At 49.5% G+C, this 144,179-nt stretch overlaps 1 protein-coding gene across 1 annotated transcript; it reads right to left on the minus strand.

The window, feature by feature from the left end:
- Positions 1–14,993: 14,993 nt before the first annotated feature.
- Positions 14,994–76,789, minus strand: LOC147100233 (uncharacterized). Its single transcript, XM_085968220.1, has 3 exons — positions 76,725–76,789; positions 20,849–22,589; positions 14,994–15,679 (listed from the first exon to the last, which is right to left on the minus strand). Exons 1-2 carry the CDS (start codon positions 76,787–76,789, stop codon positions 21,578–21,580), a joined length of 1,077 nt encoding a protein of 358 aa, XP_085824346.1. The 3' UTR covers positions 14,994–15,679; positions 20,849–21,577.
- Positions 76,790–144,179: the final 67,390 nt, after the last annotated feature.

Consider the following 144,179-nt stretch of genomic DNA (forward strand, 5'->3'; position numbering starts at 1 on the left):
GGGTGGGATGGCTGTCGGTGTAGGGACCAGGTGCTAGGGTTTGGATGATCAGCCATGATCTCGCTGAATGGCGGAGCAGGCTCGAAGGGCCGAATGGCCTACTCCTGCTCCTATCTTCTATGTTTCTATGATGAGAATTTTAAAATCGAGGCGTTGCCGGACCGGGAGCCAGTGTAGGTCAGCGAGCACAGGGGTGATGGGTGAACGGGATTTGGTGAGAGTTAGGACACGGGGCAGTGAGCACAGGGGGTGATGGGTGAACAGGACTTGGTGCGAGTTAGGACACGGGGCAGTGAGCACGGGGTGATGGGTGAGCGGGATTTGGTGAGAGTTAGGACACGGGGCAGTGAGCACAGGGGGTGATGGGTGAGCGGGATTTGGTGAGAGTTAGGACACGGGGCAGTGAGCACAGGGGGAGATGGGTGAGCGGGATTTGGTGAGAGTTAGGACACGGGGCAGCAGGGTTTTGGATGAGCTCAAGTTTAACACAATAACTGTCTTCTGATGGCAATACCTCCCAGAATGACTTCTCTTCTCAACCAGATTGAATTTGGACAGTTTCCGGTTAGTAAAAATGTCCAAATTCATTTCTGTTGTGGAGAGGAGAGGTCATTCAGAGTCATCCAGTCTCGTTATTATTAAAGACAAACTGAGCGTCAAGGGCCAAAGTGCAAAACACTAACAAGGGTGGAAGGAGTAGGAGGGAAAACAAGATAAAGCACGTAGGTAGTGGACAGGTGGCATCAAGCTTGCATTTTAAAAGCTTAAAAGGGGACAGAGAGGGGCATAAGGGGTTCCACGGTTTTGATGTTAAAGGATTTGGTAGTGTAGTGATTATGTTACTAGATTTAGGGGTCTGGGCTAATAAACCAGAGAATGTCAGTTCAAATCCCACCATGGCAGTTTCAGAATTTTGAATTCAGTTTAAATCCAGCTAAGGTCTCAGTAAAAGTGACCGTGAAGCTGTCGGATTGTCGTAAAAACCCAACGGGTTCACTGATGTCCCTATAAGGAAGGAAGCCTGCCGCCCTCACCCGGTCTGGGCCTATGTGTGACTCAGGGTCCCCCCTCCAATGTGGTTGGATCATAACACTTGTATCAGGGCAACTAGGGGTGGACAATAAATGCCGGTCACCTACCTAAAAACAAAATAAAAGCACAATTATTTCCAATTTGCATCTTTTCCAAACCCTGGGGAAAGGGCTGCATCCAATGATCCCGTTAAGCTGTGCGAAAAGTTGAATGGGCCACACAGCCAGTTAAAGGGCCCGAGCACCAAATAACATTTACAGGGAACTTTTTTTTTGGTTCAGGTATCAGCACCAACACTTCCAGGTTAGATTCAAAGCTCAAAAATGATGAGAGGCCTAGACAGACTGGATAGGAAGGAGCTATTTCCCTTAGCAGAGGTCAATAACCAGGGGGCATAGATTTAAAGTAATTGGTAGAAGGGTTAGAGGGGAGTTGAGGAGAACTTTTTTCACCCAGAGGGTGGTGGGGGTCTGGAACTCACTGCCTGAAATGGTGGTAGAGGCAGAAACCCTCATCACATTTAGAAAGTACTTGGATATGCGCTTGAAGTGCCGTAATCTACAAGGCTACGGACCCAGAGCTGGAAAGTGGGATTAGGCTGGATAGCTCTTTGTTGGCCAGCGCAGACACGATGGGCCGAATGGCCTCCTTCTGTGCCGTACACTTCTATGATTCTCCCTCTACTCTGCACCTTTAAGATTGGGAGCAGGGCAGCGGTTTAGACTCACGTTGGTGTGGGTGGCTAAACTTGTCCACACAACAGATTTTAAAAAATTTGAAGCGGTTGAAAACCTCGCCTTTCCCGCCCACTTTCATTCCTCAGTTTTACCAGATATCCAATTCCAAAAGCAAACTCTGGCAGGAATCCTAGATCAGGGGTGTTCAAACTATGGCCTGTGAGTCAGCTCTAGCCCGCCAGCCCAGGTAACTCAGTCCGACTTGTGATCTCATTTCTTACTCGCTGGTTTCTCTTGATTCAAATTTGCTGGCCTGGAGATTTGGAAAGGGCTACTCCTAGTACTGTTGCATCATTGGTGGGTGAATCTGAATCAGATCAGGGAAAGGTTGAGTCAACGGAAAGAAAACCAGGTGGAGTGCACATGGACTGCTGATTCACTCCTGCCCAAGATGAATTTCTGCCCCAGAAAGAAATTTACATTTCTCCAGCGCCTCAGAACATCCCAAAGTGCTTGACAGCCAATGAAGTATTTTTTTGAAGTGTAGTCACTGTTGTAATGTAGGAAACGTGGCAGCCAACTTGCGCACAGCAAGCTCCCACAAGCAGCAATCGAAAATTAACAGATAATCTGTTTTTATTACTGATGTTGAGTCAGGGATAAATATTGGTCCAGGACACCGGGAATTACTCCCCCGCTCCTCTTCAAAATAGTGGCCATGGGATCTTTTACATCCACCTGAGAGAGCAAACGGAGCCTCAGTTTAACATCTCATCTGAAAGACGGCACCTCCGACAGTGCAGCACTCCCTCAGTATTGCACTGGAGTGTCAGCCTAGCTTGTGTGCTCAAGCACTGTGTTAGTGTCAGCAACCTGACACAGTGCATGGATATTAAGGGGGGTGCGGAGTTAAACTTTACATGCAGCTCTAAGACACATGGCCCATGAAGACAAAAGCTGGGACATTAGTTGAAAAGGGGTCTTTATAGATGAATTTCCCCCTTTAAACAGACTTCTCCATATATTTTTAAAAACCATTATTCCTATCTCTAATAATTTTAAAACAGGGAAACATAGCTTTCTATTAACTCCAATTTTTGGCTTAAAATGATTGAAGATAGAAGATTTATTTTTGGGGTGGACTGTTCACATTTATAGGCTTTCAAAATGTCTACGGCTCCCTCTAATTAATAGACCTACGCACTCTGTAACTGTGCCCCTGTAATACTCGTTTTATACTTTTCCCTGACACCACCTTACAGAAATAAATGGACACAGCAGAGGATTAATGTTTGACTCTCTGCAAAATGCTAATCTGTTAATTGATCCTTTTAGCACCTCATCACTCACCCAGTACTCAGACTGAGTCACTGCAGTGAAACGTCCAAGGGATTTAAAGGCACAGCCTCACCACCACAAGGTACATTTTGGGAGTCTCACCATCGAGACGATGTCTTTCCTGGTTATTTCTGTCTTTGTTTTAACTTTATAAAAATACTAACAGATCTCCTGGGTGTTGCTCAAAGTGAGTTGGAGGACATAAAAATAGAAAATGCTGGAAATATTCAGCAGGTCAGGCAGCATCTGTGGAGAGAGAAACAGAGTTAACGTTTCAGGTCAATGACCCTTTGTCATAGATGCTGCCTGACCTGCTGAGTATTTCCAGCATTTTCTGTTTTCATTTCAGATTTCCAGCATCCGCAGTATTTTGCTTTTGAGTTGGAGTACGCTGTGTGTCAGCCGTGGCTCAGTGGGTGGCACCCTCACCTCTGAGTCAGAAGGTTGTGGGATCAAGTCCCACTCCAGAGACTTGAGCACAAAATCCAGGCTGACACTCCCAGTGCGGTACTGAGGGAGTGCTGCACTGTCGGAGGTGCCGTCTTTCAGATGAGACGTTAAACCGAGGCCCCGTCTGCTCTCTCGGGTGGACGGAAAAGATGCCACGGCACTATTTGAAGAAGAGCAGGGGCGTTCTCCCCGGTGACCTGGGCCAATATTTATCCCTCAACCAACACCACTTAAAAAAAAATTATGCTTGCCTCTGCAAAAGCATAGCAAACGTCAGAACTCAGGCTCTGATCCCATCCACTTTCCTCTGCCCCAATTCTGTTCCAATCCTGGGGTTAATCTGGTTACTTGGGTTCAAATTTCTGCGCGGGGGTCTTCCAATGGAGATCACAATGGGGCTGCGCACTGTATATGGAGAGCTCTTTCATTTAAGTACTTCGGGGGCATGTTACAAGTAAAGGCCTACTGAACCCTTCTAACATTCCATATACTTAGTTTACAGTCATGGACTCATTCTCACCCATCTCTGCTGTCCATAACGGATAGTAGGAACGAGAATTCTTAACAGGAACATGTAAGTCAATCAAGACTCAGGAACATTCATTCACTCTCACATCTCCACTCTTCCACCTTAGCCTGCTGCCCTCCAGGGAACATTTTCCCTAGCCCAACTGCACTGGAACCATCATGTCTATTGGGGTAATTAATCACTTCAGTCCATTGTTATCGATCTAACCTCCAACACTTATCCAATTAACTGTAGTTAATTAGTACACCATAATATGTTGGCAATCAGTTTATGTGGTGTCAATCTCGGCTCAGATTCCTTTACATATAATGGGGGGGGGGGAGTAGTTTTAAATTCGGGTGATGGTGTAAAATGGGCAATATCGAATTGGCCACCAATTATGCGAGCCCATCCAATAGAATCATAAAATCATCGAAATTTATGGCACAGAAGGAGGCCATTCGGCCCATCGTGTCTGCGCCGGTCGAAAAAGAGCTCTCCAGCCTAATCCCACTTTCCAGCTCTTGGTCCGTAGTCCTGTAGGTTACGGCACTTCAAGGGCACATCCAAGTACTTTTTAAATGTGATGAGGGTTTCTGCCTCTACCACCCTTTCGGGCAATGAGTTCCAGACCCCCACCACCCTCTGGGTGAAAAAGGTTCTCGTCAAATCCCCTCTAATCCTTCTACCAATGACTTTAAATCTATGCCCCCTGGTTATTGACCTCTCTGCTAAGGGAAATAGGTCCTTCCTATCCACTCTATCTAGGCCCCTCATCATTCTATACACCTCAATCAAGTCTCTCCTCAGCCTCCTCTGTTCCACAGAAGACAACCCCAGCCTATCCAATCTTTCCTCATAGCTAAAATTCTCCAGTCTTGACTTCAGTGGAAAATCAGGTGTGGTGTATCATGGGCAGTTAATTAGACATCGCCCATTCTACATATTGCCCAGAGTTAAAACACCAATGGAGTACTTTTGAAGTATAGTCACTGCTGTAAGGTAGAGAAAATAAAGCAAATAATTTGTGCAGAGCAAGATCCCACAAATAAAATGAGATAAATAACCAGTGGTGTTGGTTGAGGGATAACCACACCATACTGGGGAGAACTCCCCTGCTCTTCTTCGAATAGTGCCATGGGATCTTTTGATCTCTGAGAGGGCAGACAGGGACTCGGTTAATGTCTCATCCGAACGACGGCATCTCTGACAGTGCAGCACTCCCTCAGTGCTGCACACCCTAGAATACAATATTTGCACAATAAATACTGCGTATTTTTAGGCCACCCATCTAAGTGAGCTGAAATCTAGAGGTTGGTAGTGTTTGGTCCTCTACAGGCCTCAACTCTTTCCATTAACCTTCAGTTCAGTGTATGGAAATCTATGATGTGTATTGGCACAGTTGCAGCAACAACAACAACAACTTGTGTTTATATAGCACCTTTAACGTAGTAAAACGTCCCAAGGCGCTTCACAGGAGCGATTATCAAACAAAATTTGACACCGCGCCACATAAGGAAATATTAGCGCAGGTGACCAAAAGCTTGGTCAAAGAGGTAGGCTTTAAGCAGCGTCTTAAAGGAGGAGAGAGAGGCGGAGAGGTTTAGGGAGGGAATTCCAGAGCTTAGGGCCCAGGCAGCTGAAGGCACAGCCACCAATGGTGGAGCGATGGAAATTGGGGATGCTCAAGAGGCCAGAATTAGAGGAGCGCAGATATCTTGGGGGGGTTGTGGGGCTGAAGGAGATTACAGAGATAGGGAGGGGTGAGGCCATGTAGGGATTTGAAAACAAGGATGAGAATTTTAAAATCGAGGCGTTGCTTAACCAGGAGCCAATGTAGGTCAGCGAGCACAGGGGTGATGGGTGAACAGGACTTGGTGCGAGTTAGGACACGGGCAGCTGAGTTTTGGATGACCTCAAGTTTACGGAGGGTAAAAGATGGGAGGCCAGCCAGGAGTGCGTTGGAATAGTCAAGTCTGGAGGTAACAAAGGCATGGATGAGGGTTTCAGCAGTGGATGAGCTGAGCCAGGGGCGGAGTCGGGCAATGTTCCGGAGGTTCTAATAGAGGGTCTTGGTGATGGTGCGGATATGTGGTCGGAAGCCCATTTCGGGGTCAAATATGACATCAAGCTAATAATACCCTTTTAAAAGGAGGATTTATTACACTGAAGAATGACCTTATTTGGATTTCCAACTCCAAAGTTCCTCCACATTAGCTGTTAAAGCACTGATGGCCAGTTTGACCCGGGCACGTTGTTCACTAATACCCAGAACAGGACATCGGTGGTGACGGAACTCCGGTTTCGCCCAAACTGCAATGTTTTTAAAATAAAATGGCAAAAGGGGTAACACATCCTTCCAAAGCAAAGGGGCGGGGCTGATTTTATCCTAGCTGGTCGGGCAGGAATCCCATGGGATCGGGTGACTTCAGTGGAGAGTAAAATCATGGGGGGTATAAAACTGGCGTTGCACCCAATCCTATTTGTTTCCACACAGGCGGGTAGGTTAAATCGCCCCCATAGACTTCACATCTGAATATACCGCCAGTCACCTCAGATCAATTTTTTAAAAATCTCATGGATATTAATCAATTGTATGGGGCTAATCTGGCTTTATTCCCCAGTTCACTAGATTGATTCCCGAGATGAGAGGGTTGTCCTATGAGGAGAGATTGTGTAGAATGGGCCGATACTCTCTGGAGTTTAGAAGAATGAGAGGTGATCTCATTGAAACATATAAGATTCTGAGGGGGATTGACAGGGTAGATGCTGAGACGCTGTTTCCCCCTGGCTGGAGAGTCTAGAACTAGGGGGCATAGTCTCAGGATAAGGGATCAGTCATTTGAGACTGAGATGAGGAGGAATTTCTTCACTCAGAGGATTGTGAATCTTTGGAATTCTCTGCCCCAGAGGGCTGTGGATGTTCAGTCATTGAGTATATTCAAGGCTGGGATCGATAGATTTTTGGACTCTAGGGGAAATCAAGGGATATGGGGATCAGGCGGGAAAATGGAGTTGAGGTCGAAGATCAGCCATGATCGTATTGAATGGCGGAGCAGGCTCGAGGGGCCGAATGGCGGAGCAGGCTCGAGGGGCCGAATGGCGGAGCAGGCTCGAGGGGCCGAATGGCCTACTCCTGCTCCTAATTCCTGTTCTTTCTTATGTTCCATTCACGTGGTTGCTTTCAGCTTTAGAGTCTAATAGCTCAAGTAACATGAAGAGACAACTGTGGTTGGCTACCTCTACCCAAGTCCAACTTTGGGTAGGATCCCCAATTAGAGCCTTTTTCTTCTCCAGTTGGCTACCCTTGCGTCATGGCGGTGGCGATGTAGACTTGGGCAAGGCTTTCATGACACGCAGCTTCCCACTGGCACCTCACCCAGCTGACCATCCCTCACCCATGAACGTAAACGATGAGCGCCAGTCGGGTTGTCAGAGCCAAGTCCAAACCTGCCATCTCCCAACGTCCGCTCATGCTTGTGGTGTCCCAAGCTGGTGTCAATGGGGGCCTACCTGGTCCGAGCGGTACTGTACCATACTGGGCGGAGCATGTGCCCACCGAGCCACCGGGAAGTCCTGTGGTTTCTCATCAATGCCATGGGGATGATGCAAAGCTGGCATGTTTCAAATTTGGAGGGGCAGGGAACAGGCTGCATCCCTTCAGATGTCGGGTGATTACTCCCACCGTTTTCATGGTGAGAGCACTGCAGAACCCTCAAACTCATAGATGCCTTTAAGGGGAAGCTAGATACGTACATGAGGGAGGAAGGAATAGGAGGGTATCCTGATAGGGTGAAATGAATAAGGTAGGAGGAGGCTCGTGTGGAGCATAAACACTGGCACGGACCAGTTGGGCCGAATGGCCTGTTTCTGTGCTGTACATTCTACGTAAGTTGAGAAAAGAAAGCTTCTACTTTACAAAATCATAGAATTATAGAACGGTTACAGCACAGAAGGAGGCCATTTGGCCCGTCAAGCTCGTGCCGGCTCTCTGCAAGAGCACTTCAGTTAGTTCCACCCCCCACACCCTGCTCTTTCCCCGAAGCCCTGTAAAAAAAATTCCTTCAGCTACTTATCCAATTCCCTTTTGAAAGCCACGATTGAATCTTCCTCCACCACCCTTTCAGGCAGTGCATTCCAGATCCTAACCACTCGCTGAGTAAAAAAGTTTTTCCTTATGTCGCCTTTGGTTCTTTGCCAATCACCTTAAATCTGTGTGCTCTGGTTCTCGACCCTTCCGCCAATGGGAACAGTTTCTCTCTGTCTACTCTGTCTAGACCCCTCATGATTTTGAACACCTCTATCAAATCTTCTCTCAACCTTCTCTGCTCCAAGGAGAACAACCCCAGTTTCTCCAGTCTATCCACGTAAAAGTCCCTCATCCCTGGAATCATTTTTGTAAATCTTTTCTGCACCCTCTCTAAGGCCTTCACATCCTTCCTAAAGTGCGGTGCCCAGAATTGGACACAATACTCCAGTTGAGGCCGAACCAGTGTTTTATAAAGGTTCATCATAATTTCCTTGCTTTTGTACTCTATGCCTCTATTTATGAAGCCCAGGATCCCGTAAGCTTTTTTAACCGCTTTCTCAACCTGCCCTGCCACCTTCAATGATTTGTGCACATATACCCCCAGGTCTCTCTGTTCCTGCAACCCCTTTAGAATTGTACCCTTTCGTTTATATTGCCACTTGTGGGGAGATTCTTCCAGGACGGGGTGATGGCAGGATACGTGCTCGCTGCCACAACTATCAGGAAATGGCGGGCGCATTCCAACAATCAACTCTCTAGTGTCTGGTTTCAATTTCAGCGACTTTGCCAAACAGCCCATTCAATAAAGCAACTGGGTGGGAACTCAAGAACCAGCCATTGCACCGGGAGATCGGAAATACAGACGAAACAAGCAATTATCTCGCACAAGGAGATTCCCCTCTCTTAATCTTTAATCTCAAATTTGGCAGCTTAAGATTTTAATACTTTAACTTTAACTGGTGGTAATGGATTATCTCTTAATATAACTGCACTGACATTGGAACGAGATCCTGAGCCAATAGGGGTGTTTCTAAAACGTTTAACATAACATAAGAACACAAGAAATAGTAGCAGGAGTCGGCCATTTGGCATTTCGAGTCTGCTCCGCCATTCAGTAAGATCATGGCTGATCTTCTACCTCATCTCCACTTTCCTGCACTATCCCCATATCCCTTAATTCCCTTAATATTTAAAAATCTATTGACCTCTGTCTTGAATATACTCAACGACTGAGCCTCCACAGCCCTCTGGGGTAGAGAATTCCAAAGATTCACCACCCTCTGAGTGAAGAAATTTCTCCTCATCTCAGTCCTAAATGGCCTACCCTTATTCTGAGACTGTGACCCCTGGTTCTAGACTCCCCAGTCAGGGGAAACATCCTCCCTGCATCTACCCTGTCAAGCCCTGTAAGAATGTTGTATGTTTACCCTGAGAGTGGTGAGGACGTGGAACCCGCTGTCACATGGAATGGTTAAAGCAGGGGAGCACTGGTGCATTTAGGGGGAGGCTTGATGCATACGTGAGGCGTACAATGCAGGGGAGCAGAGTTGGAGGAGGCTCATGTGGAGCACAAACACCAGCATAGAGCAGTTGGGCCGAATGGCCTGTTTCCGTGCTGTAGATTCTATGTAATCTGTTCTGATTTAATACTGTTTAAAGCATTCCCCTAATTAGGTTGTGGGTAAATGCAATGTGTACAGTGGAGCGAGCATTATAGACCAGAAGGTCTAGCGGAGAGAACGGTTTCCGACACCCATATTAACTGTTCTTATTAACGCACAGTGTGATTTCAAGTCCAATCCTTTCCTCTCTCATTTAAAAAAGTATCAGAAGTTGTGCAACCCTCGCTGAAACTCGCCATTCTGTTGTTCCCCTGGTGAGTAAGTTGGTAAGTGCGTTTCCTAATACGGAACTGAGCCATAGCGTCAAGCCTGTTTTCCAGCTGTGGGCAGCACTTAGGACGCTACAATCGGCCTTCACACATCTGGACCAGGGAGGGGAAAGAAAGCTCCTGCTCCTGATTGCTAGCTAGATGCTGAGGGAGGACAGGAATGGCCTTGTTTGTGATGTTCTACTACAATCGACACTCACCGTCAGCTTGGACTTGAAGACTCGAGACCTGGCCAGGACACCTTACAATGCCTATTGATCGTATCCCCAGCAGAAGTCTTCACCCTCGGGGAGGAGGAGAGGAACTCGGAAGGGGGGTGCTGAAAGGGGGAAGGATTTGTCAAACAATTTCCTAAGAATGCTGCCCCTTGAATGTATCAATAAATGCCTCCGTACAAACTCGATTTTTTAGCAACCTCCTGTAACAAAATCATAGTCGAAGCCCTTTATAACATCTTGTGATAACTCACAGCTTCAACTACAGGACACACCACTCTCAGCATTCCCAGTGAGGGCAGAAACCAAGTAAAACTTTAAACATTCACTCCCTCCACCACCGGTGTACCGTGGCTGCAGTGTGCACCATCTACAAGATGCACTGCAGCAACTCGCCAAGGCTTCTTCGACAGCACCTCCCAAACCCGCAACCTCTTCCACCTAGAAGGACAAGGGCAGCAGGCACAGGGGAACACCACCACCTCCAAGTTCCCCTCCAAGTCACACACCATCCCGACTTGGAAATATATCGGCTGTTCCTTCATCGTCGCTGGGTCAAAATCCTGGAACGTGCTCTCTAACAGCACTGTGGGAGCACCTTCACCACACGGACTGCAGCGGTTCAAGAAGGCGGCTCACCAGCACCTTCTCAAGGGCAACTAGGGACGGGCAATAAATGCCGGCCTTGGCAGGGACACCCACATCCCGTGAATGAATAAAAATAATACCACTGTGGGTCAACAATTCGTCATAACCCTCCGACCTACATCATAAGCTCTGGTATCACAGACAGGCTCCCTCACTAACCCACAGTCCCACATGAAACCCAGCCTTTATAACCCGCATACATCCCCCTACAGTGCCCTTTCCTTGCTGCAACTTCTCTGCAGGATGGGTCAGGAAGAGCAAACACTCCTTAAATATCTAACCATGTGGGTTCTTCCCCCCCCCCACCCCCCCAACACCTTTAAACAGAATTGAATGGACTTTGGTTGCAGAAGCAATTAGAGGGAAACTGAATCAATGCTAACTTTTCCTTTCTTTAGATTTCAATGGATACAGGTCCACGGAACCCCACCTGCTTGAACCCTTCGATTGACGCAGATCTGCAGTCAGGTTTTTATTCATTCTCAGGATGTAGGAGTTGCTGCAAAGGCTGGCATTTGCTGCCCATCCCTAAACTGAGTGTCTGGCCAGGTCCCTACAGAGGGCAGATAGAAGTCAACCATGTTGGTGTGGGACTGGACTCACATATAGGCCCAGACCGGGTAAGGACGGCAGATTCCCTTCTTTAAAGGACATTAGTGAACCCGAGCACCAGTTTGAAATAAATTCACCTTCAGCTGACGGCACCAGTTGGAAGTTAAAGTGCCGAGCCTCTAAAGATTTACGGCGAGGGGAGGCGTCAACACGGACCTTTCAAACATTGACCAGCCATTCTATGTTTGAAGAAAAGGCAATTAACAGGATTGTTGCACGGTCTGTACCTCGTGATAGAGAGCGGGCGAATATCTTCAATCAGTTACCAAGCCCTCTCACAAAAAGAAAGTAGTCAGAAAGAAGCAAGTTAGTTTTCTTTTCCTTTCATGTTCTCTCACCCACTCTTCTGATTGCATTGATGTCTGTAACCTCCTCCAGCCCTACAACCCTCCCAGATCTCCGCACTCCTCCAATTCTGGCCTCTTACGTATTCCAGGTTTCCTTCACTCCACCATTGGCGGCCGTGCCTTCAGCTACCTAGGTGCTAAGTTCTGGAATTCCCTCCCTAAACCTCTCCGCCTCTCTCTCCTCCTTTAAGGCGCTCCTTAAAACCTCCCTCTGTGACCAAGCTTTTGGTCACCTGTCCTAATATCTCCTTATCTGGCTCGGTGTCAGATTTTGTTTGATAATCACTTCTGTGAAGCGCCTTGGGATGATTTTTACTACATTAATGGCACTGTATAAATGCAAGTTGTTGTTGAACCTCACTGGGGTAAATGTTCACAGTGCTGGGGTCACTGCAGTTCCTCAGCTCGATGACCACTCTTGGTGTGTCAGCCTGGACACTGAGCTATTCATTCATGGGAGGGAGATACAGTTCAATCTGATCCTGTCCCCACCGACCACACAAACACGCATGCTGGTCAACAGAGCCAGGCGAGAAAAGACCACGGTCCATCGAGTTCGCCTTCTACCATCCTGGTAGTCGCGTGATACAACACTAATGGTGTTGTTGACCAATCACAGCAATCAATCTCGATCAATAAGTCTACAACAGACCCAGACATGAGGTGAGGAAAACCCCCAGTGGTAGAGAGCTTTGGGAACCAGAGGTCCAAAGTCACCTGTTCCTCCTGAGCTCGCTACACGTCACATCTCAAATTACTCAGATACTGTATACCAATGGGATTATTGGACAGTAATCCAGTCGGAGGGTAACGTTGGTTAATTAACACCCACCCAGCCCTCCCCACCTCCACCTATAGCCAAAAGGTGGAAGCCCAATTGGAGGATCCCTGTTCATGCCCTTGGCTGAGACTACTTAATTCAGGCTGGGGATTGAGCCCGCAGCCCTCCTGATCCACACAGCTGATCAGTGCAGTGGATGGTGATCGATCTATGGAGGTGGGGGGGTGGGCTGAGTGAAAGAGTGCAACGAGCAAAGCGACACATCAGTAAACTAGAAGCCCCCCTCCCACCCACCCCCGAGTGACACACAGACCCACTGACAGGACGGTTACTGTTCAGAGTAAGTGCCTGAGTCAACAGACAGAGAGACCTGCAGGGAACAAAGGGTTAACACTGTCACTTTAAACACCGACGACTTTCTCTGTAAAAATGAACCTTTTGAAAGATTTGCGAGAGCGTTTATGCCCAGTATCTTTCTACCAGGAGGTCAGATACTTACAGATTTGACGGGGTTCAAGCTATGAGAGTAAATCAAAGCGCTTACCATTTCCTGATTTATAATGGGGGTTTGTTTCTCTGGGGTCGATTGTCCACGCCTCGTTTCCCCCGCTGCTGTTGTACGCATGCCCCAGGGAAAGCTAGGAGGTTGTACAGTTATCTCCCTTGGTATAATTCTAAACTATACAACCTACTACCTCAGCCTGGGAGCACACAGCGATCGGCCCAGCGACTCCTGCAGCAGAGGGTCAAAGAGAAGTGGTTGTCGGGGCTTGGGAGGGGGAGTGGGGGGGAGAGAGGGGGATGGGGGTGAGGAGGGTGGGGGTGGGGTTAGTGGGGGTGAGGGGGGGGTGGGGTTAGGGGGGGTGAGGGTGAGGGGGTGGGGTTAGGGAGGGTGAGGGTGAGGGGGGTGGGGTTAGTGGGGTGAGGGGTGGGATTAGGGGAGGTGGGGGTGAGGGAGGGTGGGGCTAGGGTGGTGAGGGGGTGAGGGGCAGTAGGGGTAAGGAGGGGTGGGGTGGGGTGAGGGGGGTGGGGGTGAGAGGGGGTGGGGGTGAGGGGGGGTGGGGGTGATGGGGTGGGGTTAGGGGGGTGAGGGGGTGGGGGTGAGGAGTGGTGGGGTTAGTGGGGTGAGGGGTGGGATTAGGGGAGGTGGGGGTGAGGGAGAGTGAGGTTAGGGGGGTGAGGGTGAGGGGGGTGGGGTTAGGGGGGTGAGGGGCAGTAGGGGTAAGGAGGGGTTGGGTGAGGGGGTGGGGTGATGGTGGTGGAGTTAGGGGGGATGAGGGCTGGGATTGGGGGGGTTGGGGGGTGGGGTAAGGGGGTGGGGGTGAAGGGGGTGGGGGTAAGGAGGGGTGGGGTGAGGGGTTGGGGTGAGGGGGGGAATGTGGGGTTGTAATGAAAGAGGGACAGAAGGGGTTGTATCGGTCCGAAGTTTGGAGTTGGGAGTTTTCTCTATATCACTGTGCTTTCTAAAGGCATGACTGGATGACACAAACACACCCTGAGAGGGAGAAAAATCGGAGAAATCCATAAACAAGGCCTCGTTCCACTTGTGGGGAGATTAAGAAATACACACAGACACACAGACACACCTCTCTCCCCCCAAAACACACCACCACCCCAGCCAGTTAGCACTTAATGGCAGCAAGCTCTTTTCAGTTCTAATTTTAAGAAAAAGGATCTTTGTCAACATTGACGCTGTCATTAATGAAAGGACAGGGCCCAAAAACCAGTCCACTTCAATCAGGCCCGCATTATGGCCCTCCGAGCTCTTCTCATCCCTATAAAGTAGTTCTGATGTCCCTCCTTCTCCCCCCCAAAGGAAAGCTTACAACAGCACTGATGTCCAGTGAGAGCTTATTCTACAGAGAGCTCGCCGAACATGGTAAGGGTAAGGTGTGGCTGTAGTGAATCTGAGAGACATCAATCAGTCAGATGAACTTGTTTTAATTGCCCATTTCTGGTCTAACGACTATCCTAAGACACACGTTCTTTTTTCTCTTTCACGGCTAATCCCAAGTGGAGATCTCGTTTCACGGTGATTCATAAAATGTTATCACAAGGAATTTTAAAAAATTAAATAACTATAAGCTTTTTGGGTCAGTATTTCCAGAGGGGAATGTAAATGATTGGGTGAAACAGTTAATTATTGTCAGGGAGTTGCTCGCTGGGAGGTCTGCATCACCACTGACTCACGGGTTGGGACATCCACACTCTCAGCCCCACCCTGTTACAAAAGAAAGAAAGAAATCAGGATTAAAAGTTGGCTCAGCTAGCTTCAGTATGTGAGGAGGCTCGTGTGGAGCAGAAACAGCAGCACAGACCCGTTGGCCGAGTGGCCTGTACCTGTACTGTAAAATTCAAAGTCATTCTATTTTAATGTTCATTATCACGCGGTGGTTGCTACGACCCGGTTCCTCCGCACCTCCGCACACAACACGCAAAGGGCCCCCCCCACCCCCCCCGCGGGACTAACGATCGCCCTTGGGGCTGTCTGAAGCCGAGCGCAGTCTCAGTGTCCGACACTGATAATCGCCACGAGAGATCTTTATATCCCTGTCTTGGCCGTTCGTTGCCGAAAGAAGGCTGTGTTGTCTCGTCACCATGTAGACACAGACCTATAGACACGAGCTTGTGAGAGATGCGAAACACAAGTTCGGATCTACGGGTTAGTGGCAGCTGGCTCCACACTTTCAACATCTGTCTCCAGCTGGCTTCTCCTCTTCCTCCTTGTTTCGTTCATCTCCTCTCTCTTGTCCCTAATGGCATCCACCCTCCTCTCTTCTTCCACCCCCCTTTCTTTCCCCCTCTCCCCTTTTATGTTTACACAAAGAAACCGCACGTCATGTATGAACACAGATGTCAAAAATAACTCGGGTGTTTAGACAAACACATCCTAAACTAGAGATTTCCTTTTCTTTTCGTTGCCGTTTTAAATGAATTTGCAAAAGTCACTGCCTCTCTCAAATCAAAAGCTGACCAAAGGGCGGGACAGAAACAAAGCTTTCAGAAACAATGATAAAACACCAACATTGCGATCTGGTTGCTCTGAGCGTGCGTGTAGGGCCATCTGTTAGCTCTCAGTTTCAACTCCTAGCGTAAGGTGTCGATGCCTCGTCAGGCTGCGTCTATCTCGCTAGGCCGAGTTCTGAGGTCCTAAAATAGGAGGAAAAAAGAGAGAAATGAAAAGAAGCTTTTAAAGGCTTCGAGTGAAATCATTCACTGCTAAAACTGCCAGAATGACCAACTTAGTACAATTAAGCGTGACAAGGCTTCGCGATTCCAAAAACGTTGGAACTAAAAAAATCAGAAAGCCGCTTTAGCATCCAATCTTGGACATCAAGAGTTGGACGTTTGTGGGCCTGTGTGTAAAAAATAAAGTTTCTGGCTTAAATTACTGTCAAACTGGTGACATAGTCACAGAATCGAGTGAAAAGTATGATTCCTCATCTAAGCAGAACTGTTATTGGAAGAAATACTTGACTAGAATTCTGGAAGCTTTGCTTTGTACCAGAGCAGGCTCCTTGGCTAGCTACCCAGGCTCCTTCTGCATGCCAAGCTTGGACAGTCTTTGTGTCTCTGTTTCTCGCTCTTTCTTTCTTTCTTTCGCTCTCGCGCCTCTCACCCCCCCGCGCCCCCCACCCCCCCCCCGGCCTCAACTCAACCACCGAAAAAGCAATAAAGCCTTTGGATCAATGTTAAGTGTGACTTACAGCTCAAGTCTCACACCTCACACACATACACGCGCAATGCGAAATTGCGAAAGAGAACGGAAATGTGCAGCTGGACCGTGGCAGCAACCCACCCCACCCCACCTCCCGTAACGAAAGCGATCGAATTAAAACGTTCTATTAAAAAAGCCGAGTCGCAGGCCTCACCTTTCTGCTCGCCCTCTCTCCGTTGGAAGAACGTAAAAAATGAAAAAGAAAACACAAAAAAAAAGCTGACCCGTTTTCCAAAAAATCTACACGCAGGACAATGACTTTGTTTAGTGGGGAGGGAGGGAGGGAGGGGGGTTCAAATGGACCTTTGTCCGAGCTCTCCCCCTCCCCTCTCCTCACCTCCCCCCCACCCACGTACCAACCCTCCTCCCCCTTCCGCTCCCCTCTGTTCACCAAACGTCCTGCCTCATTTTAAGATGCGTTGCCGTTTGTGAGAAGAAGGCCTATCCGAAGACACGGAGAAATTCGACCAACGTTGGAAGACGAGCTGCCAACTCACACACACACACTCGCACACACACACTCGCACACACTCACACACACTCACACACACACACTCGCACACGCTCTGAGCAGTGTCCCCTGTAATTCCATCTTCCAGAAAAGAGGGAGGAAAAACACACAGACACAAGCAAAGGGGGAGCTGGAATCCTTTCTGTAATCCGAAAAGGTCACCCAATAGATTTTTATCCTTCGCGAATGGAGTGGTTTCCCTTGCAATTAAATCTGCTGACCGCACAAGCCAGCTGTTTCCTCTTTCTAGCAAAAAATATGGCGATTACAATTCTTTTTATCGCCTGACGGGATTAGGATGGAAATATTTGCCTCGATTCTTAAACAACAACAAACAAGAATTAAAAAAAATTACGAAACAAAGAGATGTAACAGTTTTCAAACGGCAGGGAATTTGTGGTTCGTGCCCCCTTCAATCTGATACCGCCCCAACCTAACAAAGCTGGTGCCATGCAGTGCCCGGGCACTGCGCATTCTTACCGAGTACAGCGACATTTGGCTGATGGATAGCCGTCTGCGGAGAGGGCGAGAGGGGGAACGAAAGATTTGCAGGCTCACAAAGACTTGGGAGAGTTAACACACATACATACACACACACACAAAAAAACTTGGCCATTCAATCGCGACCAAACTTCTAAATTCCCAGCCAGAAAACTTTGAAGGAGCCTCTTTTAGTTCTTTTTCTCTCTCTCTCTCTCTCCCCAAGTGTTAAATGGTAATTAAGAACGAAAGGGGTGGAAGGAAAGAGAGAGAGAGAGAGAGAGTGAGAATGAGATAGAGAGAGAGAAAGTGAGAGAGCGCGCAAAGGGCTTAGTGTGGATCTTGGCAGGATATATGAAGCCCGACAATCTGAATTTTAAAATCAGATGGTACCCTGCAAATCTTGAATGCAAAGAGAAGACAAATCTGCTTTGAAATGCAGTTCTGGTGCCAAGTAATTTTAACACTTTCAAGACAGAGGCACAGGTCAGGGAAGCGAGAGAAAGGGAAGGACGATTACAGACAGCATTCTGTGTGGATGTCTGCACCCTGCCAAACACGAACAATATGGAGTAACCCTGGCACCGGGGAGACATTAGCAGTTCTCCCGCTTTGCGCCGATTACCCCTCGCTACTTTCCCATTCAAACTATGAGCTTCCCTCGAGGCTAATAACTTGAGAACCACATTATGTCAAAATAACTATTTCTATTTGACAATACGATGGGGGGGGGGGGTTCGGGAGGGAGAAATGCTTGCTAAAGACGGACGCCAAAAAGAAGAAGAAAAAAAAAAGACCTGAGCCCATTGTGTCCAAAGCGGTGTTTTCTTTAACTCACCAGGAACGACCGAACATTCCCGAGCGTCGGGATTTTTTTTTACGCTGTGCGGACAGGGCGAGAAGCTGGGGTCTTTTAAGAAGAAGGGCCGAGGATTCATTCACTGACTGTCCACTCGCGGTCGATGTAAAAAGATAAAAGGAGGTTTTCTTCTTTAAAAAAAATTAAAGCGATTATATTAGTGAGTTTACAGCTGGAGAAAATAAATAATTTTTAAAAAAATTAACGTAATATAAAACTAACCCCCCCACCCCCCACAGACACCTAAAAACAAACCCCCAAAAGTCGTTCAGAGTCCCTGAACTGTTGTTCTGGTCCCTGCTTTAACTGGAAGCATCAAGAGGCAACATCTGTTTGTAAAATCGCCAAGACTGAGCCATTCGATTTTTTTTTGGCATGCTCTTTAGAAGCAGAGAGCCATGACAGAGAGGAGAGAGTATTCACAAGCTGCCTGACTGCAGCGCACCGCCTCTTACAATCCCATTTTTTCTCCCTCTGTCGTTCGGGTTTTTAATAAGCGGCCTCTTCCTATGGGTTAACAGCTGGACTGGAGGTACAGAGTTCCAACATACCTTTACCCAGCAAGAACAAGGCAACTCCTGAAGGAGCTTTTTTCCCCCTCTCTCTCGTGAAGTCAATGACTATCTTTTTGTGTGTGTGTCTGTGTGTGTGTGTGTGTGTGTGCGGAGGGGGGTGCGCGTGGGGTGGGGGGGTGGTGGAGGGCTGATGCTTCTTTACGCAGTCTTTTCAGCACCGGCTCCGAGGGGAGGGGGCTTGTTGTTGGGTGGGGGGGGGGGGGTTGAAACAAGACAAAAGCTCACGGGCTTTAACAAGTCCGTGACCAGAAAGAGAGAGAGAGAACAAGAGAGAGAAATGAGAGGGAGAGAAAGAACGAGAGAGAGAGAAAGAAATGATAGGGGGAGAGAGAGAGAAATGAGAGGGAGAGAGAGTAATGAGGGAGAGAGAGAAATGAGATGGAGAGAGCGAGAGAGAGATAGAGAGAAATGAGAGGGAGGGAGAGAGTGAGAGAAATGAGACAGAGTGAGAGAGAACACAATAATTTGCATGCTGAATGCTCACAACTGCAATACAGCTAGCCTCAGTTATTTAAAAAAATATCGAGAAGCATAATTCTTGAGAAAGAGAAAAGAAATACTGCATACAATTATACATAAAATATTCTGGTTAAATGAATGTACACTCCTAATCTGTCCTCGCACAAAACAAACACGTACAAAATAACCAGGCATGTTACTATGGAGACTTATGTAAACTCTTGAGTATAGGCATGAATCTTGGCCTTTCCCCCATATCCCATCTTGCATTCTGCTCACGGATTACTGCGGCAGTATTACACCAATCATGGACATTAATCTCGAGCTTCAAATGTGCTGACTGGGAAGGAAGCAGCTAGGGATCATTTTTCAAACTGAAAACCTGATTCGCAGCATCGCGCACACACACACACACACACAAAATATACAAGAAAGAGAATCGAAATAAAGGATTGCTCGGGCAAAGGGGCGTTCAAACTGGAGTATGGTGCATGGGGCCTGCTGTCTTCTCCTCCCCCCCCCCCCCACCCTGCGGCCCTCCTCTCTCTGTTCCCCCCCCCACCGACCATTTGAATACCCGGGCCCCCAGTGCCCCATGTCTGGCGCCGGGCCGTTGAGATGTCTGAAGAGCCACCAGCCATCGTGCGCCAGTGGAGGACCCATTAACGCCAGGAGACGGTGAATTGTTCAGACCCTTGTGGCCTAGTCAATGGCTTGAAGACACCAAGGCATCTGAAGGCGATATCGACCAAGTAAAGCACCAGACAGTGCAGGATGAGCAATTCCCCTACTAGTACTTTCTTTGTAAATGGATAGACAGAAACATAACATTTTGGAACTGATCATTTCACTCCAGTGTTCCAAATCCCATTGTGCTTCTAACAGTATAATTAACACGATGCATTAAAGTGTATAGATACCCAATTAAACTTCACGGAGATTATTTGTGGCAGGGCAGGGGTATTAGAATGAACATCTTCGTGTTGTGTTAATGTATTTGAGGGTGGATTGTTGCCAGAGAACAACTCCAGCATCCAAAATACTGGAGCGTTTACAGTCAAATATAACAAAGGAATGATGGCCCCTCTCTTCCTCCCCTTCCCACCCTTCCCCAGAAAACTCTCGTGTGCGGCTCAATTTAAAGCAATAAAATTGCTGATTTAAAAAAAAAAATCATTTTGAGCTCGCCCTGCCCCCTGCACTGTTCCTCCCCTCTCACCACCTTCTTATGCTAAATTAATCTTTATATAAATAAAAAATGGTGTCTCTCTCACGATGCAATCACACACATCTTCATTTTAAGCGTTCATTCTGTGACCTTGGCCTTAGACCTCACTCTCTTGAAATCTCGATGTGGTGCAAAGTGCCTGAAATGGGTTAAAAAAAAAATTTCGAAAAGAGAAAGAGAAAAAAAAAGTTGTCTGGAGCCGAACTCTCGCCTTCTGTGATTTAACAGTGAACAGCGCAGGACAAGCTGGCTGCATAGCAACCTGAGATTGGCAGGCAGCCAACTCATTTCACTAGCAATTGATCGTGGCACCTAGCCATCATACTGGGGCCTCAAAGACCAGTACCATCATGCATCTGACATTCACAGCCTGGCTTTCTGCCAGAGATAAAATTCTCTATTAAAAAAAGAGAGAGAGACAGGAGGTGGAGAAATAGAAAGAGAGAGACGGAGAGCTGCTAAATGCCGATTTAAAATAAAAGATAATACCTGGCCAGGCAGCATCGAGATGTCTGTGCTCTCTATATATATATTTTTTCTTTCACATGCCAGGTCGCTTCACATGACTTCAGTTTTTTCTGTATGTACCCTGGCAAATAAACCACTAGACTAAGCACTAGACTGCGCTCTGCTATGCACTGTTTCCTAACCTTAGTTAACTCTCCTCCCACTTCTCTGACTCCGGCCCTTCCCCGAGCCAAGGGAAGTGGGGTGCTGAGTGCAAACGCTGATCACCCAGAGCGCGGAGTGAACTCCGAACTTTGTTCCTTGTTCATTAAATGGATTTTTAAAGCTATAATTAGTCGCTCAGCTATTTCTCCGATTGGAGACCGACGCCAAGTGTTATTTAAGATCCTTCTTTGCCAACACGTCTAATCGAGGTGTTTTGGATTCATAAGATAAATCTCATGCCAAGCGATCGGATTTACAATGAACTCGTCTGGTGTAGCCTCATTCCCTAACCTCCATTCTTCTCCTTGTAGGCTCCAACAGCTGCTCATTCCTGTTAGTAACACCGTTAAACCTTCCCCTTTTTAACATTTTATTTCCCCTACGTTTTAACCAATTATAATGCTATAATGACCACATCCTCTCTAATAATCTTTTAAAGGGATGCTGCTTTTATGGGCAAGAAAAAAAATATTGGCTGCACTAACATTGTTTCTTTTCAAACACAAAGAGGATTGAAATCCATCTTCACATTACTTTAGTACAATATTATCGCAATGTAATTGGTGCCAACTCTACCCTCTCCCTGAAACAACAAAGGAATTTACCAAAGAGTGCCCCTTTAAATACCCACAACTCGCATTTCAATAATGCCTCTGGTAGAGAAAGAGAGTAAGAAAGAGTGAGAGAAAGAAAAGAAAGACAGAATGAAAGAAAAAGAAAGGAGAGAGAGAGAAAGAGAGGAAGAAAGAGAGAGAGAAAGAACTTGCATTTATATATCGATGTGAGTGTGAGCTCAGTGTGAGTGTAAGGGTGAGGGTGAATGTGAGCTCGGTGTGGGTGTAAGGGTGAGGGTGAATGTGAGCTCGGTGTGGGTGTAAGGGTGAGGGTGAATGTGAGCTCGGTGTGGGTGTAAGGGTGAGGGTGAATGTGAGCTCGGTGTGGGTGTAAGGGTGAGGGTGGATGTGAGCTCGGTGTGAGTGTAAGGGTGAGGGTGAGTGTGAGCTCGGTGTGGGTGCAAGGGTGAGGGTGAGTGTGAGCTCGGTGGGGGTGTGAGTGAGAGGGTGAGTGTGAGCTCGGTGTGGGTGTAAGGGTGAGGGTGAGTGTGAGTTTGGTGTGGGTGTGAGTGAGAGGGTGAGTGTGAGCTCGGTGTGGGTGTAAGGGTGAGGGTGAGTGTGAGCTCGGTGTGGGTGTAAGGGTGAGGGTGAGTGTGAGCTCAGTGTGGGTGTAAGGGTGAAGGTGAGTGTGAGCTCGGTGTGGGTGTAAGGGTGAGGGTGAGTGTGAGCTCGGTGTGGGTGTGAGTGAGAGGGTGAGTGTGAGCTCAGTGTGGGTGTAAGGGTGAGGGTGAGTGTGAGCTCGGTGTGGGTGTGAGTGAGGGTGAGTGTGAGCTCGGTGTGGGTGTGAGTGAGGGTGAGTGTGAGCTCCGTGTGGGTGTAAGGGTGAGGGTGAGTGTGAGCTCGGTGTGGGTGTAAGGGTGAGGGTGAGTGTGAGCTCGGTGTGGGTGTAAGGGTGAGGGTGAGTGTGAGCTCGGTGTGGGTGTAAGGGTGAGGGTGAGTGTGAGCTCGGTGTGGGTGTAAGGGTGAGGGTGAGTGTGAGCTCGGTGTGGGTGTAAGGGTGAGGGTGAGTGTGAGCTCGGTGTGGGTGTAAGGGTGAGGGTGAATGTGAGCTCGGTGCGGATGTAAGGGTGAGGGTGAATGTGAGCTCGGTGTGGGTGTAAGGGTGAGGGTGAGTGTGAGCTCGGTGTGGGTGTAAGGGTGAGGGTGAATGTGAGCTCGGTGTGGGTGTAAGGGTGAGGGTGAATGTGAGCTCGGTGTGGGTGTGAGTGAGAGGGTGAATGTGAGCTCGGTGTGGGTGTGAGTGAGGGTGAGTGTGAGCTCGGTGTGGGTGTAAGGGTGAGGGTGAGTGTGAGCTCGGTGTGGGTGTAAGGGTGAGGGTGAATGTGAGCTCGGTGTGGGTGTAAGGGTGAGGGTGAGTGTGAGCTCGGTGTGGGTGTGAGTGAGAGGGTGAGTGTGAGCTCGGTGTGGGTGTGAGTGAGAGGGTTAGTGTGAGCTCGGTGTGGGTGTGAGGGTGAGGTTGAGTGTGAGCTCGGTGTGGGTGTAAGGGTGAGGGTGAGTGTGAGCTCGGTGTGGGTGTAAGGGTGAGGGTGAGTGTGAGCTCAGTGTGGGTGTAAGGGTGAGGGTGAGTGTGAGCTCGGTGTGGGTGTAAGGGTGAGGGTGAGTGTGAGCTCGGTGTGGGTGTAAGGGTGAGGGTGAATGTGAGCTCGGTGTGGGTGTAAGGGTGAGGGTGAGCTCGGTGTGGGTGTGAGTGAGAGGGTGAGTGTGAGCTCGGTGTGGGTGTGAGTGAGAGGGTGAGTGTGAGCTCGGTGTGGGTGTGAGGGTAAGGGTGAGTGTGAGCTCGATGTGGGTGTAAGGGTGAGGGTGAGTGTGAGCTCGGTGTGGGTGTAAGGGTGAGGGTGAGTGTGAGCTCGGTGTGGGTGTAAGGGTGAGGGTGAATGTGAGCTCGGTGTGGGTGTAAGGGTGAGGGTGAGTGTGAGCTCGGTGTGGGTGTAAGGGTGAGGGTGAGTGTGAGCTCGGTGTGAGTGTAAGGGTGAGGGTGAGTGTGAGCTCAGTGTGGGGTTGAGGGTGAATGTGAGCTCGGTGTGGGTGTAAGGGTGAGGGTGAATGTGAGCTCGGTGTGGGTGTAAGGGTGAGGGTGAGTGTGAACTCGGTGTGGGTGTAAGGGTGAGGGTGAGTGTGAGCTCGGTGTGGGTGTAAGGGTGAGGGTGAGTGTGAGCTCAGTGTGGGTGTAAGGGTGAGGGTGAGTGTGAGCTCGGTGTGGGTGTAAGGGTGAGGGTGAGTGTAAGCTCGGTGTGGGTGTAAGGGTGAGGGTGAGTGTGAGCTCGGTGTGGGTGTAAGGGTGAGGGTGAATGTGAGCTCAGTGTGAGTGTAAGGGTGAGGGTGAGTGTGAGCTCGGTGTAGGTGTAAGGGTGAGGGTGAGTGTGAGCTCAGTGTGGGTGTAAGGGTGAGGGTGAGTGTGAGCTCGGTGTGGGTGTAAGGGTGAGGGTGAGTGTGAGCTCGGTGTGGGTGTAAGGGTGAGGGTGAGTGTGAGCTCAGTGTGGGTGTAAGGGTGAGGGTGAGTGTGAGCTCGGTGTGGGTGTAAGGGTGAGGGTGAGTGTGAGCTCGGTGTGGGTGTGAGTGAGAGGGTGAGTGTGAGCTCGGTGTGGGTGTAAGGGTGAGGGAGAGTGGGAGCTCGGTGTGAGTGTAAGGGTGAGGGTGAGTGTGAGCTCGGTGTGGGTGTGAGTGAGAGGGTGAGTGTGAGCTCGGTGTGGGTGTAAGGTTGAGGGTGAGTGTGAGCTCGGTGTGGGTGTAAGGGTGAGGGTGAGTGTGAGCTCGGTGTGAGTGAGGGTGAGTGTGAGCTCGGTGTGGGTGTGAGCGAGAGGGTGAGTGTGAGCTCGGTGTGGGTGTAAGGGTGAGGGTGAGTGTGAGCTCGGTGTGGGTGTAAGGGTGAGGGTGAGTGTGAGCTCGGTGTGGGTGTGAGTGAGAGGGTGAGTGTGAGCTCGGTGTGGGTGTAAGGGTGAGAGTGAGTGTGAGGTGGGTGTGAGTGTGAGGGTGAGGGTGAGCTCGGTGTGAGTGTGAGCTCAGTGTGGGTGTAAGGGTGAGGGTGACTGTGAGCTCGGTGTGGGTGTGACTGAGGGTGAGTGGGAGCTCGGTGTGGGTGTAAGGGTGAGGGTGCGTGTGAGCTCGGTGTGGGTGTGAGTGAGAGGGTGAGTGTGAGCTCGGTGTGGGTGTAAGGGTGAGGGTGAGTGTGAGCTCGGTGTGGGTGTGAGTGAGAGGGTGAGTGTGAGCTCGGTGTGGGTGTAAGGGTGAGGGTGAGTGTGAGCTCGGTGTGTGTGTAAGGGTGGGGGTGAGTGTGAGCTCGGTGTGGGTGTGAGTGAGAGGGTGAGTGTGAGCTCGGTGTGGGTGTAAGGGTGAGGGTGAGTGTGAGCTCGGTGTGGGTGTAAGGGTGAGGGTGAGTGTGAGCTCGGTGTAGGTGTAAGGGTGAGGGTGAGTGTGAGCTCAGTGTGGGTGTAAGGGTGAGGGTGAGTGTGAGCTCGGTGTGGGTGTGAGGGTGAGGGTGAGTGTGAGCTCGGTGTGGGTGTAAGGGTGAGGGTGAGTGTGAGCTCGGTGTGGGTGTGAGTGAGAGGGTGAGTGTGAGCTCGGTGTGGGTTTAAGGGTGAGCGTGAGAGTGAGCTCGGTGTGGGTGTAAGGGTGAGGGTGAGTGTGAGCTCGGTGTGGGTGTAAGGGTGAGGGTGAGTGTGAGCTCGGTGTGGGTGTAAGGGTGAGGGTGAGTGTGAGCTCGGTGTGGGTGTAAGGGTGAGGGTGAGTGTGAGCTCGGTGTGGGTGTAAGGGTGAGGGTGAGTGTGAGCTCGGTGTGGGTGTAAGGGTGAGGGTGAGTGTGAGCTCGGTGTGGGTGTAAGGGTGAGGGTGAGTGTGAGCTCGCTGTGGGTGTAAGGGTGAGGGTGAATGTGAGCTCGGTGCGGATGTAAGGGTGAGGGTGAATGTGAGCTCGGTGTGGGTGTAAGGGTGAGGGTGAGTGTGAGCTCGGTGTGGGTGTAAGGGTGAGGGTGAATGTGAGCTCGGTGTGGGTGTAAGGGTGAGGGTGAATGTGAGCTCGGTGTGGGTGTGAGTGAGAGGGTGAATGTGAGCTCGGTGTGGGTGTGAGTGAGGGTGAGTGTGAGCTCGGTGTGGATGTAAGGGTGAGGGTGAGTGTTAGCTCGGTGTGGGTGTAAGGGTGAGGGTGAATGTGAGCTCGGTGTGGGTGTAAGGGTGAGGGTGAGTGTGAGCTCGGTGTGGGTGTGAGTGAGAGGGTGAGTGTGAGCTCGGTGTGGGTGTGAGTGAGAGGGTGAGTGTGAGCTCGGTGTGGGTGTGAGGGTGAGGTTGAGTGTGAGCTCGGTGTGGGTGTAAGGGTGAGGGTGAGTGTGAGCTCGGTGTGGGTGTAAGGGTGAGGGTGAGTGTGAGCTCGGTGTGGGTGTAAGGGTGAGGGTGAGTGTGAGCTCAGTGTGGGTGTAAGGGTGAGGGTGAGTGTGAGCTCGGTGTGGGTGTAAGGGTGAGGGTGAGTGTAAGCTCGGTGTGGGTGTAAGGGTGAGGGTGAGTGTGAGCTCGGTGTGGGTGTAAGGGTGAGGGTGAATGTGAGCTCAGTGTGAGTGTAAGGGTGAGGGTGAGTGTGAGCTCGGTGTGGGTGTAAGGGTGAGGGTGAGTGTGAGCTCAGTGTGGGTGTAAGGGTGAGGGTGAGTGTGAGCTCGGTGTGGGTGTAAGGGTGAGGCTGAGTGTGAGCTCGGTGTGGGTGTAAGGGTGAGAGTGAGTGTGAGCTCGGTGTGGGTGTAAGGGTGAGGGTGTGTGTGAGCTCGGTGTGGGTGTAAGGGTGAGGGTGAGTGTGAGCTCGGTGTGGGTGTGAGTGAGAGGGTGAGTGTGAGCTCGGTGTGGGTGTAAGGGTGAGGGAGAGTGTGAGCTCGGTGTGAGTGTAAGGGTGAGGGTGAGTGTGAGCTCGGTGTGGGTGTGAGTGAGAGGGTGAGTGTGAGCTCGGTGTGGGTGTAAGGGTGAGGGTGAGTGTGAGCTCGGTGTGGGTGTAAGGGTGAGGGTGAGTGTGAGCTCGGTGTGGGTGTAAGGGTGAGGGTGAGTGTGAGCTCAGTGTGGGTGTAAGGGTGAGGGTGAGTGTGAGCTCGGTGTGGGTGTAAGGGTGAGTGTGAGCTAGTTGTGGGTGTAAGGGTGAGGGTGAATGTGAGCTCGGTGTGGGTGTAAGGGTGAGGGTGAGTGTGAGCTCGGTGTGGGTGTAAGGGTGAGGGTGAGTGTGAGCTCGGTGTGAGTGTAAGGGTGAGGGTGAGTGTGAGCTCAGTGTGGGGTTGAGGGTGAATGTGAGCTCGGTGTGGGTGTAAGGGTGAGGGTGAATGTGAGCTCGGTGTGGGTGTAAGGGTGAGGGTGAGTGTGAGCTCGGTGTGGGTGTAAGGGTGAGGGTGAGTGTGAGCTCGGTGTGGGTGTAAGGGTGAGGGTGAGTGTGAGCTCGGTGTGGGTGTAAGGGTGAGGGTGAGTGTGAGCTCGGTGTGGGTGTGAGGGTGAGGGTGAGTGTGAGCTCGGTGTGGGTGTGAGTGAGAGGGTGAGTGTGAGCTCGGTGTGAGTGTGAGTGAGAGGGTGAGTGTGAGCTCGGTGTGGGGGTGAGGGTGAGTGTGAACTTGGTGTGGGTGTAAAGGTGAGGGTGAGTGTGAGCTCGGTGTGGGTGTAAGGGTGAGGGTGAGTGTGAGCTCGGTGTGGGTGTAAGGGTGAGGGTGAGTGTGAGCTCGGTGTGGGTGTAAGGGTGAGGGTGAATGTGAGCTCGGTGTGGGTGTAAGGGTGAGGGTGAGTGAGAGCTCGGTGTGGGTGTGAGTGAGAGGGTGAGTGTGAGCTCGGTGTGGGTGTGAGTGAGAGGGTGAGTGTGAGCTCGGTGTGGGTGTTAGGGTGAGGGTGAGTGTGAGCTCGGTGTGGGTGTAAGGGTGAGGGTGAGTGTGAGCTCAGTGTGGGTGTAAGGGTGAGGGTGAGTGTGAGCTCGGTGTGGGTGTAACGGTGAGGGTGAGTGTGAGCTCGGTGTGGGTGTAAGGGTGAGGGTGAATGGGAGCTCGGTGTGGGTGTAAGGGTGAGGGTGAGTGTGAGCTCGGTGTGGGTGTAAGGGTGAGGGTGAGTGTGAGCTCGGTGTGAGTGTAAGGGTGAGGGTGAGTGTGAGCTCAGTGTGGGGTTGAGGGTGAATGTGAGCTCGGTGTGGGTGTAAGGGTGAGGGTGAATGTGAGCTCGGTGTGGGTGTAAGGGTGAGGGTGAGTGTGAGCTCGGTGTGGGTGTAAGGGTGAGGGTGAGTGTGAGCTCGGTGTGGGTGTAAGGGTGAGGGTGAGTGTGAGCTCAGTGTGGGTGTAAGGGTGAGGGTGAGTGTGAGCTCGGTGTGGGTGTAAGGGTGAGGGTGAGTGTAAGCTCGGTGTGGGTGTAAGGGTGAGGGTGAGTGTGAGCTCGGTGTGGGTGTAAGGGTGAGGGTGAATGTGAGCTCAGTGTGAGTGTAAGGGTGAGGGTGAGTATGAGCTCGGTGTGGGTGTAAGGGTGAGGGTGAGTGTGAGCTCAGTGTGGGTGTAAGGGTGAGGGTGAGTGTGAGCTCGGTGTGGGTGTAAGGGTGAGGGTGAGTGTGAGCTCGGTGTGGGTGTAAGGGTGAGAGTGAGTGTGAGCTCGGTGTGGGTGTAAGGGTGAGGGTGAGTGTGAGCTCGGTGTGGGTGTGAGTGAGAGGGTGAGTGTGAGCTCGGTGTGGGTGTAAGGGTGAGGGAGAGTGTGAGCTCGGTGTGAGTGTAAGGGTGAGGGTGAGTGTGAGCTCGGTGTGGGTGTGAGTGAGAGGGTGAGTGTGAGCTCGGTGTGGGTGTAAGGGTGAGGGTGAGTGTGAGCTCGGTGTGGGTGTAAGGGTGAGGGTGAGTGTGAGCTCGGTGTGGGTGTAAGGGTGAGGGTGAGTGTCAGCTCAGTGTGGGTGTAAGGGTGAGGGTGAGTGTGAGCTCGGTGTGGGTGTAAGGGTGAGGGTGAGTGTGAGCTCGTTGTGGGTGTAAGGGTGAGGGTGAATGTGAGCTCGGTGTGGGTGTAAGGGTGAGGGTGAGTGTGAGCTCGGTGTGGGTGTAAGGGTGAGGGTGAGTGTGAGCTCGGTGTGGGTGTAAGGGTGAGGGTGAGTGTGAGCTCAGTGTGGGTGTAAGGGTGAGGGTGAGTGTGAGCTCGGTGTGGGTGTAAGGGTGAGGGTGAGTGTAAGCTCGGTGTGGGTGTAAGGGTGAGGGTGAGTGTGAGCTCGGTGTGGGTGTAAGGGTGAGGGTGAATGTGAGCTCAGTGTGAGTGTAAGGGTGAGGGTGAGTGTGAGCTCGGTGTGGGTGTAAGGGTGAGGGTGAGTGTGAGCTCAGTGTGGTGTAAGGGTGAGAGTGAGTGTGAGCTCGGTGTGGGTGTAAGGGTGAGGGTGAGTGTGAGCTCGGTGTGGGTGTAAGGGTGAGGGTGAGTGTGAGCTCGGTGTGGGTGTAAGGGTGAGGGTGAGTGTGAGCTCGGTGTGGGTGTAAGGGTGAGGTGAGTGTGAGCTCGGTGTGGGTGTGAGTGAGAGGGTGAGTGTGAGCTCGGTCCGGGTGTAAGGGTGAGGGAGAGTGTGAGCTCGGTGTGAGTGTAAGGGTGAGGGTGAGTGTGAGCTCGGTGTGGGTGTGAGTGAGAGGGTGAGTGTGAGCTCGGTGTGGGTGTAAGGGTGAGGGTGAGTGTGAGCTCGGTGTGGGTGTAAGGGTGAGGGTGACTGTGAGCTCGGTGTGAGTGTGAGTGAGGGTGAGTGTGAGCTCGGTGTGGGTGTGAGTGAGAGGGTGAGTGTGAGCTCGGTGTGGGTGTAAGGGTGAGGGTGATTGTGAGCTCGGTGTGGGTGTAAGGGTGAGGGTGAGTGTGAGCTCGGTGTGGGTGTGAGTGAGAGGGTGAGTGTGAGCTCGGTGTGGGTGTAAGGGTGAGGGTGAGTGTGAGCTCGATGTGGGTGTGAGGGTGAGGGTGAGTGTGAGCTCGGTGTGAGTGTGAGTGAGTGTGAGCTCAGTGTGGGTGTAAGGGTGAGGGTGACTGTGAGCTCGGTGTGGGTGTGACTGAGGTGAGTGGGTGCTCGGTGTGGGTGTAAGGGTGAGGGTGCGTGTGAGCTCGGTGTGGGTGTGAGTGAGAGGGTGAGTGTGAGCTCGGTGTGGGTGTAAGGGTGAGGGTGAGTGTGAGCTCGGTGTGAGTGTAAGGGTGAGGGTGAGTGTGAGCTCGGTGTGGGTGTGAGTGAGAGGGTGAGTGTGAGCTCGGTGTGGGTGTAAGGGTGAGGGTGAGTGTGAGCTCGGTGTGGGTGTAAGGGTGAGGGTGAGTGTGAGCTCGGTGTGGGTGTAAGGGTGAGGGTGAGTGTGAGCTCGGTGTGGGTGTAAGGGTGAGGGTGAGGGTGAGCTCGGTGTGGGTGTGAGGGTGAGGGTGAGTGTAAGCTCGGTGTGGGTGTAAGGGTGAGGGTGAGTGTGAGCTCGCTGTGGGTGTGAGTGAGAGGGTGAGTGTGAGCTCGGTGTGGGTTTAAGGGTGAGGGTGAGTGTGAGCTCGGTGTGGGTGTAAGGGTGAGGGTGAGTGTGAGCTCGGTGTGGGTGTAAGGGTGAGGGTGAGTGTGAGCTCGGTGTGGGTGTAAGGGTGAGGGTGAGTGTGAGCTCGGTGTGGGTGTAAGGGTGAGGGTGAGTGTGAGCTCGGTGTGGGTGTAAGGGTGAGGGTGAGTGTGAGCTCGGTGTGGGTGTAAGGGTGAGGGTGAGTGTGAGCTCGGTGTGGGTGTAAGGGTGAGGGTGAGTGTGAGCTCGGTGTGGGTGTAAGGGTGAGGGTGAGTGTGAGCTCGGTGTGGGTGTAAGGGTGAGGGTGAGTGTGAGCTCGGTGTGGGTGTAAGGGTGAGGGTGAATGTGAGCTCGGTGCGGGTGTAAGGGTGAGGGTGAATGTGAGCTCGGTGTGGGTGTAAGGGTGAGGGTGAATGTGAGCTCGGTGTGGGTGTGAGTGAGAGGGTGAATGTGAGCTCGGTGTGGGTGTGAGTGAGGGTGAGTGTGAGCTCGGTGTGGGTGTAAGGGTGAGGGTGAGTGTTAGCTCGGTGTGGGTGTAAGGGTGAGGGTGAATGTGAGCTCGGTGTGGGTGTAAGGGTGAGGGTGAGTGTGAGCTCGGTGTGGGTGTGAGTGAGAGGGTGAGTGTGAGCTCGGTGTGGGTGTGAGTGAGAGGGTGAGAGTGAGCTCGGTGTGGGTGTGAGGGTGAGGTTGAGTGTGAGCTCGGTGTGGGTGTAAGGGTGAGGGAGAGTGTGAGCTCGGTGTGGGTGTAAGGGTGAGGGTGAGTGTGAGCTCAGTGTGGGTGTAAGGGTGAGGGTGAGTGTGAACTCGGTGTGGGTGTAAGGGTGAGGGTGAGTGTGAGCTCGGTGTGGGTGTAAGGGTGAGGGTGAGTGCGAGCTCGGTGTGGGTGTAAGGGTGAGGGTGAATGTGAGCTCGGTGTGGGTGTAAGGGTGAGGGTGAGTGTGAGCTCGGTGTGGGTGTGAGTGAGAGGGTGAGTGTGAGCTCGGTGTGGGTGTGAGTGAGAGGGTGAGTGTGAGCTCGGTGTGGGTGTGAGGGTGAGGGTGAGGGTGAGCTTGGTGTGGGTGTAAGGGTGAGGGTGAGTGTGAGCTCGGTGTGGGTGTAAGGGTGAGGGTGAGTGTGAGCTCAGTGTAGGTGTAAGGGTGAGGGTGAGTGTGAGCTCGGTGTGGGTGTAAGGGTGAGGGTGAGTGTGAGCTCGGTGTGGGTGTAAGGGTGAGGGTGAATGTGAGCTCGGTGTGGGTGTAAGGGTGAGGGTGAGTGTGAGCTCGGTGTGGGTGTAAGGGTGAGGGTGGGTGTGAGCTCGGTGTGAGTGTAAGGGTGAGGGTGAGTGTGAGCTCAGTGTGGGGTTGAGGGTGAATGTGAGCTCGGTGTGGGTGTAAGGCTGAGGGTGAATGTGAGCTCGGTGTGGGTGTAAGGGTGAGGGTGAGTGTGAGCTCGGTGTGGGTGTAAGGGTGAGGGTGAGTGTGAGCTCGGTGTGGGTGTAAGGGTGAGGGTGAGTGTGAGCTCAGTGTGGGTGTAAGGGTGAGGGTGAGTGTGAGCTCGGTGTGGGTGTAAGGGTGAGGGTGAGTGTAAGCTCGGTGTGGGTGTAAGGGTGAGGGTGAGTGTGAGCTCGGTGTGGGTGTAAGGGTGAGGGTGAATGTGAGCTCAGTGTGAGTGTAAGGGTGAGGGTGAGTGTGAGCTCGGTGTGGGTGTAAGGGTGAGGGTGAGTGTGAGCTCAGTGTGGGTGTAAGGGTGAGGGTGAGTGTGAGATCGGTGTGGGTGTAAGGGTGAGGGTGAGTGTGAGCTCGGTGTGGGTGTGAGTGAGAGGGTGAGTGTGAGTTCGGTGTGGGTGTAAGGGTGAGGGTGAGTGTGAGCTCGATGTGGGTGTGAGGGTGAGGGTGAGTGTGAGCTCGGTGTGAGTGTGAGTGAGTGTGAGCTCAGTGTGGGTGTAAGGGTGAGGGTGACTGTGAGCTCGGTGTGGGTGTGACTGAGGTGAGTGGGTGCTCGGTGTGGGTGTAAGGGTGAGGGTGCGTGTGAGCTCGGTGTGGGTGTGAGTGAGAGGGTGAGTGTGAGCTCGGTGTGGGTGTAAGGGTGAGGGTGAGTGTGAGCTCGGTGTGAGTGTAAGGGTGAGGGTGAGTGTGAGCTCGGTGTGGGTGTGAGTGAGAGGGTGAGTGTGAGCTCGGTGTGGGTGTAAGGGTGAGGGTGAGTGTGAGCTCGGTGTGGGTGTAAGGGTGAGGGTGAGTGTGAGCTCGGTGTGGGTGTAAGGGTGAGGGTGAGTGTGAGCTCGGTGTGGGTGTAAGGGTGAGGGTGAGGGTGAGCTCGGTGTGGGTGTGAGGGTGAGGGTGAGTGTAAGCTCGGTGTGGGTGTAAGGGTGAGGGTGAGTGTGAGCTCGCTGTGGGTGTGAGTGAGAGGGTGAGTGTGAGCTCGGTGTGGGTTTAAGGGTGAGGGTGAGTGTGAGCTCGGTGTGGGTGTAAGGGTGAGGGTGAGTGTGAGCTCGGTGTGGGTGTAAGGGTGAGGGTGAGTGTGAGCTCGGTGTGGGTGTAAGGGTGAGGGTGAGTGTGAGCTCGGTGTGGGTGTAAGGGTGAGGGTGAGTGTGAGCTCGGTGTGGGTGTAAGGGTGAGGGTGAGTGTGAGCTCGGTGTGGGTGTAAGGGTGAGGGTGAGTGTGAGCTCGGTGTGGGTGTAAGGGTGAGGGTGAGTGTGAGCTCGGTGTGGGTGTAAGGGTGAGGGTGAGTGTGAGCTCGGTGTGGGTGTAAGGGTGAGGGTGAGTGTGAGCTCGGTGTGGGTGTAAGGGTGAGGGTGAATGTGAGCTCGGTGCGGGTGTAAGGGTGAGGGTGAATGTGAGCTCGGTGTGGGTGTAAGGGTGAGGGTGAATGTGAGCTCGGTGTGGGTGTGAGTGAGAGGGTGAATGTGAGCTCGGTGTGGGTGTGAGTGAGGGTGAGTGTGAGCTCGGTGTGGGTGTAAGGGTGAGGGTGAGTGTTAGCTCGGTGTGGGTGTAAGGGTGAGGGTGAATGTGAGCTCGGTGTGGGTGTAAGGGTGAGGGTGAGTGTGAGCTCGGTGTGGGTGTGAGTGAGAGGGTGAGTGTGAGCTCGGTGTGGGTGTGAGTGAGAGGGTGAGAGTGAGCTCGGTGTGGGTGTGAGGGTGAGGTTGAGTGTGAGCTCGGTGTGGGTGTAAGGGTGAGGGAGAGTGTGAGCTCGGTGTGGGTGTAAGGGTGAGGGTGAGTGTGAGCTCAGTGTGGGTGTAAGGGTGAGGGTGAGTGTGAACTCGGTGTGGGTGTAAGGGTGAGGGTGAGTGTGAGCTCGGTGTGGGTGTAAGGGTGAGGGTGAGTGCGAGCTCGGTGTGGGTGTAAGGGTGAGGGTGAATGTGAGCTCGGTGTGGGTGTAAGGGTGAGGGTGAGTGTGAGCTCGGTGTGGGTGTGAGTGAGAGGGTGAGTGTGAGCTCGGTGTGGGTGTGAGTGAGAGGGTGAGTGTGAGCTCGGTGTGGGTGTGAGGGTGAGGGTGAGGGTGAGCTTGGTGTGGGTGTAAGGGTGAGGGTGAGTGTGAGCTCGGTGTGGGTGTAAGGGTGAGGGTGAGTGTGAGCTCAGTGTAGGTGTAAGGGTGAGGGTGAGTGTGAGCTCGGTGTGGGTGTAAGGGTGAGGGTGAGTGTGAGCTCGGTGTGGGTGTAAGGGTGAGGGTGAATGTGAGCTCGGTGTGGGTGTAAGGGTGAGGGTGAGTGTGAGCTCGGTGTGGGTGTAAGGGTGAGGGTGGGTGTGAGCTCGGTGTGAGTGTAAGGGTGAGGGTGAGTGTGAGCTCAGTGTGGGGTTGAGGGTGAATGTGAGCTCGGTGTGGGTGTAAGGCTGAGGGTGAATGTGAGCTCGGTGTGGGTGTAAGGGTGAGGGTGAGTGTGAGCTCGGTGTGGGTGTAAGGGTGAGGGTGAGTGTGAGCTCGGTGTGGGTGTAAGGGTGAGGGTGAGTGTGAGCTCAGTGTGGGTGTAAGGGTGAGGGTGAGTGTGAGCTCGGTGTGGGTGTAAGGGTGAGGGTGAGTGTAAGCTCGGTGTGGGTGTAAGGGTGAGGGTGAGTGTGAGCTCGGTGTGGGTGTAAGGGTGAGGGTGAATGTGAGCTCAGTGTGAGTGTAAGGGTGAGGGTGAGTGTGAGCTCGGTGTGGGTGTAAGGGTGAGGGTGAGTGTGAGCTCAGTGTGGGTGTAAGGGTGAGGGTGAGTGTGAGATCGGTGTGGGTGTAAGGGTGAGGGTGAGTGTGAGCTCGGTGTGGGTGTAAGCTCGGTGTGGGTGTAAGGGTGAGGGTGAGTGTGAGCTCGGTGTGGGTGTAAGGGTGAGGGTGAGTGTGAGCTAGGTGTTGGTGTGAGTGAGAGGGTGAGTGTGAGCTCGGTGTGGGTGTAAGGGTGAGGGAGAGTGTGAGCTCGGTGTGAGTGTAAGGGTGAGGGTGAGTGTGAGCTCGGTGTGGGTGTGAGTGAGAGGGTGAGTGTGAGCTCGGTGTGGGTGTAAGGGTGAGGGTGAGTGTGAGCTCGGTGTGGGTGTAAGGGTGAGGGTGAGTGTGAGCTCGGTGTGAGTGTGAGTGAGGGTGAGTGTGAGCTCGGTGTGGGTGTGAGTGAGAGGGTGAGTGTGAGCTCAGTGTGGGTGTAAGGGTGAGGGTGAGTGTGAGCTCGGTGTGGGTGTAAGGGTGAGGGTGAGTGTGAGCTCGGTGTGGGTGTGAGTGAGAGGGTGAGTGTGAGCTCGGTGTGGGTGTAAGGGTGAGGGTGAGTGTGAGCTCGGTGTGGGTGTGAGGGTGAGGGTGAGTGTGAGCTCAGTGTGGGTGTAAGGGTGACTGTGAGCTCGGTGTGGGTGTGACTGAGGGTGAGTGGGAGCTCGGTGTGGGTGTAAGGGTGAGGGTGCGTGTGAGCTCGGTGTGGGTGTGAGTGAGAGGGTGAGTGTGAGCTCGGTGTGGGTGTAAGGGTGAGGGTGAGTGTGAGCTCGGTGTGGGTGTAAGGGTGAGGGTGAGTGTGAGCTCGGTGTGGGTGTAAGGGTGAGGGTGAGTGTGAGCTCGGTGTGGGTGTGAGTGAGAGGGTGAGTGTGAGCTCGGTGTGGGTTTAAGGGTGAGGGTGAGTGTGAGCTCGGTGTGGGTGTAAGGGTGAGGGTGAGTGTGAGCTCGGTGTGGGTGTAAGGGTGAGGGTGAGTGTGAGCTCGGTGTGGGTGTAAGGGTGAGGGTGAGTGTGAGCTCGGTGTGGGTGTAAGGGTGAGGGTGAGTGTGAGCTCGCTGTGGGTGTAAGGGTGAGGGTGAGTGTGAGCTCGGTGTGGGTGTGAGGGTGAGGGTGAGTGTGAGCTCGGTGTGGGTGTGAGGGTGAGGGTGAGTGTGAGCTCGGTGTGGGTGTGAGTGAGAGGGTGAGTGTGAGCTCGGTGTGGGTTTAAGGGTGAGGGTGAGTGTGAGCTCGGTGTGGGTGTAAGGGTGAGGGTGAGTGTGAGCTCGGTGTGGGTGTAAGGGTGAGGGTGAGTGTGAGCTCGGTGTGGGTGTAAGGGTGAGGGTGAGTGTGAGCTCGGTGTGGGTGTAAGGGTGAGGGTGAGTGTGAGCTCGGTGTGGGTGTGAGGGTGGGGGTGAGTGTGAGCTCGGTGTGGGTGTGAGGGTGAGGGTGAGTGTGAGCTCGGTGTGGGTGTAAGGGTGAGGGTGAGGGTGAGCTCAGTGTGGGTGTGAGTGAGAGTTTGGGCTCTCCTTTCACTCTTCCGTCTTCCTGAGTCAACACTCTGTGACGGTTGGTATCCGTGTATCCATTCCATTTCCTTTCTCTCCTTTTTCTTTTCTTTCCCAGAGTCTATGGAAGCTTGGAGTTGTGAGGACAGAGAAGCCTGAGGATGAGCAGTGGTTTGGCGAATAGTTGAGGCTAAGGTATTAATCAGGCGGGTTGGCAAATAATCCCCCAAAAAGATCAGCCAGGGTTCCTGCTCCGGATCACTGTCCAGTAACTCATGCTTGTGTGAGGACATGTTTGAAGCCCCCTACTGTTAAATGTTGTGGCGACTACAGCTGGTCCAAGGCTGGGTATTCTGCGGCAAGTGTCTCATCTCCTGACTCTCCACCACCTGCAAGGCACAAGTCAGGAGTGCGGTGGAATACTCTATATTTGCTTGGATGAATGCAGCTCCAACAACACTCAAGATGCTCAACACCATCCAGGACAATGTAGCCCGCTTGACTGGCACCCCATCCACCACCTTAAACATTCACTCCCTCCACCACCGGCGCACCGTGGCTGCAGTGTGTACCATCTACAAGATGCACTGCAGCAACTCGCCAAGGCTTCTTCGACAGCACCTCCCAAACCCACAACATCTTCCACCTGGAAAGACAAGGGCAGCAGGCGTATGGGAACACCACCACCTCCAAGTTCCCCTCCAAGTTGGTTTGGAAATATATTGGCTGTTCCTTCATCGTGGGTCAAAATCCCGGAACTCCCTCCCAAACAGCACTGTGGGAGCACCCTCACCACACAGACTGCAGCGGTTCAAGAAGACGGCTCACCACCACCTTCTCAAGGACAATTAGGGATGGGCAATAAAGGCTGGCTTGCCAGCGACACCCACAACTGTAGCTGAGCAGGAGTCACCAACTTCAGGAGAGAGCCGGGGGGAAACAGCAAACAAAAATAATTCCATACTAATTGATGGATTGGGACAAGTTGGCATTATGTTTTACAACTACTGACTCCTGGAAGTACAAGAGGTGCACGTATGATGAGATATTCAGAGAGTATTCCAGTGCAGTACTGAGGGAGTGCCGCACTGTCGGAGGTGCCGTCTTTTGGATCAGACGTTAAACCGAGGCCCCGTCTGCTCTCTCATGTGGACGTAAAAGATCCCATGGCCACTATTTCGAAGAAGAGCAGGGGAGTTCTCCCCGGTGTCCTGTGGCCAATATTTATTCCTGAACCAACATCACTAAAACAGATGATTTGATCATTTTCACATTGTGGTTTGTGGGAGCTTGCTGTGTGCAAATTGGCTGCTGCGTTTCCCACATTACAACAGCGACTTCAAAAGTACTTCATTGGCTGTGAAGTGCTTTGGGACGTCCTGAGGTCGTGAAAGCTGCTGTAGAAATGTGAATCTTCTATTAAAAACGGGCGCAGATTAATGCAGTGACACTGTGCAAAATGAATAGTTTGATTTAAGCTGTAGTATATTAGTGATATAATTCGCTTCATTATTAATGCAATGTGTAAGCATTCTATATTACTATTTCTTCATGCACTTTAAAGAAAGAACGAACGAAAGACTTGCCTTTATATAGACTTATAGGGGGATAATTCAGTTGTTTGCGCCCGGGCGTGACAATGTTTGCGCCACTCGCGAAATTAACTAGACATTTTGCGGCGGCGCTAAACACTACCGCCACGATCTCCTGCGCCGGCAGATCGTGACGTCAGTCGAGTGCGCAATGCCCCGGTAGCGCCCCGGACCGGATATTGAGTGGCGCCCCCTGCCTTACCACCTGCCGCTAGCAACGACAGGTTGAGGGGAGCGTTTTGCAGTCAGGAAGGGACTGGGGGAGCGCTATTTAAAGGCGACCGCCTCCTGCCTTTTTTTGTCGGTGACATTTTTGCACCACACATTCTGAGAGCGAGAGAGAGAGACTTCTGGAGAGATTCAACGCTGTGTGAAGGAGTTTTGAGTACTGAGCAGCACTTTGCAGGTTTATTTTGATTTGCCCTTCCTTGCTTCGCCAGCGGTCTGAGGTAGCGCCTCGCTCCTCGGCCTTTGCGCCTTAAGACAGGTGTGAAGCGCCTGATTTAGCGCTGCAATCACCTCCAGGGGTGAGAAAAGCCAAGTTTGCTGTCGGAGGCGATAATTAGCGGCAGGCGTTAAACTTTGCGCACGGCCGATAATGGCGCCCCAAACGATACTGAATTTTTCCCCCTAACAGTTTAGCGCTACCTCAGTACTGCACTGGGAGTGTCCGCCTAGGATTATGTTCATCTCTGGAGTGGGACTTGAACCCACAACCTTCTGACTCCATAGGCAAGAGTGCTGCCCACTGAGCCACGGCTGACACTGTGGGTTTTGCCACATGGTTGTGTATTAACGGATTGGGGGAGCGATGTGAAGGGGTGCAGAGATGTCCTCGAATGTACTTGGCACCTAGGACCACAGGACTCCTTAATCCGGCTTGGGTTACAACAGTGGAATTCAATCAAAGAGTTCGAACAGCACCAGAAACTGTGCCAATGAAGCAAGGGATGATTTATAAGTGGTCCCAGGACCCAGAGGCAGGATTGGTGCCCTCCCATTACATAGCCAGCCCCCAGCTGCTATTTTATATAATCCATACAGTCTGCTTTAGCGCATTGAAAAGCTACCCAAAACTGTCTTAAAAGGCCACCACAGATCATGGCTTGATCTTTCTGGGGGCAGCGAACAATGGATGGAATTAAGGAATGAAAGGAGGAAGCAGAAGAGAACAATCAAGATTTTCTACAGCGCTCGGCTGTCTCAAATGCCTGACGTAAGGAACTTGGGGGCAGAAATTGGACCTCAATTTTTCGACGAGGGCCAATTCCGTGGATCGGCATCCCGCGTTCACAGGACGCCCAGAAAGACATCCAACCACAGACACCCCCGCCGGCTGCCTAAAACAGCCGTTAGGTTCCTCGCATACATAAATCAGAGACCTAATGCCTTTTTTCGGGCCCCTCTGCCAAATTGGGGCCGTGCAGAGCAGGAACCGAGCCTGTCCCACCACCGAGGATTGTTGAGTGGCTGCTAAAGCCCAAAGCAACTTCGTCCCCTTGGTGTCCGGCAGGCACATTCAACGCCCACTGAAAGGTCACATCTGGTAGAGTTCAAACACATCTGTCTACTGTATAGAATCTTACAGCACAGAAGGGGGTTTCGGCCCATCGTGCCTGTGCCGGCTCTTTGAAGGAGCTCTCCAACACACCCCAGCTTTTTCCCCATAACCCTACAAATTAGTTCTCCTCAACTACATGTCCAATTGCCTACTGAAAGTTCCTAAGGAGTCTGACTCCACTACCCTTTCAAGCAGTGCGTTCCAGACCCTCTGTGTCAAATAATTTCTCCTCATTTCCCCTCTAGTTCTTTGGTTAACAAACATCTTAGCAGCTCCCACCCTGTACTGTGCAACATCATGCACACTGTAGAATCATACAGCACAGAAAGGGGGCCATTCAGCCCATCGTGCCCATGCTGGCTCTTTGAAAGAGCTGTCCAATTAGTCCTACTCTTCCCCTGCTCTTTCCTCACAGCCCTGCAATTCTTCCCCTCCAGCCCTGTAGACTGAATGAGTTTGCTGGCCAGGCCAGTGGAAGAGCCTGTATTGGAGAAGGGAGCTGGGCATATTGCTGACAGTTTCATCTCTCTTCATGCTTTCTGCCCGACTTCAAAATGGCGGCTTCACGTTTCTTCAATCCAAAATGGCACATTGAGTTGCTTCCATCAAATCATAGGATCTCACAGTCTGAAAATTTATTTGGCGCATGCCTATATTAGATTGCGTTTCTTTTATAAAACATTTTTGGAAAATATAACTTATGCCATTGCTTCAGGAATGGTCTTGCTGTGTTTTTACTAATTGATGTGTAGACAGATTGAGTGCCTCCTAGTCAAAATGTTGGGCAAATTCATTCGCGGGATGTGGGCATCGCTGGCAAGGCCGGCATTTATTGCCCATCCCTAATTGCCCCTGAGAAGGTGGTGGTGAACCGCCTTCTTGAACCGCTGTAGTCCGTGTGGTGAAGGTACTCCCACAGTGCTGTGAGGGAGGGAGTTCCAGGATTCTGACCCAGCGACGATGAAGGAACGATGATATATGTCCAAGTCAGGATGGTGTGTGACTTGGAGGGAAACTTGGAGGTGGTGGTGTTCCTGTGCGCCTGCTGCCCTTGTCCTTCTAGGCGATGGAGGTCACGGGTTTGGGAGGTGCTGCCGAAGAAGCCTTGGCGAGTTGCTGCAGTGCATCCTGTAGAGAGTAGAAAGTACTTCATTCAAAATGCAGTTCTGTGATCTAACCAGCGGATGGGCCGAGGGACAACATTTTGAATAATTCTCGGCACAAGCTACTATATTAGGAGGAAGTTTAAATATCAAGAGCCAGGAGCAGAACACGATCAATGTCCCAAGCTGGATTTCTTCAAGGAACAGTATCACCCAATCCAAAGGATTCTCCAAGTGGCTAAACTATTATTTTTTTAGTTATAAGGTTGAGTCCCTCCCCCACTCCCTTGCTAAATTCCTGCAAAAGCAATCTGTAGCTTTAGAATTATGGAATGATAAAGCACAGAAGGAGGCCATTCGGCCCATCGTGCCTGTGCCGGCTCTTTGAAAGAGCTCGCCAATTAGTCCCACTCCCTGCTCTTTCCCCGTAGCCCTGAATTTTTTTTTCTTTTCAAGTATTTATCCAATTTCCTTGTGAAAGTTATCACTGAATCTGCTCCCTTTCAGACAGCGTATTCCAGATCACAACAACTCGCTGTGTAAAAAAAATCTCCCCTCTGGTTGTTTTGGCAATTATCTTAAATCGTGTCCTCTCGTTGCCGACCCTCCTGCCACTAGAAACAGTTTCTCCTTATTTACTCTATCAAAACCCTTGATAATTTTGAACACCTCTTTAAATCTGCCCTTAACCTTCTCTGCTCTAAGGAGAACAACCCCAGCTTCTCCAGTCTCTCCACGTAACTGAAGTCCCTCATCCCCTGGTACCATTGTGATGATTGTCAAATTCATTGCCCAGTGTGGAAGTGACAATAGAAACTTGGAGAAGGGTCAGAGAGGAAGTTGGGTTTTAGCAGGAAAGCGGTGAAACATCAGCGATGTGTTGAAAAAGCGCGCTCGAAGACGGAGTCGCAAGACTCGGCCTAAATTGGGCCTCGGGCCTCATCTCCATATTTCCAGTGAACTGCGGGTGCCAATCGGGCGGATGTTTTTTCAGCTGCCGAGGCCCTAAGCTCTGGAATTCCCTCCCTAAACCTCTCTACCTCTCTCTCCTCCTTTAAGACATTCCTTAAAACCTACCTCTTTGGCCAAGCTTTTGGTCACCTGTCCTAATATCTCCTGATGTGACTTGGTGTCAAATCTTGTTTGGTTTCCCTCCTGTGAAGCGCCCTGGGACGTTTTACTATGTTAAAGGCGCTGTATAAATAAATGCAAGTTGTTGTTTAATTTTTTTTCGAATTGTAAATTTAACTCAACTTAAAATAAAACACTTGAAACATTTTTGAATTTTATATTTTTTAAATAATTACCGATTCCCGATCTGTGTCCAGTGGCCCCCCCGGTGGAAAGTGCGTCATCAGGAGAGGAGAGGATAGGGCACTTCATGGTCGATTAGCCAACTAACACTCACTGACCCAAGCTCACACAGGAAGAAGGGAGGAGATTCCAGGGGGGCTGCCTGTGCAACACCGCCCAGCAACAGCCAGTGGCTTTAGAGGAGGGGGGGAAATGAGGTTAGAGTGCTGTAAATAATGACCGCTGCCCTGCCTGCCTTTGCTGTTCCTCCCTCTGGCTTAGCTGGAGTGACGATAATGGGCCTACTGTGTCTGTTGCCAAATTGGAAGGTCAGGCCGAGTTGAGATTCTACGCATTGGTAGCACTCTTCCCCTCTGAGTCAGAAGGTCATGGGTTCATGCCCCACTGCAAGTCTTGCACATGATCCGCTCTGACACTTCAGCGCAATACCGTAGGAGTTTCAGAGGTGACACCAGCCATCTTTCAGGTGAGATGTTAAGCCAAGGCCTTGTCAGCCTGTTCAGATTGGTGTAAAAGATCCCATGGCACAATTTGAAGACAAGCAGGGGGGTTCTCCCAGTGCCCTGGCTAACATTTATCCCTCCAGCTACACTATCAGTGCAGATTATCTGCTCATTTTTCTCATTGCTGTTTGTGGGAGCTTGCTGTGCACAAATTGGCAATCGCGTTTCCTACATTACAACAGTGACTACACTCCAAAAAGTACTCGATTGGCTGTAACGCACTTTGGGATGTCCTGAAGTTGTGAAAGGCGCTATAGAAATGCAAGTTCTTTCTTTTAAATGTCTGCTTGTTTTATGCTGAGACTGAAAACATGCAAAACACCAGCGCTTGAATCTTGCAGGAACATAATATGCTTGCGATAAATGATGGAATAAGAAACTGAGTGAGGGGGATCAGAATTGATAGATGGAGAACTTGTTCTAGGAATCCTTGCTCCCTACCCTCGGGCTTCACAATTTTCCAAAACCCATGAGGGAAAAATCTGGAAATAATCAGCCTCATCTTTACAGGCAAATCACTCACAGGGACACTGAAGAGTGAGCCATGTTGGTTCTTGGAACATGGAACTATCCAGAAGCATTAGGCAAGTCCGGAGTCATTAGCTGGTTTGCGAAGCTCTCGTTTTGAACAGAACTCTCTGCTCGAACCCCCAACATTTCACACACACACAACAGACACAGACACAGACACAGACACAAAGCACACACATGCTCCCCAAAGATCTGGAATAATTCAGCGCTATTTTCCAATTGGTTCTCGGTTCGTTCCAAATTCAGAAACTAAACATTGGACAAATTGAATGACATGGAATAAATGAGTGAAAATTCACACCAGATCTGCTCACATTTACAATTTAAGCCGTAGCTTCATGTACATCAAGCCTGCGATCTTGCCCGGGATAGAGTGCCAGGCCAGAGATCTCACGCTGATTCAGCAAAGAGTGCTCTTACTCTGAAGGCCGCTCGGCCAAGGCAACAGAAAGTCTGGCAACAGCCAATCAGGGAGTGCTGCAAGCTGGTGGTAGCGACAGAGGGAGTCTTCTCTCTCTGATGGCTGTGTGAGTCCTCCGTGAAGTTAGTTTGAAGACGTTATTGATTCCATTCTTGGCTGGCATCAGCTCGTAGCACAAAAGATTGCTCCCAATTTGGCCCTAAATTGGCACTCATGGTGAATTGCTGGTGTGAGAAATGGAAATGTGTCCCGTTGGTGCAATAGGTTTGCTCCTCTGAGGGTGTTGCTGGGGGATTGGGGTGGGCAGGGCAGAGTAGAGGCTGCTGGATGCCTCTTACTAACACTGGCAGGAGGAAATGGAGTCTGTTCCATTCCCCAGCACTGACCTAGATGAAGAGGCACAATTCTCCTAATTCTCATGTTTCATTTTCACAGTTCTCATCTCAGTCATTCCTCCCCCTTCACCTCGTTGAGTGTACACTCACACACACTCATTCCACACTCTCACACACACTCACGCTCATACACATACTCTCTCACACACACACACAATCTGACACACACTCTCACACATACACACTCACTTTCTCACACACACACTCACTCTCACACACACTCACTCTCTCTCACACACACTCACTCTCACACACACTCACTCTCTCACACACACACTCACTCTCTCTCACACACACACTCACTCTCTCTCACACACACTCAATCTCTCACACACACTCACTCTCTCTCACACACACTCAATCTCACACACACACTCACTCTCTCTCACACACACTCAATCTCACACACACACTCACTCTCTCTCACACACACACTCACTCTCTCTCACACACACTCACTCTCTCTCACACACACACTCACTCTCTCACACACACTCACTCTCTCTCACACACACTCACTCTCTCTCACACACACTCACTCTCTCTCACACACACACTCACTCTCTCACACACACTCAATCTCTCTCACACACACTCAATCTCTCACACACACTCACTCTCTCTCACACACACTCAATCTCTCACACACACTCACTCTCTCTCACACACACTCAATCTCTCTCACACACACTCAATCTCTCACACACACTCACTCTCTCTCACACACTCACTCTCTCTCACACACTCACTCTCTCTCACACACACACTCACTCTCTCACACACACTCACTCTCTCTCACACACACTCACTCTCTCTCACACACACTCACTCTCTCACACACACTCACTCTCTCACACACACTCACTCTCTCTCACACACACTCACTCTCTCACACACACTCACTCTCTCACACACACTCAATCTCTCTCACACACACTCACTCTCTCACACACACACTCACTCTCTCTCACACACACTCACTCTCTCTCACACACACTCAATCTCTCACACACACTCACTCTCTCTCACACACACTCACTCTCTCTCACACATACTCACTCTCTCTCACACACACTCACTCTCTCTCACACACACTCAATCTCTCTCACACACACACACACTCTCTCACTGTCACACACACTCACACACACACACACACACACACTCACTGTCACACACACTCACACACACACACACACTTACTCTCTCACACACACACACTCTCACAGACTCACTTTTTCTCACACACTCTCACACACACACTCTCACTTTCTCTCACACACACTCACACACACACACACACTCTCTCACACACTCATTCTCTCACACACACTCTCACACTCTCACACACTCTCTCACACACACACATTCTCTCACACGCACACACACACATTCTCTCACACGCACACACACACATTCTCTCACACGCACACATTCTCTCACACGCACATTCTCTCACACGCACACATTCTCTCACACGCACACATTCTCTCTCACGCACGCACTCACTCTCTCTCACGCACTCACTCTCTCACGCACTCACTCTCTCTCACGCACTCACTCACTCTCACGCACTCACTCACTCTCTCTCTCACACTCTCTCTCTCACACACTCACTCTCTCTCTCACACACTCACTCTCTCACACACTCACACTCTCTCTCACACACTCCCTCTCTCTCACACTCCCTCTCTCACACACTCACTCTCTCTCTCACACACTCACTCTCTCTCTCTCACACTCACTCTCTCACACACTCACACTCTCTCTCACACACTCCCTCTCTCTCACACTCCCTCTCTCACACACTCACTCTCTCTCTCACACACTCACTCTCTCACACACTCACACTCTCTCTCACACACTCCCTCTCTCTCACACTCCCTCTCTCACACACTCACTCTCTCTCTCACACACTCACTCTCTCTCTCTCACACTCACTCTCTCTCTCACACACTCACTCCCTCTCTCACACACTCCCTCTCTCTCTCACACACTCCCTCTCTCTCTCACACACTCCCTCCCTCTCTCACACACTCCCTCTCTCTCTGACACACTCCCTCCCTCTCTCACACACTCCCTCCCTCTCTCACACACTCCCTCTCTCTCTCACACACTCCCTCTCTCTCTGACACACTCCCTCCCTCTCTCACACGCTCCCTCTCTCTTTCTCACACACTCCCTCTCTCTCTCACACACTCACTCTCCCTCTCTGACACACTCACTCTCTCTCTCTTACACACTCACTCTCTCTCTTACTCTCTCTCACACACTCACTCTCTCACACACTCACTCTCTCTCTCACACACTCACTCTCTCACACACTCAGTCTGTCTCACACACACTCTCTCTCTCACACACTCACTCTCTCTCACGCACACTCTCTCTCTCTCACACTCACTCTCTCACACACTCACTCTCTCTCTCACACACTCACTCTCTCTCTCTTACTCTCTCACACACTCACTCTCTCTCTCTTACTCTCTCACACACTCACTCTCTCTCTCTCACACACTCACTCTCTCTCTCACTCTCTCTCTCTTACACACTCACTCTCTCTCTTACTCTCTCACACACTCACTCTCTCTCTCACACACTCACTCTCTCACACACTCTCTCACACACTCAGTCTCTCTCACACACACTCACTCTCTCTCACACTCACTCTCTCTCTCTCACACTCACTCTCTCTCTCTCACACACTCACTCTCTCTCGCTTACTCTCTCACACACTCACTCTCTCTCTCTTACACACTCACTCTCTCTCTCACTCTCTCTCTCACACACTCACTCTCTCTCTCACACACTCACTCTCTCTCTCACACACACTCACTCTCTCTCACACACACTCACTCTCTCTCACACACACTCTCTCTCACACACTCACTCTCTCTCACACACTCACTCTCTCTCACACACTCACTCTCTCTCACACACTCACTCTCTCTCACACACTCACTCTCTCTCACACACTCACTCTCTCGCTCTCACACACTCACTCTCTCTCTCTCTCACACACTCACACTCTCTCTCACACACTCACTCTCTCTCACACACTCACACACACACTCACTCTCTCTCACACACTCACACACACACTCACTCTCTCTCACACACTCACTCTCTCTCTCTCTCACACTCACTCTCTCACACTCTCACACACTCACTCTCTCTCATACACAGACTCACTCTCTCTCATACACAGACTCACTCTCTCTCGCTCATACTCTCACTCTGTCACACACTCTCTCTCTCTGTCACACACTCGCACTCTCTCTGTCACACACTCGCACTCTCTCTGTCACACACTCTCTCTCACTCTCTCTGTCACACACTCTCTCTCACTCTCTCTGTCACACACTCTCTCTCACTCTCTCTAGCACACACTCTCTCTCTCACATAGAAACATAGAAGATAGGAGCAGGAGTAGGCCATTCGGCCCCTCGAGCCTGCTCCGCCATTCAATGAGATCATGGCTGATCATCCAAATTCAGTACCCTGTCCCTGCCTTCTCCCCATATCCCTTGATCCCTTTAGCCTCAAGAAATATATCCAACTCTTTCTTGAATATATTTAATGAACTGGCCTCCACTGCCCTCTGTGGCAGAGAATTCCACAGGTTCACCACTCCCTGGGTGAAGAAATTCCTCCTCATTTCAGTCCTAAATGGCTTACCCCTTATCCTTAGACTGTGACCCCTGGTTCTGGACTCCCCGGCCATCAGAAACATCCTTCCTGCATCTAGTCTGTCCAGAGCTGACAGAATTTTATAGGTTTCGATGAGATCCCCTCTCAATCTTCTAAACTCCAGTGGGTATAAGCCCAATCGACACAATCTCTCCTCATACGTCATTCCTGCCATCCCAGGTATCAGCCTGGTGAATCTTCGCTGCACTCCCTCCATGGCAAGAACGTCCTTCCTCAGGTAAGGTGACCAATACTGCACACAATACTCTAGGTGCGGTCTCACCAAGGCCCTGTACAACTGTAGCAAGACCTCCTTGTTCCTGTACTCGAACCCTCTTGCTACGAAGGCCAACATACCATTTGCCTTCTTAACCGCCTGCTGCACCTGCATGCTTACCTTCAGCGACTGGTGCACAATAACACCCAGGTCTCTTTGCACTTCCCCTTCTCCCAATCTATTGCCATTCAAATAATAATCTGCCTTCCTGTTTTTGCCACCAAAGTGGATAACCTCACATTTATCCACATTATAGTGCATTTGCCATGTTTCTGCCCAATCACCCAATCTGTCCAAATCGTACTGGAGTTTCACGACATCCTCCTCACAGCTTACCCTCCCACCCAGCTTTGTGTCGTCTGCAAATTTGGAGATATTACATCCAATTCCCTCGTCCAGATCATTAATATATATTGTGAACAGCTGGGGTCCTAGGACCGATCCTTGCGGTACCCCACTAGTCACTGCCTGCCACTCGGAAAACGACCCGTTTATTCCAACTCTTTCCTTTATGTCCGCCAACCAGTTCTCTATCCAAGTCAATACCTTGCCCCCAATCCCATGTGCCAATCACTCTCTTTGTCACACACTCTCGCTCTCACTCTGTCACACACTCTTTCACTCTCATCCTGTCAAACACACTCACACACACTCTCTCTCTGTCACTCTCTCTCACACACTCTCTCTCACACACTCTTTCACTCTCTCGCTGTCACACATTCTCCCTCACTCTCTCTCACACACTCTCTTTCACTCTCTCGCTCTGTCACACACACACTCTCACTCTCTCTCTCACACACACACTCTCTCTCACTCTCTCTCTCTCACACACACTCTCTCACTCTCTCTCACACACTCTCTCACTCTCTCTCTCTCACACACTCTCTCTCTCTCACACACTCTCTCTCTCTCACACACACACTCTCTCACTCTCTCTGTCACACACTCTCTCTCTCTCACACACACTCTCTCTCACTCTCTCTATCAAACACTCTCTCTCACACACACACTCTCTCACTCTCTCTGTCACACACTCTCTCTCTCTCACGGTCTGTCACACACACTCTCTCTCTCACACACACTCGCACTCTCTCTGTCACACACACTCTCTCTCTCTCACGGTCTGTCACACACACTCTCTCACACACACTCTCTCTCACACTCTCTCTCACACACACTCTCTCTCACACACACTCTCACACACTCTCTCTCTCACACACACACTCTCTCACACACTCTCTCTCTCACACTCTCTCTCTCACTCTCTCTGTCACACACTCTCACACACACACTCTCTCACTCTCTCTGTCACACACTCTCTCACACTCTCTCTCTGTCACACACTCTCACACACTCTCTCTCACACTCTCTCTCTCTCACTCTGTCACACACTCTCTCACACTCTCTCTCTCTCACACTCTCTCTCTCTCACACTCTCTCTCACACACTCGGCAATTCTTTATAAGGAGGTTTCAGTCAGGGTTCTCTAAGTCAGTGACTCATGGTGGATTCATGCAGGGTTCACACTCATTCTGTTGTTTACAATGCCACACTGACCAACGTCATGGTATATTAACTAGACGGCAAATGAGCACTCACTGTTCAGAAGGGCTGAGTGATGAGCATGCGTGGAAGAGTGCCACATAGTAGCTGAATTCCATTCACCTTACTGCACCTTTTCAGAAGATAATCTGACGGGCACCAAAAATGGCCTTTTCAGTAAATCAGCATTGAGCAGCTCTGTGACACGGCCAGTGAGTGGATGTGTTGGCCTGGTTTAGTACCCAATAGTGCCCCAAATTCGATTCCTGAGATCGCTGGTCTCCGCTGGCCTCAGTATCACTGTGCTGAAGAGCATTAAAAACAATCAGCCAGGACTCCTGTTCCTAAGAAGCTGGGCTTGTTCTTCTTGGCGCACAGAAGGCTAACAGGAGATTTGATAGAGGTGTTTAAAATCATGCAGAATTTATGATTAACGCTCGTATCCATGGTTACACATGGCTAGTGCATAAAAGTTCCATTTGACAAATTACCTGGGTATCCTGGGGGGTGGGGGCAACTTTCCAGGAATTCCAGTCTTGGGAGGTGGAGATCAAAGTAATTGGGATGCTCTGTAAGTTATAGTGTTGTATCCCTCTCCCGCCCGCACATTCCCCATCCCAGCTTTCAGCAACAATTGCTTGCTCTCTTTCTCTAAGTTCCTATCTTTCTCGCCTCCCACTCTTTACTGATACGGGAGGAGAGTTTCTCTCTTGATCAAGTTCAGTCCCATTCGCTCTTGCTCCTTCCTCCCTGTGGTGAAATCATGATTCACTGCACTATCTCCCACTCTAGCTCATTCTTTCCCAGCCACTCAAAGGAGTGGGAGTCCTTATATCTCGCTCAACTGTTCCATCTCTCCCACTATCTACAGATGCTTAAATTCCAAGCATGCTGTCATTTAACCACTCCTCCTTGATTTATTCTGTCTTCTGCCATACTCCACTTTTCTCCCCCTCTTCTGAGCGTGTGGTAACTTGCAGCAGCAGGGAGCATTATTCTGCATCTAATTCACCAATTAGGCAGTGCATGACATGTTAAACCGAGGTCCCGCCTGCTCTCTCAGGTAGGCGTAAAAGATCCCGTGGCCAGTATTTCAAAAATGGGTTCTCCCCGGTGTCCTGGGGCCAATATTTATCCCTCAATCAACATCACTAAAGACAGATTATCTGGTCATTATCACATTGCTGTTTGTGGGAGCTTGCTGTGCGCAAATTAGCTGCTGTGTTTCCTACATTACGACAGTGACTACACCTCAAACATTCTTCATGTAAAGTGCTTTTGGAGCACCCCGAGGTTGTGAAAGGCGCTACAGAAATGCAAGTCTTTCTTTCTTTTGTCTCTGTGAGGGGGTTATATAACCATCATACCAAGAAAGGCATTGAAACGGAGAGTATGAATGTTCAAGAGGCAACTGGGTGTGTTTCTGGAATGGAAGGCTGGGGTGAGAAGGTGGGGAAGGGCTGGGATCTGTCAATAAGGATGGGTCTGTTGGCACTAGTGCTGATTCCTGTTATATTCTTATATTTCTGTACTCAAGGATGGTCATAATGGCTATGTAGATCGAAAGAATCAGCATTGCTGTACAGATTCAGCCAGTGACATGGACGCTGGTGGCCTGAGTCTCTCCCTGTATAAGCAACTGCTGGGAAGTGCCTCCACCTTCAGTGCTCAGAATCAAACATCTCTCTAAACCAGTCGACGGATGGGATCTTTGTCACTGGTACTTAATGGTTGATTTGCACATCAGGACCACTTTCACTCTCCCTTACAACTGGGCTCAGGTGGGATCTTATGGCTCACTTGTTTGGAAACAAGGTAAAAATGAAAGAATGGGATGAGATGGGAACGAGCTGATGGGAACAGGTGGGATGGATTGGGATAGAAAGGATGAGAAGGAAGAATCAGAGAAACTTACAGCACAGAAGGAGGCCATTCTGCCCATCGCACCTGTGCTGGCTCTCTGAAAGTTATTCAGTTAGTCCCACTCCCCTGCTCTTTCCCCAGAGCCCTGCAAATGTTTGCTTTTCAAGTATATATCCTCGCTTCGTAAAAAAATGTCTCCTCATCTCCCCCTCTGGCTCTTTTGCCGATTATTTTAAATCTGTGTCCTCTGGTTACTGACCAGAAGGTAGGGGATGAGATGGAACAGGACAGGTTGGGCTGGGTAGGAAGGGATTGGAACTCATGGAAACATGAAAGGTGGATAAAATGGTGAAAAATAAAGTGTTGAATAGCAATGGAATGGGGAAAGCAGAAACATTAGTCCCATGAAAAATGTGATTAATCATAAGTCATCATTCCCAGAATACTAACTGAAAAATAATCTATATCGTCAGCTTATTTTGTGCAACAGTTATATAAAAAAATATTGCACTCAATATGAAAGCCAACACCTTTTAACATTTTATTATGTGTTTTTTTAAAACTTGTATTTCCCACTGTTAGCGCAGAACCTCCTGGCGTTAGCTTTCAGTTTAGCACAGTCTCCTCCAAAGCCACAAGATTGGAGACTCACTCATCAACGGTGACATTTTCTTGACATCAGTGAAGGGTCAGTGGTGGCAAATTCTGTGGAGAATGAGTTGACCTAACATCAGCCATTGGAGGCCTCCAACACCCTGTTATTTCTGAAAATCCCGGCAAGGCAGTGCATCTGTCGACCAACCCTCTCATCTGGTTTTACTGTTTTGTCTATCTGAAGTGAAGATTTGAACATTTTCTTCCCTCCTCCCATTAACCTGTTATGCTAAATCGCTGGTTCAGCCCCAGTTGGAGTATTGTGTTCAATTCTGGGCATCACATTTTAGGGAGGATGTCAAGGCCTTGGAGAGGGTGCAGAGGAGATTGACTGGAATGGCACCAGGGATGAGGGACTTCAGTTATGTGGAGAGAGTGGAGAAGCTGGGGTTGTTCTCCTCAGAGCAGAGAAGGTTAAGGAGAGATTTAATAGAGGTTTTCAAAATCATGAGGGGTTTTGATAAGAGTAAATAGGGAGAAACTGTTCCCAGTGGCAGGAGGGTCGGTAACCAGAGGACACAGATTTAAGATAATTGGCAAAACAACCAGAGGGGAGATGAGCAAAACATTTTTTTACACAGCGAGTTGTTATGATTTGAAATGCGCTGCCTGAAAGGGCGGTGGAAGCAGATTCAAAACTAAGTTTCAAAAGGGAATTAGATAAATACTTGAAGGGGAAAAATTTGCAGGGCTATGGGGAAAGAGCAGGGGAGGTCGGGCGGGGGAAACGGCACAAACAACAACAACAACTTCCATTTATATAGCGCCTTTAACATTGTAGAATGTCCCAAGGTGCTTCACAGGAGCGTTTATCAAACAAAATCTGACTCCGAGCCACATAAGGAGAAATTAGGGCAGATGACCAAAAGCTTGGTCAAAGAGGTAGGTTTTCAGGAGTGTCTTAAAGGAGGAGAGAGAGAGGTGGAGAGGTTTAGGCAGGGAACTCCAGAGTTTAGGGCCCAGGCAGCTGAAGGCACGGCTGCTAATGGTGGAGCAATTAAAATCAGGGATGCGCTAGAGACCGGAATTGGAGGAGCGCAGAGATCTCAGGGGGTTGTAGGGCTGGAGGGGGTTACAGAGAGAGGGAGGATCCTTATTGTCATCTGATGTCCACACTCACTTTAAAGCAACAATCACTGGACGGTGATCAAGAATTGAAATCTTGGTTTATTTTGCCGTTCGGTTGCCTGGACGTCACAAAGGCCTAGAAATTCAGTTGCTTGCGCCACCAGTTTGCGCCCAAAGAGGCCACTCAGAGGCTTTAGCGCCACTGGCCACAACCACCGCGATATTTAGCGGGGCGCTAATGGCGGCGTTAGCCTGTAGCGCTGCGCCGCCACCGATGACGTCATCGGTGTTTGCAGCGCCCCGCTATCGCCCCGAACGCCATATTAGGTCGCAACCGCCTCTTCCGCGCCGGCCGCAAATAGCGACCGGTACACAGGGGCCAACCTGTGGCGGTAGTGGAGCGAGTTAAGGTGGAGGTGCGGCCGGCCGCTTTTTCGGCGGCCGCCTGCCCGCACCTCCGTCCCCAGCCTCCTACACCCACCCCCCCCCGCGGCATTGCCGGCTGTTTCCCGAGAGCCCGGCACTTCTCCTTGGTGCCGGGCTCATTTGCCGGCACTCGCGAGTGGGGATCGCGCTGTTGCAGCCACCTCCCCCTTAACAGTGGGAGGAAGGCCTGCAGTACCGCTGCGTGCCGTGCCGCAGCGGGTGGCGCTGCGGCACTTTGCGCGCCGATATTCAGTTTCAGCGCCCCAAGCGGGGCGCGGGAAGCCTCGTTTAGCGGCCGGCTTCCATTTGGGGCGCAGAAACTGAATATCCCGATGGCGCAAGTGGCTCCGCGCGCAGCGGTAATTCCGGCGCCCAGGCGAGCTTGGCGCCCCAAACTGAATTTTTAGCCCAAAGTGTTTTACAGCCAATGAAATATTTTTGAAGTGGGGTCACTGTTGTAATGTGGGAAACATGGCAGTCAATTTGTGCACAGCAAGATTCCGCCAACAGCAATGTGCTAATGACCAGATAATCTGTTTTTGTTCTGTTGGTTGAGGGATAAATATTGACCAGGACACCGGGGAGAACTCCCCTGCTCTTCTTCAAAATAGTGGCCATGGAATCTTTTACGTCCACCTGAGAGGGCAGACGGGGCCTCGGTTTAACGTCTCATCCGAAAGACGGCACCTCCGACAGTGCAGCACTCCCTCAGCACTGCACTGGATTGTCAGCCTAGATTTATGTGCTCAAGTCCCTGGAGTGGGACTTGATCCCATAACCTTCTGACACAGAGGCGAGGGTGCTACCCACTGAGCCACAGCTGACAAATTGTTGAATAAACCAGCTTAGCTTCATAATCCGAAAACGCGGATATTTAGGCATTAATGTGTTAACCCAAATCTGCTGTCTGGCACACTTCAAACACTGGCGGACAGCCACCTGCTCCTCCATCAGGGACAGAGTGCGTGGCCCAAAGAGAAAGCACAAATCCAGTTTGAATTCTCCTACACCCATTATTGGAACCCAAACAAATTCTACAATGCTTTAATTAGCTAATGACAGGCTTGCGAACCCAGTTTGGAAACAAATCAGCAGAAACACAAAGACTCCAACAACGTCGAGTTTGATAAGCTGAGCGCGGAGGGCTGAGACAGTTGAGAATCAGTCCTGAAGCTCCGTCCTCTCGCTCACTAATCCCACAGGAGATGGAGCTTCAATTACAAGGGATTCGAGTTGCGAATGACTCAGAGATGACTAAAACATTCACATCATTCTTCCTCAAACTACGGCCAAGCGTTGAAGAATTTATTTCATTTTCTTTTTCTTTCCAATGCCTCAGTCTGTTTAATTTAAGTGAACACTCTGCTGCCAACTATCCATTAAATATACTCTTCCAGTCAGGACCATCTGTAGGACTAGCTGAATGAGCTGTTCCATTAACACCAGCCCCAGCAAGGCCAAAACCATTGAGATGTGAAGCCCTGCTCCCCCTGTGAGCACAGATGGACTAATCCTGCAACACAATGTTTTAAATAAGTGACTTAAATAAATTGTTCAACAGATACCTGGGAGTGAGTTACAGACTGGAATCTAATCGAGGGGTTCGGGGGCTTTATATATAGAATAACAGATACCCGGGAGTGAGTTACACACTGGAATCTAATCGAGGGGTTCGGGGGGTTTATATATAGAATAACGGATACCCGGGAGTGAGTTACGGGCTGGAATCTAATCGAGGGGTTCGGGGGGTTTATATATTGAATAACAGATACCCAGGAGTGAGTTACACACTGGAATCTAATCGAGGGGTTCGGGGGGTTTATATATAGAATAACGGATACCTGGGAGTGAGTTACAGGCTGGAATCTAATCGAGGGGTTCGGGGGGTTTATATATAGAATAACAGATACCCAGGAGTGAGTTACAGGCTGGAATCTAATCGAGGGGTTCGGGGGGTTTATATATAGAATAACGGATACCCAGGAGTGAGTTACAGGCTGGAATCTAATCGAGGGGTTCGAGGGGTTTATATATAGAATAACAGATACCCGGGAGTGAGTTACACACTGGAATCTAATCGAGGGGTTCGGGGGGTTTATATATAGAATAACGGATACCTGGGAGTGAGTTACAGGCTGGAATCTAATCGAGGGGTTCGGGGGGTTTATATATAGAATAACAGATACCCAGGAGTGAGTTACAGGCTGGAATCTAATCGAGGGGTTCGGGGGGTTTACATATAGAATAACAGATACCCAGGAGTGAGTTACAGGCTGGAATCTAATCGAGGGGTTCGGGGGGTTTATATATAGAATAACAGATACCCGGGAGTGAGATACAGGCTGGAATCTAATCGAGGGGTTCAGTGGGTTTATATATAGAATAACGGATACCCAGGAGTGAGATACAGGCTGGAATCTAATCAAGGGGTTCGGGAGGTTTATATATTGGAGAAAACTGAAAAGCAATTGCCACGTGTAATGCTGTCACTAATCCAACCGGCTTCAAACTGTTGATTTTTGGCAGAAAATGTTTACGTGTTACACCAACCAACAAAACAATACCAATAGACAGATATTGGAATCAGATCACTGAAATACTGACCAATCGGCTTTAAGAAAGACTTGCACGTATATATCTCCTTTCACAACCTCAGGAGGTCCCAAAGCGCTTTACAGCCAATGAAGTACTTTTGAAGTGTAGTCACTGTTGTAATGTAGGAAACACGGCAGCCAATTTGCGCACAGCAAACTCCCACAAACAACAATGTGATAATGACCAGTTTTTAGTGATGTTAATTGAGGTATAAATATCGGCCAGGACACCGGGGAGAACTCCCCTGCTCTTCTTCGAAATAGTGCCATGGAATCAGTTACATCCACCCGAGAGGGCAGGCAGGGCCTTGGTTTAATGTCTCATCCGAAAGACGGCACCTCCGACAGTGCAGCGCTCCCTCAGCACTGCACTAGGAGTGTCAGCATAGATTGCGTGCTCAAGTCTCTGGAGTGGGACTTGAACCCACAACCTTCTGACTCAGAGGCGAGAGTGCTGCCCACTGAGCCACGGCTGACAGCTATAGATTAGATCACAGACTGTCTGAATGACCAATCTGAATCACAGACTGACTGACTGGCAAGAGTATACAGCACGTTAATTTTTCAAACTAGCGCAAACCGTATACACGGTGCATGGTGCTATTAGAACTCTTCCGATTCTCCTCTGAAATGCAGCATTATAGTTGGTACAAGATATTTACTGCCTGCAATTATTCTGTAGAAATCAAATGCTGATTATTGCTTCAATACATGACAAGTTTTAATCTTTCAAGGCGCCTGATATCACATATCACTCACATGGAGGTAGTCACGAGCACCCACAACATCTCCTCTCAGATAATAAAGGACCCAAAACCAAAAAGAATGATGCTTGTCAACTTCAACAACAACTTGCATTGATATAGCGCCTTTAACGTAGTGAAATGTCCCAAGGCACTTCACAGGAGCGATTATCAAACAAAAATTGACACCGAGCCACAGAAGGAGATATCAGGACGGATGACTGAAAGCTTGGTCAAAGAGGTAGATCGTAAAGTCGGAGAAAGAGGCGGAGAGGTTTAGTGAGGGAATTCCAGAACTTAGGGCCCAGGCAGCTGAAGGCACAGCCACCAATGGTGCAGCAAAAGGAGTGGGGGATGAACAAGAGGCCAGAGCGGGAGGAGCGCAGAGTTTACAGTCTGTTAGACTTAGAGCACATGGTTGTAATCACAAGACTGTTGTGCCATCTTGGGATTCAGCTTGCAGTTACACATTACTTGAGCCTGATTTCCATGGTTTATGATATCATCTGATCCCCGCAATGAGATTATTACCTCATAGTCATTCGCCTTCCCCTATTTGACTGGCAAAAGAACCAGAGGCAACATGAGGAAGCTTTTTTACGCAACGAGTGTTTAGGATCTGGAACGCGCTGCCTGATAGGATGGTGGAAACAGATTCAAAAGTAGCCTTCAAAGGGAATTGCATAAATACCTGAGGGAGAAAAAATTGCAGGGATATGGGGAAAGAGCAGGGGAGTGGGACTGACTGGATTGCTCTTTGAAAGAGCTGGCACAGACTCAATGGGCCGAATGGCCTCCGTCTGTGCTGCACTATTCTATGATTATTCCCAACATAACCATAAAATGGCAGCTCCCGATGACTCATTGGTACAGACAATGTCCCTGTTGTTCTAAACCACACCCAAAGTCCCAAGATCGATTCCTGGTCCGCGCTGCTTTAGCAGATGTCGGCTAATGCTGCAGTTGGGCCACCTGAATTTGCCTCAGTGCCCCTGAGTTGGGTGGAGTGTGGCTCAGTTCCTGCTCCTGATTGTTATCCAGTGACTCCTCCTGACAGTCGCTGAATAGCTTCACACATCGAGAATAACTTCTTGAGTGAGTTAACGGAAGCTCAGAAACCATGGAACTGTACCCCAGTGAGAGTCAGCGCCTGTGGAACTGTACCCCAGTGAGAGTCAGTGTCTGTGGAACTGTACCCCAGTGAGAGTCAGTGTCTGTGGAACTGTACCCCAGTGAGAGTCAGTGTCTGTGGAACTGTACCCCAGTGAGAGTCAGTGTCTGTTGGACTGTACCCCAGTGAGAGTCAGTGTCTGTTGGACTGTACCCCAGTGAGAGTCAGTGTCTGTGGAACTGTACCCCAGTGAGAGTCAGTGCCTGTGGAACTGTACCCCAGTGAGAGTCAGTGTCTGTGGAACTGTACCCCAGTGCGAGTCAGTGTCTGTTGGACTGTACCCCGGTGCGAGTCAGTGTCTGTGGAACTGTACCCCAGTGAGAGTCAGTGTCTGTGGAACTGTACCCCAGTGAGAGTCAGTGCCTGTGGAACTGTACCCCAGTGAGAGTCAGTGCCTGTGGAACTGTACCCCAGTGCGAGTCAGTGTCTGTGGAACTGTACCCCAGTGAGAGTCAGTGTCTGTGGAACTGTACCCCAGTGAGAGTCAGTGTCTGTGGAACTGTACCCCAGTGAGAGTCAGTGTCTGTGGAACTGTACCCCGGTGCGAGTCAGTGTCTGTGGAACTGTACCCCAGTGAGAGTCAGTGTCTGTGGAACTGTACCCCAGTGAGAGTCAGTGTCTGTTGGACTGTACCCCAGTGCGAGTCAGTGTCTGTGGAACTGTACCCCAGTGAGAGTCAGTGTCTGTGGAACTGTACCCCAGTGAGAGTCAGTGCCTGTGGAACTGTACCCCAGTGAGAGTCAGTGTCTGTGGAACTGTACCCCAGTGAGAGTCAGCGCCTGTGGAACTGTACCCCAGTGAGAGTCAGTGTCTGTGGAACTGTACCCCAGTGAGAGTCAGTGTCTGTGGAACTGTACCCCAGTGAGAGTCAGTGCCTGTGGAACTGTACCCCAGTGAGAGTCAGTGTCTGTGGAACTGTACCCCAGTGAGAGTCAGCGCCTGTGGAACTGTACCCCAGTGAGAGTCAGTGTCTGTGGAACTGTACCCCAGTGAGAGTCAGTGCCTGTGGAACTGTACCCCAGTGAGAGTCAGTGCCTGTGGAACTGTACCCCAGTGAGAGTCAGTGCCTGTGGAACTGTACCCCAGTGAGAGTCAGCGCCTGTGGAACTGTACCCCAGTGAGAGTCAGTGTCTGTGGAACTGTACCCCAGTGAGAGTCAGTGCCTGTGGAACTGTACCCCAGGGAGAGTCAGTGTCTGTGGAACTGTACCCCAGTGAGAGTCAGTGTCTGTGGAACTGTACCCCAGTGAGAGTCAGTGTCTGTGGAACTGTACCCCAGTGAGAGTCAGCGCCTGTGGAACTGTACCCCAGTGAGAGTCAGTGTCTGTGGAACTGTACCCCAGTGAGAGTCAGTGTCTGTGGAACTGTACCCCAGTGAGTCAGTGTCTGTGGAACTGTACCCCAGTGAGAGTCAGCGCCTGTGGAACTGTACCCCAGTGAGAGTCAGTGTCTGTGGAACTGTACCCCAGTGAGAGTCAGTGCCTGTGGAACTGTACCCCAGTGAGAGTCAGTGCCTGTGGAACTGTACCCCAGTGAGAGTCAGTGCCTGTGGAACTGTACCCCAGTGAGAGTCAGCGCCTGTGGAACTGTACCCCAGTGAGAGTCAGTGCCTATGGAACTGTACCCCAGTGAGAGTCAGTGTCTGTGGAACTGTACCCCAGGGAGAGTCAGTGTCTGTGGAACTGTGCCCCAGTGAGAGTCAGTGCCTGTGGAACTGTGCCCTAGTGAGTCAGTGCTTTGGGGATGGTTTGGAAAGGAAAGAAGAATATTTAAAATTTTAAAACAACACAAATCTGGGACAAATTTGTAAACGCTGCAATGACCCGTGGCTGTGTAGGAGGAGGCTGACATCAGCCAGTGTGAGTCACTCCTATACAAACACATTCCCTTTATAAAATAGTTGTTCTGCCACCACCATCTTCCTCTTCCTTTTCCTCTTTAAGGAGAATTCAATCATTTCTAGGCCCTGAATCACTTCCTGCCTCGCTTGTGTAAGGGATGTGTATTAAAGGGGCATCACCATCACTTCATAAGAACATAAGAACATAAGAAATAGGAGCAGGAGTAGGCCAATCGGCCCCTCGAGCCTGCTCCGCCATTCAATAAGATCATGGCTGATCTGATCCTAACCACCAATCCACTATCACAGAACCACTATCATCATAAGTTTGGCTCAAGCAGAACTGTGTTGGGAAACATCACTGTGTTTGAAGACCTTCTTTCTCTTCTGGTGATGTCATGGAAGCTGTCTATCCTCCCTTCCTCAATGATCCCCACCTTAAAATCCTTGCATGTTACTAAAATGTTAAAGCAATATGCTCAGCTCCCCAAATGGCTCAGCAGATTAAGGCAGTGAGTAGCTGGGCCATGAGAAGTCCAGGTTAAATCGCGGAGTCAGCTGATCTCAGTGGCAGTAGGGGATACTCCAACTGGCCCGGGTTAGTGGTGCAAAAATTGGCCAGGGTTCCTGCTCCTTCAAATCCCACTCCAGGGACTTGAGCACATGAATCTAGGCTGACGCTCCCAGTGCAGTGCTGAGGGAACGCTGCACTTTCGGAGGTGCCGTCTTTCGGATGAGACATTAAACCGAGGCCCTGTCTGCTCTCTCAGGTGGACGTAAAAAAAACCATGACACCAATTGAAGAAGAGCAGGGGAGTTATCCCCGGTGTCCTGGGGCCAATATTTGTCCCTCAACCAACATCACTAAAACAGATTATCTGTTTTTTTATCTTATTGCTGTTTGTGGGAGCTTGCTGTGCGCAAATTGGCTGCCGCGTTTCCTACATTACAACAGTGACAACACTTCAAAAGTACTTCATTGGCTGTAAAGCGCTTTGGGACGTCCTGAAAGCTGATGAAATGCGCTGTAAAAATGCAAGTCTTTCTTTCTTGATGACTATCCAGTCACTCTGGCTGGAAGTGCACACGTGACATTGGATGAGAGCAGGATTGACACTGCGTGTCTAAGCTCACACACGAAGAACGGCCATCGGCTCAAGATACGAGCGGATCCTTCACACCCGTGGCACCATGTTCCAGAGGTGAGTCCAAGTCTTCAGGTGAATGGGGAAGAAGAAAAGTGACAGAGAATTGACAGGGAGCGAAGAACCACAATAGCAAAATACTGCGGACGCTGGAATCCGAAACAAAAAACAGAAAATGCTGGAAACACTCAGCAGGCCAGGCGAGAGAAACAAAGTCAATGTTTCAGGTCTGTGACCCCTCGTCAGAACCACAGCCCATTTCCGGATCACCCAGAAGCAAGATATGTCGCCTCCGAGCCCTTCCCATGCAGCATCCACTCGAAAACAATAGGGTTGGGACTAGATTGTAAGGGGTTAATTCTGCTTTTAACCATCTCCCGCCTAGCAGTGTCCCGATTTGACATTTTCTTGGAAAAAAGAAGTTAAGTGACCTCAGCTGGAGAAACCGGAGCTCTGCTAACCTCAAGGAAACCACGGTCACCAAACGCCTAACATCAATAACCAGCCCAGTCGGTGCAGTCAGTACGAGCTCCCGGGTTTCCTGGTTGCGAATCGCTGGAGAACTGAGCGCCGCCCGCCATTGACCCGGGGAGCTGTGTGGCACCTGACTGTTGCTGCAATGAGAGCGAGGCCACAGTACATTCATCGAGACTGTCTGCATCAAGACTTTAAAAAAAGGACACTTTTGCTGTCAAGATCTCTCTTTACAAAGAAGGGGTTTGGGGCGAGGGGCGAGGAGGGGGGGTCCCACCATCCTTTTAAAAAGTAAATCAGGAACTCCTTTCCCAGAGAAAAATGAATCTGTCCAGATGAATGATGACTAACAAATATCTTTCACTGTGGATTCAGAATGCTGTGATGAATTAATAATTAGCCATCGCTCCCTTTTAAATTCCAAATCAAACACTTTAAATAAGCAGACCGCTTTAAGGAGAATTTGAAGCACTATAAATGGAACAAGGGTTTGTAAGGGACCATCCCTAAATATCAGAACTTACAAGAAAAAATGCAAAGGTTCGATGGTGGCTGGTTGGGATATGGGCTAATGTTCCAGGAACACATTTATATTTATATACAAGCGGATGTCCTGTAGTATTGGTCATGGCAAGTCAGATAACACACAAATAGTCACAAGGGTAGTCACTTGGGTGTTTTGATGTAATACAAAGTGAAGATTATCATCGTTATTTCAATTGTAATAAAGAAAAGGAATAGAAGGATATATTAATGAGGTTAGATGAAGTAGGGTGGGAGGAGGCTCGTGTGGCCAGTTGGGCCGAATGGCCTGTTTATGTTCTGTAAAATTCAATGTAAGATTTAGGACAGAGCAGGAGAAACTTTTTAAACAGGGTTGAGAGGCTGTGGAATTCATTACTGAAGTTAGTGGTTGCAGCAGAGACCATGTCAACATTTAAGAATAGGTTAGACAGGTGGGTGTAGGAAAGGGGAAATAAAGGGATGTGGAAAGAGGGCAGGCGCATGGGATTAGGACCACTGCTTGTGTGGAGGATAAACACCAGCACCGACAGGTTGGGCCGAAAGGCCTGTTCCTGTCCTGCAATTTCTGTGCAAGTCTGTGTCCTTTTTAAAGTGTCCCTTTAAAATGCAGATGACACAAAACTTGGAAGTATAGTGAACAGTGAGGAGGATAGTGATAGACTTCAGGAAGACATCGACAGGCTGGTGGAATGGACGGACACATGGCAGATGAAATTTAACGCAGAAAAGTGTGAAGTGGTACATTTTGATAGGAAGAACGAGGAGAGGCAATGTCAACTAAAGGGTATAATCCTAAAGTGGTCGTATGAACAGAGAGACCTGGGGGTATATGTGCACAAGTCGTTGAAGGTGGCAGGACAGCTTGAAAAAGTGGCTAAAAAAGCATATGTGGTCCTGGACTTCATAAATACAGGCATAGGGCAGGATTTTCATTGTGCCGTGGAGTCGGGATTGGAGGCATGCGGGGGATTAAAATCCCGAAATCGGGGGTCCCGACCCCATCCCGCACCCAACCCGCCTCCATGCCAGTTTCAAAGGAGGTGGGTACCCGCCCCGCACTGGGACCCGCCTACCCGAGGCGGGAAGGGATTAGTGCCAATTTACTGACTGTTAACAGGTAGTTAACAGGCAGTTTTTAGCCTAATCCCTATTTTTATTCCTGAAGTGTGGGATTCCCGACGGCTCCAAACCACGCCAAGTTAGAGGAGTCGGGCCGTCGGGTTGAAGGGCTTGGAGGGGTCGAAATGTCGGTGTTCAGGTGAGTGATGTGTGCATGAGTGCAAAGGGAAGTGTGTTTGGTGTGTCTAAAGTGATTAAAGAAGTGTAAATTACCTTTTCTTACCTTTTCAGCCTTCCTTCCTTTAGGTTCCGGGAGTCCCTCATCTCACCGGCACAGAAAGCAGAATGGCTGTGATCTGTCAAAAGTGACAGCCTGCAGCTTTCTGTGCAGGAGAAATTTCTAACTGAGTCTGTGGAGAAGGACTCAGGTTAGAAGGGCAGCACAGTGGCATAGTGGTTAGCACTGTTGCCTCACAGCGCCAGGGACCCGGGTTCGAATCCGGCCTCGGGCGACTGTCTGTGTGGAGTTTGCACATTCTCCCTGTGTCTGCGTGGGTTTCCTCCGGGTGCTCCGGTTTCCTCCCACAGTCCAAAGATGTGCGGGTTAGGTTGATTGGCTATGATAAATTGACCCTTAGTGTTAGGGGGGATTAAATATGTGGGGTTACGGGGATAGGGTGGGATATGTGTTGGTGTAGGGGTTACGGGGATCGGGTGGGATATGTGTCGGTGCAGGCTCGATGGGCCGAAATGGCCTCTATCTGCACTGTGGGGTTTCTGTGATTCTGTGATTCTGTGAAGTAAGACTGTCAGTGTTTGACAGCTTCAAACAGCTGTGAAACGCTGATATTTCATCTGTCAAAATCTCTTGACAGATGAAATTTCAGTGTGTGACGTTACCTGTTGCCGGGTGGCCCTTAATTGACCTGCTGAGCCCGCTGGGCGGGCTCAACAAGGTCAATCAAGTTAAAATTGCGTGGATTGGCCGCATCTCGATGGAGGCGGGACTACAACCCCGAAAGTTGTAGTCCCGCCTCCAACCTGACTCCTGAGTGAAAATCCAGGCCATAGAGTACAAAAGCAAGGAAATTATGACCAATCTTTATAAAACACTTGTTTGGCCTCAACTGGAGTATTGTTTCCAATTCTGGGCACCGCACTTTAGGAAGGATGTGAAGGCCTTAGAGGGGGAGCAGAAAAGATTTACAAGAATGGTTCCAGGGATGAGGGACTTCAGTTATGTGGATAGACTGGAGAAGCTGGGGTTGTTCTCTTTGGAGCAGAGAAGGTTGAGAGGAGATTTGATAGGTGTTCAAAATCATGATGGGTCTGGACAGGGTAGATAGAGAGACACTGTTCCCATTGGCGGAAGGGTCGAGAACCAGAGCACACAGATTTAAGGTGATTGGCAAAAGAACCAAAGGCAGCATGAGGAAAAACTTTTTTACTCAGCGAGTGGTTAGGATCTGGAATGCACTGCCTGAAAGGGTGATGGAGGCAGACTCAATCACGGCTTTCAAAAGGGAATTAGATAAGTACCTGAAGGGAAAAAATTTGCAGGGCTACGGGGAAAGGGCGGGGGAGTGGGACTAACTGAAGTGCTCTTGCAGAGAGCCGGCACGGGCTCGATGGGCCAAATGGCCTCCTTCTGTGCTGTAACCATTCTATGTCACTTTATTTTAAAGTGACAGAATTATTATTCTGCTGCTAAGGTAGCCTTTCGCTTTAAGGACACAAAATTTAATCGCTCTGTAAATAAACACCGCCTGTGGTCAGTGAGAGTTTAATTGCAGCGGTACGGGGCAGGGGGGGAAGTTTGTGTATTGGTAGCTGCTTGTAAACTTCTGACTCCTGGTCAGTAAAAACCAGCACAAAATGACTTGCTTTCTTGTTTGCGTACCCTTGACACTTTGGAGCCTGATTTTTGAAGTGTGTTGAACTCTCTCAAACTTGATACTGTATTATAGATATTGATATAAAGAAATGATTAATTATCATGTTTTTTTTTAATCGAGTAACTCGTTTTTGATCGGATGGGATGGCTGCCTGGGAATTGCAATATTTGAAAACCAGCCAGCAAAGCTCGAGTTTTCTGAGCTGGATTGTAAAATTGGATGCTTGCACACAGTAGTGCATTCTGCGCATGCGTGCAGCCTTTTACTTAAGCGCCAGATATATCTTTTGTTACCACCAGACTTGACTATTCCAATGCTCTCCTGTTCAGCCTTCCACCCTCTGTGAACTTGAGCTCATCCAAGACTCTGTGCCCGTGTCCTAACTTGCACCGAGTCCTGTTCACTCATCACTCCTGTGCTTGGCTCCCGGTCCAGCAACGCCTCGATTTTAAAATTCTGATCTTTGTTTTCAAATCCCTCCATGGCCTCGCCCCTCCCTATCTCTGTAATCTCCTCCAGCCCCACAACCCTCCGAGATCTCTGCACTCCTCCAATTCTGGCCTCTTGTGCACCCTCGATTTTAATTGCCCCACCATTGGCGGCCGTGCCTTCAGCTGCCCGGGCCCTAAGCTCTGGAATTCCCTCCCTAAACCTCTCCGCCTCCTTTAAGACGCGCCTTAAAACCTACCACTTTGACCAAGCTTGTCCTAATATCTCCTTATATGGCTCGATGTCAAATTTTGTTTGCTAATGGCCCCTGTGAAGTGCCTTGGGACGTTCTACTATGTTAAAGGTGCTATTTAAATACAAGTTGTCATTGTTTATTTGAATGAGCAGCCTGGTTTTTGACTGGTTATCACTGTTCGAGTGTGGAAATAAACAGAGGCGGACTCTGTGGTCTTGCCAAGACTTAAGGATGGTCCCTAGCACAGCAATGCAAACAAGTTTAACAGATTATTAGACTAAACGCACCTGCCGGGATCAGCCCAGTGTTTGACCTGGTGGTGACCACACTGCTGACTTCAGTCACTCGGTATCCTGAAAAACCAGTTCATCAGAGTGTTCTTACTAGTCCTGGATCACAGCAAGAGAACCCAGTTCGAACTGGACCAGTGTTTAGAAGCTCCGTGTGTTTATCCTGCTCAACCTTTTACAGAGAGAAAGGAATATCTTATAACAGATGTGAGCAATTGTATTCAGCATTGATTTAGGAACATGGGAACCAGAGGAGGCCATTCAGCTCCGCCGTTCCATTAGATCGTGGCTGATTTGTATCTTAACTCCACCTACTTGCCTTGGTTCTGTAACCCTCAATACCCTTACCTAACAAAAATCGATCAATCTCAGTTTTGAAATGTTATTTTTCTTTTCTAGTAATGATGATTGGCAGACCCACTGACCAATGAGTCAATGCAAACCCCAGTGAGCAACTGAGTAATCAGTTAGCTGGTCGCCCCTGGAAGTATCAGTAGAGATGCTGCCCTTGTCCTCACTCTCAGTTGCTTAGAAAGAGGGAAACAAAACATAGCCAGTGTTTCCCTCCGAATCACTAGCCAGTAAACCCCGCCTGTTTAATGTGCATGGATGGTGAGTAAGGTTAGGAGTGGGCAGAGCTGCAACTTCCTCCCATGGTTGAATATCCCGCCAGCACTCCTTGCCTAAGCTGAACCGTGAAAAGTGGCCACTTGGGTGAAGTGCATCAGAGGAATGTCAGAGGTGGGAGGGAGACCCCAAGCAAAAGAAGGCACTTCTCTATCAACTCGGGGAGCGTGGAGAGCTAAAAAATAATCAATAAATCAATCAGCCCTGATGCACCTCTTGCACCTGCCAGTGATCACCATCTGAGATGAGCTGATTAACAACAGCAAGTCCATGGGAATGGTAGCAATGTGCTCCTAGGATAGTTTTTAATTACCTGAAAAAAACTGATTATCTGGTCATTATCACATTGTTGTTTGTGGGAGCTTGCTGTGCGCAAATTGGCTGCCACGTTTCCTACATTACAACAGTGACTGCACTTTAAAAGTACCTCATTGGCTGTAAAGTGTGTTGGGACATCCTGAGGATGTGAAAGGCGCTACAGAAATGCAAGTTTTTTCTTTTAGAAGTAGAGTCGTTTTAGTGTGAAGCCCAGTTAATTCTGCTCACTGATGTACACGGGTGTAAATTCACTCGGTTCTCCTGACTATTTCTTTCCCCCCCTAATATTTCACAATTTGCCTATGACACCAAATTGGGGGTTGTAGTTAATACTGTGAAAAAATACAAGAAGACATTAATAAATGTGCAGAATGGGTGTGTAATTGGCAAATGACTTCAATATAAATAAGTACAAAGTAATACATGGTAGGAAGAATAAGGAAGTCAAACACTCCTTGTAAAATAAGTGTCTAAATGGGGTAGATGAGCAGAGGGATCTGGGGGTGCGCATACACAAATCACTAAAAGTAGCGACGCAGGTTAATAAGGCCATAAAAAGCAAACCAAGCACTGGGGTTTATTTCTAGAGATAGAATTGAAAAGTAGTGAAGTTGTGTTAAACTTGTATCAAACCTTGGTTAGACCACACTTGGAGCGCTGTGCACAGTTCTGGTCTCCAGATTATAAAAGGGATATCGAGGCACTGGAGAAGGTGCAAAAAAGATTTAGTAGAATGAAACCAAAACTGAGAGGTTAAAACTATCAGGAAAGATTGAACAGGCTGGAGCTCTTTTTCTAGAAAAGAGAAGACTGAGGGGTGACCTGATCGAGGTCTTTAAGATAATGGAAGGGTTCGAAAGGGTCGACGTAGAGAAGATGTTTCCACTTGTGGGGAGACCAGAACTAGGGGCCATCAATATAAGAGAGTCACTAATAAATCCAATGGGGAATTCAGGAGAAACTTCTTTACCCAGAGAGTGGTGAGAATGTGGAACTCGCTACCACAGGGAGTGGTTGAGGCGAATAGTATAGATGCATTCAAGGGGAGGCTAGATAAGCACATGAGGGAGAAAGGAATAGAAGGTTATGTTGATAGGGTGGGAGGAGGCTCGTGTGGAGCATAAACACCGGCACGGACCATTTGGACCGAATGGCCTGTTTCTGTGCTGCAAATACTTTGTAATATTCTTCTCTCCTCTTCCCCTGAGGGCACTGACTCATGTTGGGTTGTGGTTTCATGGGTGTCAGCTGCCCTTCGCTCCAAATAACTGTGCATCATCTGTGAATGTAGCTGGTACATGTTAGTCTCTTATTTGACTGCCTGGTTGGGAGGGGTGCTTGAGGGTATCGCAGCCAGGCCTAATCCAGGTCATCTACAAGGCACAAGTCAGGAGTGTGATGGAATACTCTCCACTTGCCTGGATGAGTGCAGCTACAACAACACTCAAGAAGCTTGACACCATCCAGGACAAAGCAGCCTGCTTGATCGGCACCCCATCCACCACCTTAAACATTCACTCCCTCCACCACTGGCGCACCGTGGCTGCAGCGTGTACCATCTACAAGATGCATTGTAGCAACTCCCCAAGGCTTCTTCGGCAGCACCTCCCAAACCCATGACCTCTACCACCTAGAAGGACAAGGGCAGCAGACGCACGGGAACACCACCACCTCCAAGTCCCACACCATCCCGACTTGGACATATATTGGCCGTTCCTTCATCGCCGCTGGGTCAAAATCCTGGCACTCCCTCCCTAACAGCACTGTGGGAGAACCTTCACCACACGGACTGCAGCGGTTCATGAAGGTGGCTCACCAGCATCTTTTCAAGGGCAACTAGGGTTGGGCAATAAATGCTGGCCTTGCCAACGATGCCCACGTCCCAAAGAGTGAAAAAAAAAACTCATCCTCATCCAAAGTCCATGTAAACCTAAGCTGTCTTACTGTAGTTTGTTTTAAGTTGTGACGGCTGGATGGAGAGAAACAAAATGGAACAGCACCAACTCAGGTCAGCTAACTAACTACAGGCCAACACAGGCCTCTTAAATGTAACATCTGTATAACACCAGCCAGAATCTCGAGAGGCTGGTTACAGGGTGTGGGGCAGAATTCCTTCCACATTGTCGAGCTCTTTTTCATCCTGAGTGATACACCCTCTGAATTGGATCCAGCATCAAAGATCAGTGAGGCCCACCGGCCCCTACTGTCACGTGTGTATCATCTGACTTCTAAGAATGCCTCAAGTCTTGCAGCAATTTTTAACTTGGTTGCGATTTCAACAGACACGGAAGGAAGTGATGAGCTTGCTGCTATAACTCTGCTTTTCTCTCTGTTTAATTACAGCGCTTTCTCTTCCTCTCGTATGAAAACCCAGTGGGTGTGCAGGCGCTGAGGGCTACTTAGTGATTGTGACGTCTTCTCCCCATCGCCGCCCCCCCACCACTGAGGATGATGGGAAAATGATGTCATTCGTTGTTTCTGTTCCAGAACTAGGAGCTATAAATATAAGACAGTCACTAATAAATCCAATCAGGAATTCAGGAGAAACTTCTTTACCCAGAGAGTGGTGAGGATGTGAAACTCGCTACCACAGGGAGTGGTCGAGGCAAATAGCATTCATGCATCTAAGTAAACACTTGAGGGAGAAAGGAATCGAAGGATATGCTGATAGGGTGAGATGGAGAAGGGGTGGGAGGAGGCTCGTGTGGAGCAGAAACCCCAGCACGGACCAGTTGGGCCGAATGGCCTGTTTCTGTGCTGTAGACTCGATGTAATTCTATCTAACACACCCTTGAGGAGACCATTACTTCACTGAGGATGAGACAATGGGCTGACTTCACACAGGAGCCGTGAGTCACCCTTGAAAGTACTTACCCAAAATTCCACTGATCCTAAGATCTATTCGCACTTTACCCTTTAACAAAATTTTTTTTTTAATAAGCTGTGGCACTCGAGTCCCCTCCCCGCACTTAGCCGACAATGCAGCCAATTTCAACAGAAGAAGGCTCCTTTCATCAGAGAGCCACAGCAGTTAAAAGCCCACGTGACCACCAGAAGCAGGCTCAGTAAGATGTTTCGGCCTTTGAAGTGGGTCTCTGCGCTGTGGCCAAGACATCAGTTCAAAGGGAGCCAGAGAGGCTGCACTCCCCATCCTCACTGAACCGCAGGCATCCAATGACCCTCTGCTTCCGTTCCCGGTTGGCAATGGACAATCGGGCAGTTATTTAAAAGAAAATCTTTGTTCTCGAGATTTGGGAGACACTGATCAGGCAGCATTTATTGCCCATCCCTAGTTACCCTGAGAAGGTGGTGATGGTCGGCCTTCTTCACCGCAATTGGTTTCACAACTGAGTTGGTTTCTTCATCCAAAACTCTGCTGCCCTGTATCCAAACTCTCACCAAGTCCCATTTACCCATCGCCCCTGTGCTCGCTGCCCCATATCCAAACTCTCACCAAGTCCCATTTACCCATCGCCCCTGTGCTCGCTGCCCCATATCCAAACTCTCACCAAGTCCCATTTACCCATCGCCCCTGTGCTCGCTGACCTACATTGGCTCCCAGTCCAACAATGCCTCGATGTTAAAATTCTCATATTTGTGTTCAAATCCCTCCATGACCTCACCCCCTCCCTATCTTTGTAACCTCCACCAGCCCCATAACTCTCCGAGATCTCGGCGCTCATCCAATATGGCCTCTTGTGCATCGCCCAATTTCCATCTCTCTGCCCTTGGTGGCCATGGCCCCGAGCTCTGGTAACTCTGCCTGTCTCCCAATCTCCGAAGTTGCGGTCTCTTTCTGTGTGTGGTTCCATGAGCATCAATCCCTCGGCTACCTCATCCAACTGGCCATTCATGTGTGAGCGCAGACGGTAAGTGCTGATGGGACACTTAACCGGGAAGGGGGGGGATCTCAGCCGAGCCGAGCCGCGCTGTGCCGCGCGTCAACGAAGCGTCAGGTGCTCACCTGCCGACAAATTAGGTGAAATGAGCTGTCACTGGTGCATGAAACAGTTTGCCCGGGAACCCTGCCCAATTTTCCTCTTCCCCAACCCAAAGGTTCTGAGGACGATCTGCAGTGACTCTACTGTTGCCCTGAATCTGGAATTGAATCTGGAGCGTTCCTGGACTGCGATGGCTCCGTCCCTCGCTGGGTAAATTCCGGGTGGGAGGAGCTCCACCATAGTCCTTCTAATAGAAGGACCTCCAGGTTTTGGCAGAACCCGAACTTCTTCCCTTTTGGGATACGAAACAGAAAGGCAGACTGTGTCTTTAAATTCCATTTCTTCCAGCTGTGCTTATTTTTTTTTCTCTCTCTGGCTCCTTCTCGCTTCACGTTCCATTCTCTGTCAGCGGGCTGCTCTCCATCAAGTACACCTCACCCAATCATGCGCAAATGTCACCAGGACGGGGCGGCCAATAGCAGAGAATCACAGCACCACTCTAATTGGCAAAGGCACGAGCTGCTGGCCGGCCTGATAACCAGCCAATTGAAGCAAGCAGGGGGAAGGGATCAAAATGGCCCAGCCTCACATTGCCTGCTGTGTTTTTTGCATTCAGCCCTGGAAATTAGGCAGCCTCTGTTTATTCTTTCGAATTGCTGTATTTCACGAACAGAAGTGGGGGGGGGGGAAATTGAGCCAAATTGTTATCGCTAAGCATACAAAAAAAACTAACACCACTAAAAATCGCTGGAGGTACTCAAGCTGAATTTTTCCCCCACCCACACTCCAGCCAATTGTTTCCGCTCTCCACCACTGCTCGCACATGGCTACGGACAGTGAACGGGATTGGCTCGCAATTATTTGATGTTATTTTTTGCCTTTGGCCCTGCAGGTAGAATTTACACATCGGCAAAAAAACTGCTTCCGGAATCTTACAACGAAAAAAAGACTTGCATTTCTACAGCGCCTTTCACAACCTCAGGATGTCCCAAAGTGCTTTATAGCCAATGAAATACTTTTTGAAGTGTAGTCACTGTTGTAATGTAGGAAATGCAGCTGCCAATTTGCACACAGCAAGGTCCCGCAAACAGCTAATGAAGCAGTCCATGCCCGCATGCAGCAAGACCTGGACGACATTCAGGCTTGGGCTGATAAGTGGCAGGTAACATTCGCGCCACAGAAGTCCCAGGCAATGACTATCTCCAACAAGATAAAATCTAACCACTGCCCCTTGACATTCAATGGCATTACCATCATCGAACACCCCACCATCAATATCCTGGGGCTTAGCATTGACCAGAAACTTAACTGGACCAACCACATAAATACTGTGGCTACAAGAGCAGGTCAGAGGCTGGGTATTCTGCAGCAAGTGTCTAACCTTCTAACTCCCCAAAGCCTTTCCACCATCTGCAAGGCACAAGTCAGGAGTGTGATGGAATATTCTCCACTTGCCTGGAATGGTGCAGCTCCGACAACACTCAAGAAGCTCAACATCATTCAGGACAAAGCAGCCCGTTTGATTGGCACACCGTCCACCACCTTAAACATTCACTCCCTCCACCAACGGCGTACCGTGGCTGCAGTGTGTACCATCTACAAGATGCACTGCAGCAACTCGCCAAAGCTTCTTCGACAGCACCTCCCAAACCCACGACCTCTACCACCTAGAAGGACAAGGGCAGCAGGCTCCTGGGAACACCACCACCTCCAAGTTCCACACCATCCAGACTTGGAAATATATCGCCGTTCCTTCATCGTCGCTGGGTCAAAATTCTGGAACTCACTAGATAACAGCACCGTGGGAGTACCTTCACCACCCAGACTAATGACTGTGATAATGACCAGATCATCTGTTTGTTTAGTGATGTTGATTGAGGGGTAAATATTGGACAGGGTACCGGGAAGAACTCCCCTGCTCTTCTTCGAATAGTGCTGTGGGATCTTTTACGTCCACCTGAGAGAGTAGACGGGGCCTCGTTTTAATGTCTCATCTGAAAGACGGCACCTCTGACAGTGCAGCACTCCTACATTATCCTAGATTTTATATTCAAGTCTCTGGAATGTGACTTGAGCCCACAAACTTCTGACTGAGAGGTGAGAGTGCTACCCACTGAGCCACAGCTGACACCTGACACGGCTAACAGCACAGGAGGAGGCCATACGGTCTATCGTGCCTGTGGTGGTTCTTTGGAAGAGCTGTCCAATTAGTTCCACTCCCCTCTGTTCTTTCCCCATAGCCAATGTTTTCTTTTCCAAGTATTTATCCAATTCCCTTTTGAAAATTACTATTGAATCTGCTTCCACCGCCTTTCAAGCAGTGCGTTCCAGATCACAACAACTCACTGCGTAAAAAAAAAAAATCTCCTCATCTCCCCTCTGGTTCTTTGGCCTGATTGACTGCACACACTCAGGCTCACTGGGCCCCATTTATTTTCCTATCTAAACAAATGATAAGCAGGAAAGTTGCCTTCATGATGTACAGTGTTGGCTGTAACACAGAATGTTAGTGCCTCTCCCACCCTCCCTTCGGATTCACATAATTTTCCACACACACTAACTCTTTGATCTTGGTCCAGGCAGATGCTGGGCTCCATCCCAAATGGGAAAATTAATCTTTTTTGCAATAATCAAGAACTTCTAGGGTAAGCGCTGCCTCTCCCCATGTCAGACACGAGTTTTTAGATTGATCGATAATTTTTTTAAACCTTCGATGAAAGATCTTTTGACCCGCCACATTTGACCGTAAATAATCATAATTTCTGAGAGGGGGGGGGACGGGACGGAGGGGAGTAGACAGAGAGAGAAAGAAAGATGGAATGAGAGAGAAAGGTAGACAGGGAGGGAAGCAAATGTAGACAAAGTGAAAGACAGGATGAGATGCGCACACACAAAAGAGGTGGTAGAGATACTGAAACAGGCAGAGAGAGAGAAAGAAAAAAACAGAGAGAGAGAGGAGAGAACCACATGCACAATATTTGAAAATGGAGAGAGGGACATGGACTGAAACAGGTTGAGAGAGAGAGAAATAGAATCAGAGAAGTTTACAGCCCAGAAGAATAATCAGCCTGTGTAGGCTCTCTGTTAAGGGACAGCGATCCACTTAGTTCCATTTCCCTTTTCTTTTCAAAACTTTTATCCACTCATCTTTTACAGAGGATATACGGCACAGAAACTGGCCATTCGGCCCAACCAGTCCATGCCGGCGTTTATGCTCCACTTGAGCCTCTTCCCATCTTTCCTCGTTTAAATCTATCAGAGTAACCCTCTATTCCCTTCTCCCTCATATGCTTGTCTAGCCTCCCCTTAAATACATCTATACTATTCGCCTCAACCACTCCCTGTGGTAGCGAGTTCCACATTCTCAGAAGTTTCTTCTGAATTCCCTATTGGATTCTTGGTGACTATCTTATATTGATGGCCTCTAGTTATGCTCTTCCCACAAGTGGAAACATTCTCTCTGTATCCACTCTATCAAAACCTTTCATAATTTTAAAGACCTCTATTAGGTCACCCCTCAGCCTTCTTTTTTCAAGCAAAAAGAGACCCAGCCTGTTCATCCTTTCCTGATAGGTAGCCCCTCGCATTTCTGATATCATCCTTGTAAATCTTCTCTGCAACCTCTTCAGTGCCTCTATATCCTTTCTATAATATGGTGACCAGAACTGTACGCAGTACTCCAAGTGTGGTCTAACCAAGGTTCGATACAGGTTTGGCATAACTTCACTACTTTTCAATTCTATTCCTCTTGAAATAAATCCTAGTGCTTGGTTTGCTTTTTTTATGGCCTTGCTAACCTGTGGCGCAACTTTTAGTGATTTGTGTATTTGTACTCCGAGATCCCTTTGTTCCTCTACCCCACCTAGACTCGCACCCTCCAAGTCATAAGTGACCTCCCTATTCTTCCTACCAAAATGTAATACCTCACATTTATCTGTGTTGAAATTCAGTTGCCAATTAAATACCCATTCTACAAGTTTATTAATGTCCTCCTGTAATTTGTTGCAGTCTTCCTCAGTATTGACTATACCCCCCAATTTGGTGTCATCTGCAAATTTAGAAATTGTGTTTTTGATTCCAAAGTCAAAATCATTAATATAAATTGTGAACAACAGTGGTCCCAGCACTGATCCTTGTGGAACACCACTACCCACCTCCTGCCACTGTGAATAGCTACCTTTTACCTCTACTCTCTGCTTTCTGTCTTGAAGCCAGCTAATTACCCATTCTGCTACTTGTCCCCTGACTCTGCATTCTCTGACCTTATTCATTCATCTATTATGTGGTACCTTATCGAAGGCCTTTTGAAAATCTAGATAAATTACTCTCTCTGTCACCTCTTCAAAAAACTCAATGAGGTTGGTCAAGCAAGATTTTCTATTTTGAAATCCATGCTGACTATTCATTACTGTAATTTTGGTTTCTAGATGTTCTACTATTTTCTCCTTTAATAGGGATTCCTACCACCGATGTTAAGCTGACTGGTCTATAATTCCCTGGACATGTTCTATCTCCCTTCTTAAATATCGGTATTATGTTAGCTATCCGCCAGTCCTCTGGCACTACACCTTTTTTAACGAATTATTAAATATGTGTAGTAATGCCTCTGCTATCTCTTCCCTAGATTCTGTTAAAATGCGTGGATGTAATCCGTCCGGACCAGGGTTTTTATCCTCTTTGAGTTTCATTAATTTATTTAATATATCTCCTTTTTTATTTTAAATGCATTTATTTCATTACTAATCTCATGATCTAATGTCATGTTCATCTGTCCTATCTCCCTGGTAAATACTGAAGCAACATAATTATTTAATATTTCTGCCATCTCTATCGTTGCCTGTGGCATTATCCTGTCCATCCCTTAATGGCCCTGTTCCCATCCCAACCTTCCTTTTTTTAAATTTATATGCCTATAAAATATTTTACTATTTTGTTTGATGTTCCTTGATAATTTAATTTCATAGTTCCTCTTTGCCTTCCCAATTGATTTTTTGACCTCTCCTAATCTCTTCGTACTCTCCCTTATTATGTCCTCTCCTGCCGTCCATGTACTTAATGTATGCCTCTTTCCTTATTCACAATTTTTCCCTTATGGCTTTATTCATCCATGGTGTCCCATTAGTGCTTATTTTGTTTTGTTCTTTTAGCAGAATATATTTTTTCTGGACTCTGTTGAACACCATTTTAATTGTTTCCCATTGCTGTTCTAAGTCATTGTTTGCCAATATTGTTATCCATTTTATTTTCCCAAGTTCTATTCTCAGCCCCTCAAAATCAGCTTTTCTCCAATCTATTACTCTATCATCATACTTATGTCCTTCTCAATTATTATCTTAAAGCGTATTATATTATGGTCACTATTGCCTAGATGTTCCCCTACTTTTACTTCTCTTACCTGCTCTGGTTCATTCCCTATTACTAGTTCCAATAGAGAATCCTCCCTTGTTGGGCGTTTTACATACTGGGTTAGAAAGGAGTCTTGTACACATTGTAGGAACTCCATTCCCTTATTCCATTTACCTACCTTTTCTGTCCAATTAAAATTGGGGTAGTTGAAATCCCCCCATGATTATTATTCTAGGGTTTTTACTTATTTCCCTAATTTGCATCGTTATTCCTCCACCTCCCTTCCACTATTAGGTGGTCTGTAGACTACCTCTATTAGTGTGATTGATCCTTCATTGTCTTTTATCTCTATCCACATGGATTCTGTTTCTGTCTTGCTGATAGCTGCATCACTTTTTTCTACTGCCATTATTTTATCCCTAATAAGCACAGCTACTTCACCTCCCCTTTTTCCCTCTCTATCTTTTCTAAATATGTTATACCCTGCAATGTTTCATTCCCAGTCCTGATTTTTCTGTAGCCATGTCTCAGTAATCCCTATTATGGCTGGTTCCTCGCAACACATGACTGCCTCCAGCTCTCCTGTTTTATTACGGACACTGTATGCATTGCTGCACAGACAGTTTAACTAATTTTTAAATAGCAGTTCCTTGCACTTTATTTTTAACCATCTTTTTACTCTCCTGTTCTACTACTCTATTTATTCTCCGGCCATCAATGTCCCCCCTTACTTTACTCTTTCATAAACTTTCCTTTCCTGTTTTGTTTATATTTAGGCTGGTTTCTTTTCTTGTAGATCCCTCCTCTCATCTTGCTAGTTTAAAGCCTTTTCCACCTCCCAATTTACCCTTTCCACTAGGACACAGGTCCCATCCAGGTTCAGGTGGAGCCCGTCCCATCGGTACAGCTCCTTCATGTCCCGGAACTGGTGCCAGTATCCCATAAAAAGGAAACTCTCTGTCCCACACCAGCCCTTTAGCCATGTGTTAATTCTCCTGATCTGAAGGTTTCTATGCCAGAGATTATTACCCTCGAGGTCCTGCTTTTTAATTTAGCTCCTAACTCCTGATACTTTCAGCAGGACCTCCTCCCTGTTCCTACCTATGAAGTTTGTTCCAACATAAACCACAACAACTGGGTTAACTACCTCCCTTTCCAAATTCCTTTCCAGCCGCCTCGCGATATTCCTTACCTTGGCACCGGGTAGGCAACACACCCTTCGGGATTCTCATTCATGGCTGCAGAAGACACTATCTATCCCCCTAATTATCGAATCCTCTATCGCTACCACATTTCTATTCTGCTCTTCCTCCCCTTGGACAGCCTTCTGAGCCACGGTGCCTTGGTCCACATTGTGGCTGTCCTTCCTGCAGTCTTTCTCCTTGTCCTCACAGGTAGTGAGTGCATCGTACCTGTTGGACAGGATCAGTGTCTGCAGGACTTCCTTCTCAACCTCTTGTAAATCCCCGCTACCCATCTCCCTAGCAGCCACACCCTTCCCTTCCTGAACCTGTGCTTTCCTCTGGGGTGTGACTGTATTTTGGATAAAACTATCCAGAAATTCATCCCCCTCCCTTATGTTTCAGAGTGTCTCTAACTCACACTCCAGCTCAATGACTCTGAGCCGGAGTGACTGAAGGCAGAGACATTTCCTGCTGATGTGGGAATCCGGGACACTCTCGCTGTCCACAAACTCCCACATACTACAGTCCCGACACATAGCCTGCCCTGCCATCTCTAGAGTTTTTTATTTATTTGCTTTTCTTTATTTATTTTAAAACTATTATGGATTCTGCTTCTACCATTGTTTCTGCCAGAGCATTCCGGGTCCTAAAGACCCCGTCTATAAAAAAGGAGAGAAGCCGAGAGACAGAGAAAGAATGAAAGAAAGAAAAAAAGATTTGCATTTATATAGCGCCTTTCATGACCACGTGACATCCCAAAGCGCTTTACAGCCAATTAAGTACTTTTTGAAGTGTAGCCACTGTTGTAATGTAGGAAACGCGGCAGTCAATTTCTGCACAGCAAGCTCCCACAAACAGCAATGTGATAATGACCAGATAATCTGTTTTGGTGATATTGATTGAGGGATAAATATTGGCCGGGACACCAGGGAGAACTCCCCTACTCTTCTTAGAAATAGTGCCACAGGATCTTTTACATCCACCTGAGAGAGCAGACGGGGCCTCGGTTTAACGTCTGATCCGAAAGATGACACTCCGACAGTGCAGCACTGGGAGCATCAGCCTAGATTTTTGTGCTCGAGTCTCTGGAGTGGGACTCGAACCCACAACCTTCTGACTCAGAGGCAAGGGTGCGACTCACTGAGCTATTAAAAAAAGGAGAGAAGCCAGAGACAGAGAAAGAATGAAAGAATAAAAGAAAGAAAAAAAGAAAACAGACATGAGAGACAGAAAGTGAGAGACAAACACTAAGAACAGCAGAAAGAACAGACAAGGAGAGAAGCAGAGAAACAAAGTGAGAAATCTTTACCTTTCTTGAGGTTTATTAATTCCAAACCTTTGTCTTCTAATTCTGTGCTCAAAGTCTAAAAGCCAAACAGACTGCAATGCATCTGCAACATGTCTGTCCCTCCGTTCTTTAATGTCCATTGCTTTGAACTCCTACACTTTCTCAGCCATGATCTTTTCCTCTGGTGAGAACTTTGTGGAACATCAAGCGGCAATTTAAAAAATAAAATGAGGCATTGTCCGGGTGACTGAATCATGCTTTGTACTGGCTTTGATGGAGGTCACACTGTGGGGATGGGGAAACCAAGGGGGAGAAGAGCTTGATGGGACCTCCTGGTGACCATTGCTCATGGTGCTCCCCTCACCCTTGAACAACTCCATTGAAGAGCTCAGTCCGAATCACACAATCCCAAAAAATTGTACGGTGCGCGTTTTTCATTAGGGGATCTTTTCGAGCCCCTAGCCTGTATTTTTAATAGCTCACTGCACTCTGGAATGGTTCCTATTGACTGGAAGGAGGCTAATGTAGTCCCCATCTTTAAAAAAAGGTGACAAGACAGACCCGGGTAACTATAGGCCCATTAGTTTAACATCATTAATAGGTAAGATGCTTGAAGGAATCATTAGGGATGCAATATATGAATACTTGGATAGAGAGGGAGATATTAGGAACACCCAACATGGCTTCATAAAAAGTCATGTCTTACAAATCTAATTGTATTTTTTGAAGAATTTACTAAGTTGGTGGATGAGGGAAGCCCAGTAGGCACTGTCTACTTAGACTTCCAAAAAAGCTTTTGATAAAGTACCGCACAAGAGGCTTCTCTATAAGATCAAAGCCTCTGGTATTAGTGGTAATATATTGAGCTGGATTGAGAACTGGCTGGCAGGACCTAGGCAAAAAGTAGTTGTAGATGGATTTGGATCGGTTTGGAGACTGGTCACCAGTGCTGTCCCGCAGGGATCGGTGTTGGGACCGTTGCTCTTTACTATTTTTATTAATGATCTGGGTGTGAGTGTTAGGAGCACAATCTGCAAATTTGCAGATGATACTTGGCTCTGTGCAAGTGTTAGAATTGTAGATGATGTTCGTCTGCTTCAGGCAGATCTTAATATGTTGGGAGATTGGGCTCAAGACTGGAAAATAATGTATATCTTGGATAAGTGCAGAGTTATGCACTGGGCAGGACAAATGCTCAACATTCATACACCCTTCAAGAAAAAGCATTAAAGATGGTGGAGATAGAAAGAGATTTGGACATTCTAGTGCCTACATCCTTAAAGGTACATGAGCAATGCCGTGTAGCGATAGCTGGAGCAAATAGTATGTTGTGGTGTATCCATAGGACAATTGAGTACAAGACGAGGCATACTGTTTGTCTTTGTACAGGACCGCAGTCAGGCCTCAGTTGGAATACTGCGTCCAGTTTTTGTCTCCTCACATGGTGGGTGATATTGAGGCTTTCGGAGAGGGTGCAGAGGAGGGCCACTAGACTAATTCCCAGTCTAAAGCATCTTAGTTATCCAGATAGGCTAGAAGAGTTGGGACTCTAAACCTTAGAGCGATGTAGACTTAGGGGGGAACTGATTGAGGTCTATAAAATATTGAAGGGGATAGATTGCATTCCAGCTGACAGCTTATTTCAATTAAACAGGTTAGGGAGGTCCAGGGGTCACAAATTTAAGCTGTGTAAGGCTAGATCTAGGTTAGATGGCAGGAGGTGGTTCTTTTCCCAGAGATTAGAGGACCTCTGGAACAGGCTGTGGACGCGGACTCGCTGAATTCCTTCAAGCGAGAGCTGGCCCTGTTTCTGGCTGGGGCGGAGATCACCTCTTACAGAAGGTAGGTACTGCCGGGAATTCAGGGCCAGAGGGATCTCCTGGACTAGTTTCCATCGCCTAGATGGGTTGGAGAGGAATTTCCCAGATTGTTTTTTCCCTAATTGGTCTGGGTTTTTATGTTTTTTGCCTCTCCCAGGAGATCCCATGGTTTCAGGTGGGGTGGAGTGTATATATTGTGAGACACAAGGTACCATAATGGTGTGGGACAGGCTCAATGGACCAGAGGGTCTTCACCTGTCCGTCATTGTTGTTATGTTCGTATTATATGTGGTGCCCAAATAAATAGGAGACGTAAAGCAGAATTCCCACTGGGAATGAAGAATGCTCCACAAGATTTTCGAAGTATGAGCCAGAGAATGCGGGAAGAATGGGGAAGTGATGGCGGTGATAAATGAAACTTGTGGGATCTTGCTCTGCGCAATGTGGATTCTGCATTAACAACAGGTGCTGCACTTTAATCTGAAGCCCTTTGAATGTTTCTGTGAGATGTGATGAAGAATTTTTTCCCACTTTGAAGATGCTTAAAGTCCTTTCAGTCGATTTCCAGCATTCTCTGTTTTTGATTCAGATTTCCAATATTCGCTGGGATTATCTGCTCTGTTTTCCACTGTTTCCGGAATAATCTCCCCCTCCCCCACCACATTATTTTACCCCATTTCCCCACTGCCCGTTTTCACCTTCCCGCCTCAGGCCACTGTCAATGCTGCTGGCCACTAGGGGATGTTGGAGACCAATTGACTCGCCTTCTGATTCCTCCCCTTCACCCCAGCCAAGCCTAGCCCAGATTAGGATCCAAACTGAAGTATGTCAACCAGCATAGATCTGTTGGGCTGAATGGCCTGTTTCTGTGCTGTCTCTGCACAGCTCCTAGTAATGGCAGTCTCGGAAGTTAGTCCTGATTGAGAATCTCACTAAGGAAGGCGTTCAGGATGGCTGATGTAGGAAGTGTAAATGTCCCACTGGCCCATTACGGGATGCTTTTCTGGGAATAGGGACTGGGGTTAACCCATATCTGGGTGCAGAATAGAGTGAGTTTGACTTTAACCCATCCTTTACCTGACCTTGGGAGTGTCTAGACTGGGAAATATCCCCTTCCCCACCCATCTGTCTTTTGGATGTGACGTTAAACCGAGGCCCCGTCTGCTCTCTCAGGTGGACGTAAAAGATCCCATGGCACTATTTTGAAGGAGAGCAGGGGAGTTCTCCCCCGGTGTCAATATTTATCCCTCAATCAACATCACTAAAACAGATTATCTGGTCATTATCACCTTGCTGTTTGTGGGAGCTTGCTATGCACGAATTGGCTGCCGTGTTTCCTACATTACAACAGCAACTACACTTCAAAAAGTACTTCATTGGCTGTAAAGTGCTTTGGGATGTCCTGAGGTCGTGAAAGGCACTATAGAAATGCAAATACAAGACTTTTATAATATCACTCTCCTTGATAAAGGCAAAAAACCCCCCCAAAAAATGCAAATTTACATCGTATTTAGAGCACAGAAACAGGCCATTCGGCCCAATTGGTCTGTGCCAGTGTTTATGCTCCACACGAGCCTCCTCCCACTCTTTTTCATCTTACCCTATCAATATATCCTTCTATTCCTTTCTCCCTCATTTGAAGAAGCATTGAATCTGTTCACCCATCAAATGCAGATTAATGTACATCTGGCTTTATTGGCAAAAGAACCAGAGGGGGAGAGGAGGAGAAATGATTTTCCGCAGCGAGTTGTTGTGATCTGGAACGCGCTGCCTGAAAGGGTGGTGGAAGCAGATTCAATAGTAACTTTCAAAAGGGAATTGGATATGTACTTTGAAGGAGAAAAATTTGCAGGGCTCTGGGGAAAGGGCAGGGGAGTGGGACTAATTGGAGAGCTCGTTCAAAGAGCCGGCACAGGCACAATGGGCTAAATGGCCTCCTTCTGTGCTGTGTGATTCTATATTGTTGTCCCAATTTCTCTCCCAGGATTGATTATTCCAAACCTGCATGCAGCAAAGTGTACATATAAATGTATTTATTTCAGTGGTTTCTCGGCAGTGGCCAAGAGATCAATCAGAGAGATTCAGGCCTGTTCTTGGCAACGTTATCATTTTTATATTGTCCCATAGTTTAGAAGTGACACTTACAGCAACCTCTGCAATCCTGTCCCAAGACAGGCAGAGCAGTTAGTGTGCATACAAACCTCAAATTAATAGCACCGTCACTTGTTTCAGACTTGAGCTTAAACATCCAATTCTCTTAGCAGTGTAACAGAGTGAACAGGAGGAGGGCATTCAGCCCCTCGAGCCTGTTCTGCCATTCAGTGAGACCATGGCTGATCTGTAACCTAACTCCAAGGGTTTGCCCCATATCCCTTAATACCTTTGGTTAACAAAATCTCAGATTTAAAATTAACAATTGATCCAGCATCAATTGCCGTTTGCGAAAGAGAGTTCCAAACTTCTACCACCCTGTGTGTGTAGAAGTGTTTCCTAATTTCACTCCTGAAAGGTCTGGCTCTAATTGTTAGACTATGGCCTAGTCCTAGACTCCCCAACCAGCGGAAATAGTTTCTCTCTATCTACCCTATCTATTCCCTTAATATCTTGAAAACTTCAATCAAATCACCCCTTAATCTTCTAAATTCCAGGGAATACAATCCTAGTTTGTGTAATTTCTTTGACTAATTTAACCCTTGGACTCCAGGTAAACCTACGCTGCACTCCCTCCAAGGCCAATATATCCTTCCTCAGGTGTGGTGCCCAGAACTGCTCACAGTGCTCCAGGTGTGGTCTAACCAGGGTTTTGTACAGCTGCAGCATAACTTCTACCCCCTTGTATTCTAGTCCTCTAGATATAAAGGCCAGCATCCCATTAGCCTTTTTGATCATTTTCTGTAGCTGTCCATGACATTTTAATGATCTATGTACCTGGACCCCCCAAGTCTCTTTGGACCTCCACTGTTTCTCACTTTTCACCATTTAGAAAGTACCCTGCTCTATCCTTTTTAGGTCCAAAGTGGATGACCTCACGCTTGCCGACATTGAAAACCCATGTCACACCAAAGAGAAGTACACATTGGCCTGGGTTTTGCGGTCAGTGTAGCGGCCTACTCTCAGAGTACCCCAGTCAGTGTAGCAGTGTACTCTCAGAGTACCCCAGTCGGTGTAGCGCCGTACTCTCTGAATACCCCAGTCGGTGTAGCGCCGTACTCTCAGAGTACCCCAGTCGGTGTAGGGGCGTACTCTCAGAGTACCCCAGTCGTTGTAGCACCGTACTCTCAGAGTACCCCAGTCGGTGTAGGGGCGTACTCTCAGAGTACCCCAGTCGTTGTAGCGCCATACTCCGAGTACCCCAGCATACCTCCTTCGAAATCCACCACAAGTTTGGGATTTTGCACTTGCACGAAATCCGGAACTTGCGGGCTGTCAACGTACGCGGGCCACGAGAAAGCAACCGCTGGCGCAGAGTACCGACTGGCCAGCGATTGTGCACGGAAATGTTACGGTTGATGCAAACAGACGTGGGACCCGTTTCTGCACCGCCTGCGTCCCTGGGATCCGTGGGCTGTTACGCTGCCCTTCACCTCGCGGCCTCAGACCGCAAGTTCTCGCAGCCTCGCCGCCAGCAGGCAGGTTCGTAATTCTTTTGCGGGTCAGTGACATACTCCTGAGGTACGCCTCCGACCCCAATCTTTGGCCCATTGACTTTAGGAGATTGAAGGGTGATGTAATCGAGGTCTTTAAAATGAGAATGGGATTTGATAGGGTAGATACAGAGAAACTATTTCATCTGATGGGAGAATCCAGAACAAGAGGGTATAATCTGAAAATTAGAGCTAGCCTGATCAGGGGTGAAATCAGGAAGCACTATTTTTAGTGAAAATCTGGAGCGCTCTCTCCGCAAAGGCTGTGGATGCTGGGGGCCAATTGAAATGTTCAAGACTGAGATCAATAGATTTCTGACGAAGTGTCCCCAACTCGAAACGTTGACTCTGTTTCTCTCTCCTCGATGCTGCCTGACCTACTGAGTGTTTGCAGCATTTTCTGTTGTTATTTCGATAGATTTTTGTTGGGTAAGGGTATCAAGGGATACGGACCAAGGCGGGTGGATGGAGTTGAGATACAGATCAGCCCTGATCTAATAGAATGGCGGAACAGGCTCGAGGGGCTGAAGGGCCTCCTCCTGTTCCAATATCGCCGGGGGACTGGTTAACTGTGAAAGGATCCTTCCCGCGGTTTAGTGGGTGAGACTTCGTTGAGCTGCTACTTTTCAGTGCTGTCTTCGTGAGACCCATCATTCAATGGAATAAGACTCCAGCTGTGGGCAGCACTCTGCCTCACAGTCACATTTAGCAAACTCTCCCCTCAACAATGCACGCCACCAAACCTGCTGCCCCCAGGTGATTTATTGGATGGGCTGTTGAGCATTAACATCTCCAACGAGAAAGGAGGAAGCAGTGAGGACAGATCCCTACTAGGCAGTATTTACTGGATGGAATGATCTCCAGAAGGGATCGAATGCGCTGAGGTGTCGCCGACCAGGTAGTGTACAGGGCAGTGTGAATAAATTCAATGGCTCTGTCCCCCCCCATGGAGGCCCTTGAGCTGGACAAAACTCAAATTGGATTGGCTCAAACAATCCCGATTATCAACAAACCCAACTCACCTCAGCAATGGATGAAACAGTCGGATCTCCTGTAGCTTTCGGTCAAATCCTCAAACTCGGCAGAAACCAATGGCGTAATTTTAACCTACCCCGCCGGGCGGAAAACGAGCATGTACGGGTCACACGCCCAATTTACACCCCACCCGATTTACACCCCCCGATTTTAATGAAATCGGGGATGTGCAAGAGGCCAGAATTGGAGGAGTGCAGAGATCTCGGAGGGTTGTAGGGCTGGAGGAGGTGACAGAGATAGGGAGGGGGGAGGAGGCCATGAAGAGATTGAAAACAAGGATGAGAATTTTAAAATTGAGGCATTGCCAGACCGGGAGCCAATGTAGGTCAGCGAGCACAGGGGGTGATGGGTGAACGGGACTTGGTGCGAGTTAGGACACGGGGCAGCAGAGCTTTGGATGAGCTCAGGTTTACGGAGGGTGGCAGTTGGGAGGCCGGTCAGGAGAGTGTTGGAATAGTCGAGTTTGCAGTTAACAAAGGCATGGATGAGGGTTTCAGCAGAAGATGAGCTGAGGCAGGGCGGAGTCGGGCGATGTTACAGAGACGGAAGTAGGCAGTCTTGCCGATGGAGTGGATGTGTGGTCAGAAGCTGATCTCAGGGTCAACTAGGACGCCAAGCTTGTGAAGGGTCTGGTTCAGCCTCAGACAGTGGCCAGGGAGAGGGATGGAGTGGGTGGCGAGGGTAACCCAACTTAGAAGTACCCAACCCCAGTAGCAGAGAATCTCCCTTTGAGAACCGCAATCCTATTTAGATCTTTTTGCTTCTGATTGGCGTTGCAAATTTAAAACCTCCAATCAGATTTTCGCAAAGCTGCAGTCATGATTAAGACGAGCTCTGGTTGGTCGTATTCCTGGAGGTTTCATCACATGACCTCCCGCCCCGCCCCACCCGGTCAAACAGCTTTTTATTCCATCTCCAAAATTTTTAACAACTAATCAACAAAAGTGTTCAAACAAAATGAAAAAAAAATCCTATGATCGCAGCCATGTCCTGGAGATTAATCTTTTATTCCTGGAGACTCCAGGGCAATCGTGGAGGGTTGGCGACCCTAGTTCAGACTGTGATAGGCCAGTGTTTGAAGATGGCCTTTAGGTAGAAAGGTGAATACAGACTTACCGCCACCGGCTCACGCGCTCTCCGCCCAGTCTCAGTGCGATTTCGCAGATGGTTTCATTCATTCCTTGAAATTCTGCCCAGAAACAGCACTGCAAAAGGATTGAGCGTATCAAGAAATGGAAAACCAGGACTACAACCAGCAAAAAAGGAAATTATTTTCATTTGTTTTCCATCGACCTTCTCCCTTCCTCTCTGGTGGGTGTTGATTCTTAAGCAGCTACATTTCTATGGGCGCTGACAATCGCCTAGTACATTTCCCAGGTCATCAGTCTTCATAGAATTATATCAAAGTTACAGCACAGCAAGTAACAGGCCATTCGGCCCAACTGGTCTATGCCGGTGTTTATGCCCCACACGAACCTCCTCCCACCCCTCTTCATCTCATCCCATCACCGTATTCTACTGTTTCTTTCTTCCTCATGTGCTTAACTAGCTTCCCCTTAAATGCATCTATACTATTTGCCGCAACCACTCCCTGTGGTAGCGAGTTCCACATTCTCACCACTCTCTGGATAAAGAAGTTTCTCCTGAATTCCCTACTGGATTTATTAGTGACTGTCTTATATTTATGACCTCTAGTTTTGAACTCCCTCCCAAGTGGAAACATTCACGTGTGAGTGTGGGCGCGGTGTTGGATTGTGGAGAGTTGATCCGCGCCTGTTCACGCTCACACGGCCACAAACCTGCAACTTTCCAGCAGGTGTGATTGGAGAGTGATCGGCAGCAGGGACCCTGGGCCAAGGGCACTGAGGTCAATTGTGGAGCCCTCCACAGCCAGCCCAGGCTGAGATCGCCTGAGTTGGCCCAGACTGGGAATATATCGTAGCTTTTTTTTTAACCTTTGCGTCAGTCCGTAGCTGCTCCCTGTTGAGGTAGAATCAAAAAACTCTTTCAACCCATTGTGTACCAACCCTGTGTTCAGGGAAATGCAGAGACTGCCGGGTGCATACAATGAGAGTTCTGGGAAACCAGGATTTGTTACAAGTGTGTTAAAGGTCAATGAGAGAAAAAAAAGTATTTTAAAAATGTGAGTAAGTAGGCATTTACTGGCTGGATCACTGCACTGAAGAATGGAACTGGCAAAGAAAGACTTGCATTTCTATAGCGCCTTTCATGACCTCAGAACGTCCCAAAGCGCTTTACAGCCAATGAAGTATACGTCTCATCCAAAAGACGGCACCTCCGACAGTGCAGCGCGCCCTCAGGACTGCGCTGGGAGTGTCAGCCTGCATTATGTGCTCAAGTCTCTGGAATGGGATTTAGAACCCACAACCTTCTGACACAGAGGTGAGAGTGCTGCTCACTGAGCCACAGCTGGTAGGAGCAAACAGGGGAGTGTCAGAGGTTATTGATGTGACTACTGAGGAGCCCATTGTCCCACCCAGGTGTGGTCAAGACTATCTTTGGTGACAGCTGCCTCTGTCGCTTCTATTTAGCCGCTGTGACTAACATGCAAGGCTCCTGCTTCCGATCATTATCCAGTGACATCAGCTTAAAAAGTGAAGGTCTCGGTGACAAGGCGATCGTGGGACAGGCCGTCAGTCACAAGCTCCTAGAGGCTCCACTACAGTGCAATTCCGTGTTCGGTCCTCCGCACATTTCCGCCAACTCCCCCTCGTTCAAAATTTAAAAAAAGCACAAGACAGATACAGACGCGAAAGGACATTATTAGCTCTTCCATTCAGAAAACCCGACAGTCCCGGCATCCGGCTGACCCTCAGATTATCCCAGGATTTTCCCCTCCACTACTCCACCATTCCACATGTGGAACAGCTTCTTCTACAATCATCCCTAAATGTGCATGTGCCCATTAATCCTGTGCTTCCTTGTTCTGCTGCCCCTGTTCAACTTGACGTAATATGTCGGATTTACCTACTCTGGACCATTAATAACCTTACCTACATCTAGGAAGTCCTTCTTTCATCCTGTCTCTCCTCTCCTCACTCCCTCCTCTTCTTTCTCTCTTCTTCTCGGTCTTCCTCCCGAGCGGTCAACATCATGGGATTGTTGGAAACAGTATCAGCACCCACCTCTGCTTTTCCCTAAAATATACACAAGGTCTGCTATTATATTATGGAGATAGGAATGGGAGTGAGGCCACTCAGCCCCTCGAGCCTGTTCCGCCATTCAATTAGATCATGGCTGATCTGTATCTCAACTCCATTTACCTGCCTTTGATCCATATTACTATAATAGATAAAGGGTCTTTTATTCCATTATAATGCATACAGGGTTTGCTATTATTTTTATACGTTTATATACAGGATCTGCTATTTCAATATAACATATATACAGTGCCTGATATGTTATATATAGGGTTTGCTATCATATCATAACAGATAGAGCTTTTGCTATTATATTAGTTCAGGATGGGAGCCACACAACCTAATTCCAGCACCCACTACAACCTCCCCCCTGACTCCTCTCCCCCTGCCCGCCCTCCCCCTGACCCCCTCCCCCTGCCTGCCCTTCCCCTGACCCCTCTCCCCCTGCCCGCCCTCCCCCTGACCCCCCTCCCCCTGCCCGCCCTTCCCCTGACCCCTCTCCCCCTGCCCGCCCTCCCCCTGACCGCCCTTCCCCTGACCCCTCTCCCCCTGCCCGCCTTCCCCGACCCCACGTCCCCTGACCCCTCTCCCCCTGACCTCTCTCCCCCTGCCCACCCTCCCCCTGACCCCACTTCCCCTGACCCCTCTCCCCCTGACCTCCCTTCCCCTGCCCGCCCTCCCCGACCCCCCTTCCCCTGACCCCTCTCCCCCTGACCCCCCTCTCCCTGACCTCTCTCCCCCTGCCCGCCCTCCCCCTGACCCCCCTTCCCCTGACCCCTCTCCCCCTGACCCCCTTCCCCTGCCCACCCTCCCCCTGACCCCCCTTCCCCTGACCCCTCTCCCCCTGACCCCCCTTCCCCTGACCCCTCTCCCCCTGACCCCCCTTCCCCTGCCCACCCTCCCCCTGACCCCCCTTCCCCTGACCCCTCTCCCCCTGACCCCCCTTCCCCTGACCCCGCTCCCCCTGCCCGCCCTCCCCCTGACCTCTCTCCCCCTGCCCGCCCTCCCCCTGACCCCCCTTCCCCTGCCCACCCTCCCCCTGACCTCTCTCCCCCTGCCCGCCCTCCCCCTGACTCCTCTCCCCCTGCCCACCCTCCCCCTGACCCCCCTCCCCCTGCCCACCCTCCCCCTGACCCCCCTCCCCCTGCCCGCCCTTCCCCTGACCCCTCTCCCCCTGCCCGCCCTCCCCCTGACACCCCTCCCCCTGCCCGCCCTTCCCCTGACCCCTCTCCCCCTGCCCGCCCTCCTCCTGAGCCCCGTCCCCCTGCCCGCCCTTCCCCTGACCCCTCTCCCCCTGCCCGCCCTCCCCCTGACCCCCTTCCCCTGACCCCTCTCCCCCTGACACCCCTCCCCCTGACCTCTCTCCCCCTGCCCGCCCTCCCCCTGACCCCACTCCCACTGACCCCTCTCCCCCTGCCCGCCCTCCCCTGACCCCCCTCCCCCTGCCCGCCCTTCCCCTGACCCCTCTCCTCCTGCCCGCCCTCCCCCTGACCCCCCTCCCCCTGCCCGCCCTTCCCTGAACCCTCTCCCCCTGCCCGCCCTCCCCCTGACCCCTCTCCTCCTGCCCGCCCTCCCCCTGACCCCCCTCCCCCTGCCAGCCCTTCCCCTGACCCCTCTCCCCCTGCCCGCCCTCCCCCTGACCCACTCCCCCTGCCCGCCCTTCCCCTGACCCCTCTCCCCCTGCCCGCCCTCCCCCTGACCCCTCTCCCCCTGCCCGCCCTCCCCCTGACCCCCTTCCCCTGACCCCTCTCCCCCTGACACCCCTCCCCCTGACCTCTCTCCCCCTGCCTGCCCTCCCCTGACCCCTCTCCCCCTGACCCCCTCTCCCTGACCCCTCTCCCCCTGACCCCTCTCCCCCTGACCCCCCTCCCCCTGACCCCTCTCCCCCTGCCTGCCCTCCCCCTGACCCCTCTCCCCCTGCCCGCCCTCCCCCTGACCCCTCTTCCCCTGACCCCTCTCCCCCTGACCCCCTCCCCCTGACCCCTCTCCCCTGACCCCTCTCCCCCTGCCCGCCCTCCCCCTGACCCCTCTGCCCCTGACCCCCCTCCCCCTGACCCCTCTCCCCCTGACCCCTCCCCCCCTGCCCGCCCTCCCCCTGACCCCTCTGCCCCTGAACCCCCTCCCCCTGACCCCTCTCCCCCTGCCCGCCCTCCCCCTGACCCCCCTTCCCCTGACCCCTCTCCCCCTGCCCGCCCTCCCCCTGACCCCCTTCCCCTGACCCCACTCCCCGACCCCACTTTCCCTGACCCCTTCCCCTGCCTGCCCTCCCCCTGACCCCCTTCCCCTGACCCCACTCCCCCTGACCCCACTTTCCCTGACCCCCCTTCCCCTGCCCGCCCTCCCCCTGACCCCCCTTCCCCTGCCCGCCCTCCCCTGACCCCACTTCCCCTGACCCCCTTCCCCTGACCCCCTTCCCCTGACCCCACTTCCCCTGACCCCTCTCCCCCTGCCCGCCCTCCCCCTGACCCCCCTTGCCCTGCCCGCCCTCCCCCTGACCCCTCTTCCCCTGACCCCTCTCCCCGACCTCTCTCCCCCGCCCGCCCTCCCCCTGACCCCACTTCCCCTGACCCCCCTTCCCTTGACCCCCCTCCCCCTGACCCCCCTTCCCTTGACCCCCCTCCCCTTGACCCCCTTCCCCTGACCCCCCTCCCCCTGACCCCCCTTCCCCTGCCCGCCCTCCCCCTGACCCCCCTTCCCCTGACCCCACTTCCCTTGCCCGCCCTCCCCCTGACCCCCTTCCCCTGACCCCACTTCCCCTGACCCCTCTCCCCCTGACCTCTCTCCCCCTGCCCGCCCTCCCCCGACCCCACTTCCCCTGACCCCTCTCCCCCTGACCCCTCTCCCCCTGCCCGCCCTCCCCCTGACCCCCTCCCCCTGACCCCCCTTTCCCTGCCCGCCCTCCCCTGACCGCCCTCCCCCTGACCCCCCTTCCCCTGACCCCCCTTCCCTGACCCCCCTTCCCCTGACCCCCCTTCCCTGACCCCCCTTCCCCTGACCCCCCCTTCCCCTGACCCCACTTCCCGACCCCTCTCCCCCGCCCGTCCTCCCCCTGACCCCCCTTCCCCTGACCCCACTTCCCCTGATCCCCCTTCCCCTGAACCCCCTTCCCCTGACCCCCCTTCCCCTGAACCCCCTTCCCCTGACCCCCCTTCCCCTGACCCCTCTCCCCCTGACCCCTCTCCCCCTGCCCGCCCTCCCCCTGACCCCCCTCCCCCTGCCCGCCCTCCCCTGACCCCTCTCCCCCTGCCTGCCCTCCCCCTGCCCGCCCTCCCCCGACCCCTCTCCCTCTGCCTGCCCTCCCCCTGCCCGCCCTCCCCCGACCCCTCTCCCCCTGCCCGCCCTCCTCCTTCACCCCTTGCAATGGCTGGACTCAAAACTCCTGAATGCTGAAGGACTCAATCAGCGGGAAGAAAATCATGACTTAGCTCAAGAGCTTTAATGATGTTACCAGAAATATTGACTAGAGGGGGTCTTCCCACATACTATATGCCTGAAGATCCTTTCTCAAGGAGTTAATCTGTGAGATTGATACACATTATCTACTCAGTGGGAGGGGCGGGGCGGTGGAATCTAATCTACGGTCTTTCTTGAGACTTGCTCCTGTTTTAGTCTATAACTGCATGGCGCCTCTTCAGAGGTCAGTTAAGAGTCAACTATGTTGGTGTGGGACTGGAGTCATATAGGCCCAGACCGGGTAAGGACGGCAGGTTTCCTTCCCTAAAGGACATTAGTGAACCAGATGGGTTTTTATGACAATCCTACAGCTTCGTGATCTGTAATCTCCTCCAGCCCCACAACCCTCCGAGATCTCTGCGCTCCTCCAATTCTGGCCGCCTGAGCATCCCTGATTTTAATCGCGCCACCATTGGCGGCCGTGCCTTCAGCTGCCTGGGCCCTAAGCTCTGGATTCCCTCCCTAAACATCTCCGTCTCTCCACCTCTCTCTGCTCCTTTAAGACGCTCCTTAAAACCTGCCTCTTTCCTATCCTAATATCTCCTTATATGGCTCGGTGTCAAAGTTTGTTTGATAATCACTCCTGTGCGGCGCCGTGGGAAGTTTTACTATGTTAAAGGCGCTATATAAATGCAAGTTGTTGTTGTGGTCACTTTTACTGATACCAGCTTTTTAGTCCAGATTGATTTAGCTATTTTTAAACTGAATAAAAATTCACAAACTGCCAGGGTGGGATTTGAATTCACCTCCTCTAGATTACTCGTCCAGTAACGCAATCACTACACTACCATACCTAAGGCTATTGTAAATGGAATAGCCTATTTACATCCAATTTACCACAGCTTTTTAGCATTTTAAGGCCTGGATTATCTCCTCTCTCTCTCTAAAAGCAACGTCAATTCTACTAGTCTATCCTCATAGCTTTACTGAGTCTCATCACCTTGTTGTAAATCCTCTCCGAAATGTTAATCTCCACTCGAAGATAAGTTGATCAGAATTGCACGTCAGAATGTGATTTACCGATGATTTATAAAAGGGTTAAAATAACCGGTTTCAAACTGTAATCAGATCCAGGACTGGAGGGCCTGTGGTGGGGTTTATGTTTGAATGCAAGAGGGTGGCTCATGTACGAATTCTTGGGAGGGGAGGGGAGGGGGGGGGCCTGATGAAGAATATTTGACCATAATTCTAAAGATTATGGTCTTCTGGTGTGTTTGTCTCTCCGAGAACTCAGTGTCTAACTGGACCACTTCAGAGGGCGGTTAAGAGTCAACCACGTTGGTGAGGGACTGGAGTCACATATAGGCCCAGACCGGGTAAGGACGGCAGGTTTCCTTCCCTACAGGACATCAGTGAACCCGTTGGGTTGACAATCTGACAGCTTCATGGTCACTTTTACTGAGACCCACTTTTCCTTTCCAGGTTTAACAAAAAAACAAATTCAAATTCTCAAACTACCACAGTGGGATTAGAACTCACGTTTTAAGTGGAGTATTAGCCCAGGCCTCTGGATTACTAGTCCAGTCACGTAACCACTACACTACCGCACTCTAAGCCACCATCCGTCTCTAAGGGACGGATGGTGGCTCAGTTTTTGGGCAATCGACTGGTTGGTATCCCTGCCGATGGGAGGAAGGCATCAGGGGGCAGGGCGACTGGTACAGAGGGGCTAGTGTAGGACGCACAGTGCCCCTTCTGTTGGGCATCATCGAAATCTCTGCCAGTCTACTGTAGCGCTTGCGCCTGAGCTTCTGATCGTAGTTCAATACTCAGGGGGATTGGCAATGAGCAAAAGGAGATGGTCTTCACCATCCCACCGCCTCGTACCTCCTCCCCACCCCCCGCTCCCCCCCACCCCCCCACCTCGAACCCTTTGCACCTACAGGGACAAAGGAGTTAAATCAGAGGATAAACCAGCCAGTGTCCCTCTGACTCATCTTCCGCCAGACGTTACACACAGGACCCGGCGGAGACGGGCTGCCCGCGCAGTCGGAAGGGACACAGACCCTGGCACGGTGCGGGCAGGGGGAAAAGGCAGAAAAACACATCGAAAATAAATTTGAAAAAAAAAGACTCCCTCTGTTGTCCTCGGGTAAAGAGAATTCCAGCAGCAGTATGATAATCAGTGAGGGTTCGGGCACACGATAGAGCCTGCTCTCAGAAGCCAAGACTTCGCACAGAGAAAATACAAAATGAAACCCATCCTCAGGTTTATTAATGGATCATTGAAGCATTTGGCTCAATTAAAAAAAAAACATTCTTTTTTTAGCTAGACTGATACTGACACATGCTTCAACAGAAAATCTCCTGGTAACAAACACACAAACTATTAAGAGAAAAGGAAACCCAGTTCACAAACCTTCTTCTTTTCTCTCCCCTTTTCTGTATTCTCGGTGGTGGATTCGAGACGGCCGATTCCCAACAATGAGCGCTTGTTCAGCTGGGTGGCAGCAGCTGGGAAATGACTACATCTGACCTATGTGCCAACGCTAGTGGTGCCAACTGCATGACATCACCAGGCTTCCCCCCCCCCTCCCCGCACCACTGCTCCCCCCCCTCCCCCTCCCTCCCCTCGGCCTCAGCACATCGAGAATCACGGGGAAGGATGGCTGCTCACTGGGCAACAGCGTGCAACCCAGGAGGATAAAGGAAGCCTTTCTTTTGATTTTAAATAGTATTTCTCCTCTCTTTTTAATTTTAATCTAATGGCGAATTCTTGACTTGCATGAGAAATGCCGGTGCTATTACATATTACATCGAGTCTACAGCACAGAAACAGGCCGTTCGGCCCACCTGGTCTATGCCAGCCTTTATGCTTTATATATTTATTTCGTATGTGCTCTGGAAAATACACCGCCTTAAAGGGACACTGCCTTTTGAAAAAGTGTATCGAGAAACCCGCATGAAAAGGACGATATTTCCCCGCCCCCCCCGCCGATGTCCAGGTATTAATTAAAAGAAGTGTATCCTTGTCGAAAAACAGAATGCCTTTAGCACCACCTTTAGTGACCTGTAATCTCTGCCCCTTACTTTTCTGCCTCTTGTTTTTTTTTCGAATTCATTCTCAGGATGTGAGCATCGCTGGCAACGGATGGGCAATAAATGTTGGCCTTGCCAGCGACGCCCACATCCGACGAATGCATGAAAACAGTTTTTATTGCCCTTCCAAAGGTGCCCTGAGAAGGTAGCAGTGGGCCTTCTTCTTAGTATTGTACAGCACAGAAAAAGGCCATTCAGCCCATTGTGTTGTGCTGGCTCTTTGAAAGAGCTGCCCAATTAGTCCCACTCCCCTGCTCTTTCCCCACAGCCCTGCCAATTTTTTCTTTCTGGAACCGCTGCAGTCCATGTTGTCAGGAATCCAGGAGAAGGGGTCGCCAATGAAAACTGAGGTCGCAGATGGTCGACACAATCCAGGACAAAGCAGCCCGCTTGATTGGCACCCCATCCACCACCTTAAACATTCACTCCCTCCACCACCGGCGTACCGTGGCTGCAGTGTGTACCATCTACAAGATGCACTGCAGCAACTCTCCAAGGCTTCTTCAGCAGCACCTCCCAACCCCGCGACCTCTTCCACCTAGAAGGACAAGGGCAGCAGGCGCATGGGAACACCACCACCTCCAAGTTCCCCTCCGCGCCATACATCATCCTGACTTGGCCATATATCGACTGTTCCTTCATCGTCGCTGGAACAGCCGACGCTGTGGGATCACCTACACCACACGGACTGCAACGGTTCAAGAAGGCGGCTCACCACCACCATCTCAAAGTATCTAGGGACGGGCAATAATGCTGGCCTTGGTAGAGGTCACGAGTTTAGGAGGTTGATTAAAGTCACCAATAAGGGTGGGGCTAACTGGACGTGTTCTGTGCCAGGGACAGACCTGATGGGCTGAATGGCTTTTCTCACTGTGTACTAATCACGTAATGGAATAACAGACAAGCTTTGCAAGGCTCCGCTGACGCGCAATTACCGTACAACATTAATCAAGGCCAGGGTGGTCTCCTGGACTAGTTTCGATCTCCTAAAGAGGGTCGGAGAGGAATTTCCCAGATTTTTTTTCCTAATTGGCCTGTTTTTTTTTTGCCTCTTCCAGTGGCTTCCAAGTGGAGTGGGGAGTGTGTCTGTACTGTGATGAACAAAGCATCACGATCATATGAGTCAGGCTGGATGGATCAGAGGGTCTTTTCCTGTCCGTTATTTTTTGTAAAGTTCGTATGTCTAGTTTTCACTTTGTTTTCTGACTGTGTTTTAAGAACAAAAGAAATAGGAGCAGGAGTCGGCCATACAGCCCCTCGAACCTGCTCCACCATTCAATAAGGTCATGGCTGATCTTCTACCTCAACTCCACATTCCTGCCCAATCCCCATATCTCTTGATTCCCCTCGAGTCCAAAAATCTATTGATCTCAGCCTCAAATATACTCAATGACTGAGCATACCTCTGGGTATACATAGAAACATAGAAGATAGGAGCAGGAGTAGGCCATTCGGCCCCTCGAGCCTGCTCCGCCATTCAATGTGATCATGGCTGATCATCCAAATTCAGTACCCGGTCCCTGCTTTCTCCCCATATCCCTTGATCCCTTTAGCCTTAAGAAATATATCCAACTCTTTCTTGAATATATTTAATGAATTGGCCTCTACTGCCTTCTGTGGTAGAGAATTCCACAGGTTCACCACTCTCTGGGTGAAGAAATTCCTCCTCATTTCTGTCCTAAATGGCCTACCCCTTATCCTTAGACTGTGACCCCTGGTTCTGGACTCCCCGACCATCGGGAACATCCTTCCTGCATCTAGTCTGTCCAGTGCTGTCAGAATTTTATAAGTTTCAATGAGATCCCCTCTCATTCTTCTAAACTCCAGCGAGTACAAGCCCAATCGACCCAATCACTCCTCATACGTCATTCCTGCCATCCCAGGTATCAGCCTGGTGAATCTTCGCTGAACTCCTTCCGTGGCAAGAACATCCTTCCTCAGATAAGGCGACCAAAACTGCACACAATACTCAAGATGTGGTCTCACCAAGGCCCTGTACCTCACAAACCACTGAGTGAAAAAATTTCTCCTCATCTCAGTCCTAAATTACCCTTATTCTGAGACTGTGCCCCCTAGTTCTAGACTCTCCAGCCAGGGGAAACAACCTCTCAGCATCTACCCAGTCAAGCCTGCTAAGAATGTTTGCTCTCCCTCATAACACACTCAATTCCTGTTCAGTAGGACAGGCTGGAGACCTGTACAATACCGATTACTCTTTGCTAGCTTGCAGCTAAGGTGGCGAATAAACTCCTCTAAATCAACGCTGGGCAACTCACTGTAATAATTGAGTTTTTAAATATTTGATAATCCACAAAATAGCGGGTCAAATATAAAAATAGTCAGTGGTGTGGAGGGACTAGAGAAGCTGGGATTGTTCTCCTTAGAGCAGTGAAGGTTAAGGGGAGATTTAATAGAGGTTTTCAAAATCATGAGGGGTTTTTAAATCGAGTAAATCAGGAGAAACTGTTCCCAGTGGCAGGAGGGTCGGTAACCAGAGGGCACAGATTTAAGATAATTGGCAAAAGAACCAGTCGGGAGATGAGGAGAAAGTTTTACTCAGCGAGTTGTTGTGATCTGGAACGCGCTGCCTGAAAGGGCGGTGGAAGCAGATTCAAAAGGGAATTAGATAAATACTTGAAAAGGAAATATTTACAGGGCTATAGGGAAAGAGCGGGGGAGTGGGACTATTTGGAGAGATCTTTCAAAGAGCCAGCACAGGGACGATGGGCTGAAAGGCCTCCTTCTGGGCTGTGTGATTCTATGTGTGCCCTGCTGTCTGATTTTGCCTCCACACCTGTGAGAAGAAACTACTCTCTGATCGATACCTCTGTCTTTTGGATGGGACGTTAAACCGAGGCCCTGTCTGTTCTATCAGGTGGCCATAAAAGATCCCATGGCCACTATTTCGAAGAAGAGCAGGGGAGTTATTCCGGTGTCCTGGCCAATATTTATCCCTCAATCAACATAACAAAAACAGATTATCTGGTCATTATCACGTTGCTGTTTGTGGGAGCTACACTTGAAAAGTACTTCATTGGTTGTAAAGTGCTTTGGGACGTCCGATGGTCATGAAAGGTGCTGTGGAAATGCCAGTCTTTCCTTTCTTTCACCGAAGTTCTAAAGCCATTGTGGGGAGGGGGGAGAAGGGAATTTCGAGAGCACAGCCCCCACTCCCAGGAGTGGGACGGACCAGTGAATGGGGGATTCACTGTCCATCCACCACACTCACACCCACCCACCCACCATCAGGTGAGCTGCAAGCAGGCAGCCTGGGAGCAGAAATTAGTCGAGGTCTTGTCGACAGGGAGTCTCCCGCCTTGACTGAGGGAGTGATGAGTGAGGCGGAGAAATCAAAGGATGAAGAATGGCGGGGGAGCAAAGAAGAGATAAAAGCAAAAATCAAAATCAAAAAGAAATCTCATGACATGATCTTCACAGTTTTGTTCTTAGTGAAGGACCGTCCCCTGCATTCATTCATAAACTTACACCAAAAATGTTCTCTCCCGCCCCCGCGCACAGCTCAGTGTCCTGAAGCTGGTAATTGGCAGAGCAGGGTCTGCTTCGACTCGTTCAATCAGCGCATTCTCTCCGCATCATCGGATCGCACACAAAAGCCCCCAAAATGCTTCGGCACATTCGCAAAATGGAGGCGACGCCAGAATAACGAACTGCTTAAATATATGGTAATTCGTCAGCCAACAGACTGGCCACACAACAAAAAAACACTCAGTGGACCAGTTGCATTGACAAAACAAAAAAAGCGTCTCTCTTAAACAGGCAACTGTCTGGACGGGGGGTGGGGGGGGGAGTGCGGGGGGAGGTGGGGGCGGGGGGGGAGTGCGAGGGGGAGGAGGGCAGTAAATGAAAAATATACGCAAGCCCGCGGAATGAGATGATTTTCTAATTGGTTCCTTAGCTCGTCAGGGCAAAGCTCATCACCAAATGCTGTTATTTCAATCATGAGTACCTAGCCCAAGTGAGCCCGTCTTACACTGCTGAGCCGAGTTGGTGGTGGACTATTCGACCACAGAGGCATCGCAGTCGAGTATGTTCCCGACGCTTGGCCATTTTTTTTTTTTTTAGAAGCAAGAGATCAGGAGCAGGGAATCTAGTCAATTCATCCCTAATCTGAGGCTTTCTCTGGTGTGTGACTGAAATCAACTAAGCTCGACCCAGAGCCAAGGCCCCTTCAACCCTGTACGGGTCAGAAAACTATCGACTCTTTGGAGCCATCAATAGTGGCACTGAGCATATATAGGATCCGACATCTCACATACATTTACAGGCGTTACCCGATGCTTAATATTTAATCGACCAGTTGCATTGACAAAACAAAAAAGGCATCTCTCTTAAACAGGCAACTGTCCAGATGGGGGGAGGCAAGTAACTGAAAAATATACGCAAGACTGCGGAACAAGATGGTTTTACAATCGTTTTTTATTTAATTGAAGAATTGTAACTATTACCATAGCCCACACATCAGACTACACAATCAAAAAGCTCAACGGGAAATAGTAAAGGATTATGCAAGATATCTTTAAAAAAAATTAAAATCTACTTACCCTGCATCAGCTGAAGGTGAGTTAATTTTTTTAAAACTTCTTTTAAAATAAAAGGTGTAAAAAAAAGGGCTGAATAAAGCCCTAACCCCTCACAGGCTCTGATCTGCTGTGTGCCTGGGTCAGCCGGGGTCAGGTAAAGTATCAAACGTGATAGCGAACCGCCTGCGTTTGATGCAGAATCGAAATTGCTTGGGAAACTGGGTCAGGCTAAGAGTGGGATGATGGGAATGCACTCTGTCGTAGGCCCCATACCCGCCCTCCCTCCTCCTCCTCCTCTCCCCTCCCCCAGCTCTGATTGAAAAGACGAGAGGAGCTCTCCCTGTCCTACAGTCACAGAATTGTTGCACTGGTTTAATAGCCAATTCTCTCAGACAGCGTGCCGAGGAGCCAATCCTTCCCATGAATTTTCGTTCTACACTCTGCCGTTCCTGTTTCCTTGGTTAGCAATGTGTCTTATGTTCAGCGTCTCTTTCACTCTGCATCTCTTGGACAAGATTTCAAACGAGCTCTTTCCCCTCCCCTACTGAAGGTGTTGGCTTATGCTAGGATTACAGCGTAGAATATCCAGCACTGAAACAAACCATTTGGCCCAACCAGACCACGCTGGAGCTGGCTCCAGCCCTCCCTCATTCTTGCCCAAATGTCCTTTCTCCATACCTCACCCGCTGGACAATGAATAGTCTGTCCAACCATGGGCTGCACCACAGCCATACTCCACCCTGTCCTCACCTGTGGCCTGGCTCTACATACTTTCTAGTAGGGAATGAGCACCATTAATAGTCCCTGGCGGATTTTCCCCAAACCCTAAACCAGGGACCTTGAGACCAATTATGATTTAACTCCCTACAGGACAGGCATTGGACCTCTGAGGATCTGCTAGGTCTGTGCGATTCGGTATAACACCGGATGGTGGAGTTACTCACTGAGCCATCAAGGGAGCTTATTCTAAATCAGCTGGGATGTGCAGAAGTTCTGAGGTCTCGTATGTTACTTGCGTGCGCTCGCTGGTCCCACCTACTCCACATGTAGCTATTAACATGTGACATGCATGTGTAAAATAGACTTGTTCAAGTTCTCAATGTGGAGGGAGCGTCCAAAAAGGACCGAAGACAGCCCGGAACAAGAAAAGGCCTTTCAGCCCATCAATCTGCTCCTTCCACAGCTCATCCAAAACTCTGCTGCCAGTGTCCTAACTCGCACCAAGTCCTGTTCACCCATCACCTCCGTGCTCGCTGGCCTACATTAGCTCCCGGTCCAGCAACACCTTGAATTTAAAATTCTCAATCTCGTGTTCAAATTCCTCCTTGGCCCCTATCTCTGTAACCTCCTCCAGTCCAACAACCCTCTGAGATCTCTGCGCCCCTCCAATTCTGGCCTCTTGAGCATCCCCCACTTCCTTTGCTCCACCATTGGCGGCTGTGCCTTCAGCTGCCTGGGCCCTGAGCTCTGAAATTCCCTCCCTAAACCTAGCCGCCTCTCTCTCCTCCTTTAAGATGCTCCTTAAAACCTATCTCTTTGACCAAGCTTTTGGTCACCTGCCCTAATATCTCCTTCTTTGTGAAGAGCCTTGGAACACTTTACCACGTTAAAGGCGCTTTATAAATGCAAGTTGTTGTTGTTATGTACAATCGACCCTATCGTGGGCTGTACCCCATCATGGGCTGTACCCCACCTATTTAATCTCCTGTGGGAAAGTTCTGTAGATATGTTCCCTGAATGTCCAATGTTCTCAAGGAAAGTTGCAGACTATTCAGTCTGATCCAGAACAGCCTGCTATGATCTGAAGCTCACAGTAAAAGATCAGACTACGTGCCCACGCTTCACACTCACAAAAAAGACAGGGATTAACAATATACCTCTAGACTTAGTTTTATATGCATGAAAATTTCTAGCATCCCTGAACATTTAATGGTGTGGTGCTGGAGATACAGAGGGAGAGAGTTGAGGGGCAAGAGAGTGAAAGAGGGAGTTGGAGAGAGACAGACAGAGACAGGAGCAGAGAGAGCGAGACAGGACAAGGAATGAGAGACACATACGGCCAGAGACAGATAGACAGAGACAGGCGCAGAGAGAGCGAGACAGAACAGGGAATGAGAGACACACACGGCCAGAGACAGACAGAGACAGGAGCAGAGAGAGCGAGACGGGACAAGGAATGAGAGACACATGCGGCCAGAGACAGATAGACAGAGACAGGCGCAGAGAGAGCGAGACAGAACAGGGAATGAGAGACACACGCGGCCAGAGACAGACAGAGACAGGCGCAGAGAGAGCGAGACAGGACAGGGAATGAGAGACACGCGCGGCCAGAGACAGACAGACAGAGACAGGCGCAGAGAGAGCGAGACAGGACAGGGAATGAGAGACACGCGCGGCCAGAGACAGACAGACAGAGACAGGCGCAGAGAGAGCGAGACAGGACAGGGAAATGCTCTGCTGACATTTGCATCATCGACGGCTCTCAATATTTTAAGGACCAGTGTCGTGTCCCACCTCAATGTTCTTCAGTGTCTGTTATCCTCGCCTCATACCTTAAAGCCTTAAGTCCTGAGATTATCATCAATGTCCTTCTGAAGGTTGTGTAGTGTATGTAACCTGTACCACCTTAAGAGGATACCTTAAGGTGATGGACTACTTTTTGATGGCTCCTGTACATTGTAGTACCGGTGGTGACCACACCGGTATATAAACCCTGCGGAGCAAAGTTGTATCCCAGTTCAGCCTTGACCCTCAATCACTAAAGACCTGTTTAATTATTTCTGTAGTCTGTGTTCCGTTATTCAGCATAACTACATTTAAAAACACAGACTCAACAGGTTGGAGGTCCAAAATTGCACGCCATATTGACGAGCGAATGGGAGCGGCTCAAAGTCGCCATCAATGGCAGAAGGCGGTTCGTGAAATGAACGTTGTTTCTATTTAAACTGACGGGGACAAATGCCAGGCATCAATGCCTTATGCAAATATTACGTGTTGCGCGCAAAGCCATAATTCAAATGAGCGGGTCATGTTCACCTTTGAAACAATGGGACCAGCAATGGAGCTTTAGACCCATAGTCAAATCAAAAGATCTGCCCATTAAAAATGAGGAAGCAGAATAAAGTTGTGTAATTTCCAATTCTAAAAATGTATTAAAATTCCCTCCTGGATGGAGGGGAGGGGAGCAGGTGGGGTAGGGGAGGAGAGGCGAGGGGAGGGAAGGGGGTCGGGTAGGAGAGGAGAGGAAGGAAAGGAAACGGAGGGGAGGGGAGGGGAGGAGAGGAGAGGGGAGGGGGTCGGGTAGGAGAGGAGAGGTGAGGGGAGGGGAGGGGAGCAGGTGGGGTAGGGGAGGAGAGGGGAGGGGAGGGGAGGGGAGGAGAGGAGAGGCGAGGGGAGGGAAGGGGGTCGGGTAGGAGAGGAGAGGAAGGAAAGGAAACGGAGGGGAGAAGAGGAGAGGGGAGGGGAGGGGAGGGGAGGAGAGGGGAGGGGAGAAGGGAGGGGAGGGGAGAAGGGAGGGGAGGGGAGAAGGGAGGGGAGGGGAGGAGAGGAGAGGAGAGGGGAGGGGAGGGGAGGAGAGGGGAGGGGAAAGGAAGGGGGGATGAAAGGGAAGGGGTGCAGAGGGGAGGGAAGGGGAGGGAAAGGGAGGGCAAAAGGGGAGCTTTAACTATGACATGCTAAATGGTGATTCGGTTGGCTATTTAACAAGGCTTCCTATCTTGAGGCCACTCAACCTGCTGAACCCCAAGGTGAAGGGTGTATGCCGATAGAATCACAGGATGTTACAGCACAATTACAGGCCATTCAGCCCGTCAGATTTGCCCTGATGGTTTTCTCCACATGACCACCCAATCTAATCCCACTCACTCCCCATTCTCTTTAATATTCTTTTTATCAAGTATCTATCTAAATCTTTTTTTGGAAAAAGTGTATGGACTTGGCTTCAATGACAGTTTGTAGCAGAGAATTCCACATTCTAACTCTCCTCTGCATACAGGAACATGTTCTACCACCGTGTAAATTATATTGTGATTATCGTAAAGTCATGTCCTCTTGTTACATTCTCACCGACCAATGGAAACAATCTGTCACTATTTACCTCAGCATAGACCTTCATTGTCTTGAGGACCTCTTAAACTTCTCAACTCTAGTGAAATAATCCCTAACCTCTCAGATCTCTCTTCAAAATTGTAACCCCCGCCTCCCTTGTAACATCCCAGTGAATCTACACTGGAACGTTTCTATTGCCCTATACCCTTCCCAGAATTGGTACGCAGAACAACTTACAATATTCCAATTTCCAACTAACTAAGGTCTTGTACTAATTCAACATTATAGGGACATAGGAACAGGAGTTGGCCATTGAGCCCCTCGAGCCTGCTCTGCCATTCAATGAGATCATGGCTGATCCCTAGGAATCTTATGTCTTCTTGCACAGGTCTCTGTGTGAGGATGAGCTGGTTGGGGTCATTCAGTTGCTAAAAATGATCTTTTAGCTTTTTGTATTCAACCCATATGGCGACAAAATCAAGGAGTCCATTTGCTCATCTCATGTTCTGCACTGCCACCTTTAATGACCGTGTATATGCACACCAAGGCTCCATTCTCCTCTACTTTCTTTAAACTCTGGTGTTGGTGACTCTCATTTTGGAAAAAACCCCACCATAAAATGATTCAGCACAGAAGGAGGCCATTCGGCCCATCGTGCTGGTACCGGCTCTTTGAAAGAACTATCCAATTAGTCCCACTCCCCCCTGCTCTTTCCCCATAGCCCTTGCAATTTTTTCCTTCTCAAGGATATATCCAATTCCCTTTTGAAAGTTACTGCTGAATCTGTTTCCAGCGCCAGTGTGAGTTGACCAGAAAACTACAAAACCAGCTAACATTTTTAGCACCTGAATGACCCCAACCCGATCTTCCTCACAGAGACCTGTGCAAGAAGTCTGAAGGTCTGAAGGTTCCTGCATCTGGCTCCCCAGACACCCTGCAGGACCTGAGAATCTTCTGATGACCCGGTCATCCTCAGTACAAGGGACAACCATCTATATATATATTTATTATAATATTATATATTATATATATATATATGTAGACACACACAGGTTTGACCTTGGAGTTCACGAGGGTTCTAGACTGGAGGAACATTAGCAACGGTCTCCTATTTTTAAGTGATGACAGGTCACTGAATTCCCTGACTCTGCATCTACAGTTGGTCTGACTGAGGTGCACTTGGACACACTCCTGCTGCCAGCATTAGATCCCTGTAGTGTTTCTATTCTTAAACACTGTCTCGCCAACCTTAGCAACAGAATGCAGCCTATTATTAGAATGCAGATTAACAGATAACATGAAAGAAGGTGACTGCACCTCAGCGAATGGGGTGAAAAGTCCTTTCACAAAAGGGTGAATTCCTTTCATCAGTTTTAGATTTTTAATCTGCAGCTTCACCAAGACTATTTATTTAGAAATATTAGATCATATAATTATAGAGAGATTAACAAATACCCGGGAGTGAGTTACAGGCTGGAATCTAATCGAGGAGTTCGGGGGGTTTATATATAGAATAACAGATACCTACCTGGGAGTGAGTTACAGGCTGGAATCTAATCGAGGGGTTCGGGGGGGTTTATATATAGAATAACGGATACCCGGGAGTGTGTTACAGGCTGAAATCTAATCGAGGGGTTCGGGGGGTTTATATATAGAATAACAGATACCCGGGAGTGAGTTACAGGCTGGAATCTAATCGAGGGGTTCGGGGGGGTTTATATATAGAATAACAGATACCCGGGAGTGAGTTACAGGCTGGAATCTAATCGGGGGGTTCGGGTGGTTTATATATAGAATAACGGACACCCAGGAGTGAGTTACAGGCTGGAATCAAATTGAGGGGTTCGGGGGGTTTATATATAGAATAACAGATACCTGGGAGTGAGTTACAGGCTGGAATCTAATCAAGGGGTTCAAGGGGTTTATATATAGAATAACGGACACCTGGGAGTGAGTTACAGGCTGGAATCTAATTGAGGGGTTTATAAATAGAATAACAGATACCCGGGAGTGAGTTACAGGCTGGAATCTAATCGAGGGGTTCGGGGGGTTTATAAATAGAATAAGATACCCGGGAGTGAGTTACAGGCTGGAATCTAATCGAGGGGTTCGGGGGGTTTATATATAAAATAACAGATACCCAGGAGTGAGTTACAGGCTGGAATCTAATCGAGGTGTTCGGGGGGTTCATATAAAGAAAATAACAGATACCCGGGAGTGAGTTACAGGCTGGAATCTAATTGAGGGGTTCGGGGGGTTTATATACAGAAGAATGGATACCTGGGAGTGAATTTTCAAGTACATCAAGGCAAGGGATGTCAGTGCTAGTGAATTAAATGTTTTCCATTATGGCTGCCCAGTGTTTGTTTCAAGCACTTGCTCTTCAACAATATAACAGCAGGATGCTGGGGAAAGGACACGCCACTCAAGCCCAATGTCCCTTAATCTCAACTTCAGGAGAGCTCCCTCTACTGCATCTCTCTGGCATTTTTCCACTTCCGGCACCAGACATATTTAAGGCCTTTCTAGAAACTTAGAAACATAGGCCTAGAAATTCAGTGCCCTTAGCGCCGATTTTGCGGCGCTAGAGGGCCTAGCGCTGCAATTGGCGCCGGCGCCGAAATTGCCTGGGGCCCTTCCGCCGCGGTAGACCGGTAGCGCTGCGCCGGCACCGATGACGTCATCGGTGTGCGCAGCGTCCCGGTTGCCATGCCGACGGGCCCCAGCGCCGAAATTCAGTTGCGGCCGCCTCGCCCGTGGCAGCCGCAACTAAGACTCTGGCAACAGAGTCTTACATGACTTTGCGCCGGCGCATTAAAGGCCCCGCGGCGGCCGACCGCTTTCCCGCCGGCCGCCTGGCCGCAGCTCCCTCCCCGGACTTTCCCCCCCCCCCCCCCGAACAGAAGCAAGCCCGGCACTTGTCCGAGGTGCCGGGCTCATTTTTAAAAAGATTTTCGCGGGCCGCGGCCGGGTGCAGGCAGCTCCTCCTTAAGGGAAGGAGGAGGCCTGCACTTCCCGAACCTGCCGCACCGCAGCGGGCGCCGCAGCGCCGGAATAGCGCCGAAATTCAGCGCGTAGTGCCAGTTTTCAGGCGCAAACAGCTCTCAGCAGCGCCGGCAGCCGTTTGGGCGCAGAACTATTGAATTTTTGGCCCGCCCAGCGCGACTTAGCTCCGGCACTAACTTCCGGCGCTAAAGCCGTCGCTGCGCCAAAACCCAATTTCTAGGCCATAGAAAAATAGGAGCAGGAGTCGGCCATTCGGTCCTTTGAGCCTGCTCCGCCATTCAAAATGATCATGGCTGATCCTCTATCTCAATACCACATTCCCGCTCTCTCCCCATACCCCTTGATGCCTTTTGCATCTAGAAATCTATCTATCTCCTTCTTAAATATATTCAGTGACTTGGCCTCCACAGCCTTCTGTGATAGAGAATTCCACAGGTTCACCACCCTCAGTGAAGAAATTCCTCCTCATCTCAGTCCTAAATGTCCTACCCCGTATCCTGAGACTGTGACCCCTCGTTCGAGACCCCCCAGCCAGGGGAAACATCCTCCCTGCATCCAGTCTGTCTAGCCCTGTCAGAATTTTATACGTTTCAATGAGATCCCCTCTCATGAGTGGGATTGCCAAATTCAGGTCATTTTTGTTATGCAGTGGGCCCCAGTGTCAGCTGGGAACTGGACAGGGCCTCGCCCAAACTAATTCCAATCCCAACATTATGGCCGTCCGCGGGAGAGGAAACTTTCACTGCACGAGCCAAGGCTGCCTTCAAATCCAGATCCTGAGCGTGTGAGGACAAGGCTCAAAACATGGCCGACAGGCCTAACGCAGCCTGCAAGATCCTTTGAGGCGAAACCCCGTCACTTCAGAATTACACAGAATGTACAGCACAGGGCCAGGCCATTCGGCCCAACTGGTCCGTGCCGGTGTTTGTGCTCCACACCAGCCACCTCCCACCCTCCTTCATCTCACCCTATCAGCATATCCTTCTATTCTTTTCTCCCTCATGTGTTTATCTAGCTTCCCCTTAAATGCATCGATACTATTCACCTCAACCACTCCCTGTGGGAGCGAGTTCCACATTCTCACCACTCTCTGGGTAAGGAAGTTTCTCCTGAATTCCCGATTGGATTTATTAGTGACTGTCTTATATTTATGACCCCCAGTTTTACTCTCCCCCACAAGTGGAAACACCTTCTCTATATCTAACCTATTGAGCCCTTTCATAATTTTAAAGACCTCTATCAGGTCACCCCTCAGCCTTCTCTTTTCTAGAGTACAGAGCCCCAGCCTGTTCAATGTTTCCTGATAGTTATAACCTCTCAGTTCGGTATCATCCTTGTAAATCTTTTTTTTCACCCTCTCCAGTGCCTCTCTCTCCTTTTTTTTCCATAATATGGAGACCAGAGCTGTGCACAGTGCTCCAAGTGTGGTCTAAGCATTACAGGGATCGAATGCTGCCAGACAGCTGATGTTCCAAAACTGGAAAAGGTTTGGTGGATTTTGAGCAACCGGTAATCGATTGTCCTTCACCAGTTCTCCAGGTTCTGCAGTGTGAAAGAGCTGAACCCTCGTTTCTCAGGCTTTGTTTGGGGTCGGGCGGGGGGGGGGGTGGAATGGTTGGAAATGAGGACGGAGGCCTCACATTGTTGGTGTATGGAGACTTAAATTACTCCCTAATCATTTCCACTCTTAGAATTGGACAGTGCAGAAGGAGACCATTTGGCCCATTGTGCCTGTGCCGGCTCTTTGAAAGATTAGTTCCACTCCCCGGCTCTTTCCCCATAGACCTGCACATTTTTCTCCTTCAAAGTATTTATCCAATTCCCTTTTGAAAGTCACTATTGAATCTGCTTCCACCGCCCTTTGAGGCAGCGCATTCCAGATCACAACAACTCGCTGCTTAAAAACATTTCTCCATATCTCCCCTCAGTCTAACTCCAACTAACAAAACTCTCATTGACAGCTGTAAGAGTTTGACTTGAAATGACGCTGGACAGTCTCAATCCAGCTCAAATTAGACATAGACTTTTGCATAACCTGCTAGTAAAATGGTCATCACGCTCAGAGAGGCTGCCGACCGGGTGGCTGGTGTGGGGAATGGAGAGGCCACACTTGTGCAGTAGGTGGCCGCTCTTCCAAGACTGGGGTTACGGCACCAATTAGCCTGCCAGAGGGACCTTTACCCAGCATCAAACCCGTGTTGTCCTTAGTTTGGTAATGATGTTGGGTGGTGTGAGAAAGAAAGACTTGCATTTCGATAGCACCTTTCACGACCTTTTTTTAATTCATTCATGGGATGTGGGCGTCGCTGGCAAGGCCAGCATTTATTGCCCATCCCTAATTGCCCCTTGAGAAGGTTGGTGGTGAGCCACATTCTTGAACCGCTGCAGTCCGTGTGGTGAAGGTACTCCCACAGTGCTGTTAGGTAGAGAGTTCCAGGATTTTGACCCAGCGACAATGAAGGATCGGCGATAAATTTCCAAGTCAGGATGGTGTGTGACTTGGAGGTGGTGGTGTGCCCATGCACCCGCTGCAATTGTCCTTCTAGGTGGGAGAGGTTGTGGGTTTGGGAGGTGCTGCCGAAGGTCACAATGTCCCAAAGCGCTTTAAAGCCAATGAACTACTTCTGAAGTGGAGTCACTGTTGTAATGTAAGAAACGCAGTAGCCAATTTGTGCACAGCAAGCTCCCACAAACAGCAATGTGATAATGACCAGATAATCTGGTTTTTTGGTGATGTTGATTGAGGGATAAATATTGGTATAATATATGAGCTTCGCTGATACTTTAATAAGTAACTGCACCACCTGGTGTCTTACTGAGCCATACATATCAAAAGGTCCCTGTTCAACTCCCAGCCTGAGCTCTGAGCTGCGTTAGCTGAGTTCACCCAGGGCAGCAGTGGAGATTCCTACAATTGACATCCAGCCCCTTGTACATCTTTGCAGTGACAGCCGTGGCTCAGTGGCTGGCTCGCTCGCCTCTGAGTCAGAAGGTTGTGGGTTGAAGTCCCACTCCAGAGACTTGAGCACAAAAATCCAGGCTGACACTCCCAGTACAGTGCTGAGGGAGTGCTGCACTGTCGGAGGTGCTGTCTTTCAGATGAGTTGGATATATTTCTTAAGGCTCAAGGGGTATGGGGAGAAAGCAGGGACTGGGTACTGAATTTGGATGATCAGCCATGATCGCATTGAATGGCGGAGCAGGCTCGAGGGGCCGAATGGCCTACTCCTGCTCCTATCTTCTATGTAAACCAAAGCCCCGTCTGCTCTCAGATGGACGCAAACGATCCCATGGCACTATTTCGAAGAAGAGCAGGGGAGTTCTCCCCGGTGTCCTGGCTAATATTTATTCCTCAATCAACATCACTAAAACAGATTATCTGGTCATTATCACATTGACCACAGAATGTACTTTTGGAGTGAATCAACTCCTGACTCCCCAAAGCTTTTCCACCATCTACAAGGCACAAGTCAGGAGTGTGATGGAATACTCTCCACTTGCCTGGATGAGTGCAGCTCCAACAACACTCACAAAGCTCAAAACAATCCAGGGCAAAGCAGCCCGCTTGATTGGCACCCCATCCACCACCTTGAACATTCACTCCCTCCACCACCGTACCACCTAGAAGGACAAGAACAGCAGGCACATGGGAACAACGCCACCTCCAAGTTACACACCATCCTGACTTAGAAGTATATCGGCCGTTCTTTCATCATCGTTGGGTCAAAATCCTGGAACTCCCTCCCTAACAGCACTGTGGGAGCACCTTCACCACACGGACTGCAGCGGTTCAAGGCGACGGCTCAACACCACCTTCTCAAGGGCAATTAGGGATGATCAATAAATGCTGGCCTTGCCAGCGGCACCCACAGCCCATAAACGAATAAAAAACTGTTAACTTGTTATTATCTTTTCTACCAGAAGGGGGCACAATCTGAGAGAATATATCTTGCAAAGAACAAAAAGGGAATGATATAATTTAATAATTATCATTTAGTCACTGTTAGCTGATAGTGAACATGAGGCCTATTCCTTTGTAAGGAAGACTGAGGAAGGTTCTGAGTTCCAGAGACGAATGGTTCTTTCCGACAAATCACTAAATATAACATTAGATCATACTCCTGATAATAAGATAATTGGGATGAATAGTGATTTGATTTGATTATTTTTTTACGCTGGGACATTAACATGTATAAACAAGTCTGTTGAATAATTATTGTAATAATCCACAAGTTGAAACAGTTGAACAGATGTTAGACAGTAACAAGGTATGTTACCCATATATTCATTTGTGAGTGCTTGGAGAAAGTAATAATATTGATGCTTATCCTCTATTTCAAGCAGATTTGTATCTATTATAGAATCATAGAATAGGACAGCACAGAAGGAGGCCATTCGGCCCATCGAGTCTGCACCGGCTCTTTCGAAAGCAATCCAGTCAGTCCCACTCCCCGCTCTTTCCCCTTTTCCCTGCAATTCTTTCTCCTTCAAGTATTTATCCAATTCCCTTTGAAAGGTGACCATTGAATCTGCTTCCACCGCCCTATCGGGCAGCGCATTCCAAATCCTAACCACTCACTGCGTAAAAAGTTTTTCCTCATGTCGCCTCTGGTTCTTTTGCTGATCATCTTATGGTTCTCAACTTTTCTAATACCTTTTTGCGGTTGGATTACTGAATTAAAAAAAAAATTCTCGGGATGTGGTTGTCGCTGGGAAGGCCGGCATTTATTGCCCATCCCTAGTTGCCCCGAGAAGGTGGTGGTGGTGGGCCGCCGCCTTGAACCGCTGGTAGCAATTTGATACGGCGGGGGGGGGGGCTCGCTGGGCCACTTCAGAGTCAACCACGTTGGTGTGGGTCTGGAGTCACCTATAGGCCCAGACCGGGTAAGGACAGCAGGTTTCCTTCCCTAAAGGACATCAGTGAACCAGTTTGGTGTTTCCGTTAATCCCACAGCTTCATGGTCACTTTTACTGATCCCAGCTTTTTAAACTAAATTCAAACATCCAACAACTTGGATTTATATAGCACCTTTAATGTAGTAAAACGTCCCAAGGCGCTTCACAGGAGCGTTATCAAACAACGTTTGACACCGAGCCACAGAAGGGGATATTAGGGTGGGTGACTAAAAGCTCGCTTAAAGATAGAAATTCTCAAACTGCCATGGTGGGATTTGAACTCATGTTCTCAGGATTACTGGACCCGTCACATAACCACTGCGCATTAGTGTCATATTGTTATGTTAGACTTATCTTTCAAACAATATTTCCTGAAGCTTTATTGCTGGAAACGTCCCTCCTGGAGAGTATCCTGACTCAGTGGGTTAATGAATCAGCTGCTGTGACACCGAGTCACAGGTTCCATCCCATGTCTGTGCTGCGTGAGTTTCTGGACCAGTGAGGGCTACAGGTCAGACAGAGTTTCCCCCTCATGGCCACTGTCCAGTAACCTTTAATAGAAAGTGGCCATGTATTGTTATCAGGTGAGAGCAGGTCCAGGAGACTTCATCACAAAAATCCAGGCTGACACTCCAGGGCAGTACTGAGGGAGTGCTGCACTGTCGGAGGGGCAGTACTGAGGGAGTGCTGCACTGTCGGAGGGGCAGTACTGAGGGAGTGCTGCACTGTCGGAGGGGCAGTACTGAGGGAGCGTCGCACTGTTGGAGTGCTGCACTGTCGGAGGGGCAGTGCTGAGGGAGCGCCGCACTGTCGGAGAGGCAGTGCTGAGGGAGTGTCGCACTGTCGGAGGGGCAGAACTGAGAGAGTGCTGCACTGTCGGAGGTGCCGCCTTTCGGATGAGACATTAAACCGAGGCCCTATCTGCCCCTCTCAGGGGGATCTGAAAGATCCCACGGCACTATTTTGAAGAAGAGCAGGGGGAGTTCTCCCCCGTGTCCTGGGGCCAATATTTATCCCTCAACCAGCATCACTAAAACAGATTATCTGATCATTATCACATTTCTGCTTGTGGGAGCTTGCTGTGCACAAATTGGCTGCCACGTTTCTTACATTACAACAGTGACTACACTTCAAAAGTACTTCACTGGCTGTAAAGCACTTTGGGACGTCCTGACGTCATGAACGACACTGTAGAAATGCAAGTCTGTCTTTAGGATCTGTCTGCGGTGTGATGCCTTCCTTAGTCGAATAGTGAACCCAGGCTCATGTGTAAAGAATGGCGACATGAGCGAGGTACTGGTGGGCAACCCAATCTCATTAAGGACAGGAGGGGAAAAACTGGACGGATGGTTTGGGGGGGGTGGGTGCAAAAGGGGGGTTAAAAAAAACACAATGGCGTGGGCTTTCAAGCAATGGGTACGATAGTTCCCTGTGGGCTCAGGTCCTGCCACAGGTGAATAGCATCCATCCTGCGGCCAGCGTCTGTCTGGGTTACACACACACACACACACACACACACAGGACAGCCCCAGATTGCGCTGATTCGCTGCCCGACTCCCCGGGCGTCTAAGGGAGAGTGATTTATTACAATTCACACGCTGCTAATTAGCTGCCTGCTCTCGATCAGTGTTGCAGGGAGGAGGGGAGGAGGGGCAGGGGTGGAAATAGCGCAGCTCCTTTCAAACCACCAGTGACCTCCTCTACGATGGGCCAGAACCTGAAGCACTGTAATGTATGGTCACTGCTCTTGAAAACTACCATAATTCCTGGTGTATACATCGCAAGGTCAAGTGTGTCCATGCAGACTGGTGGCATTGGAAGCAATAAAGATGGAAGTTACAAAGAAATATTACTAGATTAATAGAAGGGTAAAGTTGTGGCAAATGGATTTCAATGTCGGCAAGTGTGAGGTCATCCACTTTGGACCTAAAAAGGATAGAGCAGGGTACTTTCTAAATGGTGAAAAGCTAAAAGCAGTGGAGGTCCAAAGAGACTTGGGGGTCCATATACAAAGATCATTAAAATGTCAGGAACAGGTACAGAAAATAATCAGAAAAAGGCTAATGGAATGCTGGCCTTTATATCTAGAGGACTAGAATACAAGGGGTAGAAGTTATGCTGCAGCTATACAAAGCCCTGGTTAGACCACACCTGGAGTACTGCGAGCAGCACATCTTAGGAAGGGTATACTGGCCTTGGAGGGAGTGCAGCGTAGGTTTACAGAATGATGCCTGACTCCAAGGGTTAAATTACAAGGAGAGATTACACAAACTAGGGTTGTATTCCCTGGAATTTATAAGGTTAATCGATCTAAGTTTTCAAGATATTAAGGCAAACAGATAGGGTAGATAGAGAGAGACTATTTCTGCTGGTTGGGGATTCTAGGACTAGGTGGCATAGTCTAAAAATTAAAGCCAGACTTTTCAGGAGTGAAATTAGGAAACACTTCTACACACAAAGGGTGGGAAAAGTTTGGAACTCTCTTTCACAAACAGCAATTGGTGCTAGATCAATTGTTAACTTTAAATTGGAGATTGATAGCTTTTTGTTAACCAAAGGTATTAAGGGATATGGGCCAAAGGTGGGTAGATGGAGTTAGATCGCAGATCAGCCATGATCTCATTGACTGGCGGAACAGGCGCGAGGGGCTCAATGGCCTCCTCCTGTTCCCATGTACACACTGCAGGGCAAATTATACAGTGGTGGGAAGCAAAGGCTTGTGTTTTTCAAAAAAAGATTCAGCAACTGTGAGGAGGTGCCTTACACACTTATACAATATCCATGGCAGAATTCAGCACTTTTTTGGGGGGGGGAAGAAATAGAGATTTTCCCAATATAGGCAGCGTGGGTTAGCTTTACCCGGTTAGCGAGTTCGTGTAGAATCTCATTTGCGCGGTGTTTTACCGCACTCAGTAACCGGTTGAAGTAAATGGCTTAGTGACTGCTTGCTGTGTGCACACTCGCTGCCGCCCTTTCCCTACATTACAACAGTGACTACTCGTCAAGGAAAAAATGCTTCATTAGCTGAGGTGGTGAAAGGCGCTACATAAATGCACGTTCTTTCTCTTGAATAGTTTAAAGTAGAATGTTATACCAGAGCTTTAACTGTTGGGCTATGGGAGGAGAGTTAACCCCTTAGTGCTGTACATTAATCTGGGGTTGTTCTCCTTCGAGCAGAGAAGGTTAAGGAGAGATTTGACAAAGGTGATCAAAATCATGAAGGGTTTTGCTAGAGTAAAAACTGTTCCCAGTGGCAGGAGGGACAGTAACCAGAGTACACAGATTTAAGATAATTGGCAAACGAACCGGGGCGGGGGGGGGGGGGCTGGGGGAGAGGAGGAAACATTTTATTACTCAGCAAGTTATGATGATCTGGAATGCGCTGCCTGAAAGGGTGGTGGAAGCAGATTCAATAGTAACTTTCAAAAGGGAATTGGATAAATACTTGAAAAGGAAAAAATTTGCAGGGCTCTGGGGAAAGAGCAGGGGAGTGGGACTAATTGGAGAGCTTTTTCAAAGAGCCGGCACAGGCACGATGGGCCGAATGGCCTCCTCCTGTGCTGTCTGATTCTGTGATTGTCTCCTTAAACTGACTCAACAATTCCTGACTAACTTCAATATACAATAAAGAGAAAATGCTGCATAGACAGCAGGATATAATTTTGCTGTATTTTCATTTTCGGGCATTTTGATTGTTCTTATTTTCTGTCGTTGAATCTTTTCCTTCATCTCCCGATACACGCGCTGCTCCCCACGCACTGTCAGCCCCTCCTCCCGCCTACAGCCAGCAGGCACCACTTGGCTGTGACTTTTACCACATTAAAGGCGCTACATAAATGCAACTTCTTGTTGTTTTTGACATCCCACTCCACCCCATGTTGTGGCAGGCTCGGGGCAGCCCTGACGCTCCTCAGACCGGGAGCTGAGTGGATGCAGCTCTTCGACCCTTGCGGCGCCACCGCTCTGCGATATCCACCGCCACTGCAGCACCTCCCCCCCCAGAACCCCACCAACCCCCCCACCCAACCCCACCACCACCCCCAACCCCCCCAGAACCCCACCAACCCCCCCGCCAACCCCCCCACCCGCGATCTCACATCGCTTAAAAACTCAAAGCGCTGCGCGACACTCAAAGAGTTAACCCCACCCCGCGACTCGATCACTGCCTGTGAACAGTTGCTCAAGAAAGGGAAAAGCCCAGTTAACTCCTCTCAACTGAAATCTCCATGCCTCAGAGGCTGCCCATAACAGAATCCTCCTGTGTGTGCAACAAAAATATTGGAAGCCTATTTAGATCCAGACTCCCGCTGTGCCAACTGAACTATACCGGTGACATAGCTGTAACAGCACTGGGCCGCCTGCCAGACAGGCTGTCCATTACTAGGCAGACTGCTGATCCAGCCTCCTTTATTCTCAGGGGTTTTTTTTGTGAGAAAATGCCGTCGTACAATACCTGAGCGTACATTCTTTTTTTAAAGATTCTTCGGGTTTAGTGCATAATAGTGTACTTACATCAGTCAGTGGGGTGTCCAGTGTTCCAGACACATCTTATCAAGCAGGTAGAAAGAAAGGCTTGTCTTGTTCAGCTGGGTTCTCTCTCTCTGCAATCTGCCTTTTTTTTCTCTCTCCACACACACTCAAGCACAAAGATTCATTGTTTTCCCTTCACTGTGCCTCACACGGCTCTCGCTAGCAAGGTCAACCCGTACCAGGTATCTGGTTTTAATTAAGTAACAGACATCACCGCACTACCCCGGCATACTACAACTACAAGGTTGTTCAGTGAAAAGAGTCTGCGTGCACGCTCACACTCTCACACACACACTTACACACACACATGCACTCACACACACGCACTCACACACACGCACTCACACACACACGCACTCACACACACACGCACTCACACACACACGCACTCACACACACACACACGCACTCACTCACACACATGCACTCATACAGACACACACGCACTCACACACATGCACTCGCACACGCACTCACACACACGCACGCACTCACAGCAGGTACGGTAACATAGTGGTTATGTCACTGGGCTATTAATCCAGAGGCCTGGACTAATGATCCGGAGACATGAGTTCCCAATCCCACCGCGGCAGCTGGGGAATTTAAATTCAGTTAATTAAATAAATCTGGAATAAAAAGCTAGTATCGGTAATGGTGACCATGAAACTACCGGATTGTTATAAAAACCCAACTGGTTCACTAATGTCCTTTAGGGAAGGAAACCTGCTGTCCTTACCCGGTCTGGGCTATATGTGACCCCTCAAATGGCCACTCTGTCGTATCAAAAAAACTGCTATGATGGACAGCAGCGGTTCAAGAAGGTGGCTCACCACCTTCTCGAGGGCAATTAGGGATGGGCAATAAATGCTGGCCTTGCCAGCAACATCCCATGAATACATTTTTTTTAAAACACGCACTCATGCTTTTATTTTTATACAATACTTTAATTTATATTATTATTTATATTTAAGTAGCAAAACTTACTGCAATTTGGGAAGCAGGGAAATATAGTTGGTTGGAGCACGGGAGTTTTACAGAGGAGCTGGGAGATGCAAAGCTAAGGCATTATAGAGCCACCACTGGTGGGAGGGTGTAATTGCAGCGTGACGAGTAGACAAAGGCAATTTCCATTATAAATGTTGACACAGGAATTGCCAATAATGGAAAAACTTTCCAAGCAAGACAAACAATTTAGGAAAGAAATAAAGAGAAAACTTGCACTGACATCCCAAAGCGCTTCACAACCAATTAAGTACTTTTGAAATGTAGTCACTGTTGTAGAGGAATACGGCAGCCAGGTTGTGCACAGCAAGATTCCACAAACAGCAATGAGCTAAATGACCAGATAATCTGTTTTGAAGAATAAATGTTGGCCAGGAGAATTCCTCTGCTCTTCTTCAAAATAGTGGCCATGGGATTTTTTTTACACCCACCTGAGGGGGCAGACGGGGCTTCAGTTTAACGTCTCATCTGAAAGACGGCACCTCCGACAGTGCAGCACTTCCTTATGTGTTCAAGAGTGGCACTTGAACCTATGACCTACTGACTCAGAGGCAAGAATGGTTACCCACTGAGCCAAGGCTGATAGCTCAGAGGCAAGAAGCACGCTGACTGATATCATGTGAAATTTGTCAGTATTTAAACAAAGGTGTTAAAACAGAAAGAACTTCATACAAACCTGTCAATGAAATCACACCATGCATCTTCAACCCATCTGTGTTCATTAGGAACATAGGAACAGGAGGAGGCCATTTAGACCCTCGAGCCTGCTCCGCAATTCAATGAGATCATGTTGCCAAAAAGAGCAGTAAGCCTGAGGATTGGGAGGATTTTAGAATTCAGCAAAGGAGGACCAAGAAATTGATAAAGAAACGAAAAATAGAATGAGAGTAAACTAGCGAGATACATTAAAAACAGACTGTAAAAGCTTCTATAGGTATGTAAAAAGGAAAAGATTAGTGAAAGTAAATGTGGGTCCCGAACAGGCTGAGACAGGAGAAATTAGAATGGGGAATAAGGAAATAGCAGTGAAATTCAACAAATACTTTGTGTCTGTCTTCACGGAAGAAGAGGCAAAAAAATTCCGGAAATAGTGGAGAACCAAAGGTCTAGCGAGAATGAGGAACTGAAAGAAATTAGTATTAGTAAAAAAATAGTACTGGAGAAATAAATGAGACTGAAAGCCGATTAATCCCCTGGACCTGATGGCCTACATCCTAGGGTTTTAAAAGAGGTGGCTATAGAGATAGTGGATGCATTGGTTGTCATCTTCCAAAATTCCATAGATTCTGGAACGGTTCCCACGGATTGGAAGGTAGCAAATATAACCCCACTATTTAAGAAAGGAGGGAGAGAGAAAACGGGGAACTACAGACCAGTTAGCCTGACATCAGTAGTAGGGAAAATGCTAGAATCTATTATTAAGGACGTGGTAACATGGCACTTAGAAAATAATAATAGGATTGGGCACAGTCAACATTGATTTATGAAAGGGAAATCATGTTTGACGAACCTGTTAAGAGTTTTTTAAGGCTGTAACTAGCAGAATAGATAAGGGGGAACCAGTGGATGTGGTGTATTTGGATTTTCAGAAGGCATTCGATAAGGTGCCACACAAGAGGTTATTAAACAAAACCAACGTCAGTGTTTTTGCTCAGTCCAACATCCCCAGCATCGAAGCTTTGACCACGCTCGATCAGCTCTGGTGGACAGGTCACATTGTCTGCATGCCCGATACGAGACTCCCAAAACAAGCGCTCTACTCGGAGCTCCGACACGGCAAGAGAGCCCCAGGTGGGCAGAGGAAACGCTTCAAGGACACCCTCAAAGCCTCCTTGAAAAAGTGCAACATCCCCACTGACACCTGGGAATCCCTGGCCCAAGACCGCACAAAGTGGAGGAGAAGCATCCAGGAAGGCGCTGAACACCTCGAGTCTCTTCGCCGGGAGCAAGCGGAAGCCAAGTGCAGGCAGCACAAGGAGCGCACGTCAACCCAAGCACCCCACCCACCCGCCCCTTCAACCACCGTCTGCCCCACCTGTGACAGAGACTGTAGGTCCCGCATTGGACTCATCAGTCACCTGAGAACTCATTTTTAATGTGGAAGCAAGTCATCCTCTGTTCCGAGGGACTGCCTAAGAAGAAGAAGAAACAAAATTAGGGCTCATGGGATTGGGGGTAATATACTAGCATGGATTGAGGATTAGTTAACAGACAGAAAACAGAGTAGGAATAAACAGGTTATTTGTGGGTTGGCAGGCTGTAACTAGTAGGGTACCACAAGGATCAGTGCTTGGGCCTCAGCTATTCACAATCTACATCAATGATTTGAATGAGGGGACCAAATGTAATATATCCAAGTTTGCTGATGATACAAAGCTGGGAGGAAATGTAAGTTGTGAGGAGGATGCAAAGAGATTGCAAGAGGATATAGACAGGTTAAGCGAGTGGGCAAGAACACGGCAAGTGGAATATAATGGCCCAGAAATTCGGGTCGGGGGCTTCTCGCGGGTAGGTAAAAAGAGGGAGGAGGTCCTACAAGCTGAATTTAGGGAGTTAGGAGCTAAATTGAAAAGTAGGACCTCAAAGGTAGTAATCTCTGGATTGCTACCAGTGCCACGAGCTAATAAGTTTAGAGAGAGTAAGATAGATAAGCTAAATACGTGGCTTGAGCAGTGGTGCAAGGGAGAGGGATTTAAATTCTTGAGGCATTGGAACCAGTTCTTGGGGAGGAGGGACCTGTACCAAGGGGACGGTCTACACCTGAACTGTGAGGGAGCCGATGTCCTCGGGGTAATATTTTCTAGGGCGGTTCGGGAGGATTTAAACTAATTTGGCAGGGGGATGGGAACCTAGGTAGTGGAAAAGAGGGAAGTCATATGAAGTCAGAAATAGATGGTAGAAAGGTGAGAAGCAATAAGCAAAGGAGAGAAACACAAAGGGCCAAACTAATTCATAATGAGAGTGTGAAAAAAGCAAGCCTGAAGGCTTTGTATCTTAATGCTAGAAGCATTAGGAACAAGGTGGATGAATTAGTTGTGGAAATAGAGGTAAACAAGTATGATTTGATTGGGATTACAGAAACGTGGCTGCAGGGTGGGCAAGGCTGGGAACTTAACATCCAGGGATATACAATATTTAGGAAGGATCGGCAAAAAGGTAGGGGAGGTGGGGTAGCATTGCTGGTAAAGGAGGGGATTAATGCAATGGAAAGGAAGGATATTAACTCGGATGAAACGGAATCTGTATGGGTAGAAATGAGAAATAGCAAGGGGAGGAAAACGTTAGTGGGTGTGATATATAGGCCTCCAAATAGTAATATGGAGGTGAGGGAAGGCATAAAAAGGGAAATTAGAGAAGCGTGCGATAAGAGCACAGCTGTCATCATGGGTGACTTTAATTTACATATTGATTGGACTACCCAAATTAGTAAAAATTCTGAGGAGGAGGAATTCCTGGAATGTTTTCGGGACGGTTATCTGGACCAATATGTCGAGGAGCCGACTCGAGATCAGGCCATTTTAGACTGGGTATTGTGCAATGAGAAGGGACTTATCAGCAATCTTCTTGTACGAGGCCCCTTGGGTCAGAGCGATCATAATATGATCGAGCTCTCAGTCGAGATGGAGAGTGAGGAAATTGAATCAGAGACTAAGGTCCAGAACTTAAATAAAGGGAATTACGAGGGTCTGAGACGGGAATTGGGTAAGATTGATTGGGTGGTGTTTCTGGGGGGATTGACAGTAGAGAGACAATGGCAAGCATTCAAAGATAGAATGGAAGAATTCCAGAACATGTTTATACCGGTTTGGCATAAAAATAAACCTAAAAAGGTGACTCAACCGTGGATAACGAGGGAAATTAGGGACAGCATAAAATCAAAAAAAAGGGCATATCAACTGGCAAAAAAAAGCACCAGACCGGAAGATTGGGGGCAGTACAGGATACAGCAAAAGAGGACAAAGGGATTAATCAGGAAGGGGAAAATAGAATACGAAAGTAAACTTGCAGCAAACATAAAGACAGACTGCAAAAGCTTTTATCGGTATATCAGGAGGAAAAGACTGGTAAAATCCCAAGTCGGTCCCTTGCAGTCCGATTCGGGAGAATATATAATGGAGAATAAGGAAATGGCAGACCAATTAAACTCATACTTTGGTTCTGTATTCACAAAGGAGGACACAAATAACCTCCCAGGAATATCGGCAAACATGGGGACTAATGAGAGGGAGGAGCTGACAGAAATTAGTATCTCTAGGGATATGGTGTTGGGTAAGTTGAGGGGACTGAAGGCCGACAAATCCCCGGGGCCTGATAAACTACATCCTAGGGTACTTAAGGAGGTGGCCCTGGAGATAGCAGATGCTCTAAGGATCATCTTCCGGAACTCCATTGACTCGGGAACAGTACCCGTGGATTGGAGGGTAGCTAATGTTACCCCAATATTTAAAAAGGGGGGTAGAGAGAAAGCAGGGAATTATAGACCAGTAAGCCTTACATCGGTTGTGGGCAAAATGCTAGAGTCCATTATTAAGGATAAAATAGCGGAGCACTTGACAAATGGGGAAAGGATCGGACAGAGTCAACATGGATTTACAAAGGGTAAATCGTGTTTGACTAATCTGCTGGAATTTTTTGAGGAAGTAACTGGTAAAATAGATGGGGGAGAGCCAGTGGATGTGGTGTACCTTGACTTCCAGAAAGCCTTCGATAAGGTTCCACACAAAAGATTATCATGCAAAATTAAGGCTCATGGAATTGGGGGCAAAGTATTAACGTGGATAGAGAACTGGCTGGCGGATAGAAAACAGAGAGTTGGAATAAACGGCTCGTTTTCGGAGTGGCAGGCAGTGACCAGCGGGGTGCCGCAAGGATCTGTCCTGGGACCCCAGCTGTTCACAATATATATAAATGATCTGGATCAGGGAATTGGATGCAATATTTCCAAATTCGCTGACGACACTAAACTAGGAGGAGGGGTGGGCTCTGATGAGGATGTCAGGAGGCTACAGTGCGATTTGGACAGGTTGGGGGAATGGGCGGATACGTGGCAGATGCACTATAATGTGGATAAATGCGAGGTTATCCACTTTGGGGGTAAAAACAGGAGGGTAGATTATTATCTAAATGGCAATAGATTGGGAGATGGGGAAGTGCAGAGGGACCTGGGTGTTCTTGTGCACCAGTCACTGAAGGAGAGCATGCAGGTGCAACAGGCGATTAAGAAGGCAAATGGTATGTTGGCCTTCATATCAAGGGGGTTCGAGTATAGGAATAGGGATACCTTACTACAGCTGTACAAGGTGCTGGTGAGACCGCATCTGGAGTATTGTGTACAGTTTTGGTCGCCCCATCTGCGGAAGGATGTTCTTGCCATGGAAAGAGTGCAACGGCGATTCACCAGGCTGATACCTGGAATGGCGGGAATGACCTACGAAGAGAGATTAAATAGTTTGGGCTTGTACTCACTGGAGTTTAGAAGATTGAGAGGGGATCTCATCGAAACATATAAAATTATGGCAGGCCTGGACAGGCTGAATTCAGAGAGAATGTTTCCAATGGCCGGGGAGCACAGAACCAGGGGCCACAGTCTAAAAATAGCGGGCAAATCATTTAAAACAGAGATGAGGAAGAATTTCTTCACTCAAAGAGTGGTGAGCCTGTGGAATTCCCTGCCACAGAGGGCTGTGAAGGCTAATTCAATAAATATTTTCAAGAGAGAATTGGATATATTTCTGAAGGCTAAGGGGATTAAGGGTTACGGAGAAAAGGCGGGGACGGGGTACTGAACTGGTAAGATCAGCCATGATCTCATTGAATGGCGGAGCAGGCTCGAAGGGCCGAATGGCCTACTCCTGTTCCTATCTCTATGTATCTATGACCTGCACTTACCTTGTGCGACGGCAGTTGAGCTGTAGGGCCCCGTGGAATTCCGCTCCGGGGCCTGGCCCAGCTGTCAGCGCGCTGTGCTTGCGTGTCCCAGGGGCGTAGTTAGTGCGATGCGTCCCCTGGGATCACGTGAGCCATGGGCAGCCAATCGGAGGAGGGAAAAGCCCATTCATAAGATTGACAGGAAGACCTGTCTAAACTTATGAATACTACGGGACTCAAAATAGCATTAAACCTTCAAATAATTTTTTTTTTTTAATCACACTTTTTCAATAAACTACAAATTACATTAAATAACTATTTTAAACAATAATTTAAATTTTTGAAAAAAATAATTTTATAAAAAAACAGGGCTAAAAATAAATTTACCTTGTTTTAAAGTATTTAAAAATAATAAACCTGTGGAAAAAATGTTTTAATTTTAATTAATTGACCACTTACCTTGTAAAAAGCAGGCCTTACGCCTGCTTTTTAAATGTGTAAATCCTACAGGCTTAACCTCGCGTGAAAACCTGCAAAAAAAACCTACGTTCAAAGCGCGCGCACAGCCTCCCCTGCGCGCGCGTTCGACCTCTGAACCCCTTCGTTCAGAGGATCGGAAGTCCCGGTTTCCCGTGCTTGCGCAGTGCATGCAGGAAACCCGCACTTCCATTCAGCCTACGGGTGAGTACCCCGTGCGTACTCACCCGTGGAGAACTGAATTTCTGGGCCAATGTGGAGAAATGTGAAGTTATCCACTTTGGTAGGAAAAATAGAAAAGCAGAGTATTTTTTAAATGGCGAGAGATTGGAAAATGTTGGTATTCAGAGGGACCTGGGTGTCCTTGTACACAAATCACTGAAAGTTAACATGCAGGTACAGCAAGCAATTAGGAAAGCAAATGGTATGTTGGTCTTTATTACAAGAGGATTTGAGTATAAGAGTAAAGTTGTCTTACTGCAATTATATAGGGCCCTGGTGAGACCACACCTGGAGTATTGTGTATAGTTTGGTCTCCTTACCTAAGGAAGAATATACTTGCCATAGAGGGAGTGCAATGAAGGTTCACCAGACTGGTTCCTGGGCTAGGGGATTGTCCTATGAGGAGAGATTGAGTAGGCTAGGCCTATATTCTCTAGAGTTTAGAAGAATGAGAGGTGATCTCAATGAAACATATAAAATTCTTACAGGGCTTGACAGGGTAGATGCTGAGAGGATGTTTCCCCTAGCTGGGGAGTCTAGAACCAGGGGTCACAGTCTCAGAATAAGGGTTCGGCCATTTAGGACTGAGATGAGGAGAAATCTCTTCACTCAGAGGGTGGTGAATCTTTGGAATTCTCCACCCCAGAGGGCTGTGGAGGCTCAGTCGTTGAGTATATTCAAGGCTGAGATTGATAGATTTTTGGATATTAAGGGAATCAAGGGATATGAGGATAGTGCAGGAAAGTGGAGTTGAGGTAGAAGATCAGCCATGATCTCATTGAATGGCGGAGCAGGCTCGAAGGGCCGAGTGGCCGACTCCTGCTCCTATTTCTTATGTTCTTATGATTTAAAAATTCTTATCCTCGTTTTCAAATCCCTCCATGGCCTCGCCCCTCCTTATCTCTGTAACCTCCTCCAATTCTACAACCCTCCAAGATCTCTGCGCTCCTCCAATTCGGACCTCTTGCACATCCCTGATTTTAACCATTGGTGGCCGTGCCTTCAGCTGCCGAGGCCCTAAGCTCTGGAATTCCCTCCCTAAACCTCTCTACCTCTCTCTCCTCCTTTAAGACTTTCCTTAAAACCTACCTCTTTGGCCAAGCTTTCGGTCACCTGTCCTAATATCTCCTTGTGGGGCTCGGTGTCACATTTTATTTGATAATCGCTCCAGTGAAGCGCCTTGGGCTGTTTTACAATGTTGAAGTTGCTATATGAATACAAGTTGTTGTTGTTGCACAGGTGAAACAGTGAGTGGCAGGCAATGTTCCTGCTAAGCTGCGCTTTATTGTACGCGGCCTGTTTAGTTCAATGCGTGGTCCCTTTAAATTTCTGCGCATACACGGTATTTCAAATGGAAACGCTCGTGAACAGCCTGTGCGGGATCTTGCCGATTACAGCACAGCCGCGCACGCTCGCATCTTAGAGGGAGCATTAGTGACAGGGATACAGTGAGAAGGTGGGGTTGAGGGATACGGTGAGAAGGTGGGGTTGAGGGATACGGTGAGAAGGTGGGGTTGAGGGGATACGGTGAGAAGGTGGAGTTGAGGGATACGGTGAGAAGGTGGGGTTGAGAGATATGGTGAGAAGGTGGAGTTGAGGGATACGGTGAGAAGGTGGGGTTGAGAGGTATGGTGAGAAGGTGGGGTTGGGGGATACGGTGAGAAGGTGGAGTTGAGGGGATACGGTGAGAAGGTGGAGTTGAGGGATACGGTGAGAAGGTGGGGTTGAGGGATACGGTGAGAAGGTGGAGTTGAGGGATACGGTGAGAAGATGGGGTTGAGAGGTATGGTGAGAAGGTGGGGTTGAGGGATACGGTGAGAAGGTGGGGTTGAGGATACGGGGAGAAGGTGGGGTTGAGGGATACGGTGAGAAGGTGGGGTTGGGGGATACGGGGAGGAGGTGGAGTTGAGGGATACGGTGAGAAGGTGGGGTTGGGGGATACGGGGAGGAGGTGGGGTTGGGGGATACGGTGAGGAGGTGGGGTTGAGGATACGGGGAGAAGGTGGGGTTGAGGGATACGGTGAGAAGGTGGGGTTGGGGGATACGGGGAGGAGGTGGGGTTGGGGGATACGGTGAGGAGGTGGGGTTGGGGGATACGGGGAGAAGGTGGGGTTGAGGGATACGGTGAGAAGGTAGACGGGTGGGATTAGAGATGGTCTTGTTGGGCCCTAAGGGCATTTTCCTGTTCTTAAATATTTTTCTGTTGATATGACATGAAAATCACATCATTACTCTGACAGTTCAAATGCTGTTAAGTTGTGTAGAAGAGACTCACCCCATCCACAAGGCACTGTGAGGTCCTTTGGGCCGTTGGAATATCCCAGGGTTCCCTGACTATGATTTAAAACGAGTCATTCTATTACAGAAAAAAAACAGAGCAGGCGTTATTGATCGGGATTTATTACAGGGCGAACTGTGTAATTATGGGCACGATGGCAAGCTGAGATAGTAGGCAGAGGAATGGCTGTCACAACGGGTGGGTGGCGGGGGGGGGTGCGGTTTGTTTCAGATCAGTCCTCGGAATAAAACCCCTCCCATCTCAGTGTGTGGCTCGGGGAAGTTAGAATTCAGAGAAACTTACTGCACAGAAGGAGGCCATTCGGCCCGTCGTGCCTGTGCCGGATCTTTGAACGAGCAACCGTGCTCAGTCCCACACATTGTTCCCGCTAAGGTGCGCCTGCAAACGGCCGCACAGCAATCAGCAAGGTCCCACGCAGGCCGCTCACCGGTTTCTCCATTGCAAATACCGTGCAGGTGCGGAAATTTAAAGGGACTGCGCACTAAAAGAAACAGGTCGCGCAGAACAAAGCGCAGCTCACAGAGAACATTGGTGCCCCCCCCACCCCACCCAGCTTTCTGACCGGAATCCTGCAAGTTCATAGAATTATGAAGTAGGTGAAGTTGGAGGAAAAGGACAAGGAAATAAAATAATAAAAACAGGGAAACAATTGTAAACTTTACGCTTGGGACAGTTTCGCTTGTGTTCCCAGCATGCACTGTGCGACGGGTCTCAACTGAACAGATTCGGCCCCAAAATCAACCAGGGGAAGGTGCTGGGATTGCACTCAGAGCCACAGCTTCGGTCAAACCACACTGATCAGGGCCACCAAACAGAGTCTGTGGATACAGGGGCACTGGAGAAGGTGCAAACGAATTTTACAAGGATTTTTCTTTTATTCGTTCATGGGATGTGGGCGTTGCTGGCAAGGCCCGGCATTTATCGCCCAACCCTAGTTGCCCCTTGAGAAGGTGGTGGTGAGCCGCCTTCTTGAACCGCTGCAGTCCGTGTGGTGAAGGTGCTCCCACAGTGCTGTTAGGGAGGGAGTTCCAGGATTTTGACCCAGTTGTTACCAGAACTCAGAAGTTATAACTATCAGGAAAGACTGAACAGGCTGGGGCTCTTTTCTCTAGAAAAGTGAAGGCTCTCTTGATAGAGCGAACCCTTGGCTTGATGGTAGCATTCCCACCACAGAGTCAGTAGGTGCAGGGTTCAAACCCCACTCCAGGCAGTCCCGGCTCAGAATTCTGGGTTGACATCCAGTGGGATACTCGCGTCCAGTGGGTGTAGGGGGGCCCTCTTTGTATGGGTTATGGGAGCCTATAAAACCCTCTCTCCCACCATAAAGGAATATGGGAGGGTTTTATGGAATAAAGAATGGTTACAGCCATGGAAGGAGTATCAGAAATAGAAGCAGGAGTAGGCCATTCGACCCTTCAAGCCCTCTCTGTCATTCAATAAGATCCCTTCCTGTACTATTCCCATATCCCTTGATTCCCTTAATATCCAAAAATCTATCGATCTCTGTCTTGAATATACTCAACGACTGAGCCTCCACAGCCCTCTGGGGTAGAGAATTCCAAAGATTCACCACCCTCTTGAGTGAAGTAATTTTTCCTCATCTCAGTCCTAAATGGCTGACCCCTTATCCTGAGACTGTGACCCCTGGTTCTAGACTCCCCAGCCAGGGGAAACAACCTCTCAGCATCTACCCTGTCGAGCCCCTTAAGAAGTGTTCACGTCGGGGCCTGTCAATTAACCTGCAAATCCTTCATATTATTCTCCAAGGGAAGATATGAAAACCTTGCTCAGATCTTTAGACGCGACACTAGAGTAGTGACTGACTGAAGCCGAGTGCGAGGAGGAGATATGCTCCAGTGCAGCAGCAGATGGCGCTCAACTGAGGCAAGCTGCCAAGGCATTGGCGGAGAGTCTGTTATCAAACCAGGCCATAACATAAGAACATAGGAATTAGGAGCAGGAGTCGGCCATACGGCCCCTCGAGCCTGCTCCGCCATTCAATAAGATCATGGCTGATCATCGACCTCAACTCCACTTTCCCGCCCGGTCCCCATAACGGGTGTGGCAAGACGAAAAAAATCTCAACCAATCTCAAAACTGACCATTTCGTTAAAGTTCTCTGCCTAACCTGGCGGTTTCAGAGTTAAATATTTTTTCACTTAATTTATAAACTCAGAAAGAAACCAGCGCTGTCAGTTATACAGTATTTACAGCACAGAAACAGGCCATTCGGCCCAACTGGTCTAGGCCAGTGTTGATGCTCCGCGGGAGACTCCTCCCACTCTAATTAACTCTTCCCACCCTGCCCCCGTATCCCCCTATTCTCTTCCCTCTCGTGTATACGTCAAGCCTCCCCTTAAATACGTCAACACTTTCTGCTTCACCCGCTCCACGTGACAGCGAGTTCCACATTCTCACCACTCTCTGTGTAAAGAAATTCCTGCTGAATTCTTCATCTGATCTGTAGCTGACTCACCCACAACATTCTCCAAATTAAATCTTGTGTTTCTACAGAGCCTTCAACATAGTAAAACGTCCCGCGGCGCTTCACCGGAGCGATTATTAAACAGGATTTGACACCGAGCCACTGAAGGAGATATTAGGGCAGATGACTAGAGGGAGGCTTTAAGGAGCATCTTAAAGGAGGAGAGAGAGGCAGAGAGGTTTAGGGAGGGAATTAGTCTGGTTCAGTCTCAGACAGTTGCCAGGGATGGGGATGGAGGTGGTGGCTAGGGAAAGAAGCACAATAGTGAGGATGAAAATACTGGAAAACTAGAGAAATACTTTTGTCTCTGATTAATAACCTGCTAAAGGCCAGAGGTCAGAAGGTGTGGGGTTTGCACCAGCTCCAGACATTCCCAGCAGGTGAAGACTGACTCTAAATTCTGGGCTGAAGTCCAGTGGGAGACTGGTGGGTGTGAGTGGCCCCCTCTTCACCATATGGGTGCCCATAAAACCCTCCTGCCATATAAGACTAGCCACCCTATGGGCTGGTATAAAGGTGGTTGGGACCATAGGAGAAGCGTTCACGTCGTGGCCTATCAGACTGTTAATCAGCAGGCGAATCCTTCACCTCACTATCTCTGATGGGGACAGTGTGAAGATACAGATACTAAAGACCCAGGAATGAAATCATGTTTCAAAGTTGCACTTTGTTAGCGTGCTGCTAATTACAGAGAAAAACGGGAACTGTCACGCTATTTGTTAAAAAGAATGAATTTCACCCCCTTTATGGGTCAAACCACATTTGCACCAGTGAGTGATGGCACAGCTGCTCTCCCGGGCACTGAGTCCTTGTGGGTGTGGCGTGTCAGGTGGAGCCTTGGCCCAATATCCACAGGTAGGGTTTGGGGTCTGTCCACAGGTGGGGTTCGGGGTCTGTCCACAGGTGGGGTTTGGGGTCTCTCCACAGGTGGGGTTTGGGGTTTCTCCACAGGTGGGGTTTGGAGTCTGTCCACAGGTGGGTTTGGGGTCTGTCCACAGGTGGGGTTTGGGGTCTCTCCACAGGTGGGGTTTGGGGTTTCTCCACAGGTGGGGTTTGGGGTCTGTCCACAGGTGGGGTTCGGGGTCTGTCCACAGGTGGGTTTGGGTTCTTTCCACAGGTGGGTTCGGGGTCTGTCCACAGGTGGGGTTCGGGGTCTGTCCACAGGTGGGGTTTGGAGTCTGTCCACAGGTGGGGTTCGGGGTCTGTCCACAGGTGGGGTTTGGGGTCTGTCCACAGGTGGGGTTTGGGGTCTGTCCACAGGTGGGGTTTGGGGTCTGTCCACAGGTGGGGTTCGGGGTCTGTCCACAGGTGGGGTTCGGGGTCTGTCCACAGGTGGGGTTCGGGGTCTGTCCACAGGTGGGTTCGGGGTCTGTCCACAGATGGGGTTCGGGGTTTGTCCACAGGTGGGGTTTGGGGTCTGTCCACAGGTGGGGTTCGGGGTCTGTCCACAGGTGGGGTTTGGAGTCTGTCCACAGGTGGGGTTCGGGGTCTGTCCACAGGTGGGGTTCGGGGTCTGTCCACAGGTGGGGTTTGGAGTCTGTCCACAGGTGGGGTTTGGAGTCTGTCCACAGGTGGGGTTTGGGGTCTGTCCACAGGTGGGGTTTGGGGTCTCTCCACAGGTGGGGTTTGGGGTTTCTCCACAGGTGGGGTTTGGGGTCTGTCCACAGGTGGGGTTCGGGGTCTGTCCACAGGTGGGTTTGGGTTCTTTCCACAGGTGGGTTCGGGGTCTGTCCACAGGTGGGGTTCGGGGTCTGTCCACAGGTGGGGTTCGGGGTCTGTCCACAGGTGGGGTTCGGGGTCTGTCCACAGGTGGGTTCGGGGTCTGTCCACAGATGGGGTTCGGGGTTTGTCCACAGGTGGGGTTTGGGGTCTGTCCACAGGTGGGGTTCGGGGTCTGTCCACAGGTGGGGTTTGGAGTCTGTCCACAGGTGGGGTTCGGGGTCTGTCCACAGGTGGGGTTCGGGGTCTGTCCACAGGTGGGGTTTGGAGTCTGTCCACAGGTGGGGTTTGGAGTCTGTCCACAGGTGGGGTTCGGGGTCTGTCCACAGGTGGGGTTTGGGGTCTGTCCACAGGTGGGGTTCGGGGTCTGTCCACAGGTGGGGTTTGGAGTCTGTCCACAGGTGGGGTTTGGAGTCTGTCCACAGGTGGGGTTCGGGGTCTGTCCACAGGTGGGGTTTGGGGTCTGTCCACAGGTGGGGTTTGGGGTCTGTCCACAGGTGGGGTTTGGGGTCTGTCCACAGGTGGGGTTTGGGGTCTGTCCACAGGTGGGTTCGGGGTCTGTCCACAGATGGGGTTCGGGGTTTGTCCACAGGTGGGGTTCGGGGTCTGTCCACAGGTGGGGTTTGGAATCTGTCCACAGGTGGGGTTTGGAGTCTGTCCACAGGTGGGGTTCGGGGTCTGTCCACAGGTGGGGTTTGGGGTCTGTCCACAGGTGGGGTTTGGGGTCTGTCCACAGGTGGGGTTTGGGGTCTGTCCACAGGCGGGGTTCGGGGTCTGTCCACAGGTGTGGTTCGGGGTTTGTCCACAGGTGGGGTTTGGGGTCTGTCCACAGGTGGGGTTCGGGGTCTGTCCACAGGTGTGGTTCGGGGATTGTCCACAGGTGGGGTTTGGGGTCTGTCCACAGGTGGGGTTTGGGGTCTGTCCACAGGTGGGGTTCGGGGTCTGTCTACAGGTGGGGTTCGGGGTTTGTCCACAGGTGGGGTTCGGGGTTTGTCCACAGGTGGGGTTCGGGGTTTGTCCACAGGTGGGGCAGGTGCTGGAGCGTCTGCCACTCATGAACCTTCTAGTGGCTGTTTGCAGTACTGCACTGGAACAGGGCACCTCTTTCTTGGCTGTTGGGCGTGTGTGGAAAGAGCAATAGTTGGAACAAGGTGAAAGATAATATCACAACGGTTTAAACATAGATCATGACTGACAGAGAGCCAGGAGTTGGAGACTAAGCTGCTTTCTGCCAGTTGACTATAAATCACCAATTTATAAAATAAATGGAACTTTGGGATTCGGTTTTTAAATAGTGAAATTAAACGGGTAGGGCCAGGTCTGGTTGTAAAGAATACCAGTGAGAGCGGGAGAGAAGATGCTGTTAATCAAAAAAAGTACTTAGTTGGCGCCTAGCAGTTACAGGAAGGAGGAGCTGGATTTTAGATCCTTCAACCCAATGTGTGCTGTTTATTCTGGGATTAATATGGCTGGAGGGGAAGATGAGTCAAAAGAAGACGGCATCTTCCCCCTGACAGTGACATCACACACAGATGACATCACACGCGCATGACATCACACGTGTAAAACATCACATGCAATCACATGCAGGTGACATCACACTCGCATGACATCACATGCAATCACACGCAGATGACCTCACACGCAGATAACCTCACATGCAGATGAGAGGTGTCTGTGCACTTCACTGAGATTTATGTAATTGTGAACAAACCAAAACAAATGTTTTGCAAACAGCACAAGCAAAGAGGGGGACAAAATGAACAGGTGAAACACTGAAAGAAAAACAGGAAATGCTGCAAAGACACAGCAGGTCTTTAAGTAGAATGACATCAAGTCTACAGCCAATCTTTCCTGTAATTGTTTAACAGGTTGCTCCGCCCATTCAAAGTTCCGTGCATGCGCGGTTTTCTCAATTTAAAAGCCGGCTCACTGGCTGCACGGGACCCCTCGAGCGCTGCGCGGGGCCCCTAGAGCTCTGCGCGGGGCCCCTAGAGCGCTGCGCGGCCACGCAATCTAAAGGGAACATTGGCTACAGGCCATTCAGCCCAACTGGTCCATGTGGGTGTTGATGCTGCTCACGAGCCTCTTCCCACTCTAATTAGCTCTTCCCAACCTGCCCCCCGTATCCCTCATGTGTGCATCAAGCCTGCCCTTGCATGCCTCAATGCTCTCTGCTTCACCCACACACAGCCCTATTCGTACTCTAGTGAAAGTCATTGCAAACCTGCCCTGATCATTGCAAGCGGTCTGAATTAAGATGTTGATCATCTTTCAGTTTTCTTTTTAAAATGCCTCTGCAGGTTAGTCCTCAACCGGGAGGGCCTTTGACTCCGCAATATTTTAATTAAAAGTGAGTTCCACATTCTCACCACTCTCTGTGTAAAGAAATTCCTCCTAAACTCTTTATTTGGTCAGTTACTGGCTCTCTTATATTTCTGCCCCCTTGTTCTGGACTCACCCAGAAGTGGAAACAGTTTCTGCGCGTCCAACCTATCGAACCACTTCATCATTTGAAAGACCTCCATCAGGTCTCCTCTTCACCTTCTCTGGAATAGAGAAAGGAGCCCCAGCTTGCTCAGTCTTTCCTGCGAGGTGGAATATCTCTATCCTAGGAACATCTTTGTAAATCCTTCCTGCACTTTCACCAGTGCTTCTATATCCTTTTTGTAATATGGAGACCACAACTGCACACAACACTCTAAGTGTGGTCTAACCAAGGTTCTGTATAAATTTAACATTACCTTTGTATTCTATTCCTCTAGAAATGTACTTTGTTTGCACTCGTTATACCCTTATCAATTTGTGTCACTACTTTTGGTGATTTATGTATCTGTATTTCCAGATCTCTTTGCTCCTCCATCCTATTTAGTTTCTTACCTTTAAAGGAATTATCCTCCTACCAAAATCAGCCAGCTCGCACTCCGCTAGATTTAATTTAATTTGCCATTTATCCGCCCACTCTGTAAGCCTGCTTATGTCTTCCTGTTATTTAGTGCAGTCCGCCATACCCCCCCAATTTGGTGTCATCTGCAAATTTCAACACCATCCCTCCAATCTCTGAGGTCTGCCAGCATCTTTAAAAAGAAAAGACGGGTTAATGTTTCGGGAATGGTCTCTTTGTCCGAACAGAACTCCCGTCTGATGATGGGGTACGCGCACGCACACACACACGCACACACACACCTCATCTCTCCTTACAACAACAGCAACTTGCATTTATATACCACTTTTAACGTAGTAAAACGTCACAAGGCGCTTCACAGGAATGCTATCAAACAAAAATTTGTCACTGAGCCACATCAGGAGATATTAGGAGAGGGGACCAAAAGCTTGGCCAAAGAGGTTTAAGGAGCATCTTAAAGGAGGAGAGAGAGGTGGAGAGACAGAGGTTTAGGGAGGGAATTCCAGAGCTCAGGGCCCAGGCAGCTGAAGGCACAGCCGCCAATGGTGGAGTGATTAAAATTGGGGATGTGCAAGAGGCCAGAATTGGAGGAGCGCAGAGATCTCGCAGGGTTGTAGGGCTGGAGGAGATTACAGAGGTAGGGAGGGGCGAGGCCATGGAGGGATTTGAAAACAAGGATGAGAATTTTAAAATCGAGGCGTTGTGGGACAGGGAGCCAGTGTAGATCAGGGAGCACAGGGGAGATGGGTGATGTTTGTGGTGCACTTTTCTGTGGAGAGGGGGCCTCCTTCAATCAACTATTTTTAAAATTAAATTCTTTTAAGCAAAAGCTGTGGTGAGGGGGAATGTTGTGGATACAGCGCGGAGCTCTGAGTTGTGTCCATGGATGCTGAACTCTTACAGTGGCACTATTGTCTTCTCATCCCTCCCCACAGCCACATACATCATACAGAGGGGCACGCGTGCAATTGCGAAAAATCAGTTATACAGTGAGCAAGAACACTCTGCGTGAATGCATGAGATAATGGTTTGATGTTTATCTGGGGATCGGGCAGCTTGCTCTCTTGCCTTCGTTAGTTTAGTAGATGCAGGATGATTTTGTACTCGGTGTCGGGGGGGGGGGGAACCTGAGCTGAAAGCTGGATAATCTCCCGTCTCTTAAAGTGGACAAAACCACCAATTAGTTTGAACTTTACCAATAATACCCGTTTTTTTATTATTCACAGAGATAATAAAAGTTAATTAGAAACATAAATCCCGACCAATTACAGAGCTAAAAAATTAAATAACTATAATAAGCGAGACCATCCAGAGGTTAGCTCCGAACTGCTTTCCCCCCACCTCGCACCGCCCCCGCCCCCCCAACCACCCACCAGCTGTGGAGCTTTCAATGAATCTATTAAACATTGTGCCAGATCCCTGCTTGAGACCAGGAGCAGAGCAAAACACTCAATGTCACGCAATGGGAAAACAGGCAGGGCACAGTGCAGAATGGGTTGAAACAGAAGGCGATCCTCTGATTGATTAGCTAGTAAGTGCGCTGATCACTGTGGGATCGGCAGTGCCTGCGAGACCCTCGTTTATAAAAGAAAGACTTGCGTTCCTATAGCGCCTTTCACCACCTCAGGACGTCCTAAAGCACTTCACAGCCAGCGCAGCGCTTTTTGGAGTGTAGTCACTGTTGTAATGTGGGAAACGCGGCAGCCAATTTGTGCACAGCAAGCTCCCACACACAGCAATGCGATAAACAAGCAGATCATCTGCTTTTGGTGATGTTGGTCGACATTTAGCTGCAGAGAGAACGAAAGAAACTAGACACAAAATGGCGAGCGCAGAGTGTAAGCGTACATTTACAGACATGGCGCATAAACATCAGCTCCCAATAAATCTTTGACTGACCGCAGCAAACATTTCAGCCCCCCCCCCCCCCGCTCCCCCCTCCCTCTGCTGTAACCATCCCAAGGTTTTAACGCGCAGTTGTGCTCCGATCTCAGGGTGCCCGGCATTCTGGGTTGGCACGCCCACCAATCTGTTTTAGTTGGCATGTGAATATCTACTTTCAGTCACCGCTGACTGCCTGGCTTCCAGTCACAGCCCATGTGGGTTGTTTTTTTTTAAAGAAGAACTTTGTTCCTAATCATTTTTTTTTATCCGAGCAAAAACCTTCCAGGGAATGTGACGAAATCTGACGGAATCTGAGAGCACTGCGGTGTTTTCTTTCCACAGTTAGAGTTGGACAGGAACGTTTCCGTGTCTGCTTTCTCCCCAGCCACACACCCTCCCTTCTCCCTTCTCCGCAGCCCCACCTTCTCCGCAGCCTCACCTATCTTAACATGAGGCTTTCCCCCGAACAAGCCAGGGTGTCATTCTCAGCTCCAGGAACTGTGTCCAATCTCCAGGAGAAAAGGAAATTGCTTTCAGCTTCTTGTATCGCGCCTCAATTTCCATACTCCTCTTCCGAGGACACTGACCTTAATTTTTGCTGGGGATACCATGGGCCCCTTAAGAGGAACAGTTAGGGTAGATAGGGAGAAACTATTTCCGCTGGTTGGGGATTCTAGGACTAGGGGGCATCGTCTAAAAAATTAAAGCCAGACCTTTCAGGAGTGAAATTAGGAAGCGATTTGGGACATCCACTGGTCGTGAAAGGCGCTATATAAATGCAAGTATTTCTTTCTTTCCTTTTTTCTAGAAGTTTGGAACTCTCTTCCACAAACGGCAGTTGATGCTCGGTCAATTGTTAATTTTAAATCAGAGATTGATAGATTTTTCTACACGCAAAGGGTGGTAGATAGTATCGTCCGTGGCTCAGTGGGCAGCACTCTCGTCTCCGAGTCAGAAGGTTGTGAGTTCAAGTCCCACTCCAGAGACTCGAGCACAAAAATCCAGGCTGACACTCCAAGTGCAGTACTGAGGGAGTGCCGCACTGTCGGAGGGGCAGTACTGAGGGAGCGCCGCACTGTCAGAGGGGCAGTACTGAGGGAGCGCCGCACTGTCGGAGGGGCAGTACTGAGGGAGCGCCGCACTGTCGGAGGGGCAGTACTGAGGGAGTGCCACACTGTCGGAGGGGCAGTACTGAGGGAGCGCCGCACTGTCGGAGGGGCAGTACTGAGGGAGCGCCGCACTGTCGGAGGGGCAGTACTGAGGGAGCGCCACACTGTCGGAGGTGCAGTACTGAGGGAGCGCCACACTGTCGGAGGTGCTGTGTTTCAGATGAGACGTTAAAGCGAGACCCCATCTGCTCTCTCAGGTGGACGTAAAAGATCCCACGGCACTTTTTCGAAGAAGAACAGGGGAGTTCTCCCCGGTGTCCTGGGGCCAATATTTATCCCTCAACCAGCATCACTAAAAGAAACAGATTATCTGGTCATTATCACATTGCTGTTTGTAGGAGCTTACTGTGCGCAAATTGGCTGCCGCGTTTCCTACTTTACAACAGTGATTACACTTCAAAAAAGTACTTAATTGGCTGTAAAGCGCTTTGGGACGTCCAGTGGTCGTGAAAGGCGCTGGAGAAATGCAAGACTTTCTTTCTTTCTAGAAGTTTGCAACTCTCCTCCGCAATTAATGATAATTGGTCATTTTAAATCTGAGATTGATGTTAACTGAAGGTATTGAGGGATATGGGCCAAAGGCGAGTCTATGGAGTTAGGTCACAGATCAGCCATGGTCTCATTGAATGGCGGAACAGGCTCGAAGGGCTGAATGGCCTCCTCCTGTTCCTATGTTGCCAAGAATGCTGAGACAGAGAGGAGAGTGATATGAAACTAACTCGCCCATTGGGAAATTGGATCAGTTGCAGCACAGGTCTTACCCCCCGCTCCATTTTACTCTCCATTGAAGTCAATATTGGGCGGGTGTAAAACCGACGTCCCACCTGATCCCGTGGGATCGCCGAGAGTGTCAACAAGCTTTGGACCATGGGAGGCATCGCAGGTCCTGTCCTGACACCTACACACTTCTTCCTTCAGGGGAGGTCCACTGGAACAGTGACCGGGAGTGCGATCCCAGCTGGCTTTATCCCCTCAAGGCAGCTGATGGCGCTGTGGGACTACATTAATCGGAAAATTTTGGGCTCGAGTGTCCACAGGCTGTGGGGGGGGGGTGGCGGGTAAGGAGGGTGGGGGGAGGCATCACAGCCCCAACTCCTCCCACCCAGCTCACACTCAATATCCACCCACATCGACTTTCCAGCAGGAATGGAGGGGTGGTCATCAGACGTGGGGACCCAGGCTGATTTTTCTCCTCTTTAGACCAGGAATGCTGAGCTTAATTATTGCCCTATCTCAGATTGGCTAACTCAACAACAACCACTTGCATTTATATAGCGCCTTTAACATAGTAAAACGTCCCAAGGTGCCACACAGGAGTGTAAATCAGACGGAATGCGACACTGAGCCACATAAGGAGATATTAGGACAGGTGACCAAAAGCTTAATCAAAGAGATCGGTTTTAAGGAGCGTCTTAAAGGAGGAGAGAGAGGCGGAGAGGTTTAGGGAGGGAATTCTAGAGCTTAGCACAAAGCAGAGATGAATCCTGGGAATTTTCCGGTCTGTCTGCCTCAGAACCACAGCCCATGGTGTAATTACACGCACAGCCAATGGGGGATTGCAAACCTACTTTTTAAATTCAAATTACTAAATTAAATTCAAAACAGAGAGAACCAAACTTTTCCTGGTTCTAATGTGCATTTATGTAACAGGTAGCAGCTAGTTTCACTGTCATATTAACTCCATCACAAAAATATAACCCGATATAATATTTACTGACTACAAGTTTCTGATAACCAAATACGGATTCGTTTTCAACAAACCTGCAGTATTGAAGTTTAATATTCGGGTATCCATTATTCTATATATAAACCCCCCGAACCCCTCGATTAGATTCCAGCCTGTAACTCACTCCCGGGTATCTGTTATTCTATATATAAACCCCCGAACCCCTCGATTAGATTCCAGCCTGTAACTCACTCCCGGGTATCTGTTATTCTATATATAAACCCCCGAACCCCTCGATTAGACTCCAGCCTGTAACTCACTCCCGGGTATCTGTTATTCTATATATAAACCCCCTGAACCCCTCGATTAGATTCCAGCCTGTAACTCACTCCCGGGCATCTGTTATTCTATATATAAACCCCCTGAACCCCTCGATTAGATTCCAGCCTGTAACTCACTCCCGGGTATCTGTTATTCTATATATAAACCCCCGAACTCCTCGATTAGATTCCAGCCTGTAACTCACTCCCGGGTATCTGTTAATTTATATGTAAACCATCCGAACCCCTCGATTAGATTCCAGCCTGTAACTCACTCCCGGGTATCTGTTATTCTATATATAAACCCCCCGAACCCTTCGATTAGACTCCAGCCTGTAACTCACTCCCGGGTATCTGTTATTCTATATATAAACCCCCCGAACCCCTCGATTAGACTCCGGCCTGTAACTCACTCCCGGGTATCTGTTATTCTATATATAAAGCCCCCGAATCCCTCGATTAGATTCCAGCCTGTAACTCACTCCCGGGTATCTGTTATTCTATATATAAAGCCCCCGAACCCCTCGATTAGATTCCAGCCTGTAACTCACTCCCGGGTATCTGTTATTCTATATATAAACCCCTCGCACCCCTCGATTAGATTCCAGCCTGTAACTCACTCCCGGGTATCTGTTATTCTATATATAAAGCCCCCGAACCCCTCGATTAGGTCCCAGCCTGTAACTCACTCCTGTGTATCTGTTATTCTATATATAAACCCCCTGAAACCCTCGATTAGATCCCAGCCTGTAACTCACTCTCTGGTATCTGTTATTCTATATATAAACACCCCGAAACCCTCGATTAGATCCCAGCCTGTAACTCACTCTCAGGTATCTGTTATTCTATATATAACCCCCCGAACCCCTCGATTAGATTCCAGCCTGTAACTCACTCTCGGGTATCTGTTATTCTATATATAACCCCCCGAACCCCTCGATTAGATTCCAGCCTGTAACTCACTCCCGGGTATCTGTTATTTTATATATAACCCCCCGAACCCCTCGATTAGATCACAGCCTGTAACTCACTCCCGCGTATCTGTTGTTCTATATTATTTATGCTAGATGAATCTTTGCTCCATTTATTTTCGGTCTGAAATAACACTAAACATCCTCATCGCCATCATAACAAAAAAAATAAGCACTACCACCAACTTCCCTGTTTGAATGGACCGGAAATCTTTAGGAAAGTTCTTCTTGATCATAGTGTATCTAATTGCTTCAAATATTACAGCTGCATAATTGTGTCAAGCTCTTCCCCAAATAGACTCTTTCTTTTCTAGTTTTCTTTCCGCTGTGAAGAGTCTTCGCTCGGCAGCGGTCCTCGGAGTCAGTCATTCTCGACTAGTTTTCCTTGCTCTTTGATTTGAAAGGATCTTTCATCAGACTCCGTGTCATCTGTTACTGGCTTGATAAAAGCTTCCGTGAAGTGAAAAAAAAAATGGGCCTTTAGCAAGGCGAAGTAATCCTTCGTCTGTTGCCATGGCAGCAGACATCTTTTGCTTCCATTCAGCGAGTGGCGAAGGTCCTGCTGCTGCTATCGCTCTATGAACCGGATCCCGTGCGTTGATTAAATTAGTTTCCTCAGAAGTATAAGTGTTAATTAAAGTATTAGTCTGGGCCGATTGATTCCGCAGAGTGAGGACTTTCAGACCCCGTGTAATCTTTGACATGGTCACAAAACCCCAGGTTATTTGGCCTTTGTTATAAATTCAAATTAGTGCTAATAAATGTGTGAAAGTGGTTAAGTCAAGGCACGGAGGAACACAAATCCCTTTCCCCCTTCTTTGATATTTTTCTGTTAATGTATTTGCCTAATTCCTTATCTTTCACTTCCTGCAGATCAAAATTTGTTGGAGGGCGGTCCTGGACGATTCATAAACGCGGAACATCAACACAGTATCCTCGTTCTAATTATATAACCCTCCAGGGCATCATCCCAGCACCACCATTACCATGTTTAGCACAATCTTATAATTAAAAACGACTTCACAACATCCTGTCAGTTTTAATCATTTTCTTTTTCCCCCTCCCCTCCTCTCCTGAAGGCATTGACTCTTGGTCGAGCTACGGTGCATGGGCACCAGCCGTCTTCTGATACCTGATACTGGTGTGTCAACCTTGGCAGGATGTTTGACTGCAGGGGCATCATAGTTAAGCTTCATCCCCAATCGCTGCCTTGGTTGACAGGGGATGACTCAGTGGCATTAGTATCACCTTTATGTCTTTGTGAAATTTGTTCTAAATAGGCCAAGATCCAATTCATCAAGACAGTTTGAGCACCTACTGACTAAAATCCAATTAAAGGAACAAAGCACCTTTCATGACCTCAGAACGCAAAAGTGCTTCACAGCCAATGAAGTACTTTTTGAAGTGTAGTCACTGTTGTAATGTAGGAAACATGGCAGCCAATTGGCGCACAGCAAGCGCCCACAAACAGCAATGTGATAACGACCAGATAATCTGTTTTAGTGATGTTGGCTGAGGGATAAATATTGGCCCCATGACACCGGGGAGAACTCCCCCTGCTCTTCTTCGAAATAGTGCTGAGAGATCTTTTACATCCACCTGAGAGAGCAGAGGGGGCCTTGGTTCAATGTCTCATCCATAAGACAGCACCTCCGACAGTGCGGCGCACCCTCAGTACTGCCCCTCCGACAGTGCAGCGCTCCCTCAGTACTGCCCCTCCGACAGTGCAGCGCTCCCTCAGTACTGCCCCTCCGACAGTGCGGCACTCCCTCAGTACTGCCCCTCCGACAGTGCGGCGCACCCTCAGTACTGCCCCTCCGACAGTGCGGCGCACCCTCAGTACTGCCCCTCCGACAGTGCGGCGCTCCCTCAGTACTGTCCCTCCGACAGTGCGGCGCTCCCTCAGTACTGTCCCTCCGACAGTGCGGCGCTCCCTCAGTACTGTCCCTCCGACAGTGCGGCACTCCCTCAGTACTGTCCCTCCGACAGTGCGGCGCTCCCTCAGTACTGTCCCTCCGACAGTGCGGCGCTCCCTCAGTACTGTCCCTCCGACAGTGCGGCGCTCCCCCAGTACTGTCCCTCCGACAGTGCGGCACTCCCTCAGCACTGCCCCTCCGACAGTGCGGCACTCCCTCAGCACTGCCCCTCCGACAGTGCGGCACTCCCTCAGTACTGTCCCTCCGACAGTGCAGCGCTCCCTCAGTACTGTCCCTCCGACAGTGCAGCACTCCCTCAGCACTGCCCCTCCGACAGTGCAGCACTCCCTCAGTACTGCCCCCTCCCTCAGTACTGCCCCTCTGACAGTGTGGCGCTCCCTCAGTACTGCCCCTCCGACAATGCGGCACTCCCTCAGTGCTGCCCCTCTGACAGTGCGGCACTCCCTCAGTACTGTCCCTCCGACAGTGCGGCGCTCCCTCAGTACTGTCCCTCCGACAGTGCGGCACTCCCTCAGTACTGTCCCTCCGACAGTGCGGCACTCCCTCAGTACTGTCCCTCCGACAGTGCGGCGCTCCCTAAGTACTGTCCCTCCGACAGTGCGGCACTCCCTCAGCACTGCCCCTCCGACAGTGCGGCACTCCCTCAGTACTGTCCCTCCGACAGTGCGGCACTCCCTCAGTACTGTCCCTCCGACAGTGCGGCGCTCCCTCAGTACTGTCCCTCCGACAGTGCGGCACTCCCTCAGCACTGCCCCTCCAACAGTGCGGCACTCCCTCAGTACTGCCCTCTGACAGTGCGGCGCTCCCTTAGTACTGCCCCTCCGACAGTGCGGCACTCCCTCAGTACTGCCCCTCTGACAGTGCGGCACTCCCTCAGCACTGCCCCTCCGACAGTGCGGCACTCCCTCAGTACTGTCCCTCCGACAGTGCGGCGCTCCCTCAGTACTGTCCCTCCGACAGTGCGGCACTCCCTCAGCACTGCCCCTCCGGCAGTGCGGCACTCCCTCAGTACTGTCCCTCCGACAATGCGGCACTCCCTCAGTACTGTCCCTCCGACAGTGCAGCGCTCCCTCAGTACTGTCCCTCCGACAGTGCGGCACTCCCTCAGTACTGTCCCTCCGACAGTGCGGCGCTCCCTCAGTACTGTCCCTCCGACAGTGCGGCACTCCCTCAGCACTGCCCCTCCGACAGTGCGGCACTCCCTCAGCACTGCCCCTCCGGCAGTGCGGCGCTCCCTCAGTACTGCCCCTCTGACAGTGCGGCACTCCCTCAGCACTGCACTGGATTTTGTGCTCAAGCCTCTGGAGTGGGACTTGAACCTACGACCTTGTGAGAGGTGAGAGTGCAACCCACTGAGCCACGGCTAATACCTGACGTTTGTACATAACATTCAATCAACTGTATTTCAGAGAAACAAGTATGAGAGGTATGAAAGTCTTTTTACAGCTTAGTAACTCTCATGATTAAGGCTTTCAGAACATAATTCATGTGGTGAAAGCGCCATGTTATTAGTTCCTTCTGCTGAACGATTTTCTCACGGAGGTTGTTAGAAGTGTTTGGTTTGATTGCTACATATTGTGAATATTTAATCGTTAAACAGAACCTTCATTAAAACCTCTTTAGAGTGCCACTGGAAGGGACGTTGAGCAACGGCAGGACACCTGGGTTTAAATGAAGAGCAATCAGGGATTTGTTGTTGGAAATCTGAAACAAGCTGTTGATGCTGGGGGTCAATTGAAAATTTCAAAACTGAGACTGATTGATTTTCGTTCAGTGAGGGTATTAAGGGTTGCGGAGCCAAGGCGGGTAAAATGGAGTTAAGATACAGATCAGCCGCGATCTAATTGAATGGCCGAACAGACTCAAGGGGCTGAATGGCCTCCTCCTGCCTAACTGACTGAACAACTACAACAACAACTTGTATTTATATAGCACCTTTAACGCAGTAAAATGTCCAAAGACGCTGCACAGGAGTATTGTAAGACAAAAAAATTTGACACCTAGCCACATAAGGATAAATTAGGGCAGGTGACCAAAAGCAGATATCTCGTGGTTGTGGGGCTGAAGGAGATTACAGAGATAGGGAGGGGCGAGGCCATGGAGGGATTTGAAAACAAGGATGAGAATTTTGAAATCGAGGCACTGCTTAACTGGGAGCCAATGTAGGTCAGCGAGCACAGGGGGTGATGGGTGAACGGGACTTGGTGCGAGTTAAGACACGGAAATGAAGAGGAAAAAGAAAGAAAAATGGGCCCTCTGTATAAATACAGGTGGTGCATAAAGAATAACACCATTTCCCTTATCGATTACCACCCCACGCACCACCTCCCAATCCACCCCCTCCCAATCCCCCCTCCCAATCCTCCCCCCTCCCAATCCACCCCGCCTCCCAATCCACCCCGCCTCCCAATCCACCCCCCTCCCAATCCAACCCCCCTCCCAATCCTCCCCCTCCCAATCTCCCCCGCCTCCCAATCCACCCCCCCTCCCAATCCACGCCCCCCTCCCAATCCACCCCCCCAGTCCCAATCCACCCCCCCAGTCCCAATCCACCCCCCCAGTCCCAATCCACCCCCCAGTCCCAATCCACCCCCCCTCCCAATCCACCCCCCCCTCCCAATCCACGCCCCCCGTCCCAATCCACTCCCCCTCCCAATCCACCCCCCCAGTCCCAATCCACCCCCCATCCCAATCCACGCCCCCTCCCAATCCACCCCCCCGTCCCAATCCACCCCCCTCCCAATCCCCCCCTCCCAATCCAACCCCCCCTCCCAATCCACGCCCCCATCCCAATCCACCCCCCCTCCCAATCCACCCCCCCGTCCCAATCCACCCCCCTCCCAATCCAACCCCCCGTCCCAATCCACCCCCCCTCCCAATCCACGCCCCCTCCCAATCCAACCCCCCCTCCCAATCCACACCCCCCGTCCCAATCCACCCCCCCCTCCCAATCCACCCCCCCTCTCAATCCACCCCCCCTCCCAATCCACCCCCCCTCCCAATCCACCGCCCCTCCCAATCCACGCCCCCCTGTGGCTTGGTGCCGACAGCTTCTCAATCTGGCTGGCTGCGGCCGGGAAACGGAGACGAAAAATGTTAATCAGGTCCTGTCGCTCAATTTGGCAGGACCTGAGGGGATGTCATTATTCCGGGTTTCGACCTCAAAACAGCCCCCCTCCGCTCCGCTCCCTCCCCCCGAGCTAATCTCCAAACCCATTCAAACATGTGAAGCTTGACCTTCACTGTCATTGCCAGGGCAATTCTTTTTATTCGTTCCTGGGATGTGGGCGTCGCTGGAAAGGCCGGCATTTATTGCCTATCCCTAATTGCCTCTTGAGAAGGTGGTGGTGAGCCGCCTTCTTAGTGGCGGTTTGGTACAACTCAGTGTCTTGCTCGGCCATTTCAGAGGGCAGTTAATAGTCAACCACATTGCTGTGGGTCTGTGAGTCACATATAGGCCAGAGCAATAAGATTTTCTTCCTTAAAAGACATTAGTGAACCAGATGGTTTTTACCACAATCTGGTAGTTTCATGGTCACCATTACTGATATTAGCTTTTTATTCCAGATTTATTTAATTAACTGAATTCAAATTCCCCAGCTGCTATGACTCCAGATTATTAGTCCAGGTCTCTGGATTACTAGTCTAGTAACATAACCACTACGCTACCGGACCTTCAGAGGGGCTCTGATTAACATAAGGCACACGGACAGCAAGCAACAATTTGGAAAGGACCCTTAAAAATAAGCTTGTCACAAGTCCCACTGTACATATTGTCCAGGTCTGATGTTTTGAAATACACGTGGCATATCATTAAATACTAAGGGGCGAAGGCAAGGGTTTGCCGTCCATTCTATTGGCACCATTTTGAGGCTGTTGCCAGCAGGTGAACAGGGATTCCCTCTGCTGGCTTCCCCAGAGAACGAGCCCGAGTCCATCAGACCAGCCATTTATTGACATGGCTGACAGCCGGACTCAAAAAATATTCCATGGCAACCGGCTCTTGCCAAGGCCCATTCCAATCAGAAAAAATATATATATGAATGGGACCTCCATAGGCTTAGCTGAAAGAAAAGCAGGCCGGTTTTCTTGCCATGTAACCACGCGACATCACTCTGGGCTCTACCATGTTCACATAAGTGTGCTTTCAGGGGCCTTGGGTGGTGCTTTAACACCACAAAAATTAAAGCTGACAGTTAACGAAGCTGACAATTCCACTCTGCTAACTGGTGGCCCTCAGAAAGTCAAAGTATAATATATTTTACCTGATTTCACTTTTAAAAGCAACATTTAAAATGA

The sequence above is a fragment of the Somniosus microcephalus genome, chromosome 26 (assembly GCF_052327205.1).
Source record: "Somniosus microcephalus isolate GS21.2 chromosome 26, FLI_Smic_1.0, whole genome shotgun sequence".
NCBI classification, from domain to species: Eukaryota; Metazoa; Chordata; class Chondrichthyes; order Squaliformes; family Somniosidae; genus Somniosus; species Somniosus microcephalus.

Coding starts and splice junctions, on each gene's coding strand:
- LOC147100233 (XM_085968220.1), bottom strand. CDS start 76,789: ATGGGTAGCGGGGATTTACAAGAGGTTGAGAAGGAAGTCCTGCAGACA. Junction 22,590..76,724: donor ACACTGATCCTGTCCAACAG/GTACGATGCACT, acceptor ACCCACACCGAG/CTCACACTCACCCTCACCCT.